This window comes from Bufo bufo, chromosome 3, assembly GCF_905171765.1.
Source record: "Bufo bufo chromosome 3, aBufBuf1.1, whole genome shotgun sequence".
NCBI classification, from domain to species: Eukaryota; Metazoa; Chordata; class Amphibia; order Anura; family Bufonidae; genus Bufo; species Bufo bufo.
Genome location: NC_053391.1, coordinates 616087648 through 616231826, shown reverse-complemented (window position 1 = coordinate 616231826; position 144179 = coordinate 616087648). Strand labels below are relative to the sequence as shown.

At 44.6% G+C, this 144179-nt stretch overlaps 2 protein-coding genes across 2 annotated transcripts; both read right to left on the bottom strand.

Annotated features, from left to right (window-relative positions):
- Positions 1-29225: 29225 nt before the first annotated feature.
- On the bottom strand, positions 29226-94559 carry FOXO1 (forkhead box O1). Its single transcript, XM_040426083.1, has 3 exons — positions 93750-94559; positions 36317-37640; positions 29226-30558 (listed from the first exon to the last, which is right to left on the bottom strand). Exons 1-2 carry the CDS (start codon positions 94311-94313, stop codon positions 36333-36335), a joined length of 1872 nt encoding a protein of 623 aa, XP_040282017.1. The 5' UTR covers positions 94314-94559; the 3' UTR covers positions 29226-30558; positions 36317-36332.
- Positions 44556-46321, bottom strand: LOC120996272 (lamina-associated polypeptide 2, isoforms alpha/zeta-like). The gene is made up of 2 exons (XM_040426084.1): positions 45897-46321; positions 44556-45819 (listed from the first exon to the last, which is right to left on the bottom strand). The coding sequence occupies exons 1-2, from the start codon at positions 45951-45953 to the stop codon at positions 44647-44649; spliced, it is 1230 nt and encodes a 409-aa protein (XP_040282018.1). The 5' UTR covers positions 45954-46321; the 3' UTR covers positions 44556-44646.
- Positions 94560-144179: the final 49620 nt, after the last annotated feature.

Here is a 144179-nt window from a genome sequence, read left to right as displayed (position 1 = left end):
TGATGAGAGATCGAGATGACTTTACATTTTGCCATATGTGATGACACCACACTGTATAGCAGCAAACTGTAATGTGTGTGTCACGACCATGGTCATGGTCGCGACTCCTTGAGCCGCATGCAGTTGCCCGCGGTCTGCTCTTGTTGTCAGCCACAGGTGAGGGCTGTTAGTATGTTGCCTCACGTGTGGTTGCCGTTGGCAACATGAGGTTGTGGGCAGTGGAGCAGCCTGAGCTGGTTGCTAGGCGGTCCGCTGTCTATGCATGCGGTTGCATCAGGCAACGTGTGTTTGTATGTGTGCACTTTCTTTGTTTGGTATGCACGGGATTAAGTTGTATGTGCACTTCCCCTTTAAGTGGCTACCTTACCTTGTCTGGTGTTGGAAGGGTTAACTCCCTTCCTAGTGTGTGTCTGTGTGGGTGTGGCTGCTTGGGCTATTTAGCTTCTGCTGGATGTCTGAAGCAGAGGGGTACTCCAGCCATGCTGTATGCTGGAGTCATCCTCCTGGTCTTCTTATGCTATCTTTCCAGTGAGGGCCACCCTTGTGGTCATAGACGTTAAGAATATGTTAAGATGTTAACTTTATGTTCTTGTGGTGTCTCACCTTTTGCAGCTATGGTTTCCTGGGTTCCTGTGTGATGTGTGTTGTGTCCTTTTATGTTGGTGTGGACATCAGCACTTGTGCACGGGTTCCAGGCTGTGTGTCTGTGGCAGCTAGGTGTGGTACTAGTTTCACTTACCTGCCATTGCCATATGCTGTATATGTTCCCCTTTCCTTGCAGCTTGGCCAGTGAGACTCCTGTTCGTCCGTGTCTAGGAGGAACAGGTCGTCTTACCCTGCTCCTAGTCCAGGGATCTCCTGAGGGCTAGTAGGGACCCTAGGTTCCGGAGTATGAGCCCTCCTACCATCTGGGTTGGCTCATACGGTTAGGAGTCAGAGTTAGGGACGCATTAGGAGGTGACCTGCTCCCTGTCCTGGCCTAGCAGCTTCCCATTATCCCTTTAACATCGCACGGCGGGGGGTTTCCCCAACTCTCCGCCGTGACAGTATGACCACAAAGGCTCCTTGCTTGGTAACCTTCGAAAGAGGGTGCAGCATGTATCGCCATCAGTTTGGGGTGCATGCGCGTTCTCCGGAGGGAGAGCGTTATGGGGGTTTCACCGTTAACGGCACGGTGAGTGGCCTTTCCCCCGCCATTCGTTTTCACCGTTGTCCGTATTGGTGCCCCCTTGTCCCTCTCTGTTTCTATCTCTGGTCGTCTGCTGGCAGCATTCCTTTGGTGTTCCGGCTGTGCGCTGGTTGGGAGGGCTTGTTGGCAGCGACCTGGAGTGGGAACGTGAGTTGAGTCGGACGCGGTGTCCAGTATGTCCTTCAGACTGCTTAGCTGGTTTGCTGGCGGCAGTCTAGGAGGGACATGCTGACACTGACTTTTCATTCCCCATCCCCCCTCCCATTGTTTATTGTACCCCACCAATTTTCCCCTTTTGTTGTTGGGGGGGCTTTGAGGGGTGGTAGGTTCATGCCTTCGGAAGAGGGCGTAGCATGTGTCGCCTGCCGTTTTCTGGCGCACATGCTTATCCTCCAGAGGGAGGGTGAAAGGGGAACCCTGTTACAGTGCAGTTCTCTGTAGCAGTGGTTGCAGTGTGTGTGAACTGGCACTTGTGTTTGGGTCTCCCCTCGTCCACGTCTCAGGGTTCTCTCCCTTGCGTCGGTGTGGCTGGCTGCAGTCCATTTGTACTGGTTTTGATTATGCTGGTGGAGGATGCATGTTGGCAGCGATTTGGGGTGAACCGTGTCTGAGAGTGGACGCAGTGATCAGTGCGGTCTCTCCTGGCTGTTTGGTGGCTGGCGCCCTGGTTCCTGTGTGTTTCTCCAGGGGCTGGCAGCAGTCCGGGGGAGACTCGCTTGCACTGACACTGATTATGCTATCTTTTCCCTTTCCCCATCCCTGTTCTTGAGTTCCTCACTACTTTCCCTTTTTTTTTGGTGGGGGGCTTTGAGGGGTGGGAGGGTCATGGTCACGACTCCTTGAGCCGCATGCAGTTGCCCGCGGTCTGCTCTTGTTGTCAGCCACAGGTGAGGGCTGTTAGTATGTTGCCTCACGTGTGGTTGCCGTTGGCAACATGAGGTTGTGGGCCGTGGAGCAGCCTGAGTTGGTTGCTAGGCGGTCCGGTGTCTATGCATACGGTTGCATCAGGCAACGTGTGTTTGTATGTATGCACTTTCTTTGTTTGGTATGCATGGGATTAAGTTGCATGTGCACTTCCCCTTTAAGTGGCTACCTTACCTTGTCTGGTGTTGGAAGGGTTAACTCCCTTCCTAGTGTGTGTCTGTGTGGGTGTGGCTACTTGGGCTATTTAGCTTCTGCTGGATGCCTGAAGCAGAGGGGTACTCCAGCCATGCTGTATGCTGGAGTCATCCTCCTGGTCTTCTTATGCCATCTTTCCAGTGAGGGCCACCCTTGTGGTCATAGACGTTAAGATGTTAAGAATATGTTAAGATGTTAACTTTATGTTCTTGTGGTGTCTCACCTTTTGCAGCTATGGTTTCCTGGGTTCCTGTGTGATGTGTGGTGTGTCCTTTTATGTTGGTGTGGACATCAGCACTTGTGCACGGGTTCCAGGCTGTGTGTCTGTGGCAGCTAGGTGTGGTACTAGTTTCACTTACCTGCCATTGCCATATGCTGTATATGTTCCCCTTTCCTTGCAGCTTGGCCAGTGAGACTCCTGTTTGTCCATGTCTAGGAGGAACAGGTCATCTTACCCTGCTCCTAGTCCAGGGATCTTCTGAGGGCTAGTAGGGACCCTAGGTTCCGGAGTATGAGCCCTCCTACCATCTGGGTTGGCTCATGCGGTTAGGAGTCAGGGTCAGAGTTAGGGACGCATTAGGAGGTGACCTGCTCCCTGATTCCTGACCTGGCCTAGCAGCTTCCCACTATCCCTTTTACATCGCACGGTGGGGGGTTTTCCCCACTCTCAGTCGTGACAGTGTGGCTCTCAAGCTGTTGCTGTCACAGCGCGGTGTGGGTAGCAAACTCCACACCGAACACAAGAGGGAAGGGAAAAGGTACTAGGCCTGGAAACTAAGGAAAGGGAAGAGGTCACTACCTAGTGAATCCCTAAACCGAGCCCTGACTTCTATCAGTATGAACAGACCTCGATGGTAGCAATGTTCATACACAGGAACCTAGAGCCCTATCTGACCATAAAGGGCCCTGGAAATAGTGTTAGGACAAAGAAGTCCTGTTCCTTCCCACCTGAAGGAACAGGAGACTCCCTCAGGCCTAATACCAAAAGATAGGGGAATACCACAAACAAGAAATAAGGTGAAGACACTTAACTCCGAAGTATGCGGACGAGCAGGAAATCAGAGGAGAACCAACACCAGCACTTCCACAACCAAAAAGGAGCTATCAACCGCATAGCATGATGGGTTATACCAGATTAAATAGAGGAGTGGGAATGACCACTTAAGCTACACCTGAGACAAGCAACAACACAGAAACAAGTGAAACCAAGGAGGCTGTCAGATCGCATCACGTGCAGCCAGTCTCTTAGATCTTCTGACTCCTGTCATGGGAGAGACCGTGACAGTTGCAATACTACAACTCCCAGCATGCCATAACAGCTTTAGTCTGTCAGAATATGCTGTGAGTAGTATTGTGCAGATCCATTAAGACTAGATTAGTACATTATAAATATTTAGATAAAGGGATATTTTCATATAGCATATAGCAAGATATTATATATCTGAAATAATGTAGCACCACATATTATGAGGCCCTTCAGAAGTAGGGGTCCAGTACTGCCTGCTATCTCTGCACGCCATATAGCTACACAAGATTTAAAAAGCCTACCCTTTTGGAGGTACTGGAACTAGCAAAGTCTACCGTCTAATGCTGTATGTTGGGAGACATTACATATAAAGACATTTTGCTTCATATGAATGCACTGATTTATTATTGCATAACTGAAGGAATGAGCAGAAAGAGCTTGCATCTTATTCTGTTAGCTTCTCTCCCACAGATTGCTGCAAATCTATCAATTGCCTGATAAATGTGAATATTATAAGTAAATAGCCTAAAGGAATCATTGTGACAGAATATTTCATCTGCTTTTATCTCCTACATCTCCGCTGCCACTGCTTGGACACATGCCACAACTTCACTGCTATCTTTGACTTCATTAGATCAGTATGCTCAAGAACATTCGGCTTCTGTCTGAAGAACATGGTCCAGGACTGTTTTCAGTAACACATTTTTTAATTGATAGCCCTTTGAATGCCATAATTACTTAATGCAAGGTGCATGGGATTGGAGGGGGCCACACAAAGCCCATTAAACTGCTGAGAAGAGAGAACAATTATCTGCTGATACATGCTGCTTCTGTATGAGCATAGGGAATGTCAGCTCGTATTGTCCTGTATACACTATGCCAAACGTCTTCAGGTCAGGGTAAAAAAATAAATAAATAAAAAAGCTACATGTTGCTGATATTCTTCAACCTAGAAGCAGTACATTGTGGGAAATCAGTCTGTGGTTATATACAGGGCCTAAAGGTCCCTTTACAGTGGTTTAATAGAGCAGACAATCGCCTGCTCGTCAGTGAACGAGACCACTGCTATTACATGCAGCAAATCAGTAATCTCCTCCATAGTATGGTGGAAGAGTAATCACTAACGCCATTGCTTGTCCCAATTCAGAATCATTGTTTGCCGGTATTTATCAATACAACATAAGTAAATAAAAGAATAACCCTTTAACTCCATTTAAATAAAGTAACACCAGTACAACATAAGTAAATCAAATTAGCTGTCATTTTATATATAAACTGTAAAACTTTCCTAAAATCAGAATTACTTCTTGATGCAGATTTCCATGTTTTATTATGATTTTACAGTCAACAGAGAAAGATATGATCCAGAGAAAAAGTTTGCAAATACATACTTGGACTGGTCTTGAGTAACAGCCTGTATTATAGTCCTCCTGAGCTGCATTTACAATTATCAAGCTTCAGAGCTGAAATCACCTAGCATTCCTTGGCAGTTTATTGCCAGCACATTGTCTCTTCTAGTGATTTGCAATCTGGCAAGCGTAAGGGCTCTTGCATACGAATGTGGTTTGGTTCCGCATTCGAGACGCATTCACTTCAATGTGGCTGCAAAAGATGCGGACAGCAATCCATGTGCTGTCCACATCCGTTGCTCGGTTCCGTGGCCCCGCAAAAATTATAGATCATGTCCTATTCTTGTCCGTTTTGCAGACAAGAATAGGCAGTTCTCTATGGAAGGCACACGGGCGGGATCCGTGTTTTGCGGATCCGCAATTTGCGGACCGCAAAACACGACACGTTCGTGTGTACTAACCCTAATCCTTACATCCATAACTGAACTAAATACTAAGTCCCACACTGTATTACAGGATTACTAGATTGTTAGGGGTTGTCTGACAACAAGCTTGTGGACTGTGTCCAATTACAGTCGGCATAATGATAGACCTATCAGCTGTTTAAAGCAGCCTCCTCAGCAGCTTACCAAGCACAGCGCCGTACACTGTATAGTGGCTGTGCTTGGTATTGCAGCCCAGACCTTTCACTTGAATGGGACTGATCCGTGCCTAGGTCATGTGACCGATGAACGTTGACGTCACTGGCTCAGGAAGAAGCTGCAGCGCTCAACAGAGCCACGGCCTCTTCAAACAGCTGATCAAAAGGGGTGCTGGGAGTTGGAACCCCGAGTTTTCTACTCCTAGTAAACCCCTTTATGTGCAGGAAAGCCTAACTACTACTCTAATCGATGGAATTCAATAATAGATCCAACATTTTCATAAATGTTGGACAATTAAAGAGTTAAAAAGAAACCAAAATAGTGCAATGCAATCATTAAATTACATTATGGCACTGCTTTTTTTTTTCAGGGAAAAGGTCCCTCTCTAACACACATGTAATCTTTTTTTATGTGTTTATAACACAGAGATGAAGTTTCAATCATATAATTTTACAAGACGGCATAGAGGCCGCAATGGCCACTAACATACACTATTTATCCGACTTACTGACAAAATAAGGATGTTTTTGTTTCTTTTATTTACCCCCCAAATATTTGTCTACCCGCCTACAGTCTCTTGAAGTACATGTTTGTTAGAGATTGAGGACAGGCACTCTTCACCTGAAAGCATTCCGAGAAAATAAATCCCAAGATATACATTTTTATAACTATAAGTAAAGAATCACAAATAGCGAGGAATGGACCATAGGTAATAAAATAAAATAAATTAAAAGCAGAAAAAATACAACAAAATAATATAATACAGTGGCGGTATTATACCAACGGCTGTATGTATGGCAAATCTATTGATATTTTGAGCTGAGATTAATTGTTACCATCCATACAGCCACAGTAAAGTACCTCCAATTATATGTAGTGGTTTTAGGCTACAGACGATACCTTTAAAAGTAACACATTTTAAAACATCTTAAAATGATATCATAATTTGCTTATCCCACGAGTCAGCTGTTTTCCTTATAGAGATAATGTCCCCTTTGGAAATAGTTCACTCTTTTAATGATACTTAGAAAGCTGTTGGTTAGTTCAACAGATTAGATACATTTAGGCGTTTATATTGTATCCATTAAGACTCGGCCTTATTAATAGCGGTACTTCACTCAACCTTATTAATGGTGCTGTCTCTCAATGGTCAATACATTCCTCGCTATTTGTGATTCTTTACTTATAATTATTAAAATATATACCTTGGGATTTATTTTCTCTGAATGGTTTCAGGTGAAGAGTGCCTGTCCTCAATCTCTATTCAACTCTATGTTTATATCTTGACGGGGTGAGTCAAATTGGCAAGAGCACCATATCCGTGACAGCAAGCGGGTGAGCCCCTATATTTGCTTTCTTTGTAGTACATGTTTATGCAGAAAATAATGTTTGCAAACCCCAATGAGACACGTTCGGCAGGCAGAGCAGAAGGGACAGCCATCTACTCATTCTGCGGCTCCCAGTAATCTCACAAAGGACAAGTATATTTTAACAGTAAGGGCAAAATATTGGTTAGTTCCCAAATCCCAACCTTTCTGGATATCCAAGCATCTCACACTTTTGGTATGACTTTTTACTAATTGAGGGCTCATTCACATGACTATATGGTTGCTGTGCTCCGTATTGCAGTGTGGACCCATTAACTTGATCCGCAAGATACAGCAAAAGATAGGACATGTAAGGGCTTTCAAGTGTTTCCGTAGACTTCCAATCTGTGCCTCTGCACCGCAAAAGATAGGACATGTCCAATCTTTTGCCGTATCTTGCAGATCGCGGACCCATGCAAGCCAATGGGTCCACATCGGCAATGCGAAGTTCACATGGCCGTTGCCTGTATTTTACGTAATGCTATTTGCGGTCTCCAACACGGGAATGGAGACCATACAATTGTGTGAATTGGCCCAAAAGGGGATGTCCCACAAAAAATATTCTACAGTTTTCAAACCAGCACCTGCATATGAATCCTTTTGTAATTGCATGTAATTAAAAATGTATTATATCTACTGAGTTATTCACTGAAATCTATCTGTATAGCGCCACCTGCTGTTGGCTCTTTTTCTAACTTCTCTGTCCTGCTCACTGAGATGGAAGCACATGTTCAGTTCCATCCTTCAACTGCCACCCGCTGCAGCAGAAAGGACGCACCCCTGAGAAAGGACATGTCCCCTGAGCTGACAGCTTGAAATAAATCTAGCAGAACAACTGGAGCAATGAATGGGTAGATCACTGGATACATGTGAGGTACAGGGCTGGTAATTGCTTTGTTAGAAAGAGCTTCTCACAAACTAGATTATGTATGTTTTTTTTTTTTTTTTTTACATCATGCATGGGATAACCCCTTTATGATTATTTTTTTTATTATTTCTGCGGTTGGCTGCCTTGCCATAAAGGGGTTTTCCAGGATTTTAATATTGATGACCTATCCTCAGGACGAAGCAATGCCTTCTCTTCAACCAGCTGATTGGCAGGGCTGTCAGACCCCGCTAATCTGATATTGATGACCTATCCTGAGGACAAGTAATCAATATTAAAATCCTGGAAAACTCCTTTAACTGGTGTTCTGTGTGAACACCAGCTTACAGATATGGTTTATGACAACCACATAGCCCATAGGAAACTGGTATCATTGATTTGATGGCGTTTTGCTTGTATGTTCTGTGACCTGAGCAGAGGTCACTGTGCAGGGAAGAGGAGGAGGAGATGATGTAACAATCTCTGCTCCAGAAGCCATGCAAAGAGGTAGGAGAGGACATAGCCCGAGAGCCCTGACATGGTGTAGAGGCAGGTGGGTGCTTGGCTTGGCTTGACAGACAATCAGTTTTTGTCTTCTACTTAATTCCTGCTGTGCTATTGCAGAATGCCAGTTATAGAACTTGCAACCTGGCTCCTGTGTATGATCGTTAGCATGGGTGCACCACCAATGAGGCCTCAGGCAGTACCAGGTAGGGGCAAGAGGGGGGCAGCAGAAGGGCCATGGGCAATGAGCACTTTCATTGTGGCAAAGGGGTTAGGTTAAGAAATTGGCTTGGGGGGGGGGGGGGGGGGGATATGTTTCAGTTTTCGGCTCAGGCAGCAGAAAGGCTAGGTGCCCCCCTGATCATTAGCTCTGTGCATTTTGTAAGTATTCTTGTGTTTTGGACTCACTCAATTACCGGACTACTCCGTCCCTTCTCCCCTGTATCTGCTACTGTGTATGACCTCGGACTACTCTGCTGCCTTTTGTTATTGTGCTGTTCGTCTCTTTCGGTTTTGACCTGGCTGGTCTCTTTTGTGGATTCTGGTTATTGATTTGGCTTTGATATTCTTTCTCCTTTAGTTCTGACCCTGGTCACTCCACCTGCTAGCAGCTACCCAGTAATGCAAGACAGTATTCCATATCACTCACAGGTTCCTGAGAGGGATCACCCATATCGGAATGGCTATTCCATTGTACAGATAAGGGTGTTGCAGGGCAAGGTCACCAGCTTTGCTGCACTGGGTAGTTAGTGCCTAGTCTGGCAGTGGCTATGGGTTTGATGGACAGGTCACAGTAGCCCTATAGTTTTGGAACAGGTGAGCTGTGATCATCACCTACTGTGCATTGTGTGATCCTTTGTTATCTAGATATAGGTGTTACCTTTCATGGTAATCCTGCTGGTGATGTTAATGAATTTAGGAAAATTATCTACACAGAACAGGGAGTGTAATAAATTGTATTACTGAAACTGGAATATTACTGAAACTGTATTATGTTATTTTGTTTATTTATTCTGCTTTTAATTTATTTTATTTTATTACCTATGGTCCATTCCTCGCTATTTGTGATTCTTTACTTATAGTTATGAAAATATACACTCACCTAAAGAATTATTAGGAACACCTGTTCTATTTCTCATCTGGTGATGTTAATGAATTTAGGAAAATGATCTACACAGAACAGGGAGTGTAATAAATTGTATTACTGAAACTGGAATATCCCTTTAAGTCAATTGATGACAGTGTACTAAAATGCACATTTGTAAACTAATTTAATAAGAAAAATAAATAAAAAGAGAGACTTGTATAAAAAGCTTTAAACTTCCATTAGGTTCCTCTCATTCCAGATGTCCTTTCTGATCATCCCGGAGAAGACAAACAACAAACTCCCAATGACGCACTTTCCTCGCCTGTCAGTCAGTTTTTCCCTTTAATTTAGTTTCCCTTCGCTGAACTTTTTCATGTGTCATAAAGTCTTTTACTTTTTTAAGAACTAGTGCCAACATTGTACTCAAGTTCTCATCTATTACAGATTATCTAAAACTTACTGTGCTACTTAACTCTAATGTATACCAATATAAAATGGATGTGGCACAACCACTAAACCATATCAGCATAAGCCATCAAGAGGTGGAGTGCTCAAAATATATAAAGCACATCAATAAAGCAAAGGCTGAGTAGAACTGAAAGTGGTCCAGATACTGTGGCTGTAATATGGATGTTGAGATGCGGTCACGTTATGGCTACCAGATCAAAAAATACAGTGCAATGTCTTAGACTCATAACTACACGTAGCAGTAGTCATCTAATATTGACCATCTGCCTTGTCCCTTGTTGACATGGATTTCTCCAGATTCTTTAAATCTTTGACATCATGTCCTGTAGATGGGGGGATGTTCAGTCTTCAAAAATTTTTACATTGAAGGACACCTTAATGACATTTTTGCACAATTGGTAGATGTTTTTTTCCGCAGATTGGTCCACCCCTGCCCATGTTTGCTTCTGAGAAACTGCCTCTCTAACACGCTCCTTTTATACCCAGTCATGTGACTTAGTTGCAAATTACTCTTCCAGCTTTTAAAAAAAAATATATGTATATATTAGTATCACTTACATTTTACATCCTTTTGTTGCCTCCGTGAGATGCATTGCTGTCGTCAAGTTCTAAATGAGTACATTTTTAGTTTTTTTCATGAAATTGTAAAATGTGTCACTTTCAACATCTGTGTTCTATGATCTATTGTGAATAAAATATGTCTATGAGATTTCCACATTTTTTATTTTATTTTTACATTTCACAGCGTTCCAACTTCTGGAATTACATAAATTACAATTAAACAGTAGCGGCAGGAAGACAAATCTTTTCCATTTGTATACACCTGGGGGCTTAAAGGGGTTCTCTGGTAATACTGATTTTTAAGCAAGTGCCCCCAGCCTGCACCCAGAAATAGAAGATTCATACTAACCTGCCTCACGCCACTCTGGTCTGCCACACTACCTGCATTTTCTCTATCTCCTGGTAGCCGCACTGGTTGCATCCGGCAGTGCACAGGCATAGTCACATGCACCGCTCCAGTCAAGGACTGGCTTCAGCGGTGATGTGGCTACAAGCAGCACGTCACTGTTGAAGCCAGTCATTGGCTGGAGTGGTGCATGTGACACTGCCTGTGCACTGCCGTACCACAGCGGTGTGGAACAGGTAAGTATGAATCTTCCATTTCAGGGGGCAGGCTGCGGGCACTTGTTTAAAAATCAATATTACCAAAAACGGCGAAACTCGAAAAATTAAAATATCGTGCAAAGTTAATTTATTTCAGTAATGCAACCTAAAAGGTCAGATTAATATATGAGAGACTCATTACATGCAAAGTGAGATATTTCAAGCCTTTATTGGTTATAATTTGGATGATTATGGCTTACAGTTTATGAAACCCCAAAGTCACTATCTCAGTTCCCCTTTGCTCAGGGGGTATGGATTAATTAGCTGACTAGAGTGTGACACTTTGAGCCTAGAATATTGAGCCTTTTTACAATATTCTAATTTTAAGCTGCATTAATGCAATTCCTTTTAATTTGCAATACTGAAATAAATGGACTTTTGCACGATATTCAAATTTTTTGAGTTTCACCTGTATATCACAATATTCAATTAATAGCCGGCTTCAAATTAAAAAAAAACATATCAATTTATTTTATAATATATCCTGCATGAACATACCAATGTCCCTATATAATTAATAAAACAATAATAACATAAAAAGTCATTACACATATAACTACTAATATTAAAAAATGATATACAGTCACGGTCCCTCTATCTGTTCCTAGTGCGGAGCTCACACACTGTTTTAGAACATTTGATATTCAATAGCGATATTGGAAGAGCCCAGCAAAGCTACATATTATTTCAATCTTTCCCAAGGTAACGTTCTAAGGCTACTTTCACACTAGCGTTATGTTACTGATATTACAACCATCTGCATCCATTATGAACGGATCCGGTTGTATTAGCTTTACCATTGCCAAAACGGATATCATAAAATAAGGTAACTTGTGTAGGTGTGATATATAGAGCACCTGGCCAAGTCAAAGAATTAGATGATCTACTAGTTGAGGAAATAGCTAAAATGACATTGAAAGGGGAAGTTATCATTATGGGAGACAATATTCTTCCTGATGTAAACTGGAAAACCAAAATAGCTAGTTCTGCCAGGAGTACAGATATTCTAAATTCCCTACTGGGATTATCTTTACAGCAAGTAGTTGAGGAGCCAACCCGGAAGGAGGCCATTTTAGATTTAGTATTCACAAAAGTTTTAGAATTTAGAAAAACTAACTTTTCTAAAATTAGATTAGTGGTATACGAGTCCCTATCAGATTGGAACAGTTTCATTGCAGTCCAGGAGAAATGGGACTACTTAAAAGTGGCACTATTGAAGGCAACAGATAACTGCATTGGGCTTGTCAGTAAAAGCAAAAAAAGGAAGAGACCACTGTGGTACTCAGCAGAAGTGGCCAAAATCATTAAAAACAAAAAGATAGCATTTAGGAATTATAAAAAATAAATTAAAAAAAATTAAAAAAAGAGGAGGATGACAGGCAAATTTATAAGATTAGGCAGAGAGAGGCCAAGCAATTTATAAGAGCTTCTAAAGCACAGACAGAAGAGAAATTAGCCCAGTCAGGGAAAAAAGGCGATAAGGCATTCTTCAGCTAGGAAGGAAGACTAATGAATCTTTTGATGCATGTGTCTTTACAGAGTAAGAGGTTCTAAGTCAACTGTCGGAAATTAATACAAATAAGTCACGGGGGCCTGATGGGATACACACAAAGCTATTAAAAGAGCTTAGCGGTGAACTAGCAAAACCATTAACAGATTTATTTAACCAATCAGTGGTAACAGGAGTCGTCCCAGAAGATTGGAAATTAGAAAATGTTGTGCCTATTCACAAGAAAGGTAGTAGGGAGGAATCGGGCAACTATAGGCCAGTAAGCCTGACATCAATAGTGGGGAAATTAATGGAGGAGAGGATTGTGGAGCATCTAAAATCCCATGGATTGAAAGATGAAAAACAGCATGGGTTTACTTCAGGGAGATTATGTCAAACTAATCAATTGATTTTTTTGATTGTGTGACTAAAATAATAGATGGAGGAGGTGCAGTAGACATCGCTTGTCTAGACTTTAGTAAGGCTTTTGATACTGTCCCACATAGAAGGCTTATAAATAAATTGCAGTATTTGTGCTTGGACTCCCATATTGTTGAATGGATTAGGCAGTGGCTGAGGGACAGACAACAGAGGGTTGTAGTTAATGGAGTATATTCAGACCATGGTCTTGTTACCAGTGGGGTACCTCAGGGATCTGTTTTGGGACCCATATTAATATCTTTATCAGCGAAATTGCAGAAGGTCTTTTTGCTGATGACACAAAGATTTGTAACAGGGTTGATGTTCCTTGAGGGATACACTAAATGGAAAAGGATTTAGGAAAACTAGAGGAATGGTCAAAAATCTGGCAACTAAAATTTAATGTTGATAAGTGCAAGATAATGCACCTGGGGCGTAAAAACCCAAGAGCAGAATATAAAATCGGTGATACAGTCCTAACCTCAGTATCTGAGGATAGGGATTTAGGGATCATTATTTCAGAAGACTTAAAGGTAGGCAGACAATGTCATAGAGCAGCAGGAAATGCTAGCAGAATGCTTGGGTGTATAGGGAGAGGAATTACCAGTAGAAAGAGGGAGGTGCTCATGCTGCTCTACAGAGCACTAGTGAGTAGAGTTGAGCGAACACCTGGATGTTCGGGTTCGAGAAGTTCGGCCGAACTTCCCGGAAATGTTCCAGTTCGGGATCTGAACTCGACCCGAACTTTGCCCCGAACCCCATTGAAGTCAATGGGGACCCAAACTTTTCGGCACTAAAAAGGCTGTAAAATAGCCCAGGAAAGGGCTAGAGGGCTGCAAAAGGCAGCAAAATGTAGGTATATCCCCTGCAAACAAATGTGGATAGGGAAATGAATTAAAATAAAAATAAAATAAATTAAAATTAACCAATATCAATTGGAGAGAGGTCTCATGGCAGAGAATCAGGCTTCATGTCATAGCAGAGAATCAGGCTTCACGTCACCCACCACTGGAACAGGCCATTGTCAGATATTTAGGCCTCGGCACCTAGACAGAGGAGAGAGGTCCCATAGCAGAGAATCAGGCTTCATGTCATAGCAGAGAATCAGGCTTCAAGTCATAGCAGAGAATCAGGCTTCAAGTCATAGCAGAGAATCAGGCTTCACGTCACCCACCACTGGAACAGGCCATTATCAGATATTTAGGCCCCGGCACCCAGACAGAGGAGAGAGGTCCCATAGCAGAGAATCAGGCTTAATGTTACCCACCACTGGAACAGGCCATTGTCAGATATTTTTAGGCCCCGGCACCCAGACAGAGGAGAGAGGTCCCATAGCAGAGAATCAGGCATCATGTCATAGCAGAGAATCAGGCTTCAAGTCATAGCAGAGAATCAGGCTTCATGTCATAGCAGAGAATCAGGCTTCACGTCACCCACCACTCGAACAGGCCATTGTCAGATATTTAGGCCCTGGCACCCAGACAGAGGAGAGAGGTCCCATAGCAGAGAATCAGGCTTCATGGCATAGCGGAGAATTAGGCTTCACGTCACCCACCACTGGAACAGGCCATTGTCAGATATTTAGGCCCCGGCACCCAGACAGAGGAGAGAGGTCCCATAGCAGAGAATCAGGCTTCATGTTACCCACCACTGGAACAGGCCATTGTCAGATATTTAGGCCCCGGCACCCAGACAGAGGAGAGAGGTTCCATAGCAGAGAATCAGGCATCATGTCATAGCAGAGAATCAGGCTTCAAGTCATAGCAGAGAATCAGGCTTCATGTCATAGCAGAGAATCAGGCTTCACGTCACCCACCACTCGAACAGGCCATTGTCAGATATTTAGGCCCTGGCACCCAGACAGAGGAGAGAGGTCCCATAGCAGAGAATCAGGCTTCATGGCATAGCGGAGAATTAGGCTTCACGTCACCCACCACTGGAACAGGCCATTGTCAGATATTTAGGCCCCGGCACCCAGACAGAGGAGAGAGGTCCCATAGCAGAGAATCAGGCTTCATGGCATAGCAGAGATTCAGGCTTCACGTCACCCACCACTGGAACAGGCCATTGTCAGATATTTAGGCCCCGGCACCCAGACAGAGGAGAGAGGTCCCATAGCAGAGAATCATGCTTCATGGCATAGCAGAGAATCAGGCTTCACGTCACCCAACACTGGAACAGGCCATTGTCAGATATTTAGGCCCCGGCACCCAGACAGAGGAGAGAGGTCCCATAGCAGAGAATCAGGCTTCATGTCACCCACCACTGTAACAGGTCACTGTCAGATATTTAGGCCCCGGCACCCAGACAGAGGAGAGAGGTCCCATAGCAGAGAATCAGGCTTCATGTCACCCACCACTGGAACAGGCCATTGTCAGATATTTTTAGGCCCCGGCACCCAGACAGAGGAGAGAGGTCCCATAGCAGAGAATCAGGCTTCATGTCATAGCAGATAATCAGACTTCAAGTCATAGCAGAGAATCAGGCTTCATGTCATAGCAGAGAATCAGGATTCACGTCACCCAACACTGGAACAGGCCATTGTCAGATATTTAGGCCCCGGCACCCAGACAGAGGAGAGAGGTTCCCATAGCAGAGAATCAGGCTTCATGTCACCCACCACTGGAACAGGCCACTGTCAGATATTTTTAGGCCCCGGCACCCAGACAGAGGAGAGAGGTCCCATAGCAGAGATTCAGGCTTCATGTCGTAGCAGAGAATCAGGCTTCATGTCACCCAACACTGGAACAGGCCACTGTCAGATATTTTTAGGCCCCGGCACCCAGACAGAGGAGAGGTTCATTCAACTTTGGGTTGCCCCGCAATATAATGGTAAAATGAAAATAAAAAAAGGATTAAATGAGGAAGTGCACTGGAGTACAATAATATATGGTTATGGGGAGGTAGTTATAAATGTCTAATCTGCACAAGGGATGGACAGGTCCTGTGGGATCCATGCTTGGTTCATTTTTATGAACGTCAGCTTGTCCACATTGGCTGTAGACAGGCGGCTGCGTTTGTCTGTAATGACGCCCCCTGCCGTGCTGAATACACGTTCAGACAAAACGCTGGCCGCCGGGCAGGCCAGCACCTCCAAGGCATAAAAGGCTAGCTCTGGCCACGTGGACAATTTGGAGACCCAGAAGTTGAATGGGGCCGAACCATCAGTCAGTACGTGGAGGGGTGTGCACACGTACTGTTCCACCATGTTAGTGAAATGTTGCCTCCTGCTAACACGTTCCGTATCAGGTGGTGGTGCAGTTAGCTGTGGCGTGGTGACAAAACTTTTCCACATCTCTGCCATGCTAACCCTGCCCTCAGAGGAGCTGGCTGTTACACAGCTGAGTTGGCGACCTCTTGCTCCTCCTCTGCCTTCGCCTTGGGCTTCCACTTGTTCCCCTGTGACATTTGGGAATGCTCTCAGTAGCGCGTCTACCAACGTGCGCTTGTACTCGCGCATCTTCCTATCACGCTCCAGTGCGGGAAGTAAGGTGGGCACATTGTCTTTGTATCGGGGATCCAGCAGGGTGGCAACCCAGTAGTCCGCACACGTTAAAATGTGGGCAACTCTGCTGTCGTTGCGCAGGCACTGCAGCATGTAGTCGCTCATGTGTGCCAGGCTGCCCAGAGGTAAGGACAAGCTGTCCTCTGTGGGAGGCGTATCGTCATCGTCCTGCGTTTCCCCCCAGCCACGCACCAGTGATGGGCCCGAGCTAAGTTGGGTGCCACCCCGTTGTGAACATGCTTCATCCTCCTCCACCTCCTCCTCGTCCTCCAGTAGTGGGCCCTGTCTGGCCACATTTGTACCTGGCCTCTGCTGTTGCAAAAAACGTCCCTTTGAGTCACTTCTGAGAGACTGGCCTGAAAGTGCTAAAAATGACCTCTCTTCCTCCTCCTCCTGGGCCACCTCCTCTTCCATCATCGCCCTAAGTGTTTTCTCAAGGAGACATAGAAGTGGTATTGTAACGCTGATAACGGCGTCATCGCCACTGGCCATGTTGGTGGAGTACTCGAAACAGCGCAACAGGGCACACAGGTCTCGCATGGAGGCCCAGTCATTGGTGGTGAAGTGGTGCTGTTCCGCAGTGCGACTGACCCGTGCCTGCTGCTGCTCGCACAGTCTGTCCAGCATGTGCAAGGTGGAGTTCCTCCTGGTGGGCACGTCGCATATGAGGCGGTGAGCGGGAAGGCCGAAGTTACGCGTAGCGCAGACAGGCGAGCAGCGGCAGGATGTGAACGCCAGAAGCGCGCACAGACGGCCCGCACTTTATGCAGCAGCTCTGACATGTCGGGGTAGTTGTGAATAAACTTCTGCACCACCAAATTCAGCACATGCGCCAGGCAAGGGATGTGCGTCAAACCGGCTAGTCCCAGAGCTGCAACGAGATTTCGCCCATTATCGCACACCACCAGGCCGGGCTTGAGGCTCACCGGCAGCAACCACTCATCGGTCTGTTGTTCTATACCCCGCCACAACTCCTGTGCGGTGTGGGGCCTGTCCCCCAAACATATGAGTTTCAGAATGGCCTGCTGACGTTTACCACGGGCTGTGCTGAAGTTGGTGGTGAAGGTGTGTGGCTGACTGGATGAGCAGGTGGAAGAAGAGGAGGAGGAAGCCGAGTAGGAGGAGGAGGCAACAGGAGGCAAAGAATGTTGCCCTGCAATCCTTGGCGGCGGAAGGACGTGCGCCAAACAGCTCTCCGCCTGGGGCCCAGCCGCCACTACATTTACCCAGTGTGCAGTTAGGGAGATATAGCGTCCCTGGCCGTGCTTACTGGTCCACGTATCTGTGGTTAGGTGGACCTTGCCACAGATGGCGTTGCGCAGTGCACACTTGATTTTATCGGATACTTGGTTGTGCAGGGAAGGCACGGCTCTCTTGGAGAAGTAGTGGCGGCTGGGAACATCATACTGTGGGACAGCAAGCGACATGAGCTGTTTGAAACTGTCTGTGTCCACCAGCCTGAATGACAGCATTTCATAGGCCAGTAGTTTAGAAATGCTGGCATTCAGGGCCAGGGATCGAGGGTGGCTAGGTGGGAATTTACGCTTTCTCTCAAATGTTTGTGAGATGGAGAGCTGAACGCTGCCGTGTGACATGGTTGAGATGCTTGGTGACGGAGGTGGTGGTGTTGGTGGTACATCCTCTGTTTGCTGGGCGGCAGGTGCCAACGTTCCTCCAGAGGCGGAGGAAGAGGCCGAGGCGACAGCAGCAGAAGAGGTAGCAGGGGGAGCCTGAGTGAGTTCCTTGTTTTTAAGGTGTTTACTCCACTGCAATTCATGCTTTGCATGCAGGTGCCTGGTCATGCAGGTTGTGCTAAGGTTCAGAACGTTAATGCCTCGCTTCAGGCTCTGATGGCACAGCGTGCAAACCACTCGGGTCTTGTCGTCAGCACATTGTTTGAAGAACTGCCACGCCAGGGAACTCCTTGAAGCTGCCTTTGGGGTGCTCGGTCCCAGATGGCGGTGGCCAGTAGCAGACGGACTCTCTTGGCGGCGGGTGTTCTGATTTTGCCCACTGCTCCCTCTTTTGCTACGCTGTTGGCTCGGTCTCACCACTGCCTCTTCCTCCGAATTCTGAAAGTCAGTGGCACGACCTTCATTCCATGTGGGGTCTAGGACCTCATCGTCCCCTGCATCGTCTTCCACCCAGTCTTGATCCCTGACCTCCTGTTCAGTCTGCACACTGCAGAAAGACGCAGCAGTTGGCACCTGTGTTTCGTCATCATCAGAGACGTGCTGAGGTGGTATTCCCATGTCCTCATCAGGAAACATAAATGGTTGTGCGTCAGTGCATTCTATGTCTTCCACCGCTGGGGAAGGGCTAGGTGGATGCCCTTGGGAAACCCTGCCAGCAGAGTCTTCAAACAGCATAAGAGACTGCTGCATAACTTGAGGCTCAGACAGTTTCCCTGATATGCATGGGGGTGATGTGACAGACTGATGGGCTTGGTTTTCAGGCGCCATCTGTGAGCTTTCTGCAGAAGACTGGGTGGGAGATAATGTGAACGTGCTGGATCCACTGTCGGCCACCCAATTGACTAATGCCTGTACCTGCTCAGGCCTTACCATCCTTAGAACGGCATTGGGCCCCACCAAATATCGCTGTAAATTCTGGCGGCTACTGGGACCTGAGGTAGTTGGTTCACTAGGACGTGTGGCTGTGGCAGAACGGCCACGTCCTCTCCCAGCACCAGAGGGTCCACTAACACCACCACGACCATGTCCGCATCCCTTACTAGATGTTTTCCTCATTGTTACCGTTCACCACAATAAGAAAAAAATTATTTGGCCCAATGTATTGAATTCAAATTCAGGCCTTTTTTTTTTTTACAGGCACCTAACACTATCTGGCTATCTATTTAGGTACCGTATTACACTAATACAGGCACAGCAGTAATGAATATAAATTGTAGGCCTAGTATTTAGGCCCTGGATGACAGGTATACATTTACGGACAGAATTAGACTTGGAAATGCACGGTAGCGTGTGAAGTTATTGAGGATGACCCTATCCGCACCTTCAATCTAATATACCCTTTTATGGATAGATTTAAACTTGGCCTGATACAGCAGAAAACAATTATTTAGGGAATTGCTAAGTTGGGAATTGTATTCAATCCAGAACAAAAACTGTGCATCGGCAGACAGTATTACAATTGGCTAGCCACAGCTGAAACACCAGATTTAGGGTACTGCTATTTTGGCAATTGTATTTTACCCCTCAATAAAATAGCAAGCACAGCCAAGCCCCTGATGTAGGATATGGCAAAAAAAACAACACACTATTGATGGTTAAAAATGGACTTGGTGGCAGCTTGTGCTGGCGCACCACAAGACACAAAATGGCCGCCGATCACCCCAGAAAAAAGTGACTGAAAAACGCTCTGGGCAGCCTTAAAACAGTGAGCAATTGAATAGCAGAGGTTGTATGATACACAGCTGTATATCGATCACTTCAGTAAATAAATCACTGTCTAATCTCGCCCTAACAGCAGCAGCTGCATCCTATCCCTACACTGATCAGAGCAGAGTGACGTGCGGCGCTATGTGACTCCACCTTAAATAGAGGCTGGGTCACATGCTGCACTGGCCAATCACAGCCATGCCAATAGTAGTCATGGCTGTGATGGCCTCTTGGGGCAAGTAGTATGACACTTGTTGATTGGCGCTTTTTGAAAGGCTGCAAAGCAGCCAAGAAAGCGCCGAACACCAAACCCGAACTTTTACGAAAATGTTCGGGTCCGTGTCACGGACACCCCAAAATTCAGTACGAACCCGAACTATACAGTTCGGGTTCGCTCATCCCTACTAGTGAGACCTCATTTGGAGTATTGTGCTCAGTACTGGAGACCATATCTCCAGAAGGATATTGATACTTTGGAGAGAGTTCAGAGAAGAGCTACTAAACTGGTACATGGATTGCAGGATAAAACTTACCAGGAAAGATTAAAGGACCTTAACATGTATAGCTTGGAAGATAGACGAGACAGAGGGGATATGATAGAAACTTTTAAATACATAAAGGGAATCAACAAGGTAAAAGAAGAGAGAATATTTAAAAGAAGAAAAACTGCTACAAGAGGACATAGTTTTAAATTAGAGGGGCAAAAGGTTTAAAGGGCTTCTGTCAGCCCACTAAACCGTTTTTTTTTTGTTTACTAATATTCCCTACACTGCGATTTATGCATACATAAGTTAAATAATCATTTCTGTTCAGTAGAATTTGCTAAAAAGCGATTTTTAAAATATGTAAATTACCTTGCTACCAGCAAGTAGGGCGGCTACTTGCTGGTAGCAGCCGCATCCTGCGACCCTAATGACGCCCCCTCCGCATTGTGATTGACAGGGCCAGGGAACGGAATCGTTCTCTGCTGGCCCTGCCTGTTAGCATTCAAAATCTGGCGCCTGCGCCACACCTATCTTCAATCTGCGCAGGCGCACTGAGAGACGGCCACTCGCTCGGCCGCTCCATCCTCAATGCGCCTGTGCCGATGACGTCACATCTACACCCGGCGCAGGCGCATTGAGGAGAGAGCGGCCGCCTCTCAGTGCGCCTGCGCAGATTGAAGATACGTACGGCCGCAGCGCAGGCACCAGATTTTGAATGCTAACAGGCAGGGCCAGCAGAGAACGATTCCGTTCCCTGGCAATCACAATGCGGAGGGGGCGTCATTAGGGTCGGAGGATTCGGCTGCTACAGCAAGTAGCCGCCCTACTTGCTGGTAGCAAGGTAATTTGCATATTTTAAAAATCGCTTTTTAGCAAATTCTACTGAACAGAAATGATTATTTAACTTATGTATGCATAAATCGCAGTGTAGGGATTATTAGTAAACAAAAAAAAAAAAAAAAACGGTTTAGTGGGCTGACAGAAGCCCTTTAAAAGTAATATCAGGAAGTATTACTTTACTGAGAGAGTAGTGGATGCATGGAATAGCCTTCCTGCAGAAGTGGTAGCTGCAAATACAGTGAAGGAGTTTAAGCATGCATGGGATAGGCATAAGGCCATCCTTCATATAAGATAGGGCCAGGGGCTATCCATAGTATTCAGTATATTGGGCAGACTGGATGGGCCAAATGGTTCTTATCTGCCGACACATTCTATGTTTCTATCCGTTTTCTATTGTGGCAGAGAAAACTGATCCGTCCCCATTAACTTACATTGGGGGGTAATGCCGGATCAGTTTTTCCCAGGGCGGTAAGCAAAATACATGTTGCGGTTTGCTCTCTGGTCTGGGAACTAAACTAAATGGAACGGAATGCATTTTGGAGCATTCGGTTCTGTTCAGTTTGGTCCCAATTGACAATAAATGGAGACAAAATGGAAGCGTTTTTTTCCGGTATTGAGCCCCTATAACCGAAATACCAGAAACCGTTAATGCTAGTGTGAAAGTACCCATAGTTGTTATAATAGTCTTATTGTTGCCACTCAGTGTTAGTTTCACATAGATCATGCTTGTTGTGCACCAAAATCAGGTGTAATATATTGTCTCTCTGCTTATCAACATCCCGATATGCTGATTTGGTATTGTGGTTAGCAGTTCATACATACATGGTTTTCTCATGTATAGCCGTTTGGCTTCCAGACCACTGATTCACATGATCTATCCCCGTGCCAGTACTTACTTCTTAGCACATGCGATTTGGGAGTATTGAGACGCCAACTGTGTTCCGTGGCCACGTGTATATGTTCTTGGTTCAAGTTTTTCAGCTCTATGTATATCACTATATTCCTCTATTCACCAAACGCGTTTCAAAACCAGCAAGGTTTCTTCTTATATTGGATTACCATATTTGTTTAAAAACCTTGATCGGACCAGTGGTTTTATTTAAAACCTGGTCCTGGACCAGACTATGGTTATTTTGATCCATGTCTTATTCAGACATTCCGGTTTGTACAGATACTTATTCATTTTGGTTTTTTTCACTACACTCATATGTAGTTTTATGTAGTGTAACATCTACAATAAAACTAATCGACATTGTCAGAAAAGAAAAATAAAATATAAAAAAAAAAATAAATAAATAAATGGAAGTAAGGATACGGCAATCTGGACGCAAACTGATGGCATGTCAGATGGATCCGTCTGACAAATGCATTGAAATAACGGATCCATCTCTCCAGTGTCATCCGGAAAAACGGATCCGGTATTTTTTTTGCATTTTTAAAGGGCTGCGCATGCGCAGACCGGAAAGCCGGATCCGTTTTGCCAGAACACTCAATGCCGGATCCGGCAATAATACACTTCCGGCAAGTGTTCAGCATTTTTGGCACCGGAGAAAACTGCAGCATGCTGCGGTATTTTCTCTGTCCAAAAAACGTAAAAAGGACTGAACTGATGCATCCTGAACGGACTGCTCTTTATTCAGAATGCATTAGGATAAAACAGATATTTTTTTTTCCCGCTATTGAGCTCCTGTGACGGAACTCAACACCGGAAAAGAAAAACGCTAGTGTGAAAGTACCCTAAAAAGAAAATAGGGGTGACTGTCGGCATTATGGGGCCAGTGGGAGGATGCAGGACGTGTCGATGCGCTGGTAAAACAGCCTGGCAACGACACGTCGTGTAACAGCCTATTATAGAAAACCAAACATTTCCATTTCTGAATTGAGTCCCGAAGGTGCCAACGATCCAAATTCATAAGTCTTCCTAGAATATTTTTTTTTATATTATATCACAAGCTCATTTAGAATAAATAGCAGGCTGCATCTTGTCTACCACCCTTTCATAATCCAGGTGAAATATAATGTAAAAAATACAAGTTTTTATAAATTCAACTACCATGTTAAAGAGCAGGAGGAACTGGGAGGATATACAGTTTTGTTGGTAAAGATTCAGCATAAATTGTAATTTATTATAATTTATACTGAATCTCTTTGGCTTAGGGTACTTTCACACTAGCGGCAGGGGACTCCGGCAGGCTGTCTCGGCGGGTGAACAGCCTGTTGGATCCGTCCTGCTGCTAGTTCACGTGTGCCCCCAGACCATAATGGGGGCGGAGGCGGAGTTCCGGCGGCAGCGCACGCAGAGAGGCAGCCGGACTAAAAGTACTGCATGCAGTCCGGGGGCACACGTGAACTAGCGGAAGGACGGATCTGACAGGCTGTTCACCCGCCGGAACAGCCTGCAGGACTGCCCTGCCGCTAGTGTGAAACTAGCCTTAAAGAACACTTGGTAGGATCAACCCAATTAAATAAAGGCATACTGCCTGGTGGGGTTGGCGCTGCTGATTAACTTCCGAAATAACCTAGACTTATTGTTTCCCAGACAACTCCTTTAAGCCATATTGGCAATGAGTCATTATTATGAACTATGTATAGCAGGGATGCCCAGCCTGTGGCCCTCCAGCTGTTGTAAAACTACAGCTCCGACCTCGCTTAGCTGTAGGCTGTCTGGGCGTTGTAGTTTTGCAAGATGGAGGGCCGCAGGTTGAGCATCCCTGATGTATAGCATACCAAAGATCAATTCAGCATTTTGATGGTATGCCTTTTTTCCAAGGAATTCAAGGTAGCGGTTTAATTAAAAATAAAGACACAAAACAGAGGATAGTCATTTGTAGCATAATTTATATACATTTATGGCTTCATACAACAGATTGTTCTTGTGTCTGTAAATACATCAGGCACTTGTCTGCGGATACTGAATCATGAATTAGGACAGAAAAATAAAAAAACACAAGAAAAATGCTGCAATACAACAAACGAAAGCAGTTTTTACATGCCACCATTACATATATTGCTGATTTATTGACTTCATGTTAAAATGGATAAAGTTTGAGAAACCGGGATAAACGAATGTCAGAATTGGTTTGCTTGCATGAACCACAGTTGAGCCGCTAAGGAATATACAACTTAAAATTAATATAAATCAGTCATAAATTAAAAGGGATTTAATAATTTTATACCTAAAATATGAATAAAATATCAGTTAAACTTTCTTCCAGTGGTTTAACAAGTGCAAATATAAGATTTTATATTGGTCTAATCGAGAATCTCCCTACATTTAAGAAAGGGCACATTAACCATTAAAAAAAATATATATATATTTTTGATTCAGTTGGAGTTCAGTACAAGTTCGGACCCTCATAATCAACAAGTTCTAAAAAGTAGAGATCTACAGTGCTGATCTATGGCCGAGCCCAACATGCATTTCTATGGGGAGAGTCTGAACGTTATGTAAAGGCCCCTTTACACATCCAAATGATAGTCTTCCTCATACACATACATGTTCGGCTCGGATGTACTCTGTGGGGAGAGAGGAGAAAGCTGCTGCCAGACGCCGCGAAAGGACGGGACGAAAAGATTCATTTTGCCTGATCCGCCTCTCTCCTGACAGAATCTGTCTGGGGAGAGTCGGGAGCTCCCCATACACATTACAGTGCAGGCCGAACCGGACGTTCTCTGTGGGTTTGGCTGACAATAGACTGTATGGGTGACTTAAACTACACAGCCAGCCTACTAGCGACCACGGACAACAGGGCAGCTAAAAGAGGTTTTGGGCTCATTGACACCGCTTTGCATTACATTTATTATGCACTAAAATGCTCTGCAAATATGCACACAAATTGCCTTTTACATAAATTTCTTATGGCTGTTGTAAATGCCCAAAAAATAAAAATGCAGCTAGCCCATAAACAATATGGTGCAACCAATGAGAGTCAATGTCATTTTTCAAATTTAATAAACAAGGTTTAAAAAAAAAAAAAAAAAAATATTTATATATATCCCATCAATCATTTTCATATATAAGCCTCGACAGGCCTTTAGAATTTATGCTGCCTGTAGTATAAAAAAAAAAAAAGTCCTTTTCATTATTTGCAACCATGCATGTCCCTTGGTGCAGGCTCTGGACAGAATCAGTCTCCTCCTCCTCCGGGCAGCTGTTCATCTAGACCTGTCATGGCTAACCTCCGGGCAATCCAGCGGTGGTAAAACTACAACTCCCAAGAGGCACACTTGCTTTGCTGTTCTCAGAACACAGAAATGAATGGAGCATGCTGGGAGTCATAGTGTCACCACAGCTGGAGTGCCAGAGTTTAGCCATCACTAATCTAGACCCTTCTTACCTCCCTGTAGTCTTCCTAGCTATCCTGGCATGCTACTGCAGAAGCTCTGCTCCTTCCCTGCCAAGCAGGACAGAAAAATATTTCTATTAGCTGCTCTACAGTGAACAGAGGATCACTAGGCAGTGGCATCTGCGACCAGCAGCATTCAGCTCAAGGCATGGACGCACAGATAGTTATATACTCGGAGGGCACCATACTATGCAAGTAAACATCACAACTGGGTCATTTTTTTAAAAAGCCTGTAAATGGCAAACATTCATTTTTTTTTAATTTAATGAATGAGGTATTTAATGGTGTGTCAACCCCTTTAAAAATATGCCCCATTTTTTCACACTGAAGTTCATATTATTTTCATTCTCCCACAGCTAACATGTGTGAACCTAGCCCGATACTGTAATGCAAGGACCTGGCAAACAGCACTATAGATCTCCATTTAATAAAGCGGTGGTAGCAGTTGGGGGGGGGGGTGCTTACCTCCAATCATATAATATTCAGGTTTTGAGTCAGACTTAAAAGAAGAAGTTAGATCCTTGTAGACAAAGATCAGCTGTTGCTCAGACACCAATCTCACATCATCCAAGCATCATAGCTAAAGCCCACGTGAGCTGGTGTAAAAATTAACAGCTTGCTTACGTTATATATTGCACGTTATACAATGTGTCCAGTTACAAACTACTGGCGAGAGAGCCACAAATAACTGCGCAAGCGGGAGGAACTTGAGGCATGATCGCTAATTGGCCACATAATAAGTTAACATAATTAACAAGCTTACTGAAACATCAAGAACTGCACTGATATATGCCTAACTAAACATTATACATAGTAGTAATAAAACAACGCAACTCCACTGACAATGGGACACAACACTGGAACGGCGTGGGAGGAGCGACGCTGCATAGATAAATCCATACAGTGCGCATTTTGGGTTCTCAAGGCTGGCGGTCGTGTTTCTTACATCAACATATCTTCTAATCTGATCCGAAAGTTTTACTGTTATATGCTTAAGTATCCACTTTTAGTGTTTTTGAATAAATGAGCACCAATTGAATGTTTTATAAAACTGGATGGTGGAACCACCTTAACTTGATATTTTACTGTTGTATGGGGTATGTATACAAAGTGTATGACAAACAGTTTCAGTACTTCTTGCCCAATTTGGCAGTTAATACTCTACAGAATAAAAGTGAACAGTCACAGTCTTGGATGGGCACTAGGGACGAACGAATAGACTTCAGATGAAAACATCCAAAGTCGATTCGCATAAAACCTCGTTAGAATACTGTACGGAGCGAGCCGTTTGGGTTACAGTTCGGTAAAAGGTTTTTAACAGTAGAAATTTATTTCTGAAGTTATTACCCAAAGTCTTACGAGGCTTCGAGAAGTAATAACTTTGGCTCTTCGGAGCTGTACAAAGCGCACGTTCTGTACAGCATTCTAACGAAGTTTCATCCGAAGTCTATTCGCTCATCCCTATTGGGCACCTTTGAATTTAGTCCCCAAGTTATAGGCCAGGTTTAGAGACTGTGTTGCTTCATAGCAGTGCTCTCCAACTGTTGCAAAACTACAACTCCTATGTGCTGACAGTTGTAATTTGGCAAAAGCTAGAAGCTGAAGCACACAAGTCTATGGAGACCCAAGTCTCTTTCAGATGGCAACCATCACCTTCTCTTATCTCATGGTCAATGTATTTGTCTGTATATCACATCTTTAATGGCCATTTAAAAAGAACCAGCTCCACTCTAGTCTGTGGCCTTTATTCTGATATTGCCATATATCCCCATTCAAGTCAATGGAAAAGTAATACAGCCCATGGCCAAAAGTGGAGTTTATGGGACTAGAAAGAGGGAGCAGACCTTAGGGATGCGTTGAACTGGAAAAGGGTCTAGAGAAGCGTCCCAAACATAGCTGATAGGGCTCAAAAGGATATGTATCAAACATTTTTTTCCCCCCAAGGCCTGGCTGTTTAGTGGGTTGCAAATGCACCCCTTTTGGATTCAAGTGGTAAAAACAATACAATGCTCTGGGAGAGGGGCAAATGTTCCTTACTTACAAATTAGGCATAGGACAAGCATACCTGCAGATTGCAAGGTATGTGCATTCCTCAAGTTTCAGATACAGAATTGATTCTGTATATTTAAGGGAACCTCCAGAAAATAAAGCAACATTCCGTTCTTTAGTGCCAGCAAGAAAAAGCAAACGCAACGTATGCCAAATCTGTTACAGCTAGAGATGGCAAACACTTCTTCACCAACCCCCACCTGCCTACCAGTTCCACATTCTTTGGCCAGGGTCGTACATGTTGCCGATTACTAGTTCCAGGGGGGCTGTGAGCGGTCCACTAAAGATGTTATACACTTTATAACAAAAGCCTGAAGAGAGGAGGGGGCGACTACATGTCAATGCTAAGACATTATGGTTCTCTCCCAGCAAGCGATACAAATAATTATACATTTCATTTAGGCAAAAATGAAGAAATATTTACTTCTTATTTACACAGTTTCCTCCATTTTTCCTTTCATGAAAATATTAAAAAACACAGGGGGGGGGGACCAAAATCCTGTAGGTACAAAAGCTGGTATAAAGCACACAATGAAATACTGAATGCTCCTGTGCTATGTGCAAGTCTACAATGCTGGCACAGTCCAAAAATGTAATTATTGACAATGATTTACCTCAAACAAAAACAAAAAAAGAGATAAAACAATTATACAGATATTAAAAACACTTTTTTTTACAACTTTCGACATAACCAATTATCTCTATAGTCAACTGCTTGTAGGTTGAACCCTTGAATTGGATCAACATAAAGCTGTTCCAAGATGTGCTTGAATTTAGGCAGAGAGATAAGAAAGCCTAGTCACTATATGCTGACAAACCAAAAATAACCAAAAATACGAGCTTGTCAGAGCATGGTGGAGTCCATGACGCTGCTCCGAGAGCTGCATTAAAGACTATGTACACATTCAAAGTTCGCTCCAGTGCATCTAAAATAAAGCTACCTTACAAATAGTCTTAACGCATCCTTAGGTTGTGTGTTAACATGTCCTATGCATCGCTATGGTAACTGACTACAAACCCAGTGTAATCTGATCATATTCTCTTCCATCTGTTCTCAACTCATTGCTAACCTACCAAATCTATGCTAGCAAGACATTAAAGGGCATCTGTCAGGAGATTTGTAGCTATGAAACTGGCTGACCTGTTGCACAGACACTTACCTGAAGGCGTCTGGGTTGGTCCCATGTTCATATGTGCCCACATTGCTGAGAAAAATGATGTTTTAGTATATGCGACTGAGCCTCTAGGAGCAACAGGGGTGTTACCATTACTCCTAGAGGCTCTGCTCTATCTGCAACTGCTGCGTCCTCTGCACTTTGACAGAGCCAGGTGTGATGACTTTTTTTTTAGAGAGCAGAGCCTCTAGGAGTAATGGTAACGCCTCCGTTGCTCCTAGAGGCTCATTTGCATATACTAAATCATAATTTCTCTCAGCAATGCGGGCACACATAAGCATGGGACCAACACAGATGTCTTCAGCTGCCGAGCGCACATGTAACAGGTCGGCCAGTGTCATAGGGACAAATCTGCTGACAGATGCCCTTTAAAGGGGCATTCTGACTGTTTTAGGCCTCCTGCACACAAACTGGTGTGCTCCGTGGCCGTGTTGCGGCCCGCATAATGCACAAACACTGACCGTGGGGCAGCCGCAGCGGATCGCGGACCCATTTACTTTAATAGGTCCTCGATCCGCAAAAAGATAGGACATGTTCTATCTTTTTGCGGAACGGAAGTACGGGACCAAACCCCATGTAGGGCTTCCGTTCCACATCCGCGGATTTGCAGACCCATTGACATGACCGGGTCTGCATCCGTGATGCGGAACACCCACGGAACGGCACCCGTGTATTGTGGATCCACATATGCGGTCCGCAGCACGGGCACGGGACACCTACGGTCGTGTGCAATAGGCCTTATAGTCACACACACAAACTGGTCTGAAATGCGAATCTAGACTATTTCCAAAGTTGTTCCATTTTTCATTTTAGATGCATTGGGTAATTAAAAAAAAATAAAAAATCGTTAAGGTGTATGTGACCTTTAAGAACCATTCGAAGGAGCAGTAAAATATTGGGTCAATGCCTAGATGTTGAGGTTTGGAGGCTGGAGCCTTAAGTACAAATGGGCATGAACTTCCAAATGTTCCAAAATATCTACTGAAATCAAAGTGTGTTGCTGCGGATCAGTTACCTGTGCCATTACAGATGCATTCTCCATCAGCTATCAAGGACTCCAACTGCGGAAACTCTGGCATAGCAGGAGGGCAAGGAGTTCCATCTCCATCGTATAAAACAGGCAGACTAAGAAATCTCTCTGCACTGGATAACACATTTAAGTTTTTGTCCTTTTTTTTATTTTATTTAAATACTTAATCTAAATTTTGTGTGAAATCGTAGGCCACGTGTGTGTTTTTTTATTTTGTTTCTTTCTTCTTTTTTTTTTTTATCAAAATACTAGCACCAACCCAGGATTATGTATATGTTGGTCCAATAACAGGGAGAATCCCCATTAGCTTGGAATGTAAATAACTTAGACTGTTGCCGTTAAACACACTTTTGGCAGTTACCAAAGAGACAATTATCACAAAAAAATAAAAAATAAAAAAAATTGCTGGCGATAGCTCTTTATGCTTTTTGTTAAGTCATTTAGTGCATTAGAGGCGAATGCAGCTTCCAGTCTTGAAAATAGAACAATTTTAGCAAAAAGCCCCATTGCTGAGCAGATCTCACATCCACAGCAAGCACCTAGAGCAAAGAAGCGGGTACACGACACCATGAAGTCATCATTTCTTTACTGCCCATACAAGCATCTGAATGGCAACGACGACGCAGGCATTTTCTCTCTTCTTCCTCCCCACCCCCCCAGTAGATTTTTTTTTTTCTTCTTCTTAGTCAGTTTGGCACTTCATAGTGATAGAGGTCCAGGAGCAGCACAGCACATCCTCTAGGAGATTCCCATATGAAAAACAGGCCAGAAAATCATGTCTTTGGAGGTTTTTTCCAATGCTCTTCATGCTGATGCTGCCTAAAATATAAAATAATATTAGATCAGGAGCCAAACAAGTGCTTCAACACCAAGGCTAGGTTCACATAAACAGCGCAGATCCCTAACCTAACAGACCCCATTATAGTCAATGAGCTCAGTCAGGTCCCGTCAGTGTCTGGCATAGGCCTGATCTGGCGACTTAAAATTTATGCTGGAACAGAAAACCAGAAGTCTGCCGTATATAAATCACATCAATATAAGACAAATTGGGGAGATTTATCAAAACGGGTACAAAGGAAAACTGGCTTAGTTGCCCATAGCCACCAATCAGATTCCATTCAAACAGAATATAGACAACATTGTAGTGGAGGGAGCTTGCTACTGCAGCGCTGCTCCCATTGAAGTCAATGTAGTAGTAGTAAGCTCCCTCCACTACAATCTTGCTGCTGCTGTGTAGATCTGGAGCCGACTTCTGGCGACGAAGCAACACAGAGGAGCTGATTGGTGGGGAGGGGGGGGGGGGGGGCACAGCGTGTCAGCTAGTGATGGCCTACCCTGAAGATAGGCAATCACTTAAAAAAGGTCGGGCAACCCCTTTAATTTAGTATGCATTTAAAGCATCCAACAATTCAACGATCTGTGCCGCTCCCATTGTGATGCAGAACAGGTTCCTGCTGGTCACGACACACAGGAAATGCCAGGAGATCGCAGCTCACCCAATCACTGGCTGCAGTGGTGACCTGCCGAAGCCTGTGATTGGCTGAGCAGGCATCTCCAAGCGTTTCCTATGTGTCGATACAGGAACAGGAAGTAGAGACCAGCCGAAACCTGGTAAATGTTGGAACAGAAGCTGCCAGGGATCGGTGAGAGGGAAGAGGACTTTACTTTGAGCACGTTCTAAATAATCCCCCCAAAACCGCCTTATGTGACCGTGTAGATAAATTGTCTTTTCCCATGGCAACCACTAGAATTGTGAAAGCAGCTATACCTATGCAAGAAGAATACTACCAAATATAATACAAATTATATTACTAATTATATATATATATATACATACATACACTCAAAGCTTTTCAACTAACTACGGATTTAATTTGTAATGCGGTTAGAAGTGTAATTACACTGACGTCACTGCCAAAACTATGGATAAGACTCCAGAAAGCGTTACATAAAGCAATGCCGTGCATTAGGCTACATTCACACAAATGTGTGATGGCCGCGCCCTGGTTACCGACAGCAAACCCCGAATCCGCAAAACACAGATACCGGCCGTGTGCACTCCGCATTGCACTGCGGACACATTGTCCTTTGCGGCACAGACCCGGTAGCCCATGAAAGGGATTCCATGCGCTTCCAGGTCTGTGCCTCAACTCTGCAAAAGACAGGACATGTCCTATGTTTCACCGCATTTTGCAGATCCATTGAAATAAATGGGTTCGCACAGCGACGCTGAGTTCACACGGACGGTGGACATGTTTTGTGGACCTACGATTTGCAGTCCGCAATATAAGGATGGAGGCACCACAGTCGTGTGAATGCGGCCTTACCACGAGGCAGGTTTGTATCACTGGAACAAGAGTGATTCGTAGAGTTGTCACTGTTGCATCTTGGCTTATAAAGGAATGCTAAAAAATATAAATAAAGGGAGGAGCACCATAAAACGATCAGGAATCCAGTAGATGAATTGCCTTACATTATTCTGTGGGCTCACAACAGAGAACTCATTTGAATATCTAGCAAGTCTCAAATCGTCGAATATATAAGCAATTCATGGAACTGCAATAAGAGCGGGGGGGGGGGGGGGGGGGGGGGGGGGGGTCACTTGTAAAATAAGAGAATTCTTCTACATACAAAAAAAAAAAAATTCTGTGAAGATGGACAAACCAATAAAAATTATACTTCATCCATCCACAAACCACTTGCGCTTATGTGTTAGATGTGTTACGTTTTATTAGTATTAATGTTTTAATAAATGTTTATATGTAACTGAGTTTTTATTTTTACGTTGTTCCACTTAAAAATCAATAATCGTACCTGTGTAGTGTGTCACTCCACAACATGCACAATCTATGGCATGCGTAGTTCAAAGCTTAAAAGAGGTCGTCCCATGAAAATTATTCTACATTTTCAGAGTAGCACCTGCATATGAATCCTTTTGTTATTGCAGGTCATAAATTTTTTTGTATAAGCACAGAGTTATTCAAGGACATTTTTGTATAGTGCCACTTGCGTCACAGCCAGGGAGAAGGTCAGCTTTTTTTTCTCCTCGGCTGTGACGCTCTCTGCTGCGATGGAGAAGGAGATGCCCCTTGAGAAACCCGGCCGTCTCCACCTCCCTGTACCGATGCTGTCAATTAGTATACAGGGCGGCATAAGAGAACGGGGCGCACAGCGGGGGAACAGAGCAGCCGAAGCACCCCGACATCTCAAAGCCCTACACGGCCAGGTACTAATACTGGAATGTTAGGACCAGTGAAAGGTCCTCTTTAATCATGGGATAGCCCCTTTTAAAGTGAAGCTGTCATATTGTACATATGGTCCTATTAGCAGGCAACATATTATATACATGATATACAGTATATTTAAGAGAAAACACTCATCATAACTAGAATTTTATTCCTTTTCAGTTTATTTTTAGTGTAGGAACAGTGGTGGTAAAGTATATAATAAAAATGTTTTATTAGGAAAAGGTGTTTCTTTGTACTAGAAAATAGAGCCTTGCTAAGAAGATTCTTACACCCTAAGGGTGCATTCACACATCCGTATTTCTGGGTGCTCATCCGTTCGCAATTTTGCGGAACGGGTGCAGACCCCTTCATTTCAATGGGGCCGCAAAACACGGTGTGCTGTCCGCATCAGTTGTTCGGTGGCCCGCAAAAAATATAGAGCATGTCCTATTCTTGTCCTCAAAAATAGGTATTTCTATATAGGGCCTAACTGAGCATTGCTAATGAGAGTCTGTCTTCAATCTGAAGATGCCTGTGTGAAACATACAGAGGCTTCCAGCCACGTTCCTGTCACCACTCCAGTCCCTGTCTATGTATATGGGCCCTAACCATCACTGCCCATCGCCCTGCCTCTGCGACTTGTTAGGCCTCTTTCACACGGCCGTTTTTTTTTCCCGTTTACTGGCCGTTTTTTGCGGTCCGTATACGGTCCGTATACGGAGCCATTGATTTCAATGGGTCCGCAAAAAAAACGGAATGTACTCCGTATGCATTCCGTTTCCGTTTTTCCGTTCCGTTTTAACATAGAACATGTCCTATATTTGGCCGCAAATCACGTTCCGTGGCTCCATTAAAGTCTATGGGTCCGCAAAAAAACGGAATGCATACGGAAGTGCATCCGTATGTCTTCCGTATCCGTTCCGTTTTTTGCGGATCCATCTATTGAAAATGTTATGCCCAGCCCAATTTTTTCTATGAAATAACTGTATACTGTATTTGCCATACGGAAAAACGGAACGGAAAAACGGAATGGAAACGGAAACAAAACGGAAACAAAAAACGGAACAACGGATCCGTTTAAAACGGATCGCAAAACACTGAAAAAGCCATACGGTCGTGTGCAATAGGCCTTACACACAAGCGTCTTCAGCACTTAGCAGAACACTGAAGACAGACTCTCCTTAGCAATGATCAGTTAGAGATTTGCCTAGAAGACTCTTTACACCCGCTTTTATAGTACAATGAAACATCTTTCCCTAATAAAGTATATTAAATAAATGTTTGACACCACTGTCCCTACACCATATTAAAAATAAACTGAAAAGACACTAAGCCCCTGCTATTTCTATGCTTAGGAGTCCGTTGGGCTACCCAGACCTCTAAGCATAGAAAGAGTAGGGATTTAAATGAATAAAATTCAAGCTATATAATGTTATGGGAAAAGATTCAGTATATCAACCTGCTCATATCCTGCTCAGTAACAGACTGCATTCAATGTGACAGGATCGCTTTAAAGGGGGTCTCCTGAAATTAAGAAAAAGTAATATTTAAGTATTTTCATTATTATAAATATATTCCTAAACATCTTTCATTAGTTATATTGGCTCGTATTGTCAGGAGAGCAATCAGGGGGAATAAAATGGCTGCCGTCCTATTACTACACACAAAGCCTGCCCTAATCACACAGGAGAACAAGTTACTTCAGAAAACTAAGCTAAAGAGCTGCCTCATCCTCCTCTCTGCTCTTCTTGTCAGGGATGAATACAGCTGAATCTCGGTAGAAATGGAGTTCATGAGGAAACATGAGGTACAAAGAGGAGGGTGGGGATGTGGCTGATGTGCAGCAGCTCTTGTATGCAGTCTCCATTACCACAGCACCACATTACCACAGTCTGTTCGGTCCGTCTTCTCTTTACTTCATGTCTCCTCATGAACTCCATTCCTACAGACACTCAGCTGAAGATCTTATCGGCTGTGTTCAGGATCATAATCTCTGACAAGCAAAGCAGAGAAGGGTGAGGCAGTTCTTTATCTCCATGTTCTGAAGTAATTTGTCCTCCTGTGTGATTAGGACAGGTTGTGTGTGTACTAATAGGACAGCAGTCATTTACATTTTCCTAATGATTGCTCCCCAGACAAAATGAGCCATTATAACTAATGAAAGGTATTTGGGAATATATTAATAATAATGTATATTGTCATTTTCCTACTTTCCGAAGAACCCCTTTAAGTGTGAGAGGGAGACAAATTCCATAACTGTGGAGCCCGAAATCTGCTGCCAAGGATGTCTCAAAGAGGAAGTCCTGGCTTAAATAGCTGCCATGCGATAGCACACTGGCTGTCGACGAGTTTCCCCAGCATTAACAGCTGAGGTTGTCTACACAAGCAGGCTGCTTGAAAAGCAATAAAACCATATTTTAGAAATTTTACTACAAAATCTGAGAGAATTTAGAGATTGTGGAAAGCAAATGTTACATACAACACATTTTTACCAGACCTCTGAATACACACAGATGTATTAGAGACGGGATGATTAAACATGTTAGGCTACTTTCACACTGGCGTTTCTGGGTCCGCTTTTGAGATCCGTTTCAGGGCTCTCACAAGCGGCCCAAAACGGATCAGTTTAGCCCTAATGCATTCTGAATAGATAAGGATCCGTTCAGAATGCATCAGTTTGGCTCCATTCCACCTCCATTCCGCTCTGGAGGCGGACACTAAAACGCTGCTTGCGATGCAGAGCCAAACGGATCCGTCCTGACTTACAATGTAAGTCAATGGGGACGGATCAGTTTTCACTGACACAATATGGTGCAATTGTAAACGGATACGTCGTCCCCCATTGACTTTCAATGTAAGTCAGGACGGATCCGTTTGACTTACTTAGATTTTTTTTTTTTTTTTACAGAGTAATGCAAACGGATCCGTTCTGAACGGATACCAGCGTTTGCATTATAGGTGCTGATCCGTCTGTGCAGACACCAGACGGATCCGCACCTAAACGCAGGTGTGAAAGTAGCCTTATAAGGTTACGTCTACACTGCGATTTTGGCACACAAACCAAAAGATCGCAGTGTAGTTTGGCTGCCATAGGAATGAATAAGGTTGCAGTGCAACTTGCACATTGGCTGTGACTGCAACACGCAAAAAAAAAATCCAACACTGCTGGATTCTTTGTGATTCACGAGTTGCAGCAAACACGCGAGTTGCAGTGCGACCTCATTCTTTCCTATGGCACCCTGCCACACTTGGGTGCGACACGGACGCATGACATCTGTCGCGCCCAAAATAGCCGTGCAGACATACCCAAATACACAAGTTTAATACTGCTATATAGACGTGTCACATACTTGCAACTTTTTGTCTCTATCCTGATACCCAGCTGTGTGTGGTGGTTGTGACACTGTGAGGAAAGCTTTGGTTTGATAATAGGCTATCAAAGTTAAAATCTGCTTCTCCATCTTCCATGAGGTCATTCCGAATAATGGACTCCATGTCACAGTCCAAGCGTTCAACGAACATGTCATCCAAGTCACTAGGCAGCATCTCCTGGTGGATGGAGACTATGCCAACTCTGCCATAGCCATTACAGCTGTTTGTAGGGTAAGAACCCATGCCGGACATGTGAAGAGGCTGAGTCATAGGCACTTGTAATGAACTTTTCACGGTTGACAGGCGGCTAATGGCATTGTGAGTCATGGTACTCCCAGTATGGGGCAAGGCACGACCATTCATGGAGGTCTGCTGAGTATGTTGTTGATGTGCATGGGAAATGGTGTTCATTTTGCTGTGGGGTTGCTGGGTGCCATATGCAGGCATTCCAGAATTAGACGCCATCAGCACATTCTGACTCAGAACCCTACTGTTGCCTTGGGAAACCACAGACTCCGAGGCCAGCAAATCATTATGTGGCGGGGCATCTGTGGTAAGCAGTTCCTTTAGAAGTCCAGCTGGAACATTGTATGGGCCTACAACCCTATAGGCAGATTTACTGTCTGGAACACTTTGCATAGACATCTGTGATATGGAGTTCATGCCAGGTTGAGCATAGGTATATTTTCTGTACTCGGGATCTGGTGATCCCATACTGGTGTCTGGTGAAGTAAATAAATAACCAGACTGCTGCTGCATCATCGAGGCCGGTGAGGACTGTGTAGAAACGGTCAATGAGGTGTTTGGAGATAACAGGTTGAGATTGTCTAGAAGATTCTCCATATTCTCAGAGTTTCCAATCTCTGACAGACTTGGCAAAGTAGATGCCAGTTTGGTAGATGAAGGCGGATATACAAGACCGTGTACATCGGCATCACCAAGATCTTCTTCCTCTGGCATGATGGAGCTCGCATTGGAACCGGTTCTTGGACGAAACGTGTTCCAGGCTTCAAAGTCATCATTGCTGTGTGAGCTAGGGCTTCCCGGCCACTTAGGGAACTGTGATCCGGGGCTATCAGCGCTGCCTTCTTGGCCTGACTGTAGGGAGGCTTTTTTCTTGGCAGCTCTTCCTCTGCTTTTTGCAAACTTGCTGTTATTATCCATAGAGGCAGCTCGTCTTCTTGGGGATTTACCATTCTTTCCACCTTCTGGATTTAGGATCCACCATGAACTTTTACCAGTTCCCTCATTCTGTACCCGCACAAATTTGCTATGAAGAGACAGGTTATGGCGTATTGAATTCTGAAAAACATAAACCACATAAATAATCAATATATCATTGTGTATAAGCACACCAATGAGTAATATCACAGCACTGTTCCACAAGAACTCTTGTAAAAGACTGTGTAATATTAAACAGGTTGATACATATGGGACATTGAGGTGGGACCCGCACCTATCTCCAGAACCTGAGTGCTCTCGGCTGTTTCCCGGAAGTCCCATAGGGGCGAAAGGAGAGTGCACCATGCAAGTGGGGCCACCGCTCCATTAACCACTATGGGGCTGTCAGAAATAGCCTAGTTGGCATTCTGCTATTTATTTTTAATTTTTAATTTTTTTTTTTTAACTCCAGTAGCAATGAACGGAGGGTGGTCATAGATGTGTGACTGCACTAAGTTCACTTCATATCCTAGTAATATGCCATCAATGTCCCAGATGGGCCAACCTTTTTATAGGCCATGTACACCTTTGGGGGCAATTTTGTATTATTATTATTATTGCATTGTACTCATTTTGAGCTAAAAATAAAAAAAAAATATTAATTGGTCTTTATTACAAATATGTAACCCTTTTTCTGTACAGGGCTGAGATGCTCTAGTAGAGGGACCTGAATTTTCTCTCTGCTCCGTCAGCCAGCTAATCTGAAGGATCCTTAGCTCTGTTCTCTGAATATACACTCATTATAGCTCACTTCTTATCTTACTGATAATAATGTGGCTTAAATAAATGTTTATGACCTCTTTGTAAAGATAATGTTTATTAGATGACCTGCACAAAGTGAAAAGTAAAAAGTACGAACCGTTAACCCTTTGTGACAGAATAGCTCAATATTTTTTTTTAAATAAAGACCAATTGAAAAAAAAATTTTAAGCCCAAAATGAGTAACATGCAATTATTAAAAAAAAAATTGCCTCCGAAGGTGTACATAGCCTTTAAGATGTCAATTCACCTCTGCTTATGTGTGCAAATACTATTTACCTTTAGTCTTACAGAACTATTAAAGTCTCTAACATAACCACTTTATACAACTAATGGAACACAACACATCCCAAAAAGTATTTGCAAAACTACCCCCCAAAAAATTTCTGTGTTTTAATGTGCAGCATGGATATTGGGACATCAACTTATTTCATGGCATGGAAAGATTTGTGGGATGATGGAAAAACTTATAGGAGGAATCTAATACATCCTGCACTCCAGAATTATGGCTTCAAAAAGGTCACATCTTGGGCTTATTTGCAACCTGCAAATGTTTGTATTTTAGGGTCCATTCAGACATCCGTAGTGCATTGCGGATCTGCAATACACCCAGCTGGCACCCCTTAGAACTGCCTATTCTTGTCCGCAATTGCATAGTGTGCTCTCCGCATTCATTCCTTCTCTATAGAGAATGAACGGGTCCGCACCCGATCCGCAATTTGCGAAACGGATGCGGACCCATTATACGGAGATGTGAACGGAGCCTTACACCTCACACTCCAACTTTAAAAAATAGGCGACAAAATGGACGTGGGGAGCTATGTTAATTAGTGGCACTCTAGATTTCTTAGTTAGTTATATTCCAGAACTTTTTAAAAGGTTGCAAAGTCACAAACTCTCTCCAGTAGCGGGGAGTAAAACAACTGGAGTAGGATTTCTAGAAAAAAAAAAGTCTTAGATTTAATAAAGACTAGAAAGCTTGGGTTAAGGATGGGGCAACTGGTTTCAGTTTAAAAAAATAAATAAAAAAAAAGTGCTAATGAGACAATGGGATGGGGAAACGTAATACCTTTAATTAAAGGTACCATACTACTTCATAGATAAACTGAGCCACTGCTACATATGGTGCATTTCTACTCCACATCCAGAAAACCCCACGTGCGGCCAGGTTATACTCCACCTCCTAAATCAGAATTAATACTACAAGGACATCTGGGGTCACACTCACTCTGCAGCCAAAAAATAAAAATATTTTGGAGGGGGGGAAAGCTAAATTTCCTAACAGGAAAGAGTCTGCTTGGCTCATTATACAAATTCCTGTTTTCACGCAGAGCCAGCAGGTTATTGAAAATATTCAATGTTTTACTTGATTGGAACATACATACAACCGGTACCATACAAAAATATTCTACATACATTCAAACGGAGCGCTGGTTGTACATTCACTTCAAAGGGAACATTGGTGGGGTCCGGCAGCTAAAGATCCTGGCTAATGGCCTGAATAAATGGTTTTCTAATGAGATAGCTGGCAAACTCATCGTGGAAAAAAAAAGCGTCCGCTCTTAGAGGTCCCAGAGGGATGCGAATGCTCAGACAGACACCAGGTCACCAGTTTATTAACATAAGAGACGCAAGTGCACATCAATATGTACTCTGTGCTGCAGTCAGCGTCCCCCACTATCATACAACCTTTAGGACTACTAGCAACACTATAGCCATTAAACTAATTCTGAAGAGCTAAACTGTAAGGCTGGGTTCAGACCTGAGCGTCTTTGATATGCGCGTTTAACGCGCGTTTTTGACGCGCGTTTTTTGCAATAGTAAACGCGCGTTTGACGCGCGTTTGTGTGATTGACTGCAATGTCCTATGGCCACAAACGCGCTGTAAAACGCCCCAAAGAAGCTCAAGTACTTGTTTGAGCGTAGGGCATTTTACAGCGCATTTTTCAGCGCTGTAAAACGCTCAAGTGAGAACCAGGGCCATAGGGAAGCATTGGTTTTCATGTGTTGAGCGTTTTACAGCGCGTTTGAACGCGCTGTAAAACGCTCAAGTGTGAACCCAGCCTAAGACTGCATCTCGGCCTGAAGACCCAAAGTACTCCAAGGCCCCAAGCAGTAAAACTGACCAGTGACGACTGCTAGAAGCTTAAATCAGCCAAGGATAAAACACGTGCGTGTACGAATATGACGATCTGTCCCATGGAATGCATCAAATAGCCTTTGCAGATTTAAAAAGGGTCTCCTGCCCTATAGGAAATCCAATAAGCAGCAATTTACAAGAAATGTTCGGGCTTTTAAGGCAGGGTGTCATATAGCGGTGCGTGCTGTTTATTGTTAAACGATAATGGTTACAATTTGAAAACCGCACAGACACGCGTAACAGTGCAGATTTTGGGCCGCTAGGAGGGACGTAGGGTTTCACATAGTGTGGAGAATTTATAAAGCCATGTACTCCAGAATTTTGGCTTCAAACACCTCCAAACTTGGGCTTTTTGCAACTTTTATGGATTATCTGCATGAAAGTTTTGCAATATTTAGCATTTTTACACTACTCGCTTCAGTTTTGATAAGCAGAAAATGGGGGTGATTAGCCTGCTGAGCTGATTAACTTCAACAGAGACTTTTAAAAAAGTCTCAAAAACTGCCCCAATCTTACTCCAATACAGGAGTGGCATAGAAAGTGGAGGAACATCTCAAGACAGAAGTGTTCAACTTAAAAGATACACCAAACATCGTGCGACGTTTAATAAATTTGGAGCAAAATACGGCAACACAGACTCCAGGAAAACAGACCTTAAGGGTCCATTCACACGTCTGCAACTTGGGTCCGGATCAGTTTCGCAATTTTGTGGAATGGGTGCGGACCCATTCATTTTCAATGGGGCAGGAACGGTTGTGGACAGCACACTATGTGCTGTCTGCATCCACACTTCCGGATCCGCAATTCCGTTCCCCCCCAAAAAAATAGAACATGTCCTGTCCTTGTCCGGAACTGCGGGCAAGAAAAGAGTATTACACTCACCGGTAATCCGGTTTCCTGGAAGTCTCCATGACACCAAGTCCTGAGATTGACTTCCTTCTGATTGGACAGGAAAAACACAGAGAGGTTAAAACCCCCACCCCCTCCTCACATCACCAGTGTATTTTAACGAAGAACCCCAGGATGAAAGGATAATAGCTAATAGCAGAAAAAAAGGGTGGGATATATGTGGTGTCATGGAGACTTCCAGGAAACCGGATTACCGGTGAGTGTAATACTCTTTTCCCCAGTCGTCTCCATGACACCAAGTCCTGAGACAATATCAAAGATACAATTAGGGGGGGACAACTGCCGACAGGACCTTACGTCCAAATCTTAGGTCGTCATTAGCGGCTACATCTAGTCTGTAGTGCTTAGTGAAAGTATGAACTCTTTTCCATGTTGCTGCCCTGCAAATCTGTTGTAAGGAGGCTGAGGCTTTTTCCGCCCAGGAGGCAGCCATGCCTCTCGTAGAATGTGCTTTTAGGGAAGCAGGGACGTCTTTTCCCTAAGCTTTATATGCTTCGGAGATTGCCATCTTAATCCATCTGGAGATGGAACTTTTTGCCGCTTTCTTCCCTTTGTTAGGACCTGAAAATTGGACAAACAGATTTTTGTCTTTTCTCCAAAGGCTGGTAGCTTCCAGGTACTTTAAGACCGCTCTCCGGACATCTAATGTGTGGTAAGTGATTTCTTGATCGTTTTTTCGGATCGTCACAGAACGAGGGGAGAACAATGTCCTGAGACCTATGGAAGGTCGAGACTACCTTGGGGAGGAAAGTCGGATCTAATTTGAAAATTAATTTGTCCTCAAATATTGCAAGGAATGGTTCTTGGATGGACAAGGCCTGCAGCTCACAGACCCTTCTGGCTGAGGTTATTGCCACCAGAAAAATCGTTTTAATGGTAAGCCATCTGATGTGGATAGAGTCCAGAGGTTCGAATGGATCGGAGGTTAGACCCCCTAGTACCGTATTAAGGTTCCATGGTGGCACCATGTTTCTAATTGTAGGTCTGATCCTATCTGCCGCCTTAAGGAATCTGGATATCCAGGGATGTTCCGTTAGCTTGGTATTATATAGTGCTCCTAAAGCCGATACCTGGACCCTAAGGGTATTGGGGGATAGACCTAAATCTAGCCCTTCTTGAAGAAAATCCAGGATTAGTGAGATGTTGGCTCTAAACTGGTTGAAGGAGGTCCCAGACCAATCAGCAAATTTCTTCCATATTTTTTGGTACTTGTCGTTGGTACTCTGTTTCCTGCTAAGGAGTAAGGTGTTCACTACTTTTTTTGATAGACCAAAGTTTAATAAGTTGGATTCTTCAGAATCCAGGCTGTTAACTTTAGTATTTTCAGGTCTGGGTGAGAAATGGGCCCCTGACTTAGAAGGTCCGGCCTCTGAGGTAGAAGGAGAGGAGCTTCCACGCTGAGGGCTTTCAAGAGGGAGAACCAACTTCTCTTGGGCCAGAAGGGGGTTATCAGGATTAGTGTACACTTTTCTTTTAGGAACTTCTGTAACACTCTGGGGATAAGCGGAAATGGGGGGAAGGCGTAGACTAAGTTTGTTGTCCAACTCTGGTTGAGGGCGTCTACTGCCCGAGGATGATCCCTGGGGTTGAGGGAGAAGAACTGGTTTAGCTGATGATTTCTCCTGGATGCAAACAGGTCTATCGTCGGCCTGCCCCATTTCTTTGTGATTAAATGGAAGGCTTCTGGAGCTAACATCCATTCCCCTGGGTCTAGTCTGTGCCGGCTTAGGTAATCGGCCTGAATGTTTAAAACTCCCTTCAAATGAACCGCTGAAAGAGATTGAATGTTGCCTTCTGCCCAGGAAAAGATTTTGTTTGCCAGGTTCTGTAGCGGGCGATGCCTTGTGCCTCCCTGGTGTTGGATAAAGGCCACGGCTGTAGCGTTGTCCGAGTAGACTAGGACGTGACGACCCTTTGCCAGCTGACTTGTGTGTTTCAGTGCTTCCCACACTGCCCTCAGCTCCTTGAAATTTGAGGATTGCTGGCTCACGTAATTCCCCCATGTTCCCTGGTAGGAGTTCCCCTGGACGACCGCTCCCCACCCGTGGAGGCTGGCATCTGTTGTGATGACTAGAGGGAGATCTTGTGCCCAGAAAATCCCGTTTTCTAGGTTCGAATTGCTGAGCCACCAAGTTAGTGATTTTTTGGTCTCTGCATCTAAGAATATTTTCCTCTCTAGGGTTAATTGCGATCTGTTCCATTTGTCTAAGATGAATTTCTGGAGTGGTCTTAGATGGAACTGTGCCCAGGCAACTGCTGGAATGCAAGCGGACAGACTCCCTAGTACCTTCATGGCCTGTCTTATTGAACAGAATTTCTCCTTCTTGAACTTCCTCAAAGCTGTCTGAAGTTTTACTATCTTTTGAGGTGGTAGAAAGGATCTTTGGGAGACTGTGTCTAGAGTAATGCCCAGAAAAACTTTCCGTTTGGATGGGATTAAATCCGATTTTTTCCAATTGATGAGCCAACCTAGGCTCTGTAGATGATCCAGGACTAACCCGAGATGGATTCCCATGGTCTCTATGTTGTCCGCCACTACCAGTAGGTCGTCCAGATAGGGGATCACACAAATTGCCTTTTCTCTCAAGGTTGTCAAGGCTTCCGCCATTATTTTGGTAAAAACCCTTGGGGCAGAAGAGATCCCGAAGGGGAGACACCTGAACTGGTAATGCTGAATGTTTCCCTCCAATTCTATTGCGAACCTTAGGAATTCCCTTGATGACCTGTGAATTGGGACGTGATAATAGGCGTCGCTTAAATCTATTGTGGCCATCACTGCATCCTTTTTTAAGAGTTTCACTGCTGACTTCAGGGTCTCCATTTTGAATTTTTGATATCTTACGTATTTGTTTAGATGTTTCAGATTTATAATTACCCTGGATTTCCCGTTTGGTTTCTTTATAATGAAGAGGCGGGAATAGAATCCCAGTCCTGTCTGATTTTTCGGGACGGGCTCTATGGCGTCCAAGGTTAATAGGTTTTTTATGTCGTTTTTTAAGGTCGCAGTTTGAGATGGGGGAAGGGTAGTGATCACATATTTCTGTGGAGGGGAAGAGAGAAGATCTATCAGATAACCCTCTTGTATAATACTTAAGATCCACCGGCTGTTTGTTACATGCTGCCAAGATCTTAGAAAGGAGCTGAGTCTTCCCCCCACTGGTATGGCGTCATTGTTTGTTGTTGGATGAGGAGGCTTCGGCCCGATTTGGGTTGAAGAGGAAGCTTCTCCCCCTGCCTCCCTTCGCATAGCTCCACCTCCCAGTCTTCCCTTTATCTTTTTTATTTTCGGGTTGAAAAAAATCGGTCACGAAAGGGCTGCCTTTTTTGTTTATATCTTTCCTCTGGAAACCCTCTTTTTTTATTTGTCGCGTTGTCTAGGATTTTATCTAGATCTTCTCCGAAAACGTACTGACCGTGGAAGGGGAGTGCGATTAATTTATTTTTAGATGTGATATCTCCTGACCACGCTTTAAGCCATAGTGCCCTTCTCGCTGTATTTGAGAGAACAGCTGTACGGGCGGACAGTTTAACTGATTCAGCAGCTGCGTCTGCTAGAAAGGAGGTTGCCATCTTTAATAGAGGCAAGCTCTCTAGAATTTGATCCCGTGGTGTCTTATTGACCAGATGTATCTCTAGCTGGTCTAGCCAAAGGTTCAGTGTTCTGGCCACACATGTGGAGGCAACGCCCGGTTTGAGAAGGGCCGCCGTAGTCTCCCAGGTCTTTCGCAAGAGACTCTCCGCTTTCCTGTCTAGAGGATCTTTCAATTGTGCTGAGTCTTCAAACGGTAGGGCCGTATGTTTTGCTACCTTGGCCACTGGCGCGTCTACTTTGGGAATGGTCTCCCAATCCGTACAGTCCTCTTGGCTAAAGGGGTAGCGCCTCTTAATTCCTCTTGGGATAAAGGATCCTTTATCCGGTTTTTCCCATTCAGACCTAATTAATTTTTGGACACTATCAGGGACTGGAAAAACGGCCTTCTTCCTTTCACCTAGACCCCCAAAGATTTCTTGCTGGGTAGACCTAGGGGTTTTAGGCATCTCCATCTGAATGGTGGCCCTGATGGCCCTGATAAGTTCATCAATATCTTCAGGATTGAACAGGAAGCGCTTATATTCGCCCTCTTCATCTGAAGATGCCGGGTGTTTTTGGACAGATTCGGAGTCTGAGACCGCCAGCCCCTCAGAGTCGGAATCCAGGATAAGTGATTTAACACTACGGGCGTCCTGAGTGGGGGGAACTTTGGGGGGAGTAGGTTCTCTGGTAGTTAAGGCTAGCTGAACCTCTTCTTTTACCACTTTTCTAATGTCTTCAATTAGACTAGAAGACTCAGACTTGATGACACTGGCAGTACATTCTTTACACAGGGGCTTGGATCCAGTGTTAGACAATCTTTTGCAGCAAATACCACATTTTCTAGTTTTTTTGGCTGCAGAAGCCGAATCCTTTTCTCCCTGAAATGGTAAGGGAGGAAAGGATGAGCAGACTGAACCCACCATACAAGGCATGTACCTGAGAACAGGTTACTCACTGTCCCAGGGTTTGATGCAGGCTCGGTTCCAGAGCCCGGCGTGAGGGGGGTGCTCATCTTGACTCCCGACCGCTTCAGAGATGCTTCACCAAAATATGTGAGCCGCGCTATGCAGGGCGCCGTTACACAGGTCCTGAGCGTTTTTATAGTGTCTCCATGTGCTTCTCATGCTGCAGGACCTGTGGCGCATGTTGATGACGTCAGCGCGCTTAGCTCCGCCCCCGGCGTCTGACGTCATCCGCCTGCCGGCCGGAAGGGACACATCACAGTGCCGATCCGCCGTGTTCCTCCTTCCCTCTGCATCAAGCCCTCCGGGACCGCCGCAGAGGGAATCTTCGCAGGGGCACTACCTATGTGCCCGAGCCCAGGCCTAACCAAACGGAGGAGGGAGAGCTGCACTGCAGATCCGACCTCGGCCCAGATGAAAAAAATAACTCCAGGTGAGCCCAAACGAGCTCCGTGCACCTCTCCTGCTTCCTATCCTGATGGGACAGGAAAAACACTGGTGATGTGAGGAGGGGATGGGGGTTTTAACCTCTCTGTGTTTTTCCTGTCCAATCAGAAGGAAGTCAATCTCAGGACTTGGTGTCATGGAGACGACTGGGGAAAAGGCATTTTCTATTATAGTGCCGGCGCCGCGAAATGAGGAACGCACATTGCCGGTGTCCTACGGAAGTCTGAATGGACCCTAATTCTTCATAAGGGGAGTTTTTAGTGTATTTTGAAACTTATATTCAAAAAGACTTACCCATCAACTGTATAAATAAGTAATATACAAGGCATCAAACCACGAACCAGAGCCCACCAAGTGTCCACCTCAGACTGCATGCATGGAGATGCTGGAGCATAAGGCTCACGTTCCCAGTACGGGATTCTCCATGACATTTGCTACAGTCAGGGAAGTACACGGGTGGCTTCGTGGTCGTGTGATCCCGGCCCTCTGTAAAAACACATTTGCTGACAGATATGTAGTATCAGCATATTTCCATACAGGGTGGGCAGACAATTTCACTGGCAAATACGGTCAGGCCTGACAGACTAAGTCAGAGTATCTGAGGTGTCAGACATGCATGCAGCTACTGGGAAAAGGGCATCTTGGGTGCAGTAGCATTTCGTGCTCAGAGCTTGGCTGGTCCTGGCAGAATTACGCTCAGGAATGTGTGAAAGAGCTAAAAAGAAAGAAGAAATATATATACATGTTTTACACGAAATGAATAGAGCCTTCAGCTTGTGAGGCTAAATCCAGCAGCCTTCGCGTTCACCCTTTACGACTACACCTTCCAGATGTAGCAGAGCTACGGCTGCGAGTTTTTTTTTTTTGTGCGCCGGCGCAATAATGAAAAATTAAGATCCAGGATATAGCTGCAGTCCTATACAAATCCACAAGTAAGTCATTGTGATAAAAATGAGGTGCGCATTCACGTATGACCGCCATGATGGTGTAGTATGGTGAAGGGAAACTTATGGGGCCCATCTGGCACCCAGTGGACGTACCTAAACTGGATAGAGGAACACCGAATGCAATGGATGCTGGAAAGTGCTAAAAAAAACAAAAAAATACAAACTGATTAAGTGCAACCTGACAAACTCCGGGCTACTAAACCTGTAGATTGCACCAGATAAGAAGAATAGTCCTATTATTGTGGCAGGTACCCTCAGGCATTTCAGAAAGGATTATATAACAGACTTTCCAATCTTCCCTCTCTGCGTGACCCTTACGCCTCTTTCACACACGCGATACGGATTGCGTCAGGATCTGTTCAGGGAAAAACTAATGGTTCCGTACACACGTTCAATCAGCTCTGCGATTTGTTTTCTTCCCTCCAGATTGTATCCGGATTGCATGCGTTTTTCACACATGTGAAGAAAAACTGAAGGATAACAATCTCCATCTCATCAACCATCAGTGGAAAACACATTGCATTCAGATACCTTCCGTTTTTCATGCCCCATTCACTTCTATGGAGCCAGAGCTGCACAAAAAATGCTCAATATAGAATGTGCTGCGATTTCTCCTGAATGCAGAGGCGATACGGGAAAAAACAGACCTACAGAAACGAATGGGTCAGGATTCAGTCCGGATGCTATGCGCTCGCTACACGTATTGCATCTGGGCTGAAAACTCGTTTGTGTGAAAGAGGCCATAGGTTTAGACAACGATCAGTATACAACTGCCTCACATAACCAGGAGCGCACAAAACACAGTAATATATAGTTTTACCTACAATCATGAACGACCTTGGCCGAGCTTAAAGTCCCGCTCGTAAGCGCAGCCTCCCTCACCAGGCCACCCATTCACCTTTGCTACACTTCAAACACGGAGGCCTGTGCCACCCACTCCTGTATTCTGTACTGTATCCTCTACCCTAGTGACCGTCACATCAGCAGTAAACATGGCAATTCACTTGACTGAGACTGAAACATCTCGTAAGTATTGAGATAAGAATTTGAGATCCTTCTCACGGGTAAGGGCTCATGCACACGGCCATAGACATTTTAGTGGTCCCCAAATTGCAGATCCGCAAAACACGGATACCAGCTGTGTGTGTGTTCCGCATTTTGCGGAATGGAACATCCAGCCCGCTATAGAGCTGTCCTATCCTTGTCTATAATACGCACAAGAATAGGACATGTTGTATTTTCTTTGCGGGGCTGCGGAATGGACATACGGATGCAGACAGCACACTGTGTGCTTTCCAGACCTTCTGCAGCCCCATTGAAGTGAATGGGTCCACATCTGACCAGCAAAAACATGCTGACAAAAGGCACGGCCAAGATCAAATGCAGACAAAAGCCACGGTCGTGTGCATGAGGCCTAACAGTGGGAAACATATCCTGAAAGCCAAAACTTCGTTGCGCCTGAAACAGCAGTGAGGGTCACGCAGGAAATCCCTCCATCACAGGAAGCTGCAAACGTCTCAAGAAAGCGGCCAAAGCCAGCGAAGAATAGACAGAGGGAGGCAAAACAACCAGGACCATCTGGATAACCATCAAGCCCATCAACAGAATGCGGTCATCATTTTCCATTCCACACACTTATTACGTTCATGTTGTAATTCAGCCATGTTGGTATTTGCATCTTTTTTCAGTTTTTGATATCTTGGACCAGATGTATATAGAATTGCAGGAGGCAATATACAATCAGCTTATTTTCAGGGGACCCTCCTAATGAAACGTCTTTGCCCAAAGCACACAATACTATGATGCTCCTATTTTTTCCAATAGATTGACAAAGCATAGTCGAGCGTTATAAGGGCATCTGAGTCGGAGGCTCAGTTCAAAGCCTCCGACACAAGGTTCAAAGATAGAAGAGAAAAAAAGTCCTGCAAGCAAAAAACGATCTCCCTAATGGCAACCAAACCGATCCCATTAAAGTAAATTGGATCTGCTTGGCTCCGTTCCTGTCAGTTATGTGCCACTTCCATTACTTTCATGGTTCTGTTCCTATACGGAGCAGAACTATAGAAAGAATAGCGCTATATGTAAACATGTCCTAAAATGTATTCCATTTATGATACATTTTCAGTTTCAATGCTTCTATATTAAACTGACTAGGATTTAGCTTTTCGATTTTTCCATAAATCAATAGTATAAGAAAACCATATATAAACTTGTGGACAACTTCTTGCTTCCCCCCACCTTCTGAAGTGATCACTCAAACTGAAATCATGTATACAAAAGTCATACAGAAGGAACAGGTTACAGCTGCAGCCCACAGAGGTCTATGGAGAGGCGAAAAGTGAGCTGCTTGAGGGAGAATGAGGCAGAAACACACAGACACTGCTGCAAGCTAAAGTGTTTTGTCTCACCCCAGTGCTGAATTCACATCTACCTTGTGCAGCTCCCGTGTCTGAAGGCGTGCTTCAGAGAGAAGGGGAGAAGGATCTCCTCTTCTCTGTGTGCTGTATATGGGGGACATCAGAGTATATAGTCTTTACTAAAGACCATCTACTCTGATGTCTCCCATATACACCAGACAGAAGGAGATCCTTCTCCCCTACTTTCTGTAGCACGCCTTCAGACACAGAGATGGAGCCTAAAGAGTACAAAACTGTGATCAATACAGAACACAAGTCATAAGGCCAGGGTCAGATCTCATGTTATTCCTCTACAGCTTAAAAAAGTAACCTAAAACAGGTACACTTTTGATAATTTTATGGAATGATGTTCCTTTAACAGTGAAAGTGCTGAAATTTTGCTTTGTTCGTGCTGTTGAAACTCTGCCCCCGATCCGAGACTTCAGGGAATACTACTGTGTACATAGCAATCTATATAGCGTAGAGCCAAAAATAGTTATTCTAGGTAAGTACTCTGAAACATATGTCCAACTTACATAACCAAATACATGAAAATTTTTGCCACACCAATATTTTTGCTTTGAAAGCCTCGTTTACTCCGTCCAACATTTCTACGTAATCATCCTGGAAACATGTTTTATATAGCGGAGCACTGAATAACAAACCACAAGAAATATAACCACATCATTGGAAACTAAACTTCTGAATATCAAACTACAACATGTATTTAACCACAATAACCAAAAGGTTGCCGTCCTCTCTCTCACACCAAGTCATATACCAGGAGTCAGGGAAGCAGAGATGAGGAGTTCCTTGATTGGGGAGGGAGAAGGCTCGTCCCCTAGAGCCGCTTTAGCCGCCTGGTCTGTGCCTTAAAAAAATAAAAATAAATAACAGTGCAAAAACTTTCTGCAAGTGGAATGAGAGAGGTCAGTCATTTACTACTGAAAACTATATCCACCTGTGGAATATTTTTTTTTTTAATGGCACTAATGCAAATAGTCTTGATCATAAATTTTCCTATGGTTTTGTGTCTACAACATTAATGCAAATGTATGCATCTCCATGGTAACAGACTGCAAACAAACCATGTGTAGTCTGATCCTGTAGTTATGCTTTCTTGCTAACCTAGCAAGTGTGTGTTAGCAAAATGTAGGAAACAGACTGCAGAATCCAACAGCAAACACATATCGTTTATTACTATGAAGACACATCAGTCTGATAGGAGTTGTAAACACAAAACCATAGGCGATTTATGATAAATACCAGTAGAGTATTCAGACAATGGATAAGAAAAAGCCAAGTACACGTTCCCATCTGTAAAGTCCATGACAATCACAGCAATATGTTAAAAGTCTGCACTACAACAAATGTACTTCAAAGACATAAAATGACAAAGTATGATGTGAACACACCAAGCGACGGCGCTGTAGATACCGGCAAGAATAAACACAAGTCATCGATTTTCTGTCTCCTTCACAGTCTTATTTTCTGGTGTTTTAAAGTGCATGAAAAATCCATTTTTAGAACCAGTGTTTTATAACATCCAGTTTTTATAGCATTTTCATGGATTTTTACAGCTTCGTTTAGAGATGACTTTTTGGCACGAGTTTTTTGTGCCATTTGTCACAGTACTAATAATGTGGTTCAAAGAGACCTCTTTGAATCAATTGATTTGTAGTGCTAAAAAAAACACGACAAAAGCTGTATTGCAATTTAACACAGTGGTGCACAATTACAAAAGTTTTACACCAGCTTTTTAGGGCACAAAAGTCACAAAATTTTGTGCAACCAGCATGCCGAAATTAGGTCAGGGTTAAAAAAAATAAATAATATATAACAATTTTCATCCCATTTTAGGCTACTTTCCCACTAGCGGCAGCCTTCTCCTGCAGGCTGTTCCAGCGGGTGAACAGCCTGCTGGATCTGTGCTGATGCTAGTGCACGCGTGCCGCTGGAGGTCTGCTTCAGCCCCATTGACTATAATGGGGCAGCAGGGCAAACATGCCGAGAGGCGGCCGGAATAAAACTAAGACAAGAATGAAAGAAAACCGGCACTCCCAAAAATCTTTGCTGGTGATAGATTTATTGGTCACTCATATGACGTGCGGCGTTTCGGCTGCTGCTCACTTCTTGTTTGAAAAAGGCACCTGTGAGTGCCAAAATGCCGCACGTCATATGAGTGACCAATACATCTTAACCAGCAAAGATTTTTGGGAGTGCCGGTTTTCTGATTACGTCCACACAAACCGAGCACCCCTCAACCAGTACGCTGTACCGCCTGACTTCATTACACAGTAAAACTAAGACATGCCCAGTAATGGTGACGGTTCTGTCCGGTTTCCGTTATGCAAGAGAGGACTCCAGCATAACGGAAATCGGACGGATCCGTTATGCAGGCCATAGACTTCTATTATAACGGAATGAATAACGGAAAGCCTCTAAAGGCATTCAGTTATGGTCCGTGGTAACGGAATCCATAACGCAATTCCGTAAATACCACAACACGAACCGAAAACGAATTGAAAAATAAGAAATTTGCTTATACCTTGCTATCATTATCACTTACTGGATAACATTCAATAAACTCCCCCTAGTGTATGAATTGCATTTTATATTTCACTATAGACTATACAGTAACATCTACCAGTCTACTGTTGGCAAAGTAGAAAAAGTCATGAAAAACGCTGTATGCGATACCAGCTGTAACATGTTCAATTCTACAAAAATAAGTCGAGACACAACTAAACTTCCCCAGGACGGCACTTTTGTGGCCATTTCCATCGTATGGCAGTGCAGTGTCATAGCGTTCTCGGCACAGTCCACAGCTGCCACACTTTACCAAGTTCATTCATCCTTGGACAGCTGACAAACACTGCCAGCGGTCACTCATGTATGACCAGACAAATGACATAAAAATACATCTGCAGGTGTAGACGAGCGACCGTTGTAAACAGGAACAAAAACTTCAGACTGACAAGGAAGAGACATCCCGCTCACTAAGAAAAAGCTCATCCAGCTCAATATTGTGTCAAAGGGAAATCTGCTTTCATTTTACGTTGGTAAAACGTTTCGACTCAAAAACATATTACAAAACTGTCCCTGCACAAAGTCCAGAACGCGATAGATAACTCAAATAAGGTTATTTCCCTGACCTTAAAACGGCAGGGGCCAGAGAGCGGGTGTTTGGGGGACAAGGCCAAAAGTCATCTACAAGTAAAAACATTGGAAAGGCATCAATCGGAAACCTGTGATCTGTGCAAAAGGACAAAACACGCAAAATACAAAACATTACAAGGTACCAGCAGTCTATGTCTGGCTCCAGACTTTGGGAATAAATCCCACGAGTCAGTGTGAAATGGGTTATATGCCTATTTACCGGCAGACTGGCTGGGGCCCTCGCACTTTGCCGTGGTATAAATCTGCAGCATTATGTACAAAACCAGATATTATATCACCGGTCTCCAGGACTTCTTCACTGAAATTCGGGTTAGGTGTTCTATTAATATTTTCCCTTATAACATGGTTATAATGGAAAATAATAGCATTCTATAATACAGAATGCTAAGTATAATGTCAATTGAGGGTTACATCTTCTATCTTCATTCAGCAGGACCTGCGCTGACGTCACCACGTGGTGAGCGCGATTACATCAAAGGTCCTTTTGCAGGTCCTGAAAGAAGAAGAAAGAAGACTATGCTGGCTGTGCGAACAAGATGATGAGGAGAGTTAATTTTTTTAAATTTATTAACCCCTAAAGCCACATTTTACTAAGCATTCTGTATTAAGAATGCTATTATTGTCCCTTTTATAACCATGTTATAAGGAAAAATAATACAGTAATTAGACTTATCAATTTACTTACATCATCTCCTAGAAACCATGCGTGAAAATCGCATCGCATCCACACTTGCTTACGATTTTCACACAGACCCATTCATTTCTATGGGGCCTGCGTTGTGTGAAAAACACAGAATATAGAGCATTCTGTGATTTTCGTGCCACGCACAAGTGATGCGTAAAAATCACCGCTCATCTGAACAGCCCCATTGAAGTCAATGGGTCCGGATTCAGCGCGGGTGCAATGGGTTCACCTTAAGCATTGCACCAGAGCGAAAAACTCGCCCGTGTGGAAGGGGCCTTAATTTTCAAAAATTGCTTCTAAAATTCTAAACCTTTTAACATACTAAAAAAATAAGAGAGATGTATATTCAGCTAAGGAATGCCCGGTTTTCTCTCATTAGCTTCCTGTTAGCATAAACACCAGAACCAGACTTTGAAGTTTCATTCCTCTTAACCTTTGCCCCAGTGGTACAAAGAATGTGGCCTGATCATAGCTGCGTGGCTTGAAAACAAAGCAGAATTTCTGTAATAAGCAGGTATTGTTATATATGAGGCAGAAGACGTGCTGGCGTAACCCTTTCCCGATCACAGGATATTCCTTCTTCAGGACCACTCCGTTACTTATGCTGTTGTGGATGTTCTGCTGGGTCATCTCCAGCTCTGATGGCATTTTTCAATGCATTTAGATGCTAATAAATTTTAGGCCATGGAGATAAAAAAAAAAAAAAAAAAAAAAAAAGCCTTATATGAGTGGGCAGGCAGGGTTTATGAAGTCTTTTTGCCAACAACTATCTGGATGGTTAACCCCCACAACCCTCCTCAGTCTATTCTTACCAGTGTATTTCCAGAAAAAAGTGGTAGTAAAATTGGTTGGTGCTGTCAGCACAGTGACTAATGTGGGGGTAGTTTAGTTGGGCAATTTCTCAGTCAATGGGGGATAATCTGATTTGCTTTTAACTCATACCCTCATTGGGGGAATGGGGGCAGGTCAGAAGTGGTGCAAAAAAATAAATAAAAAAAGTTGTCGATGGCCGATCAGATTGTCTGTTGACGTGAGAGAAAACACAATGGGTGGGCACACAATGTATGGGCACCATCCGCATGCCAGCCGTCTGTGGACCTATGATCCATATCTGACAGTCTGCACCACAAAAAAAAAGTAGTGGAGGCACAGAGAGAAAACCCACAGAAGCACTCTGTAGTACTTCCATGGACTTCCTATCCGTGCCTCTGTTCGGATTGTGGACCCAAGTCGGGCTGTTTGCGGGCAGCAATACGGACATGGACCTGTTACGGTCGTGTGACTGAGGCCTAAGGCTATTTCCACAAATGTAGCCGGGTGTTTTTCGTTTTTGTCCAGCCGGCTCTCTGCATATTTGCCAGATCTCTGCCAGACCGCATTATAGTCAATACGGACCGGCGCGCAAGGGGGCGACAGTATCTGGCAATTCTCTACCGAAATAGCATGCCGGAAGCTCTGTCGCAGATGTGAAACTAGCCTTAACTGATCAATTCAACAGAAACCAAAAAGGTTTCTATATTGAAATACCCACCATAACCAAGGACTAAACCAAAACGGCCATATTCACCCTCGCCTTTTCTTCCAGTTGCCAAGTAAGTGGCCTTAGAAGACTTCTGTTTAGGATGAGGTGAAAGGGATTAATTCCAGTGAAACCCACAGACCGTTTACAATACTACGGCTGACGCCTGTGCAAGCTGGAGATGTTAAGGCCGAAAGGAAGGAAATCGGATGATGTGATTGGCTACTAAAAGGCAGGATATCATTCAGATAACAAAAAGAGAAAGGTCAGCACCGCTACTACCGTATGCTTACAGCGCAGCCAACCCTTCATCCACAATGGAAAAATCCCTTTAGAGAGCAAGCTCCTACAGGCACGCCTCTCTAAGGCCCCTTGCAGACGAGCGATACGGATTAGGTCCGGATGCGTTCCGTTAAAAATGAGCGATTTCGGAAGCAAGTTCATTCAGTTTTGCCTGCGATTGCGTTCAGTTTTTATCACGCACATTGATGCATTTAAAAAACGGAAGGTTTACAAACATCTCTTAGCAACCATCCGTGAAAAAAAACGCATCGCCATTCACTTCTATGAGGCCAGCGTTGGGTGAAAAAAACCCCGCAGAATTTAGAACATGCTGCGATTTTCACGCAACGCACAAGTGATGCGTGAAAAACAACGCCCATTTACACAGACCCATTGAAATGAATGGGTCCGGATTCAGTGCGCGCGGAATACTCGCTCGTGTGAAAGGGGCCTTACAGCCTCCAGCTACAGGGCCATTTCACATGAGAACAAATAGACACTAAAAACCTATGGAGCACTGAACACAAAACGGAAGGTAACAAGCAAAGCAAATCCAGGTTCATTCTCTTTTTATAGGAAAAAAAAAAAGAAGCAATAAACAAATATAACATGTTCTGCTTCAAAATCATACCTAATGCAGGCATATACTGTATATCTAGCGGAGCGTATCACCCCCAGTAATTAAAAACCAGTTCATATATATGGACTTTTTTTTTTTTTTTGAGATTTTCTACCTTTCCAGGTATCACGCCTAATATACCCTCCTTCGTTAAACCATAGCCACGGGTGTGTTCAGACATATGTAGCAGAAATAAAAAAATAAAATAAAAAAAACACACTACAGATTTAAAGCATGCTGCTGAATTCCAGTCCACAAGGTGCTGCAACGTTTTCTTACATTTTTTTGGAATGAAAGTCTTTGGTGTGGCATTTTAGCCACACAACGGCCCAGATGTACTGCGTCTGCGTCTAGAATCTGCCCAAAGGTGGCGCAAACTGGATAAATTTACTGCAACCAGAGGGTGGGGAGAAGGTGTGCACTGGCAGGACAGGAGGCATGTCCTAAGCTGTGCCGTTTTGCTCCACAATTTTGGCACAAGACAAAGTAGGCCAACCAATAGATAGTATAGAGTCATTGAAACTGCATCACATTTACCATCCAGCCACAAAATCTGGCTTGTATAGGCTTATGCCATCTAAAGGATTGGTAAATCTGCCCCAATGTTGTTTTTTTTTGCATTGTTTTTTAAAATGTATGCCTATGGAGAAGTCTGTGGGAAAAGGCAAAAAAACATCACCAGAATATACTGCTGCATCGACTGGTGTCAGTATCGACACCTGGGACCCCACCGATCAACTGTTTGAAAAGGCACTGGCGCTAGCAGTAGTACCAAGGCTGTACATTGTATAGCGGCTGTGCTTGGCATCACAGCTCAGCCCCCTTCGCTTCAATGGGGCTGAACTGTGCCTAGGTCATGTGACCAATGAAAGTGACGTCACATGGTCTAGGGAAAGCTGAGAGGAGGCCGCGGCGCTACTAGGAGCACCGGTGCCTTTGCAAACAGCTGATTGGCGGGGGTCCCTGGTGTGGGACCATCGCTCACACATACTGATGACTTATCCAGTGTAAACCTCTCAGAAAACCCCTTTAATATGGCATGTGATGTGTGCCTCCATATAAACTCACCCCCACATGTAGATACAGTACGAGACCAGCAGGCATTGGGCGATGTATTAGTGATATCATATAACAGAAGTCCATGTGAACCTACATGAAAGCAGCGTTCTGTATGAGAAATCTATAGAAATAGCTAGGCTGTCCACATAGTCTCTATACAGTACAGGATACCGCAGAAGCAAGCAGTCCACATCTCATGACCGCATACACGGGAGACGTTTTTCATATAAAGAGGGCCTGTCCTGAACTGCCCCAATGTACTGTACTTTCATCATGCTTAGATGAGATTATTACCTAGTAAAAAAAAAAAAAAAAAAAATGAAAGTAAATTGTCATCGCCGTCTCTGGATCTCGGCTTGACAAACTGCGAGACAACCATGGCCACACCTTACTTTAATGATATTTAGCATATCTAGTGAATGTGTCACCACCGCAGAGACCGAGAACAGCCATAAACATCCATTGTTCACAGCTTAATAAATGTATATGCTATGACTCCTCATGACTGGCCAGGGTTTCAAGTGCCGGGATATTAACCTCTGCAGCTCCAGATTAGCTGGGCTAAATGCTTTCTTCCCAAAGACCTGGAGGGGAAAAACAAGACCCGTTTCTTACATGGTCAGAGGTCAGGAATTTCTAACCAGAAGGATCCAACAAACAACAAACAGTCGGGGTCGTATGTGTTACGTCGGTCAGTGCGGAGATCTTAGCCAACTATGTCACAAAAACCTACCTGTCAATGACCCCTGAGACAGCAGCTAGGGACAGTGCACCGTGACCAAGGCCATTCACAAGTACAAAATAACAAAATAAAAAAAAACTAACTGGTTACATGTTCACTGTGTCTTACATCATAAAATGGAGAAAAAAGATAAATATTTATGCCAAACATTGTTTTAGCAATTTTCTACAAAAAACATCTGAAAAAATAAATAAAATCTACTGTGACTTGGGATTTTGTATTAAGGCCTGGTTCACACTTGAGCGTATTTGATACTCGTGTTTAACGAGCGTTTTTGACGGACGTTTGAGGCGTATTACAGCGCGTTTTTGGAAATAGGAAACGCATGTCATATGCGCAATTCTTGCGATTGACCACAGAGGCGTCCAATGAAAAACAGCTATGTCTACACTGAGGTGTCCAATGAAAAGAGACTTCCTGCGGAGCACCATCACCCTTTCCTGTGTGTTTATGTACAGAGGAGAGTGTGTTGGTGTGGGTCTCTGCAAACGACGAGGTATTTTGCCGCGTTCCCGTTGAATTCTATGGGCGCGAACGCACGACAATACGCCCAAAGAAGCTCCTGTAATTCTTTGGGTGTAGGGCGTTTTACAGCGCGTTCGTACGCGCTGTAAGACGCGCAGGGGAGAACCATGCCCATAGGGAAACATGGGTTTGCGCCTGTTGAGCGTTTTACAGCGCGTAGGAAGGCGCTGTAAACCGCTCAGGTGTGAACCAGGCCTTAGGGGACAGCCCTATGGAGCTGCTTTGCTGCAGTAGGGATGTTGCCACCTTGCGGCTGTACGACAAACACCAGAATCATTGACTAGAAGCACATGCATATTCGGTCTTTGGTTTTAATGGCCGCGTAGTAACCCGCAAAACCCTGTGGCCATGGACAATTAACACTGAATAAACAATAGGATTCTAATTAGTTAATATGAGGGGTGTTGAGACTTTTATGGCTACATGGCACTCAGCCGCATGCCAACCGCAGCACAGCCGCTTACATTCTCCTGATGGAGGATCCTTTTGACCTCCATCAGACCAGTATGAATCAACATAATTTTCAAATGCATAGAAAATATGTAGAGGGTCACTACAAAAACATACATAGTGACCTTTTGGGTAATGTATGCCATTGAACTCAAATGCCAGAGGAATACATCCAGAGCACACCGCATTAGATTTACCGTACTAATGTGTCTGTGCATAGAAGTGCCAAAATGTGTCTGTGCCAAAAGTGTGCCACATTTCTAGTGTAAAATTCTGTCTCAAATGAAGCCAACCAATAGTTGGTATAAAAGTAAGACAAAAGTGTGTATCCCTGCACCATATCATCCAGCCCGAGTCCCTGTGATAAATCTGGTGCCGGTCTAGACCGCCTAAGTTTACACCATCTTCATCATCTATAGGCTTAGCAAGTCTTCCCCTGGGTGCACAGAGACTTACATGGCTCCTGGAAGAAACCGCTTCATTTTACATTACTTTAAAAATCAGGTTCAAGAAAATAAAAATTCACCTTACCTGACTAACCTCCATTTCAGCTTTTTAGTGGCAGATCGGCTAATTCGGAGGCTCTTCTTCTGCCATCCAAGATGGCCGCACCCATCTGATAGACATGATGCATCGGTAGCTCAAGACGCTTCCCACTTGTCCAGCCTGCTCTTGTAATGTCCAGCACTGTCCGTGGAAGTAGTGCTGGCCAATCGAAGGACTACTGATACAGTGTGCACCAGGCAGGCTGAGAAGCGGTGCGGCCATCTTGGATGGCAGAAGAGAAGCCCTGGAATTCAAGGATCTGCAGCTTCAAAGTTAAAAACTAAGGCATCAGGTAAGTGTTCTGTTTGTTCCCCAATGAATGGGATTTTCTTTTTCTTGAACCAGAGTCACTAATATTTTACAAAATTAAAGGGGTGTCTCACTTCAGCAAATGCATTTATCATGTAGAGGGAGTTATTACAAGGCACTAATGCATTATTATCCATATTGCTTCCTTTCCATGCTAGACTCCTTTTTCGATCACATTATTCACTTCTCATCTCCATGGTTACGACCACCCTTCAATTCAGCATCGGTGGCTGTGCTTGAACAGTATAGGAAAAAGTGACGGCCTATGTGCACTCCTATGCTCCCAGCCACTAGAGAGGCCAGTGCTTTTTTCTAGCGTACAAGCATGTCCACGTCCATTCTGTATTTTGCGGAACAGAACAGCCGGCCCCTAATAGAACAGTCCTATCCTTGTCCGTAATGCAGACAATAATAGGACATGTTCTGTTTTTTTGCAAAATGGAAACATGGAATAACTTCGGGGTTTTTTTTGCAGATCCATTGAAATGAATGGTTCCGCATACGGTCCGCCAAAAAAATAAATAAAAATGTGTATGTATATATATATATATCAGAACGGACACTGAAAGAAAATACGTTCATGTGCATGAGCCCAAATAAATTATCATCCTAGGAAAAACAGAAATGTTCCTACTTCCAAGCACATAATCCACTTGACAGCTTCACGACAGGACACCAAAAAGCTGTTATGTCACCATTACATAAACCGTATTGAGAATCATGGCTTCTCCTAGGACACTCATCATCTTGTCATTGTCCTTAGTCACTCCTTGTTAAGTAATGGCAGGCTAATATCCACACCCAGATTATGTTACACTCTAATAACTTGGCACCTCATTAAATTTAATGAGCATTCAGTCGGGTCCTCGAAAGAGTCACAGCTATGTAAAGTTAATCACATGGGTGATTGCAAATTACAGATTCCAGCCAATCAAGGGCAACTCTAATTAGCAAAAACATCAAAAGCTTAAGTGTTACAAGTGTAGCTGTGATCATTTACTACACGGAAACATAGTCCAGAATAAGCAGGTAATCCGAGGCCTGGCACCAGAGCATCTTCCCCAACCTGTTCCCTGTGATTAGGTTCTAAAACATCCCGGTGTCAGCAAGTTCATGCCGAGTCAGGGCTGCAATAATACATGGGCCATTCTCCGCGCTTGTGGAGGAAGTACATCACGGACTCATTGTGGAGGGGATCGGTGGCAAGGCTGTTTTTACAGGAAAATATAAAAATAACCAAGTCATTCTGTTGCAGTTCTTTTATTTTTTTCCATTAACAAAGCCCCCAGTGAAACCAATTTTCATAAAGAAGTGTTTTCTCGGTCTAGGGATGTAGGGAAAAAAAAGACAATGTGCGGTCAATGAAAAACACCAAAAAGGCATAAACAGCTTGGAAGGAAAACAGAGAGAACACGCATAGGAGGGTGCCAAGAAGAATTTAAATTGATCAGCACAGGAACATAAACAACTGCTGCCTATTTCTGTAGCTGACCCTTTGTTATGAAGGGAAATAAAAAATAAAAACACCATTGTATCACGTTACTGTGACTGGGCAGCCTACGTGGACCCACCAGTTCTTCTGTGCCATGAAGATCTGTTTTCATGTTTGACTAGTGTTATTTTTTAGGTCACGGTTAAAAAGATCCATAAGACTAATGTAATGATATACATAAAAAAAAATATGGATTTTGCCGAAAAAAAATTGTAACTATTCAAACTACAGGGAGCTATAAGTTCCAAAGTGTTTTTTTGCAATTCTAGACATTTTCAACCACCCCTGGATCCAAAACCTTCCATATCAGGCAACATTAAAAAAAAAATCTAGGGGGATATATAGGGCGGCTCTCCCTCTGATTGGTGATGGTAAGGTGCTCCAAACTGATGTCGCAATCTGTTCATCAAGTAAAGTAATTGAGGAAAAGTGAATGGGCACTCTTATAGATGGAATCACATAGACTAAATATGCAGTAGATCAATAAAATGTATTATTAAATGGGTAGAGTATAGTACGAAGTAAAATGTAAAATATTATATATATATATATATTTTTTTTATTTTACACACACACACACACACACATACATATACACATACACAGTCGTGGACAAAATATATAAAATGTTCAAAAAATATATAGCCAAATAGTAGCAGCACTGATTATTCAGTAAAATATTCCAAGGATGAAAAAATACGGATGTCAGCTGGTAAGCTGTAGAAAAAAAACCTGAAATAAAAGTCCCAAGATCAAGGCAAAGTTCGTTCAAGTATTATATATCATCTCAGATATTATGCAGAGAGATCCATATAGGTAATAGATGCGTTGTCGTGAACAGATTTCTTCTCATCAATATTGCGTGGATGAATTAATACCCAGTTCAAATTGTGACCTATAACGGTGATATTTTGAATATATTAATTATACCTAAGTGCAAATGAAGAAAAGATGCTAAAAATTAAAAATATATAAAAAGGTGTGTATCAAAGATGCAATTAAACATAAAAAAATTGAGTTTATTTTGGTACCAGGAGATGCAAAAGTATGTAGATTCCATTCAGATAAAGATAAAAACTGCAAAAAAAAAACACCAAGTCTCAAACTATTTGATACCCCAATAAAACATGGGAAAGGGGTCTACAATCCTGAGGAGCTTTTCACATCTCCTTTATTGTCAATCTGTAGCTATGTAGTACGTGAAGCTCGTTGGTATAATATATATATATATTTTTTATATATTATTATTATTATTATTATTATTATTTATGTCCCATCCTGTGAATGGAGCCCTAAGCATTTAGGACAAGTTTACTCCAGGAGATGCTACTTGCATCCACGCAAAATGTAGGCCTCTGACAGAGTGGACAGAACTCTAGATTCTTGGAAATTATCCTAACAGAAAACTAAATTAAATGGCAAGATCTTCAGACGACCACTTCAAAGCACGTCAGACGTGAGAAGGCACAGGTGCAATCTTGGCCTGCATTCAAAGAACGCAAAAAATAAAAATAATATGCTTGTCGGGCTGTTTGCTTCTAAGAGCAGATCCACCTTCCAAGCATCCACTGCCGACCACATGAACCAAGTTTCATGACTTACCATGATTAGCTTAATTAAGGTAATAGCCATGTCTGACCGTACGGCTAAAGTCTTATATCTGAGAGATGGCAATGAAGGGGAGCTTGTACCACCTTCCCAGACGTAGCCACAATCAGACAAAGTATATACATGGCAGTATATAGGGATATCTAAGGCTACTTTCACACTAGCGTTCGGGGCTCCGCTTGTGAGCTCCGTTTGAAGGGGCTCACAAGCGGCCCCGAACGCATCCGTACTGCCCTAATGCATTCTGAGTGGATGTGGATCCGCTTGCAGCGTTCGGGTGTCCGCCTGGCCGTGCGGAGGCAAACGGATCCATCCAGACTTACAATGTAAGTCAATGGGGACGGATCCGTTTGAAGTTGACACAGTATGGCTCAATTTTCAAACGGATCCGTCCCCCATTGACTTTCAATGTAAAGTCTGGACGGATCCGTCTGAAGCTACTTTCACACTTTTTCAATATAATGCAGACGGATCCGTTCTGAACGGATCCTAAGTCTGCATTATATGAGCGGATCCGTCTGGGCAGACCCCAGACGGATCCGCTCTGAACGCTAGTGTGAAAGTAGCCTAAGGATACTCAGCCTTAGGTGAGATGTATGAGAGGCCGTTAATAGGATCATGAAATACTAATGGGTGTGAAATGAATTGCTAGTCTCTGTGCAATTCTGTTTAGCTTGCTGTATACAGAATAACTGCAATTATAAGCAGCTTTCCATCCACAATTAGCAGGCAGTAATTACTCATCAGTATAGTCATTACCCAATTATAATCGCTGCATTTGATCTCGTTGTGTTGGCAAAAGAAGGATTTAATTTTATTGTATGGAGAAACCGTTGACCGAGCCATCTTCTTTCGATGTACCAAGCAACATGCTAAATGTTCTGAAATTCCTAAAGAGACAATACAGTCTGCAGAAACCCACCAGCATACGCAGGGAAGGAGACCGGTCTGCAGGCAGGGCGCGAAAGGATCTGCATCTCCTTGGTGAGACACACGCTGAGACCTCTAATCTCAATGTGAAGAATAGGTTTCTCAAAGTGTTGAGAACTTTCACTGTAAAAATCTGAAGCTCTCTCTTTTTGGAAGTCCCAGGAGATGGTGAACTTACTAGTAGAATGTGAATGTCCAGTGTCAGTCTGCTGCTATACTGTTGGCATTGTTCTCTTCAGCCATGTGAGCTTTATGGAAACTCCCAGTATTCTTCCTCCAGTCAAAGTAAAATGCTGGGTTCAGTCTACACCAGACTTCTGACATGGAAGAGCTGCTCCTCACACTGTATCCCCAACCTAAAGACTGTGAAGGCCGATGTAGGACAGTGTTGACCAAGCTGTGGCTCCCCAGCTGGTGCATTACAGGGAGGGTAGGTAAAAGCACTCTACTAGTACTCACCATACTCTCATACTTACCATTATTTGACTGCACGCCAAACATCTTTGAGAAGCTTCTTAGACTAGGGGTTAAATGCATACTCTGTGAGTGGCCCACAATGGAAGAGTGTGGGGAAATATCCTTCTAAAATATAACCTTTATATGATATACATTAAAATATACACCTGAAGATGCATCACAATACAAAACATATAGTCAAGGGGTTCTGGGTGGATACCCCACTGCTGGTAAAGAAAAAAGACAAAACTTAGCACTGATACGCATAGGTGAATGCTAACAGTATAACCCAACCAACACAAGTATAACATGTATTGGGGTTCCAGGACGGATACCCCACTTCTGGTAGGACAAGAATATAAGATGTAACTGCTGCGCCGGTGTGGACACAGACAGTCTTACCTGACCGACCAGATGACTAGGATCAGCGTGGTAAGGGAGTCAGGCCTGACGGAAGGGAGTGTAGACAGGGAAAAACAGTCATGAGAGTATGGATGCTGTGCCCTATATCACCCTATATACTTGGTAGGATTGGGGCCTGCTCCCATGCTGCCTGTCTACACAGAGCACTCGCCCTGAAAAGAGCGACCCCGTCCGGATACCTGTCCCTAGTTATGGACCTGAACCCTAGTCTAGTGAACAAACATAAAAAACACAAAGCGACTACAGGCCTCCCGACGTGGCACGTTTCTGTCGTGTCGACTCCTCAGGGGGATAGAATGCATGTAGAGACAAAACGAAAAATATACCGTCTATGACCGCAAGTAGCAGTCAAACATATGCTGCAGTAGGACGGTTACATGAAAGACTAGACCCAAGGTTCAGAGTCAAAGTCTAGGGGCAGGCATCCATGGTGCAGGATTGCCATGCTACAGAGGAATAAATGCTTCTCTGCTCCTTGGTGTGTGAGGATCTGGTGGTCCTCACTAAAGGTAGTATCCCTAATGTTAAGGGGGTTCATCAACCTATACCAGCCACACTGACACATACCTTCATGATGTTTAAATAGATTCCCAGCGCGCCTCTTCCAGGGAGACCGCCCTGTCAGCATCGGCGTCGGCGTGTGACGTCACGCGCATGCGCCGTGACGCACCAGACATCGCAACCAGGTGGTCTTGGTGCGATCGGGTGCATAGTGACTATGCACTAGCTTATCACGTATGTTCGGCCCCCTACGATAGGTTATTTGTGGTTGGTCACCTAAAACGTCTTTTAAGTCAGGGTCCATTTTGAGGACTTGCCAATGGCGCCCCAAAATCTGCCTGACTTGTTTAGACCCCCTATCGAAATTGGTGATGATTCTCATGACCTTAGTGGGTGGAGTGGATAGTTGATTGGAAGTGAGCAGTGAGCATCTTGGTCGGGACAGGGCTTTCTGGAATGCCGATCTCAACACAAAGTCGGGGTATCCCCTGGACAAAAATCTCATCCTCAGATCAGCTGCTTGGCGAATAAAATCATGCTTGTCTGAGCAGTTGCGTCTCAAACGCAAGTACTGACCTCTAGGAATTCCAGTCCTGAGTGGGAGAGGATGGTTACTCTCCCACCTCAGGAGGGAATTCGTAGAGGTGGCCTTCCTATAGATCGACGTGTCCAGTTCACCCTTCGCGTTCCTGGAGATTTTAATATCCAGGAATGGCAAAGTCGTGGGGTGCGACTCACAGGTGAAGTGCATGCCAATATTGTTCTGATTGAGATGCTGGACGAAGGCTTCAAAGGTCCCCTGATCTCCATTCCAGAGTATGAAGATGTCGTCAATGTATCGCGCCCACAAGCCAATTTCATAAGTGTCGAGAGCCTCGTCTTCCTTGAAAACGATGGTCTCCTCCCACCAGCCCAGGAATAGATTAGCATACGATGGGGCGCAGGGACTCCCCATCGCAGTACCCCTGAGCTGGTGGTAGGTCCTCCCATCAAAGGTGAAAAAATTGCGTGTTAACGTAAACTCAAGAAGACGCAGGACAAATTGGCTGTGGGCGCGATACTGACATCCCCGTGACCGAAGGAAATGTTCTACAGCCCTGAGGCCCAAATTATGTGGTATCGAGGAATAAAGGGCCTCAACGTCAATACTGGAAAGGAGACAGGTCTCCTCCAATGTCAGACCCTCCAAACGCTTAAGGAGGTCGGTGGTATCTCTGACATGGGAGGGGAGAGCCGTGACAAACGGTGCCAATATCCGGTCGATGTAAATACCCAGATTCTGGTTAAGATTGTCCACCCCCGAAACAATGGGTCTCCCCTTCAGAGGACTAACCCCCTTATGCACTTTGGGGAGACTGTAAAATGTAGATTTACGGGGATGCAGGGGAAAGAGAAAAGCAAATTCCTCAGCATTAATGATATTGGTAGCTTTCGCTTCATCCAAAATAATTTTAAGTTCACGCCTATATCCCTCGGTGGGGTCATTATACAGAACTTCATACGTCCCTGTGTCTGATAGTATATTCCTACACATATTCTCATATTGCACCGCGTCCATGACCACGACATTCCCCCCCTTGTCAGCGGGTTTGATGACAATGTGGTGGTCATCAGCTAATGAAGAAATAGCAGTGGTCACGGACTCGGCGCAGTTGGAATGATGCGTGGACACTCTGAGGTCCTCTAGATCCCTGGTGACCATGTTTAGGAATACATCTATACATGACACTTCGTTCGCAGTGGGTGGCATCTTGGTACTTTTCACTTTTAGATTAGTAAATGGACCGTTACCCTTGGTAGTGTCCTCATTGGAGTTCAAGGACTGTAGTAGTTGTACATCCTTAAGTAAGTCAGTAGGAATCCCCAATTCAAGACATTGGCGACGGTCCATTAATCTAAAGTGTTTATGCCACCTTAACTTTCGAATAAACAAATTAATATCTTTGACAGATGCAAATCTGTCAAATTTTGGGGTGGGTACAAACGTCAGGCCTAGTTCTAGGGCTTTAGTCTCATCGAAACTGAGGACACGTGATGAAAGGTTTAAGACTTGTGGTCCCAAAACTAATTCGGAGGTTTCTGTGTGCGACTGCGTAGCGGATATTCCATAGTCTGATTGAACTGGCCTAAAAAACGGTTATCCTGGCCTCTGTATGAACCACGACCTTTACCCTTCCTGTACCTGCCCCTATTGGGATGTTGACTCACTTTAGGGACAGTTTCTCTCTCCGAATCGGAGTGGTCAGTTTCAGTAGAAGATCTCTCAGAATTGCTTGGTACAGTATCTCTTCTTGTGTTACCAAGAGAGGAATATATACGGTTTTCTTTAAAATCTGAGAGATCTCTAATAAACTGCCGGTGTTTTCTTTCTTTTAGGTGATATTGATATTTTTCTAGGGTAAGTTGGAGCTGCTTTTCTTTGTTCTGGAATTCCGCTTCCTGTGAAAAAGTCTGTACAACCTCCGTGTATTCTATCAATTTCTGACTAAGGGTGGCTAGATTAGCTCTCTCCTCATCCAGCAGAAGCCTCATAAGCCTAAGGGAACTATTTGTGGCTTCCTGCTCCCACTTAGTTAAGAAGCCGGGGTGTTGTCGTAGACGAGCCGCTGGGAGGAGAGAGATACGCAGCCCCCTTGGGACAATATTATTTTTAATGTAATTGTCCAGACTTTGCACCTCCCACCAGGACGTAATCTGTTCTTTGTAGACCTGGGTAAGATCTACAAAGGCGGTTTGAAAGGATGGTAAGTACTTTTTCTGATTGAACTGTTTATCAGAGAATATATCCTTGGCCTCATGTAACCAGTTCTCTGCATCAAATCCTGTCGCTAGGAATCCTGCCATATCAGTGGGAATGATAGATATCTGATTGAGACTATTTGTAACAACAATCCCATTGATATTTCAAGATTTCAAAGCTGTGAGTGGCCCACAATGGAAGAGTGTGGGGAAATATCCTTCTAAAATATAACCTTTATATGATATACATTAAAATATACACCTGAAGATGCATCACAATACAAAACATATAGTCAAGGGGTTCTGGGTGGATACCCCACTGCTGGTAAAGAAAAAAGACAAAACTTAGCACTGATACGCATAGGTGAATGCTAACAGTATAACCCAACCAACACAAGTATAACATGTATTGGGGTTCCAGGACGGATACCCCACTTCTGGTAGGACAAGAATATAAGATGTAACTGCTGCGCCGGTGTGGACACAGACAGTCTTACCTGACCGACCAGATGACTAGGATCAGCGTGGTAAGGGAGTCAGGCCTGACGGAAGGGAGTGTAGACAGGGAAAAACAGTCATGAGAGTATGGATGCTGTGCCCTATATCACCCTATATACTTGGTAGGATTGGGGCCTGCTCCCATGCTGCCTGTCTACACAGAGCACTCGCCCTGAAAAGAGCGACCCCGTCCGGATACCTGTCCCTAGTTATGGACCTGAACCCTAGTCTAGTGAACAAACATAAAAAACACAAAGCGACTACAGGCCTCCCGACGTGGCACGTTTCTAAATGCATACTCACCTGAAGGTCAGGTTTTAGCTGGATAACTGTAAATGTACTCATGCCTGACGAATATTCATCTGTAACCATTTAACAAGTCATTTTATTGTGTGTTTTATATACCTTCTCAGTTTAAAACTTAAAAAGGGATTATCCGAGTTTAAACTTTAACAGTCCCCTTCAGAGTGGTGGGACCCGCGGTGGGGTTCATACTTACCTAGTCCTTGCTGCTGGGTTCCAGCTCCTTCACTTCATGGCCAACTCTGCAGGTCCTGGGTCTCTGGGAAACCACATCCTGTTGACAGGGCCATTTGTGACCGCTGCAGCCAAACACTGGTGACCTGTCACCTGTGCACGACGTGACAAAGCGACGTACCACATGGGTGACATGTCATCGTTGTGGCTACTAGTGATTGGCTGCAGCGGTTATGTGTGGCCTAGTCAACAGGGTGTTGATTCTCAGAGACCCGGGACCTGCGGAGGGGGCAGTGGAGTCAGAATCCAGCAGCAAAGACCAGGTAAGTGAACCCCAACATGGGTCTGGCAAATCTGGAAAAAAAATAAAAAATTCAAAGTTGGATAACCCCTTTAAGCTGCACATAAAATAGATGTGGGAGGAACGCTTGCTTGACTAGATATCAGCGGCCTTATTTATGAGTAATCGGTGCTTAAAGGTGCAGACCAAAAGAGTAGTCAGGATGTACACACATATTCTAACCAGGCCTCGAGTTTATAACTTCCACCACCAACCACCAGACAATCTTATCTCACAGAAGGAAACAAGTGTAAATAATGTGGTACTACTTCTACTGCAGCTCATACTTGAGAAATCTTGTAATCTTACTGATGTGGTATAAGTTAAGGAACTTAAGGCAAGTAAATCCAGTAATTTATTAACTTGTCCTACAAATAATTTTCTTACATCATGGAAAGCCTCCCATAATCTATAGGAGTAAGATTTACATATTTAGGGATAAGCCTAGGGCAGGGGTAGGCAACCTCTGGGACTCCAGCTGCAGTGAAACTACAAATCCCAGCATGCATACTTGCTCTGCTCTTCTCAGAACTCTCATAGAAATGAATGGAGCATGCTGGGAATTGTAGTTTCACAACAGCTGGAGTGCTGCTGACCCCTGCCGTAGGGTTTAAAGGCACATCATGGAGCGGTCTACTTCAAGCGCATATTGCACCTGGTAAATATTTGTGTGTATTGATTGAGATGGATGACCAACAGCAAGCGCCTGACTGGAGATCTACCAAGTAAATGGACGTGCCTGAAATTTCACTACTCATTTCAGACACTCTTCACCTACTTCAAGAGCTCTTAAATGTACTTACAACCTGAGGTGCCAGTGGTGGACCTACCATAGAGGTAGAGCACGCAACTGCTATGGGGCCCAGCACTGAACTTTCTTCTGTTCCTTGCATAAATCAAGTATTTTCCAGAAGCCACCACTAGGGGGAGCTCAGTGCATAGGTACTATTACAACTTCCATTAAGTTTAATGGTAACTGTACAAAATCCTATGCACTGAGCTCCCCCTAGTGGTGTCTGCAGGGAGCCAGTTTTATAATGTACTGTGTGATGAGAATCAGAGGATTTAGAGCTATATGGGGGAGATTTATCAATTACAATGGTATGGTGCACAAAGTGGTTAATGCAGAGCATGACTTATTGTAATATTAAAAACATTTCCATCGCTACCAGTGCCGTACATGTACAGCGCTGGTAGGGTCTTTAAACATGGCGCCCGCTCGTGCGTGCAGTGCGTGACATAGCCGAGGGGTCTCTGCCATTTCAAACAGCAGAGGCCCACGGCTAATGTCCTGCGCATACAAAAAAGTTATGGCTCCATGAAGACAGGGAAGAAAAATGAAAACACAAAGGAAAAAAAACCTCCGGTATCCTAAGGGTTAAAGAAAAACACAAATTGCCACACAAGTCATTGAGGGAGCATACATAAGATCTGTAGCCACTTATTACATTCACCGTCGATCCTCTTACTCACCATTTTTCCATCTGCCAGCTTCTCAGGCAAAGTTAAAAAGTGTTAACACTCATGTTAGATAGTGTTGCTCTTTTTAGGCTAAAGGTTAACATATTTGCTTCACTTATGTGCTGAGGTGGCGATAAGCTGCTGAATGCTCAAATATGAAGCGGTTTTAATAGTGCTGGAAACTCGAGACCTAACCTTATTATAGATGGGAAAAGTGTGCAAAATTGATTTGTACATTTTTAATGTGACCCTACAAAAAAAGCTGAACTGGAAAAGCCCCCCGGGATTCTCCTTTTATCAGTTTCTGAACAGAAGAGCTGACAAAGCTACAAGTACGAAGTGTAAGTTATCAACAGTAGTGACATGTCCAACTTCCAGCACATCACAGGCCGCCATTTTTATCAATACGGGCGATATTGGGAAAATTGTGGCATGGGCCTTATTCTTTAGCCTTCATATGGTCGTTGTATTAACCCCTTTAAGACATCCACTGTACATGTACAGCGGATGTCAGGTCTTTAAAGATGGTTTCATACAGCAGGCACTCGGAGATGGTGTCCGCGATTGGTAGTAATGCCGACCACGGACATTTAAAGGGGTTATCAGATTCTGGAAATAGCCCCTCACACACACAATATACTTACCTTGCTCCCCAGCACCCATGTCGCTCCTGGTCTCCGCACGGCTGCAGCTGCTTCTCCCCGTGCGCGGATGAAAACATCCAGTGTTTTAGTCAATAGGCGGCAACGGGGACGTGCCTCCCTAGCATCACCCGCAATGCTAGGAAGGCTTATCCCAGTCGTTGCCTGGACCCCCCCCCCCCCCCCACAACATCGTAAGTTTTCATCCGCGCACTGGGAGAAGCAGCAGCAGCCGTGCACGGAACAGGAGCGATGCTGGTGCCGGGGAGCAAGGTAAGTATATTGTGTGCAAGGGGCCTGGGCGTGTGGTGCTGCATTTCAGGGGTTGGATACACCCTTTAATCTCTCAGATGCAGAGGTTAAATGTGACCACAGCGTACAAGAAGGATAAAATCCTAAAGTGCACGGTTTCCCCCAGTGGAGATCGAGAAAAGCGCCCTGTTCTAATAATGAGCCGGAGCCTGTACTAAGCTTCCAGGCTAGGGTTGGGCGATATCAAAAATATTGCCAAATATTCCCACGATAACGATATTAAGAAATTTATTGCGATAATATATCGTGATAAATGCCAATTTAGAATAAAAAAATTTAAAAAAACACCAACACATGTACTGGTGTTTCCTTGTTGCCCCAATACATTATAATATCTCCTTGATGTCCCCATACAGTAATAGCTCTTAGTTGGCCCACCATCACTAAAAATACCACAGTAATTAACAGCGATATCGCAGTATATCGTTAATACCGGTTTATCACCCAACTAGGGCTGAAACGATTACTCGATTGAATCGAGTAATTCAACACAAAAAAAATAAAAAAAATCTGATGCAAATTTTTTGTATCAAGGATTAGTTTGTGTCATGTGACCACGGAGCGGGAGTAAAGCGCTTGCCCGCCGGCCCGCGCTCCACTTTATCCTCACACAGTCAGGTCATAGTGCACATAAGCGCGCACTATGACACCACGCTGTGTGACGTCAGGACGACGTGCACCGCACGAAAAAGATGAGCAGCGCCCCTACAGGAAAGGAAATACTGGCGCTAGGGACATGGCTAGAAGGGGTAGCTGGTGGCACTGAGGGGGCGCTGATGAGCTTTTATTAAAAAAAAATTAAAAAAAAGTTTTTAATCAGTTTTTTTTTTTTATTCGAGTACTCTATTAACCGTTGGATCAATAGAATACTCTATTACAAAAATAGTCGATAGCTGCAGCCCTACGCCCAACCTTATTCCAGGCTAATTATTAGTATATCCCAGGTCAAGCCAGCAGGTGGCAACACTGAACTAGGATATAGGAAATTCTGTACAGAATAATGGACCCAGGATGGATAAAAAGCTATGATGATTTTTTTTTTATATAAAATGCTTTTTTAGGAAAATATATTACCATCCAAAAGGATATTCCATCATGAAATAAAGATTTGTTTTTTAATTATGTAGAATAAGGCTGTACGTGGACTCCCATATTGTTGAATGGATTAGGCAGTGGCTGAGGGACAGACAACAGAGGGTTGTAGTCAATGGAGTATATTCAGACTATGGTCTTGTTACCAGTGGGGTACATCAGGGATCTGTTCTGGGACCCATATTATTTAATATCTTTATCAGCGAAATTGCAGAAGGCCTCGATGGTAAGGTGTGTCATTTTGCTGAAGACAAAGATTTGTAACAGGGTTGATGTTCCTGGAGGGATACACCAAATGGAAAAGGATTTAGGAAAACTAGAGGAATGGTCAAAAATCTGGCAACTAAAATTTTATGTTGATAAGTGCAAGATAATGCACCTGGGGCGTAAAAACCCAAGAGCAGAATATAAAATCAGTGATACAGTCCTAACCTCAGTATCTGAGGAATGGGATTTAGGGGTCATTATTTCAGAAGACTTAAAGGTAGGCAGACAATGTCATAGAGCAGCAGGAAATGCTAGCAGAATGCTTGGGTGTATAGGGAGAGGCATTACCAGTAGAAAGAGGGAGGTGCTCATTATGCTCTACAGAGTAATAGTGAGACCTCATTTGGAGTATTGTGCCCAGTACTGGAGACCATATCTCTAGAAGGATATTGATACTTTGGAGAGAGTTCAGAGAAGAGATACTAAACTAGTACATGGATTGCAGGACAAAACTTACCAGGAAAGATTAAAGGACCTTAACATGTATAGCTTGGAAGAAAGAAGAGACAGAGGGGATATGATAGAAACTTTTAAATACATAAAGGGAATCAACAAGGTAAAAGAGGAGAGAATATTTAAAAGAAAAACTGCGACAAGAGGACATAGTTTTAACCCCTTAAGGACCAGGCCATTTTTTGCAAATCTGACATGTGTCACTTTATGTGGTGATAACTTTAAAACGCTTTAACTTATCCAGGCCATTCTGAGAATGTTTTTTTTCATCACATATTGTACTTCATGACACTGGTAAAATAAAGTCAAATTTTTTTTTTTCATTTATAAACAAATACCAAATTTACCAAAAATTTGTAAAAAAATTGCAAATTCCCGAGTTTAAATTTCTCTACTTCAATAATACATAGTAATACCTACAAAAATAGTTATTACTTTACATTTCCCATATGTCTACTTCATGTTTGGATCATTTTGATAAAGACTAGGGCTGCACGATATGGGAATTTTGTGCGATTGCGATTAGGGCCCTAAAATTGCGATAACGATATGCGATGCAATATTTTAAGGGACTGTAACTGATGCATCGCCGGCCGCGCTGTGCAACATAGCGGCCGGCGATACATCAGTGTCAGCCATGTAAAAAGTCAACCATCGCTTTATAAGACGCACTGCCATTTTCCCCCCACTTTTGGGGGGAAAAAAGTTAGTCTTATAAAGCGAAAAATATGGTAATACAATTGCAGCATTTTTGGGTCGGCCAATTGGCGATTGAGATATGGTGATTTATTGTGATATATTGTGCAGGCCTAGTAAAGACATTTTCTTTTTTTGGGGATGTTACAAGGCTTAGAAGTTTAGAAGCAAATCTTGAAATTTTTCAAAAACCCACTTTTCAAGGGCCAGTTCAGGTCTGAAGTCACTTTGTGAGGCTTACATAATAGAAACCACTCAAAAATGACCCCATTCTATAAACTACACCCCTCAAGGTATTCAAAACTGATTTTACAAACTTTGTTAACCCTTTAGGTGTTCCACAAGAATTAATGGAAAATAGAGATACAATTTCAAAATTGCACTTTTTTGGCAGATTTTCCATTTTAATAATTTTTTTTTCCAGTTACAAAGCAAGGGTTAACAGCCAAACCAAACTCAATATTTATGGCCCCGATTCTGTAGTTTACAGAAACACCCCATATGTGGTCGTAAACCGCTGTACGGGCACACGGCAGGGCGCAGAAGGAAAGGAATGCCATACGGTTTTTGGAAGGCAGATTTTGCTGGACTGGTTTTTTGACACCATGACCCATTTGAAGCCCCCCTGATGCACCCCTAGAGTAGAAACTCCAAAAAAGTGACCCCATTTTAGAAACTACGGGATAGGGTGGCAAGTTTTGTTTATACTATTTTAGGGTACATATGATTTTTGGTTGCTCTATATTACACTTTTTGTGAGGCAAGGTAACAAGAAATAGCTTTTGGCACTGTTTTTATTTTTGTTATTTACAACATTCATCTGACAGGTTAGATCAAGTGGTATTTTTATAGACCAGGTTGTCACGAACGCAGTGATACCTAATATGTATACTTTTTTTTTTTATTATGTAAGTTTTACACAATGATTTCATTTTTGAAACAAAAAATAAATAAAATAAATAATCCATAGTCTGAGAGCCAAAGTTTTTTCAGTTTTTGGGCGATTATCTTGGGTAGGGTATGATTTTTGCGGCATGAGGTGACGGTTTGATAGCCACTATTTTGGGGGGCGTGTAACTTTTTGATCGCTTGCTATTACACTTTTTGTGATGTAAGGTGACAAAAAAATAGCTTTTTTTTACACCGTTTTTATTTTTTTACGGTATTCACCTGAGGGGGTTAGGTCATCTGATATTTTTATAGAGCAAGTTATTACGAACGCGGCGATACATAAATAAATAAAAAGTATACATATTGGGTAAGTTTTACACAATAACATCTTTTTTAAAACAAAAAATTATGTTTTAGTGTCTCCATATTCTGAGCCATAGTTTTTTTTTATTTTTTGGGCGATTGTCTCAGGTAGGGGCTCATTTTTTACGGGATGAGGCGACTGATAGATTGGTACTATTTTGGTGGGCATACGCCTTTTTGATCGCTTGCTGTCTAACTTTTTTTGTCACCTTACATCACAAAGTAAATTTAGCACAGTTTTTATTTTTATTTTTATACAGTGTTCATCTGAGGGGTTCGGTCATGTGATATGTTTATAGAGCAGGTCGACACGGACGCGGCGATACCCAATATGTCAACTCCCCCCACATCCTTCATATAAGATAGGGCCTGGGGCTATTCAGTATATTGGGCAGACTAGATGGGCCAAATGGTTCTTATCTGCCAACACATTCTATGTTTCTATTTGTGTAATTCTTTTGGTAAATAAATTCCATTAATCCATTCACAATGTCATGCTCTTCCAGAGGTTTTTGTAAGCTTATTGGGCAGTTTCTCTGCCTACAAGATATTATCACGGATGCTTGGTTTACTTTTGCAGTTCTCAAAACTGAATTTCACTCAGCAGAGATCACATGCCTCTTCTTCACAGCAAAAATGTTATAACATGAACAGAGTTGAGAAAAAAACCTTAATCCTAACTTCTACAAACCTATGAATGCAGAATCAACCTAATATGAAAAGTGGTTATTCTAAAAATCTTCATCTACTTGCATATTATAAGTTATACCAGCAAGAAGTAGTCTTTATGTAGAAAACTGATTTAAATCAAGCCTTACTGACTAGTGATTTAAAAATTTTTCATTTAAATCAAATCCACCCTGAATGGACCTAACAAAATTTTTTAAACATCAATACAAAAAACATCATGGGCATCGCCATGTGCAAAAATGCCTGTACTATTAAAAAATAAATAAAATATATATATATATATATATATCTTTTGAAAAAATTTAAATGGCTCATCACTTTATCTTCCCAATTTTTTTTTTATAAAAAGCGATCAAAAAATGTCATTAACATCCCAAAATGGTATTATCAAAACTACAGGTCGTCCTGCAAAAAATAAGCCCCCCCCCACATCTCCGTAGACATAACTATAAAAAAGTTATGGGGTCACAATATAGTGGTAAAAAGAAAGGGAACTTTTCAAGTTTCTTTTTTTCCAAGAAAAACTATACATATGTGGTATCGCCAGATTCGTACTGGCCTGGAGAATGAATAGCATAAGTCAGTTTTAACGCATAGTGAACAAGAAAAAAAAAAAAAAAAAAAAAAGTGGCTTCCCACTACATCCTATGCAATATTAAATGTTGGCATTAGAAGGTACACCTTGTCCCGCAAAAAACAAGCCCTCATATGGCTATGTGAACCGAAAAATAAAAAAGGTTATGGCTCTGGGAAGGCAGGAAGCGAAAAAACGAAAATGCAAAAATAGCCACATCAGAAAAGGGTTAACTCCTAGACTCTAAAGAAAAATGCAGCAATTTCTAAAAATGTCAACAGCACTTTCTGCAAGGACTCACCGCAGATCTCCGTGCTCTAGAGGGGCTGATGGCAAGTAGCAAAACAAGATGGTAATCAAGTTTACAATGATAAACAGTGGACCACTTTTTATATAATTTTGCTTACGGTTGTGGTGCTACAGGAGACCAGAGTTGACACCAACAGTATCAGATTCAGACCAGACCCACTCCAACCACACAGCCTCAGATCAGACGTTTAGCTTACTCCGGACAGCGATGTATATCCAGGACTCACCGCACCGCTTCTTCTTGGTCCCGCTGTGTACTGGGACCCGACACACACAATGTCACGTCATAGTATGCACCTAAGTCCACTAGGTCCTGCCACTGTGTGCAGTCAGGATACCACAGCGGGACCCAGAAGACGATTAGGGAAGGTAAGTACAGCCAGCGCAGCACTGCCCTCACCTACCGATGCCTCCCACATGCTAATGACCGCTTCCATATCGCTGATGGCACTTGAAGATTTAAACTGAGCATGTTCGACCAGCTCAGTGAGATGGACAAAAGAGAAGGAAAAGAACAAACAGCAGGTGGCGCTACAGATACATTTTACTGAATAGCTCACTGGCTATATTAAATTTTTAATTACATGCAATTACTAAATTATCCAGATTCAAGTGCTAGTTTGAAACATGTAGAATATGTTTTGTGACACAACCCTTTTAAAGAGCTGAACCCGGACATACCCTTATTTTCACCCAGGCAGCACCCCTGATGTTGGCTAGATCGCGCAGGGCACGGGCTCTTTTGTTTACAATAACACCGCCGGGCGGAAGCTTCCGCCCGGCAGTGTGTTCAGTGACATCACCGGCTCTGATGGGCGTGCTACTGACATCACCGGGCATCCTGGCAGCCACATGGAGAGCCCGGTACGTCACTGGAACTCTTGAAAATGCTAAATCGCGCAGGGCAAAGGAGAGCATCGGAGCATAAACTGCTCCGATACTCAAGTCAGAGGGGCTGCCTGGGTGAAAATGGAGGTATGTCCGGGTTCAGCTCTGAACCGGGACAACCGCTTTAAAACTGCAGATGTCCCCAATATACTGCTGCCATCCCTGAATGCCGATATAAATGAAGGATATGATGATCATTTTATGATTTAACTTATTTGTTTTTATAAACCAGATATCCCAAAATTCTGTGGGATATCTGACCCCATTCTATAGCAGAGAAGTGATCATTCTCTTTTCAGATTATTGGGGCAGATAAGGAAACAGAAAACCAATCACTGTTTCCAAATCTTCCTTTACTGAAGTGTGATAACACATATCTGACAACTATCCAATAGGCTCCCTCTTCTGAGATTCCGTGAGGAACATCCACAGTGGTCCCCCATTAACAGTGACCTCCACAGCGGCAGCCCCTTTACCACCTTATTAGTGACCTCCACAGTACTCAGTCTCATTAACAGTGATTTTCACAACAACCAGCCCCCTCCACAGAGCTCCGCTCCCTTAAAATGTGACCTCTACAGCACCCCGCCCCTTAAGACTGACCTCTATAGTGGACTATCCTCTTAAAGGGACACTGACAGGCCCTATAAACATATTTAAATGCATCCGTATGTCTTCCGTTCCGTTTTTTGCAGAACCATCTATTGAAAATGTTATGCCCAGCCCAATTTTCTCTATGTAATTACTGTATACTGTATATGCCATACTGAAAAACGGAACGGAAAAACGGAACCGAAACGGAAACACAACGGATCCGTGAAAAACGGAACGCAAAACACTGAAATCGACATACTGTAGTGTGAAAGAGGCCTAACTGTGACCTCCACCGTTCCCTGCCCCCTTAACAGAGACCTCCAACAGCATCCCACCCCCTTAACTGACCTTCACAGCGGCCTGAGGTCCAGTTTTAGGCCAGACAGTCTGGCTTTCAGACATAGGGATGTCCTTTTGAACAGCTCGCTCTCAGACAGCAGCACTGTGCTGTCTGAGCTGCAGGGAGAAAGAAAGTCAGCCTCCCTCCTACCTCTGCAGCTGACAGAAGTTGATTTTCACTTTCATTTTTTCAATCCCAGTCAGCTGTGGAAAGAAAGGGGGCATGGCCTAACCAGGTCAGGGTGTAGCTTAGCGGTACCTGGGGGCAGGGTTTTTAAGTCTGTCTTTTGAGGGTGTCCTGAATGGCTACCCTACCTGCCCCCTGAACTGTGACCTCCACAGCACTCCGCTTCCTTAATAGTGTCATCCACAGCGCCCTGTCGCTTTAAAGCTGACCTACTGCAGTGAAGAAAAATGTCTGGGTTGTTATGGAAACCTGGTGTAAAACTGTATGTGGAAACTAAGGGCCTGCGAGCTTCTATTGGCTGACAAGGGACATGTGACCGTGTGTATGGCAGTTGGGATATGAGGAGAAAAACCTGCAGGCTTCTATTAGCTAATGCATTTTTGGGGAATATATCAGGAAAAGTACGTGCTAGAGAGCTGATACCGGACACCTGATGTACCTGTGTGCCAAATTTGGCGACTGTAAATGCGATGGTGCGGATTCCTTTAGCGGACATACACTCAGATTTATATATCAGATTCCTCTTTAAGCAGAAGATTCTGAGGGATAGAATAAACTGCTCTGTTCTACTCTGTGGCCTTTCAGATGAACTCTGCTGAGCATCGCTAATGTTGCATAATTGTCAGCCTTTACTTGGCTCCCTCTGAGGACACTGCCTGAGGACAAACTTCTGCATTCCCATTCCTGGAGATTGGAAACATTACACAGGAAACATATTTTGCCAGACAAGTCCACTGAATAGAAAAGGGACAGATAATACATGAAATATAAAATATTAAACAGCCTACATCACACATTAGATAATGCACACAACCCATATTCTTCTATATGAGCTCATCTCAGATACCTAATACAGTAGAAGTTAATCTCATGTATGGACCCTGGCTGGAGCTAGATGATAAAATATTTCACGTTACAGAAAAGCATATAAAATGCACTTGAAAGAGCAGAGGATCTCATGGAAGACAGGCAAAAAGAGCAGCTCAACGGGGTTGGCCTGTCTGAGACATTGATGGCATATTACTAGAATGTGTGTCCCATCTCTGGCACCCCTAAAATGGAGAGCATGTCACGCACGCTCTCCATCCATCACGGTGGGGGGTTGTTTATCTGCTTGATGTTGACATCGCAGCGGTGAGCAGTGTAATAAGGCGTCCCATTCACTTCTATGGACGGCTCGTTCCTATTCAAGTATATACTACAGAGCCGTCCCATAGAAGTGAATTGCTTACCCGCTGCGATGTCAACGACGAGCGGGTAAGCAATGAACGGAGCGCTGCCTTCTCTTCAACCAGCTGATCGTGAGGGTGCCGGATGTCAGACCCCTGCCAGGCTGATATTGATGACCTATCCTAAGGACAGGTCATTAATATTAAAATCCCAGAAAACCCTTTAAGGTAAGCAGCCCTATTGCAGACTTCTTGGCACATGTAGCAGATATTCTCTTTATATTGTACATTGCTACATGTAATAACAGGATCATATCATGTCCTCCTCTGGTATCTATTAGACGCCAATTTCCACTATGTGCGTAGAACGTGCAGCAGTCTGACCACTATTCAATTCTCAGTGACTACAAGGTGGTAAAGGTCAGTGAAGGTCAACTGTGGTCACGCATATGAATGTTGTTTGGGTCCGCATCCGAGCTGCATTTTTTGTGTGGGTCTGATGCTGACCCATTCACTTCAAAAGGGCTGCAAAAGATGCGGACAGCACTAAGTGTGCTGTCCACGTGCGCACTTCCGTTCTGCGGCCCCGCAAAAGAGATAGAACAAGTCCCATTCTTGTCCGCAATTGCAACAATAGGCATTTCTATCCTAGGGCAAAATGCGGAATGAACGCAGCCGGTATCCGCGTTTTGCCGATTCTCAATTTACGGACCACAAAACACATACGGTCGTGGGAATGTAGCCTCAGACTGCATACTACGGCCAATAGCAGTGGCATCCACAGGTGTGAACTTTTTAGAAGAAAATCATAAAGGTGCTTTCACACAGTTTTTCTACAGTTCCACGTTTTTGTAGTTAAAACCGTCAGCTGATGTTCAGCTGAAGGTCTATGGGAAAAATTATACACAGGACATAAAAGTTATATCTTGGAGTTTTTGTCAATTAGGTGGCCTCTTTTTGCCTTTCTAGCTTTAAACGCAGCATGCTGGAGCTCTTGGCATTTTTCCTTTTCTATACGACATGAAGTGCCCCCCAAAAAAAAAACAAAAAACCTGCAGTTATTCTGGTGTTTTTTTTTTTTACTGACAAAGGACTGGTACGTACGGACTTCAGAAACTACCAATGACTTGTACATTACACAGTAGCAAACCTGGTTATATGACGGGATCTTTCATCGTTCAGTCGGACATGTCAATCTACGAACCTCGTAGACTACAAAAAGCAGAGCTCATATTCCAACCCGGCACCAAGACAGAAATAGAGGGTCTTCTACACCAAGGCAGATGGGAGCATAAGAGGCAATAGGTTACACGGCCTCTTCTTGCAGTTACCTGGGCAACACTTTTCTGAATGGTTTCCTATGAGTAATACGTGATTATCTGTTTACATTTCCATCTTAAAAATGGCCTTAGACCTTCATTATCTCATGCAGCGTTAAAGTAGGACTATGAGTATGAATAGGAGTAGTTTCATTCTTTAGATTATTTTTGCTTTCATATATCCTACTATGACCCCCATAAAGGGGTTATACCGGAAAAGATATTTATGACTTCTCCTCAGACAGGTCATTATCAGAAGGGGTCCATGTCCCGGCACCCCCGCAGATGAGCCGTTTCAGGCCTTGTCCATTTCATGTCAGAGAGGAAAAAAAAAAAAAAAAAAAAAAAAAGCATCCGTGTTTCCGTTTCTTTCCTCCATGTGTCAGCCGTAATCCATGGATGCGGCTCAGCTGCAAATGAATTTCCAGAGTCTTCAGTGAAAATGGACGCAACAAGGATGCAATCTGTTGTGTCCGTGATTTTCACAGACCCATAGACTTCAATGGGTGCGTGTCTCTGTGATTGTTTTACTGACCACGGTCATTAAAAAAATATAAACAAATAAATAAATACTGTGTGAACAGACACATTCAAATAAATGGGTAAATGTGCTGTCTGTGGAAAATGGGGACAGCACACGACAGAGAAAAACGGAAATGAGAACAAGGCCTCAGAGGCGCTGCGCTCACCGGAGCTCTGGTGCAGGATCCCAGCAGCCTTCCAAGGACAGCACCGTATATCATATGGTGGCAGTGCTTGATACTGCAGCTAAGCCCCATTGACTTACATGTGGCGGAGCTGCAATTAGACCATGTGACCCATGTACAGTGATGTCACTGGCCTAGGAAGAGGCAGCGGCACTCAAGGCCTCTTCTAAACAGCTGACTGGTGGGGGTCCCAGGTGACACACTTGCAGATCTAATACCAATGACCTATCCTGAGGATAAGTCAGAAATAGCTTTTCCTGGATAACCCCTTTGAAACTGATTTTGGAGAGGACTTCCTTTTAAAGTATGCAAACCACCATGTATGAAAAGTGCTCCAAAACTATATCTTTCTAGTGGAAATCCAGTCCTCTATTCCTGTGAAATGGTTCATTTAAATTTTTATGCAAATAAAGTGTTCGGTGCGCCATCACTGCCCAGCGCTTCCCCCTCGTTTGACCGACAGTCCCGGAGATTTCAGAGCTGGTAGCAAGGGCTCAGCGGAAGTCAGGTGCACTGAATGAGGCTGCCGCGTCCACGGTGCATCGGCCTCATTTGCATAAAGATAAGAGGAGTTATTGTAGGGTAGGTGCCCTGAAACCAAATTCGTGTATGCTTTAAGGGCTATGGACACCTTCAAGGGATTATTTTTTATTATTGCATTCTACTTATACATTTTATTGGGCCAAAAATCATTTTTTCAATTTGTCTTTATTAAAAATTTCCAGCCAATCTGTGTGTATTTGCAGAGCAGCAGGATTCTCTGTTTACACTGAATCATACAGCTTATCTCCCGAAACTCAAACACTTATTTAAATAGGTTTTCCTAGACTTAAGGGTATTGTCACGGTGCCTCCTGTGACAGAGGTGAGAAGATCAGATAGACGTGAGGCTATCTGACAGGTCTCCGTTTTCCTCCATGTATGTTGTTTGGCAGGATCTCACCTCTGTTTAGATCCGCCTCACACTGCTGACCATGCGGTTGATAGTTTCTGCTTGAAGTTGCTAGAGCTGGTTTGTCTTGGATCTCCTGCTTCTCCTTACATCTCTAAGCTAAGTTCTTGTTGCCTTCGCTGTTTCTTATTATCTGGTGTGTGTTGTTTCAAGGCCTCAGGGAGACGCAGGTTCCTTGATTCTGGAAGGAACCAGCTGTCTCATCCCCTGCTACCTATCCTAGGGCTCGTCAGTTTTAGCAGGGCTTTAGGTATCCGGTGTATGAGTATTTCCACCATCAGGATCTGCTCATACTGGCAGGAGTTAGGGAAAGGCCTAGGGATTACTAGGAGGTCACCATCCCTCTTCCTTAGCTTTTGAGGCCTAGACTGTTGTCCATTCGTTGTGGTGTGTATTTGGCGGTTTCCCCTTCCCCTTAACCTGTGACAGGTATATTAGAGACCCCGATCAGGCAGACAATTGTCAGGAGGGAACCGTTCCTTCCCGGCAATCGCCTGCTTGCTACCAGAGGAGACCGCTGCTATTACTATGCAATCGCTCGTCCCCATGCCGTCTAGTGGTTTGCCGGCGACAGTATGTAATTAGACAGGACAATCTGCTGCTGGCAAATGATTAAGAGTCCTTAAAAATAAAAAATAAATTTTTTTATTACTAGTGCCCGATGAATGAGCATTCGCTTGATCGGGCAATTGGCGGAAGTATTACACTGCCAGATGATCTCTATCGAGAGTTCATAATGATCATTGGGCAGAAAATCTGCCCATGTAATACACCCTTTAAATACTCATGACTTATGCTCTGGATAGGTCAACAGTATCTGATTGGTTGGGGTCTGACACCCAGGACCCCCGGCGATCAGCTGTGTGAGGCGGCGGCGGCCCTAGACAGAGTAACTAAAAAAAAATATATATTGATCATGTACACTCATAGTATGCATCAGGCTTATAACAAGCTCTGTATAAATATTACCCTCTTTCATTACCATTCATTGAATTTTTCAATATAACTATATTTATATTCATACTCAACATGACAAGTCAGTTAACAAAAAGTGCAATAACTCAAACCATTCTGGAATGTGAACTCAAAATCAGTCTTATTATAGGTAATGGACTTCACAGCAACTCGGGGCCACAAGCAGAGAAGCTCTACTGACGACTGCTGAAAACTAGGCTAAGGAATAAGACATAATACAAAGTGCTATATACACATGCTAATACAGAACTGCAGACTGCGCACTTCTTCCACCCATATACCTGTACATACATCAGAAGATGTGAAGGTCTATCCAACTAGCCACAAATCTGACTTGTATTGCCTATGACAAGCCTAGTGCTCCTCCTAAATGTCCATGGCTTAGAGACAGCAACATGAATTTGTGACTGAAGAGACCTCCCAAGCTTGGTGTTACCAATTAAAGCTGTATTTTTACCCCAGTTTGGGGCATGCATATCTGGCACATTGCAAGCTTAGCTTATAGCCACGGAGAGGCGCGCAGTGTGGTTCTGGTGGCATACAAATGGCAGCTTTCTAAATGGCTTGTGCCATACGCATAGATTTCCCCTCTATGTACCAAGCCTGTCAGAAGTAATCACTTCAGCAAAAGGCCATGTTGCTTACACAGCAGTTCCCCCAAACCTACAGGACACCCCACATCTATACTCATCAGGTTCAATAAAATAAAAAAACACCCAACTCCAAGCCCTGGTGTGAGTAAGCTATGCAAATATGACATCTCTGCGGGGACAGAGTTTGGGGGAATTAGTCATTGTACAAGCGAAGCTGGATTATTCACATCTGCCACACTGTGGGTTTCTGTCTGCTCCACCCCTGCTATTTCCTCTGCTGATAGTGCCTGGCCCCGAGCACTCACTTCTACACGTTTTTACACCGATAGGCCTCATGCACACGACAGTTGTGTGTTTTGCGGTCCACAAATTGCGGATCCCCAAAACACGATGGCGTCCGTGTGCGTTCCGCAGTTTGCGGAACGGCACGGACAGCCATTGATATAACTGCTTATAGGACAGGTTATATTTTTTATTCCGTTCCGACAACGAAAGGGAGCAACGGATGCGGACAGCACACAGAGTGCTGTCCGCATCTTTTGCGGCCCCATTTAAGTGAATGGGACCGCATCCAAGCCGCAAAAACTGCAGCTCGGATGCGGACCAAAACAACTGTCGTGTGCATGAGGCCTTACCGGTATTCTGCTAAGACAGTCTTCCAATATAAAATTGTGACACGTTAGAAAAGCTCTACCTGTTATGGATCATGGAAAGCGACAGACATAGGTTCTCTGGTTCACACAACCCCTGGGCAGATGCTGCATTAAGCCTCATGCACACAATCGTATTTTTTTTCTTTGTAGATTGGATCTCTATTCATACATATGCAAATGCGCCTCTAAGAGCAACGGGGGCGTTGCAGTTACACCTAAAAGCTCTGCTCTCTCTGCAACTGCTGCACCTGCTCCACTCTGACAGGGCCAGGCAGTGATAACACCATCAAACCTGACCCTGTCAAAGTGCAGGGGGCGCGGCAGTTGCAGAGAGAGCCTATAGGTGTAATAGCAACGCCATAGAAGGAAAAATGAAAGGACCCTTAAGACCTAACTATTAATCTAAATTAATAATCGGATAAAAAACACCCTATATTTTCAGGCGAATAAAAAATATACAAAGGCAACGATATAGCCCAACTACCACTGAGCGTATGGCATCCTTTGGAGAAACCCAGTGATGGAATGTGTTAATATCAGGATATAAGAGCAATTAACCAAGGCAACGACAGAGGCAGGAATGAGAGGTCTGGAGTAATAATCAGATACAGGCGAGGATAAGACTCTCCCTGTACCCGCTAGGGATCGACCGATATTGATTTTTTAGGGCCGATACCGATAATTTGTCAACTTTCAGGCCGATAGCCGATAATTTATACAGATATTCTGGGTATTTTTATTTTTGAGGAAAAAAAAAAATTTCCTACACAAATCTGCTGAAAATTAATGTTTATTGTTAACGTGTATTATTATTTTATTTTTTTTGTAAATCTTTTTCATTTATACTTAATATTTTTGTGTTTTTTTTTTCTTTTTTACTAACTTTTAGCCCCCTTAGGGACTAGAACCCTTGTCCCATTCACCCTGATAGATCTCTATCAGAGTGAATAGGATCTCGCACTCTCCCTGCTGCCCTGTGCTCACAGCAGCATGGAGCTGACTACACTGCTGGGGCTCCGATCGGAGGAGCAGGGGAGAGGGGATCCTGTGGCCACTGCCACCAATCATTAATACTGGGGGGGTGCACTGCGCCACCAATGTTTTTACTATTGGGATGGGGGTGGGGGGGCGCACTGCGCCACCAATGATTAATACTAGGGGGCTTGAGGGGGGGGCGCACTCCGCCACCAATGTTTTTACTATTGGGATGGGGGTGGGGGGCGCACTGCGCCACCAATGATTAATACTAGGGGGCTTGAGGGGGGGGGGGGGCGCACTGCGCCACCAATGAAGATACCTCTCTTTCACATACAGGAGGCGGGAGCTGGCTGCAGAATCACATAGCCAGCTCCCGACCTCTATGAGCGGTAGCTGCGATCCGCGGCACCTAAGAGGTTAACTACCGCGGACCGCAGCTGCCGTTCATAGAGGTCGGGAGCCGGCTATGTGATTCTGCAGCCAGCTCCCGCCTCCTGTATTTGAATTAATGAAAGACTCATCTTCATTGGTGGCGCAGTGCGCCACAGCCCCTCCCCTCCTCTTGTCTTCCGTACTGTCATTGGCAGCAGCAGCATCACAGGGGGAGGAGACACTGCTTCCTTCTCCCCTGTGCTGCGGAGGGAACACAGAACGCGCTGAGAGCAGCGCGTTCTATGTTCCCAATACGTTATCGGAATATCGGCAAAATAGATGCCGATAACGTTCAAAATCTTCAATATCGGCCAAACCGATAATCGGTCGATCCCTAGTACCCGCCCTAACTAAACCTGAGCCAAACGGATCTGTCATGACACACAATGTAAGTCAATGGGGACGGATCCGTTTTCTCCGACACAATCTGGCACATGTTACAGAGAATACAAACGGATCCATTCATGATGGATGCATGCTGTTGTATTATTGTAACGGACCAGTTCAATCCAGAGGATAGATTATCAGCTTCTGATCGGCGGGGGTCCGACACCTGGGACCCCCGCCGATCAGCTATTTGAGAAGGCAGAAGCGCTCCAGCCTTCTCACTGTTTACCGCTGGCCCAGTGACGTCACGACTTGTATCAACTGGCCTGGGCGGGGCTAAGCTCCATTCAAGTGAACAGAGCTTAGCCCCGCCCAGGCCAGTGATACTAGTCGTGACGTCACTCGGCCTGCGGTAAACAGTGAGAAGGCTGGAGCACTGCTGGAGCGCTGCTGCCTTCTCAAACAGTTGATCGGCGGGGGTCCCGGGTGTCAGACCCCCACCAATCAGAAGCTGATGATCTATCCAGAGGATATATTATCAGTTTAAACAAAGTGCAGAACCCCTTTAAATATAGAAAAAAGCTGATAACATTCCATAAAAGATAATACTAGATAGGCAGACCTAATGATGGACGCAGAGTACACCCAAAGAGGGAGCTGATTACATCACATCCTCCCTGTTACGATGGGGAGAAGATACCACAGGTGATGTGCCCCTTCTCCGTGCCGACTGCCTCCTGCTTATTAGATGCTACAGCCCCCGTTGCTCCTACAGTCTCATTTGCATATATTAAAACCTCATTTTTCTCAGCAATACGGCCACATATGAACATGGGACCAACACAGACGCCTTCAGCTGCCAAGTGCACATGTAACAGGTCAGCCAGTGTCATAGGAACAAATCTGCTGACAGATGCCCTTTAAATCTGCCACAAAAAACAGCAAATAATCTAGAATGGGGGTCCCAAGCACCCCCTTCCAGAGATGTATGAACGAAGCAGAGGGACTTGCATGTGCACAGCTACACCATTCAAAGTCTATGGTACGGACTGTGATTGTCGAGTACAATGCTCGGCTACCTGCCTCGGTCCCATAGACACTGAGCGGAGTAATGGGTCACATGCATCATCACTGCACCATTCAAACCCCTCTGGAACAGGGGTGGACCCTCTTTCTAGTGACTATGAGGGTCCCAGCAATGATCATACATTTATGACTCATCTTGTTCAATCATACTACACAGCAATTGCCTCTACACTGGTTAGTTATTGAAGAACCTATTAAAGTTTATCCAATTAGGCCCCAGGCACATGGCTGTAGGCCCCGCATCCGGTCTGCCTTTTTTGGGGCCATTTCAATGGGGCCGCAAAAATTGAGGACAGTGCACTGTATGCTGTCCACATCTGTATGTCCGTTTTGCGGCCCTGAAAAATATATAATATACATCTCCTATTCTTGTCTATTTTGCAGACAAGAACATGACTAGGCTTCAGCAGATCCGAAGTCAATTTGTTCTAAAACTTCATATTGGCTCAATGTAGCCAAAGTGCGTATCTCCCGAGACTTCGGTATTCATATCTGCGTCTTTAACACATTTTAAAATAGGAATCCGTAGTGGGCTTCGGTACTGGTTGGTACCTCGGTGCGACTTCGGGTGAAACAAAGAAATGGCAGCACGTGGCCTGTCTGCAAAACACACACGGTCGTGTGCATGGGGGCTTAACGTAACACTGGGGTCCCCTGCTTCATCACCCACATAAATCCTTAGGGTCCATTCACACGTCCGTATGTGTTTTGCGGATCCGCAAAACACGGACACTGGCAATGTGCGTTCCGCATTTTGCGGACCGCACATAGCCGGCACTCTCATAGAAAATGCCTTTTCTTGTCCGCAATTGCAGACAAGAATAGGACATGTTCTTTTTTGCGGAAAGGAAGTGCGGATCCTGAAAACTACGCAAGGACTTCAGTGATGGCCTCAATAGCCGCAACCTGAAATCTACCATTGGCAGGGATGACAATATCCAGGATCCGTGCACAGAGTGTTGCCATGTACACTGAGGAATTTTTTTTTTACGCACTCACATCCACTACCTGTTCACACTGTACATGAGATCAAGACGTCTGAAACAGTGAGCAGATTATGGGAAATATTCATTACATTAAGTACGTTTACACCACAATACCAGCAAACGACACTCCGAATCCCAGTCTGGTCGTACGCTCACATGCTAATTATTTTCCATTTAGTACCTCATTACTTTTACAGCATATTTGTCGTCAGGATCATTTGTTGCCATTGTTATAAAAACTTCAGCGTAAGCCTCAGCCTTAATTTATAGACAAGGTTTTACAATGCGATTTGTGAGCAAACCTTCGTGTCATTACAGGCGGCGAGCATGAAGAGGTGCGCTAATTATTCATCATTTTGCCAGCTCTGAAAAATTAATTGCTTTACTAAATACTGTTAAACCTTCTGGCAAAAAAAAAAAGGGAAGACAAAATCTGCCTTTGTTTCTTGGATAGCGTGTGAAGTTTAATCCCTGAAGGAATGTCAGAAAACCTTCTGTATCGAAAACCTGACGACTTCAAGGGTGAACTTTGAGCATGAAGGTTCCCTTGACAGTAAGGGCACAAAGTACTATAGATACTCACTAAATACCACATCATGAGTCACTTTCTATGGAATAAACGCGGCCAATAAATTCTGAAGAGTAGCCATTAGCAAGGAAGCCACATTGTAAATCATTGACTTGTCACCTTTTGCCACCAAGATGCATCCTGAAGATCACAACTACACCGACCACAGGATACAAGGGATCAGACACCTATCTAATGGTTCATGGGTGGACCAGGACCATCACCTTCTAGTGATTCCAGGCTTTTCAGAGACCTACTCAAAATAATGACACAGAATTTTCGTTGTGTCTCATTAGGTTCCACACCACGGATGGTCCAGGTAGGACGAGAACAAAACACTCCCACATTTGTCGAGTCATAAATCAGTCATAACCCAATTTCTTTATAAAAACCCACTAATATATGTTAACAGGAAGATTTCAAGGGGAACTCCAGGTTCATAAGAATATTCTTTCAGACGGCTGAGTCCCTTTGCCACGATTTCCCCAACGGTGGCAGCAGGACCCATTCTGTAAGACGCGCACTTTTTTACACAACACACAAGACACCAGCACGAGTCCCACATCTGAACGTACAGATCCTATGGTATATTTTCCAACGCGCAGAAAATTCAAGCAGCGTCAAAGGGGGTTCCTTGTTCCTCCAGAGACTTGCTTCAAGTTGATAAGCGATGGGGGTTCTGGAAAGGGACCCCCAGAGTCGCTTCAGTTTCTTAAGCGATGGGGTTCTGAAAACAGAATGCCAAGGACGAGTCATTTTTACTTGGGAGCATATATATTTTACATGGAACTGCATTTCCTCCATAAAGGGGTTGTCTGGGCTTTTTAATATTGATAACCTATCTTGAGGATAGGTCACCAATATCAAATCGGCGGGGGTCTGACACCTGCTGGCACCCCCACGATCACCTGCACGGGGAGACGGCGTGCGCAAATGGCGTCTCCCTTGTCTCTTCCTGTCCGCTGCCCCATAGACATACAGCAGTGAGCAGGAAGAGAGAAGGGAGACGGCACGTGCACACTGTCTCCTCAAACAGCTGATCAGTGGGGGTGCCAGGTGTCAGACCCCCGCCTTTCTGATTTTGATGACCTATCCTCAGGATAGGTCATCAATATTAAAAAGCCCAGACAACCCCTTTAATAGGAATTCGTCACCAGCAACCTCCCTATCTACACAGCTGGGGTTCACCTGATTAAAACGCTGATTGTTCTTTTGTTGATCAGAGGCCCCGTTCCGGAGTTATGATACTTTTTTCTAATATGCAAAACGGGCCTTTGGTGCAATGAGAGTGTAGCTGTTGCTCTCAAGCTTCACTCCTTTCCGTGGTAATACCCTCACTGGCTGGCCACAGAAAGGAGTGGAGCTTAGAGCAAGGGTGACACCCACATTGAACTAAAGGCCCAACTTACATATCAGGAAAAAGTAGCATAACTCACAGAACACCACAAGAAAAACAGCGTTTTAATCAAGTGAATGACAGCTGTCCGTCTCTAAAGACAATCGGACAGGGACGTCACTAGTGAAATAACACACAAACACCACGTTAGAAAACATCCAACAATAACTTCGGAAACAGGGCTGTCCATACACAGATATGAAATGAGAGCAGAAGGACCCGGTATAACAGGTGTAGGAGCCCTATACCGCAGCAGTAATACCGCACCACTCAGCAGACCCTCTCGCCTGTTTACGAACAGGAAACTGGTCTGAGATGAGACAATCACTGCTGGGACTCCTCAGGGGACTCCACAAATAGATCAGGTCGAGCAAGGACTTTAGGTGTAAAACAGACAAATGTAACAAAGAAGAAGAAAAACACAAGGAACATACGAGGACTCCCTCCGCTACCTCCCTGCACAATCACCAGCGCTTCTGTCAGAAAAGTGTAGGCTGACAACGCTCAGGAGAAAATGGACGGTGGGGGGGACGTCACTACACAGGGCACTATTGTGGGGTCACAACGGGGAGCTTCCATAGGTGCAGCATAGATACTGCCGCCCAGAAATATTACCCATAGCAGAGATGTGCCATACATACAGCCCCCTATAAGCAGAGTATGGCAGTAATCGCACAGTATATAAAATACATGGAGCCGCCTATAAGCCGCCTATAAGCAGAACACGCACAGTATATAATATATACAGCCCCTATAAGCAGAGTATAGCAGTCAATGCACGGTATATAATACATATAGCCCACTGTAGCAGCTTAAACAGTAATAGCACGGGCTGGAATACATACAGTCCAAAGCTGGCTGTAGCAGGAAAAGCATGGTATACAATACGTACCGCCCACTATAAGCAGCTTATAGCAGTAATAAAATGGCATACATAGAACCTATTATACCTATAGCAGTAAGAGGACGGCACACATACCGCCCATTATAGCAGTAAGAACATGGTATACACTCCATACATCCGATTACCCCTATAGCGGTACACACTCTTCATACATCCGATTACCCCTATAGCGGTATACACTCCGTACATCCGATTACACCTATAGCGGTATACACTCCATACATCCGATTACCCCTATAGCGGTACACACTTCGTACATCCGATTACACCTATAGCGGTACACACTCTTCATACATCCGATTACCCCTATAGCGGTATACACTCCGTACATCCGATTACACCTATAGCGGTATACACTCCATACATCCGATTACCCCTATAGCGGTATACACTTCGTACATCCGATTACACCTATAGCGGTATACACTCCATACATCCGATTACCCCTATAGCGGTACACACTCTTCATACATCCGATTACCCCTATAGCGGTATAGACTCCGTACATCCGATTACCCCTATAGCTATATACGCTCCATACATCCGATTACCCCTATAGCGGTATACACACTCCGTACATCCGATTACCCCTATAGCGGTATACACACTCCGTACATCCGATTACCCCTATAGCGGTATACACACTCCGTACATCCGATTACCCCTATAGCGGTACACACACTCCGTACATCCGATTACCCCTATAGCGGTATACACACTCCGTACATCCGATTACCCCTATAGCGGTATACACACTCCGTACATCCGATTACCCCTATAGCGGTATACACACTCCGTACATCCGATTACCCCTATAGCGGTATACACACTCCGTACATCCGATTACCCCTATAGCGGTATACACACTCCGTACATCCGATTACCCCTATAGCGGTATACACACTCCGTACATCCGATTACCCCTATAGCGGTACACACTCCATACATCCGATTACCCCTATAGCGGTACACACTCCATACATCCGATTACCCCTATAGCGGTACACACTCCATACATCCGATTACCCCTATAGCGGTATACACTCCATACATCTGATTACCCCTATAGCGGTATACACTTCGTACATCCGATTACACCTATAGCGGTATACACTCCGTACATCCAATTACCCCTATAGCGGTATACGCTCCATACATCCGATTACCCCTATAGCGGTATACACTTCGTACATCCGATTACACCTATAGCGGTATACACTTCGTACATCCGATTACCCCTATAGCGGTATACACTCCGAACATCCAATTACCCCTATAGCGGTATACGCTCCATACATCCGATTACCCCTATAGCGGTATACACTTCGTACATCCGATTACACCTATAGCGGTATACACTCCATGCAGCCCATAATAAGCCGCCCCCTGGGCCCTATTACACACAGGATCATCATGGGGATGGCTCTTCTAATCAGCGCTGATCCCTGGAGCCCGTCTGACAGAGGGGTCCCCGAAGCCTCATCCAATCCCCAGGACCCCCCACCCCCAGGTGCACTGCAGGAGCCGGCTACACATCAGCACTGTGTCAGGTGTCAGAGCCACGGGCCATCATTTAGCAGCACTGATTTTACTGTATACACAACACTGCCTGCAACTGCTGAGGGACTACAACTCCCAGCAGGTGCACCTGGAGAGCCCACACACTGAACCTTCAGACTTCATGGTGTACCAAGTAATGAGCAGAGTGAAAGAATCAGAGCCAATCCCATCGATCACTGACTGTAGCGATCAGTAAATCGTCCATGGGGAGATCATAAGGCAGCCCCATGGAGGATTAGGAGCAGAGAAAAGTCTGAGCGATCTGATCGCTCCCGATAACAGCTTTAGGACAGTGAAGAAACTCGTCGTCCTCACCTTCCAGCCGGCGGAGCTGTTGCTGTCCCCCTTGTCCTTGAAGTAGGGGACACTCTTGACCATCCAGTCGTAGATCTGGGACAGGGTCAGCCTCTTCTCCGGGGAGCTCTCGATGGCCTGGCTGATCAGGTCGGCGTACGACAGGTTGCCCCAGGCGTTGCGACGGGAGGAGCTGCTCTTGCGGGGCTGCTGGGCTCCCAGGGGGGACTGGGAGGATGCAGGGGACAGCGCCGGCACACTGGGGGGAGCGTGCAGGGCGCCGGGCGGGGGGTGCTGCTGCGGGGTGTGGGGGTGCTGCTGCTGCTGCAGCTGGGACACGTCCTGGCACTGGAAGTCCCCGCACGGGTCGTAGTCCTCGCTCTCCTCCAGCAGGCTCATGAAGTCCACATTGCCGGCGGAGGGCTCCGGCTGCAGGGAAGGGGCCGGGGACGAGTTGGCCGAATTGGCGGGGTTAAACTCAGGACGGGGTAGCGGCCAAGTGCAAGACCTGGGCCGGGATAAAGGCTCGAAGTCCGGGTCTATCTCCACCACCGGGGGCGGAGGGGGCTGCGGGGCTTCAGCCATGACTCGGCACGGAGTCCCGGGAGTACGCACTAAACTTTGCCGCGAACGTTTCAGTCACTTCATGAGGCGGCGCCGCGCGGAGAGGGAGAACCTGCGTCACTTTCTCACACACAATGCACACAGCGCTGACAGGACCTCTGCGTCACCCGCGCCGCACACTCCGACCGCGCTCCAGCTCCTCACTCCTCGGCAGCCGCCTGTTGAATGTCTGACTGCCCCCCCACCACGGCAACAGGCAGCAGTTTACTGGAAGCTACCGTCACGAGCCGGACCCTCCCACTTTCTACAAAGAAGGAAAGGAGGGGGAGGTGGGCGGGACGTCAGTGACAGAACGGTGCCCAATCCCAGCGTCCTATCGCTGTCTCCTCCCCCTCTCCACCCTCCTAACTTTTCCGCGTCTCCTGCCTTTACCTAGAGCGGCCGCGGAGTGGGCGGAGACGGGAAGGCGACGTCACTGCTTTAACCCCGTCGACGCCTTCCAGTGCCGGTCGGCTGGGCGTCGGTGATTGGCTGCGCGCTCGAAAGCCGTGACGGAAGGGGTTAACCAAGCCAGCGCCGGCTGATCCCGTGTTATTATTATTGTGGATGTGGAGTGCGGTTTGTTTATGTCCCTTGCGTGCAACGTGTCTGCAGCGCTCGTCACAAACAGCCGGCGCTGGCCAAAGAGCAGAGGGGAACGACCCCTGCCGGGGCACGCGTGCTCCCCGTGATAGCTTATCTGCAGAATAGAATCCTAGCCATAGAAGATACTGCCGCCACTGACACATTGTAGGATACGTGAAAGTGGCGCTTGTTTCTGCCTAGAGCTGTCATCATATGTATGCCTGCACTAGACTGTGGGTTTCGTTTTTATGGAGGTAAATTTTTGCGGACCGTATGTGGAACTATTCATTCCAATGGGTCCGCAAAAAACAGAAGTTACTCCGTGTGCATTCTGTTTCCGTATGTCCGGAACGCAAAAGAATAGAACATGCCGGCGCTGGCCAAAGAGCCAGGGGCACGCGTGCTAAAGTGTGACAACCCCTTAAAATCATTGCAGTCTAAGGGACAAGCGATCTGACGATCAAATGTTAAATGTCCCCCTAGGGGGACTGAAATAAAATGTAAAAAAAAAAAAAGTAAAAGTTTTTAAAAATATTAAATATATAAAAATTATTATCATCTCCCTTTCCCCATATTAAAAAGAAAAAAAACGAATTGTCCGCATTACGGACAAGGATAGTACTGTTCTATTAGAGCCAGCTATACGTCATTCATATTTTTTGCGGATCCGTTTTTTGCGGACCGCAAAATAGATACGGTCGTGTGCATGGGCCTCAAGGCTGAGTTCACATCAGCGTTCAGCCTTTCGGTTTTTCTGCTCTGTTATAGGATGGATTCGGCACATAACGGAGCCTACGGGCTATAATGGGCTTATCTCAGAGGAAGATTTTTGAAGCGGAGACAAAAGTTGTGTTTGGCTCAGCTATGTGCTGAATCCGTCATTTCCGTTCTCCTGCTCCTATAACAGAGCAGAAAAACGGAAAGGCGTTCTGTTCCGTTTTTGCGGATTCCATTTGCGGTCCGTATGCAAAACCATTCATTTCAATGGTTGCGCAAAAAAACAAAAACGGAATGTACTCCGTATGCCTTCCGTTTCTGTATTTATGCCCAGCCCAATTTTTTGATGTACTTACTGTTTAAACCATATTGTATGCTTCCGTTTCCGATCCGCAAATAACGGATCACAAACGGAAACACTACTGAAACAAATAAACAAAAAAACTGGTGTTTTAATACATAAAAAAAATTAAAAATCTTTGAAAAGATTCTTTTCTTTACATCGCTATATTCTGACCCCCATAACTTTTTTTAGATTTGCATCCACAGAGCCGTGGTGAAGTGATGAAACAAATGTTGAATCTGCCATTTTCTGTTACGGTGTAAATGTTTTAATAGTACAGGAATTTTGGGACGCGGCAATCCCAGTGATCTTTATTTATTGTTTTTTTTTTTTCTTTTTAATATGGGGAAAGGGAGATGATTAGAATTTTTATATATTTTATATTTTTAAAAACTTTTTTTTACTTTTGTTTTTACATTTTATTTCAGTCCCCCTAGGGGACTTTAACCCCTTAAGGACACAGCCCTATTTCACCTTAAGGACCAGGCCATTTTTTGCAAATCTGACCAGTGTCACTTTAAGTGCTGATAACTTTAAAACGCTTTGACTTACCCAGGCCGTTCTGAGATTGTTTTTTCGTCACATATTGTACTTCATGACACTGCTAAAATTGGGTCAAAAAAGTTATTTTTTTTGCATAAAAAAATACCATATTTACCAAAAATGTGGAAAAATTAGCAAATTTCAAAGTTTCAGTTTCTCTACTTCTGTAATACATAGTAATACCCCCAAAAATTGTGATGACTTTACATTCCCCATATGTCTACTTCATGTTTGTAGCATTTTGGGAATGATATTTTATTTTTTGGGGATGTTACAAGGCTTAGAAGTTTAGAAGCAAATTTTGAAATTTTTCAGAAATCTTCAAAATCCCACTTTTTATGGACCAGTTCAGGTTTGAAGTCACTTTGTGAGGCTTAGATAATAGAAACCTCCCAAAAATGACCCCATTCTAGAAACTACACCCCTCAAGGTATTCAAAACTGTTTTTACAAACTTTTTTAACCCTTTAGGTCTTCCACAAGACTTCATGGCAAAAAGACATACATTTTAAGAATTTTGATTTTTTGGAAAATTTTCCAATATAATCAATTTTTTCCTGGAAAAAAACAAGGGTTAACTGCCAAACAAAACTCAAAATGGGTTGCCCTGGTTCTGTAGTTTGCAGAAACACCCCATATGTGGTCGTAAACTACTGTTTGGCCAAACGGGAGGACATAGAAGGAGGGGAACACCATATGGGTTTTGCAAGGCAGATTTTGCAGGACTGGTTTTGTTTATACCATGTTTCATTTCAAGCCCCCCCTTGCACCTCTAGAATAGAAATTGCAAAAAAGTGACTCCATCTAAGAAAGTACACCTCTCAAGGTATTCAAAACTGGGTTTACAAACTTTGTTAACCCTTTAGGTGTTCCACAAGAGTTAATGGCAGATGGAGAAACAATTTAGAAATTTCAATTTTTTGGAAAATTTTCAATTTTAACCCATTTTTTCCAGCAATAAAGTAAGGGTTAACAGCCAAACAAAACTCAATATGGGTTGCCCTGATTCTGTAGTTTGCAGAAACACCCCATATGTGGTCGTAAACTACTGTTTGGCCAAACGGGAGGACATAGAAGGAGGGGAACACCATATGGGTTTTGCAAGGCAGATTTTGCAGGACTGGTTTTGTTTATACCATGTTCCATTTCAAGCCCCCCCTTGCACCCCTAGAATAGAAATTGCAAAAAAGTGACTCCATCTAAGAAAGTACACCCCTCAAGGTATTCAAAACTGGGTTTACAAACTTTGTTAACCCTTTAGGTGTTCCACAAGAGTTAATGGCATAAGGAGAAACTATTTAGAAATTTCTATTTTTTGGAAAATTTTCAATTTTAACCCATTTTTTCCAGCAATAAAGTGAGGGTTAACAGCCAAACAAAACTCAATATGGGTTGCCCTGATTCTGTAGTTTGCAGAAACACCCCATATGTGGCCGTAAACTACTGTACGGACACACGATAGGGCGTAGAAGGAAAGGTGTGCCGTGTGGTTTTTGGAAAGCAGATTTTGCTGGACTAATTTATTTACACCATGTCCCATTTGAAGCCCCCCTGATGCACCCCTAGAGTAGAAACTCCATAAAAGTGACCCATCTAAGAAACTACACCCCTCAAGGTATTCAAAACTGGTTTTACAAACTTTGTTAACCTTTTAGGTGTTCCACAAGAGTTATTGGCAAATGGAGATGAAATTCGAGAATTTAAATTTTTTGCCAAATTTTTTATTTACTCCATTTTTTCCAGTAGCAAAGCAAGGGTTAACAGCCAAACAAAACTCTATATTTATTGCCCAGATTCTGTAGTTTGCAGAAACACCCCATATGTGGCCGTAAACTACTGTACGGGCACACGGTAGGGCGTAGAGGGAAAGGTGCGGCGTGTGGCTTTTAGAAGGCAGATTTTGCTGGACTGGTTTATTTACACTATGTCCCATTTGAAGCCCCCCTGATGCACCCCTAGAGTAGAAACTCCCAAAAAGTGACCCCATTTTAGAAACTATGGGATAGGGTGGCAGTTTTGTTGGTACTATTTTACGGTACATATGATTTTTGGTTGCTCTATATTACACTTTTTGTGAGGCAAAGTAACAAAAAATTGCTGTTTTGGCACCATTTTTATTTTTTGTTATTTACAACATTCATCTGACAGGTTAGATCATGTGGTATTTTTATAGAGCAGGTTGTCACGGACGCGACAATACCAAATATGACAACTTTTTTTAGTTGTTTGTTTCAGTTTTACATAACAAAGCATTTGAAGAAAAAAAAAGATTCTTTAGTGTCTCCACATTCTGAAAGCCATAGTTTTATTTATTTTTTGGGCAACTGTCTTGTGTAGGGGCTCATTTTTTTCGGGATGAGATTATTGTTTGATTGGCACTATTTTGGGGTGCGTATGACTTTTTGATCGCTTGCTATTACACTTTTTGTGATGTAAGATGACAAAAAATGGCTTTTTTTACACCGTTTTTTATTTTTTATTTTTATGGTATTCACCTGAGGGATTAGGTCATGTGATATTTTTATAGAGAAGGTTAATACGGACGCGTCAATACCCAATATATAAATATTTTTTTTATTTATTTAAGTTTTACACAGTGATTTCATTTTTGAAACAAAAAAATAATGTTTTAGTGTCTTCATAGTCTGAGAGCCATAGTTTTTTCAGATTTTGGGTGATTGTACTATGTAGGGGCTCATTTTTTGTGGGATGAGGTGACGGTTAGATTGGTACTATTTTTGGGGGCATGTGCCGTTTTGATCGCTTGGTGTTGCACTTTTAGTGATGTAAGTTGACAAAAATGGCTTTTTTATACACAGTTTTTATTTTTTATTTTTTATGGTGCCTATCGGATGGGGTGGATCATGTGATATATTTATAGAGCCGTTCGTTACGGACGCGGCGATACCTAATATGTGTGTTTTTTCTTTTTTTTTCAATTTTTTATTACAAAATCAGGGGAATGGGGCGTTTTTTTTTTTTTTTTTACTTGAAACTTTATTTTTTATTCCAAACACTTTTTTTTTTACTTTTTTTTTTTTTAACTTTATTTCTGTTCCACTCTTTTAGGGGTCTGATCCTTTCTGCAATGCATTACAATACATCTGTATTGTAATGCATTGCCTGTTAGTGTATGACTCAGTGTCATACACTAACTGGTTGCCTAGGAGACCCAGCCTGAGGCTGGATCTCCTCGGCTCCCGTAGAAGGCAGTTCCTGATGCCGTGCAGGGCATTGGGCAGCCTCTGCATGGCATCAGGCTGCCTTGTCACACATCGGGTCCCCGCCACAGCAGCGCGGGGACTCGATGCGATCACTCACCTGCCGCAAACAACTTCTATCTCGCGGTCAGCGCGGACCGCGGCATAGAAGGGGTTAATCCGCCGGCATCGCTGTAAACAGCGATGCCGGCGGATACAGCAGGGGCCCGGCTACCAGGGACTGCCGGACCCCTGCAGTGATCGGGTGCGCACCGCTCCGGTGCCAGCCCGATCATCCCGCCGTATATGTAAGGCGGAATGCATTCTGGCAATGCATCCCCCGCCGTACATGTACGGCGTTCTGCACTAAGGGGTTAACATTTGATCGTCAGATCACTTGTGCCTTAGACTGCAATGATTTAAAGGGGTTGTCACACTTTAGCAAATGGCATTTATGGTGTAGACAGTTAAAGGGGTTCTGCAGTTTTTTTTAAACTGATGTTCTATCCTCTGGATAGATCATCAGCATCTGATCGGCGGGGGTCCGACACCCGGGACCCCTGCCGATCAGCTGTTTGAGAAAGCAGCGGCGCTGGCAGTAGCGCCGCGGCCTTCTCGCTGTTTACCGCAGACCCAGTGACGTCACGACTAGTATCACTGGGCGGGGCTAAGCTCCATTCAAGTGAACAGAGCTTAGCCACGCCCAGGCCAGTGATACTAGTCGTGACGTCACTGAGCCAGCAGTAAACAGCGAGAAGGCTGCGGCACTACTACCACCGCCGCTGCCTTCTCAAACTGCTGATCGGTAAACAGCGAGAAGGCTGCGGCACTACTGCCACCGCCGCTGCCTTCTCAAACTGCTGATCGGCAGGGGTCCTGGGTGTCGGACCCCCGCCAATCAGATGCTGATAATCTATCCAGGAAATAGATCATCAGTTTAAAAAAACTGCAGAAACCCTTTAATAAAAAGCACTTACTAATGTATTGTGATTCTCCATATTGTCTCCTTTGCTGGCTGGATTAATTTTTCCATCACATTATACACTGCTCGTTTCCATGGTTACAGACCACCCTGCAATCCATCAGTGGTGGTCGTGCTTGCACACTATAGGAAAATGCTTCTCTGGTGGCCGGGACCACATGACAGTGCATAGGCATGCATGCACAACAGCTCCCATCCCGACCACCTTGTATCTGCACTGCAGGGTGGTCGTAACCATGGAAACGAGAAGTGTATTGTAACGGTCACGTACACACACATAGGGGGGAGGATAGTGACCACTGCGCTCCACCCTCACCCCTGGCCCTGCCTACTTGCCTCACAAGTCCTGATGACAGGGGACAACTGTCACAACCAGACAGTTGAGAAGCTCTGACAGTTCCTCATCTCGTTAGTCTATCTCAGCTGTCATGCAGTTGGACTGATTGCTGCCCTTTAAGTTCCTCCCCAGAATGCAGTAGTGTGCGGCTTATACAACTTCCTGGAGTGTGTGTGCATGCTGTTCCTAGTTCTCAGTTCTCAGTTCTCAGTCCACAGTCCCCAGTCGTCTGCAAGATAAGTGCTGTTTATGTATTTATGATTTTCTGTTTTCTGGATCCAGGTGACCCTGACTCCCTCCGTGTCTGTGTAGGGAGCCGGTGGTCATATCCCCTCACTATTGTAGGGTCTTTAGGTGTAAGATAGTCGAGGTATGTGGATATGCGCCCATCCACCTTTGGGGTGGTCGCATAGGCTGAGCAATAAGGGAGAGCGGCAGGTCTCATGCAGGGGTCTCCCTTTTGTTCCTTAGTTGTGGATCCAGTGAGTCATTGTTTATATTGTATTGTCTTATTTCCTGTACACCATCCGTGACATTATAAGCCGCCCAAAACCGTCTCAAGCATGGATCCGGTTTCACTTTTGGCTTAGCGCTTCCAGGGTCTTTCATTGGAGGTAGCTGATCTCCGTAAGACTTTTTCTCAGTTTCAAGTGACCGGTTCAGCTTGCGTTCATGGAGTTTGTTCTGAGCCTAAGATCTCGCTCCCGGATAAGTTCTCCGGGGGTAGTGAGTATTTTGTGCGTTTTAGAGAGGCTTGCAAACTCCATTTTCGCCTTCTTCCCCATTCCTCTGGTGATGAAGAACGGAGGGTGGGGATCATTATATCACTGCTCAGGGGTAACGCTCAATCCTGGGCCTTTTCGCTGCCGGAGGGGGCACGGCCCCTCCGTTCAGTGGATGAATTCTTTTTAGCCCTGGGTCAGATATATGATGATCCGGATCGTATTGCTCTGGCTGAGTCTAGACTACGTCTGTTATGCCAGGGTAAACAATCCGCAGAGATATACTGCTCAGAATTTCGGAGATGGGCAGCTGATACTGGTTGGAATGATGCTGCACTCCGAAGTCAATTTTGCCATGGTCTTTCAGAGGGATTGAAAGATGCATTTGCCTTTCATGAGAGACCTACCTCCTTGGATTCTGCTATGTCTCAGGCTGTTCGTATTGACAGGCGTCTTAGAGAGAGAGGAGAGATCTCTCCTTCCTGTCATACTCAGTCCCGGGACAGTGCAGCGGTCTCTTTCTGTGCGCAGGGGTCTCAGTCGCTGTCAGCGCCTTCTGAGCAGGAGCCCATGCAGCTGGGGTTGATTGCCTCTGACAATAGAAGATTCAGCCCGCATGGGAGGGTTTGTTTTTGTTGTGGAGGTATAAATCATTTGGCAAATGTTTGTCCCTCTAGGAGATTCAGGCAGTCTTCTGGGAGTAATAAAGAAACAAAAAGGAAAAAATCTTTTAAAAATGTTCCGTCTGTTACTATTGGCAGGGTTGAGGCGGAAATTGAAGGTTTTCCGTTTGCTTGTAGTTCCCGTTTTGTCCTGCCTGCTAGGGTGGCGCTAGAGAGCAAGAGCATTTTTTGTGAGATTTTTGTGGATAGTGGAGCAGCTGTCAATCTCATTGATAATCAATTTGCAATAACTCATGGTTTCCAGGTATGCACTTTGGGAAAGGATATTCCTGTTTTTGCTATTGATTCCGCTCCACTTTCTCAGAAATCATTAAAGGGCATAGTTCACAATATTCGTTTAATTGTGAGTGATGCTCATGTTGAGGATGTGTCATGTTTTGTCCTTAGCGGTTTGCCTACTCCTCTAGTGTTGGGGCTACCCTGGCTCACTAAACATAACCCCACCATTGATTGGCAAGCGAGGCAAATAAATGGTTGGAGTGACTTTTGCAGAGAGAATTGCCTCATGACATCTGTTTCTGAGGTTTCTACTAAGACTGTACCACCTTTCCTCTCTGAATTTTCGGATGTCTTCTCTGAGAGTGGAGTTCAGGATTTGCCCCCGCACAGGGAGTACGTTTGCCCTATTAATCTCATCCCAGGCGCCAAACTGCCTAAATCTCGTTTATACAATCTTTCCCAACCTGAAAGGGTCGCTATGCGTGCTTATATCTCTGAGAGTCTGAGAAAAGGACACATACGACCCTCGAAGTCACCTGTTGCCGCTGGTTTTTTCTTTGTTAAGAAAAAAGATGGTTCTTTAAGACCTTGTCTGGATTTCAGGGAGCTGAACAGTATCACTATTCGTGACCCTTATCCGCTTCCTCTGATCCCGGACCTGTTTAACCAGGTTGTTGGGGCTAAAATCTTTTCCAAATTAGACCTAAGAGGGGCATACAACCTGGTCAGGGTCAGAGAAGGAGACGAATGGAAGACGGCTTTCAATACCCCTGAGGGCCATTTTGAGAATTTGGTTATGCCTTTTGGTTTGATGAATGCCCCAGCCGTTTTTCAGCATTTCGTGAACAGCATTTTTTATCATTTAATGGGAAAATTTGTATTAGTGTATTTGGATGACATTTAGATTTTTTCTCCTGATTTCAAGACTCATAAGGAACACTTACGTCAGGTCTTGCTCATCCTGCGGGAGAATAAATTATACGCAAAACTGGAAAAATGTGTGTTTGCGGTTCCAGAAATTCAATTTCTGGGGTTTCTTCTCTCCGCTTCTGGTTTTCGCATGGACCCCGAGAAGGTCCGCGCTGTGCTTGAGTGGGAGCTTCCTGAGAATCAGAAGGCGCTGATGCGTTTTTTGGGCTTTGCCAATTATTATAGGAAATTTATTTTGAATTATTCCTCTGTTGTTAAACCACTCACTGATATGACCAGAAAGGGGGTAGATTTTTCTTCCTGGTCGGTAGAGGCGCGTAAGGCCTTTTCTAATATCAAGGAGAGTTTTGCTTCCGCTCCCATCCTGGTACAACCTGATATTTCGTTACCCTTCATAGTTGAGGTTGATGCTTCTGAGGTAGGGGTGGGTGCGGTCTTGTCTCAGGGTTCCTCCTGCCAAATGGCAACCATGTGCCTTTTTCTCGAAGAAACTCTCCTCCGCAGAGAGAAATTATGATGTGGGAGATAGGGAATTGTTGGCCATCAAGTTGGCTTTTGAGGAATGGCGCCATTGGCTAGAGGGAGCCAGACACCCTATTACCGTGTTTACTGACCATAAAAATCTGGCCTACTTGGAGTCAGCCAAGCGTCTGAACCCGAGACAGGCCAGATGGTCTTTGTTCTTTTCAAGGTTTAATTTTGTTGTCACGTTCCGCCCTGGGGTTAAGAATGTGAAGGCTGATGCCCTGTCACGTTGTTTTCCGGGAGGTGGGAATTTTGAAGACCCGGGTCCCATTTTGGCTGAAGGTGTGGTGGTCTCTGCTCTTTTTCCTGAATTGGAGGCAGAGGTGCAGGCAGCCTAGTCAGAGGCTCCTGATCTTTGTCCTCCTGGGAGGTTGTTTGTGCCTCTCGCTTTGAGACACAAGATTTTTAAGGAACACCACGATACGGTCCTTGCTGGGCACCCGGGGGCAAGAGCCACACTGGATCTCATCGCTCGGAGATTCTGGTGGCCTGCGCTTCGTAAGTCGGTTGAGGGTTTTGTGGCAGCTTGCGAGACTTGCGCTCGTGCCAAAGTCCTTCATTCACGGCCATCAGGTCCTCTCCTTCCCTTACCCATTCCTTCCCGTCCTTGGACACATCTGTCCATGGACTTCATAACGGACTTGCCTCGTTCCTCGGGGAAGACTGTGATTCTGGTGGTGGTGGACCGTTTTAGCAAAATGGTGCATTTCATCCCTTTTCCTGGTTTGCCCAATGCTAAGACGCTGGCGCAGGCATTTATTGACCACATTGTCAAATTGCATGGTATTCCTTCAGACATAGTCTCTGATAGGGGCACGCAGTTTGTTTCCAGATTCTGGAAGGCTTTCTGTTCTCGCTTGGGGGTTCGGTTGTCATTCTCTTCTGCTTTCCACCCGCAGTCGAATGGCCAGACAGAGCGCGTCAATCAGAATCTGGAGACATATCTGCGCTGTTTTGTGGCGGAGAATCAGGAGGATTGGTGTTCTTTTTTGTCCCTTGCTGAGTTTGCTTTAAATAACCGTCGTCAGGAGTCCTCTGATAAGTCACCATTTTTTGGTGCATATGGGTTTCATCCGCAGTTTGGGACTTTCTCGGGAGAGGGGTCTTCTGGTTTACCTGATGAGGACAGATTCTCCTCGTCTTTGTCATCTATTTGGCAAAAGATTCAGGATGATCTAAAGAGCATGAGTGAGAGATATAAGCGTGTGGCAGATAAGAGACGTGTGCCTGGTCCGGACCTGAATGTTGGTGATCTGGTGTGGTTGTCTACCAAGAATATCAAATTGAAGGTTCCCTCCTGGAAGTTGGGTCATAGGTTTATTGGGCCTTACAAGATCCTGTCTGTCATCAATCCTGTTGCCTACTGTCTTGATCTTCCTCAGACTTGGAAGATCCATAATATTTTTCATAAGTCCTTATTGAAACCTTATGTTCAACCTATTGTACCCTCGCCTTTGCCTCCTCCTCCGATTATGGTTGATGGAAATCTTGAATTTAAGGTCTCTAGGATTGTGGATTCTCGTCTTGTCCGCGGTTCCCTCCAGTACCTCGTTCATTGGGAGGGTTATGGTCCTGAGGAGAGGATGTGGGTCCCAGTGACGGACATTAAGGCCACTCGTCTCATCAGGGCTTTCCATAGGTCCCATCCTGAGAAGGTGGGCCCTGAGTGTCCGGAGTCCACTCGTAGAGGGAGGGGTACTGTCACAACCAGACAGTTGAGAAGCTCTGACAGGAGCCTTTCAGATCCTCCTCCTTGAATTTCTTTGTTTTGGTTGAGTTCCTCATCTCGTTAGTCTATCTCAGCTGTCATGCAGTTGGACTGATTGCTGCCCTTTAAGTTCCTCCCCAGAATGCAGTAGTGTGCGGGTTATACTACTTCCTGGAGTGTGTGTGCATGCTGTTCCTAGTTCTCAGTCCACAGTCTCCAGTCGTCTGCAAGATAAGTGCTGTTTATGTATTTATGATTTTCTGTTTTCTGGATCCAGGTGACCCTGACTCCCTCCGTGTCTGTGTAGGGAGCCGGTGGTCGTATCCCCTCACTATTGTAGGGTCTTTAGGTGTAAGATAGTCGAGGTACGTGGATATGCGCCCATCCACCTTTGGGGTGGTCACATAGGCTGAGCAATAAGGGAGAGCGGCAGGTCTCATGCAGGGGTCTCCCTTTTGTTCCTTAGTTGTGGATCCAGTGAGTCATTGTTTATATTGTATTGTCTTGTTTCCTGTACACCATCCGTGACAACAACTGGACGGCAGTCCCTAACTTAGGATACGTGCGGGAAGGACAGACAAGACAAATAACGGATAGTGAACGGACCGGGTCAAAACCAAGAGTACAACGCAGTACAGAGGGATAAGCAAAGAATGGTCAGGAGAATCCGGGGTCATAAATACCAGGAGTATGCGCAGTACAGGAGGAGCAGGCAAAGGATCGTCAGGGAACAGGATCAAGTAAGTATACAGGTATCCAACAAACGCCAGGAACCTAAATTAACAGGCAACCCTTGGCCAGTAGGCTGCCTGTATTTATAGTGGGGAGTGAGGGTCATGTGACTAGGCAGACCTAGGAGCAGGGAGCCTCCCAGCTAGCAAAGCCGCCCTGGGAACGAGGTCAAACACAGATCCTCGCTCCCGAAGCTAAGCAGCAGGTCTGCGGCTGATGGGAGACTGAGTGCACCTTCGGCACCCCGTTACAGTACCCCCCCTTTTACGAGGGGCCACCGGACCCAAGACTTAAGGCGATGGCCTTTCAGGTTGTTCTAAATGAAATTTTCGAACAAGTCTAGGAGCATGAACCTCCCTGGCAGGTACCCAAGAACTCTCTTCAGGTCCATACCCCTTCCAGTGAATCAGGTACTGCAAGGAATTACGCACCTTCCTGACATCCACTATTTTAGACACCACATACTCGACAGCATCATTAACAAGAATCGGCAGAGGCGAGGCTTTCGATGGTACTACCGGTTCAAAATATTTTTTAAGTAGAGATTTATAGAACACATTATGAATGTGGAATGACTCGGGCAGCTCCAACCTAAATGATACCGGGTTAATCACCTCCGTGATCTTATATGGTCCAATAAAACGAGGAGCAAACTTTTTAAAATCTACCTTAAGAGAGAGATTCTTGGAGGACAACCATACCTTATCCCCAACCTGAAAATTCACCCCCCTTGAACGTCTCTTATCGGCCTTGAGTTTCTGAGAACTTTGAGCCTTTTCTAAGTTTGATTGAACCCGGGCCCAAACTGTGCACAGTTTGAGAGGAGAGCCTATCCGCCTCAGGGTTAGAGGAGGAGACGGATGACCCAGAATGAAAACGGGGATGGAAACCATGGTTACAAAAGAAAGGTGAAACCCCAGCAGAAGAATTGACACGGTTATTCAAAGCAAATTCAGCCAATGGAAGAAATTTAACCCATAATTGCTGGTCAACATACAACCTCAAGAATTGTTCCACAGACTGATTAAGGCGTTCAGTCTGCCCATTACTCTCAGGGTGGTAGGCAGAGGAACAAGACAATGAAATTTGACATTTTTGACAGAAGGCCCTCCAGAATTTGGACACAAACTGCACACCCCTGTCAAACAATATTTTCCGGGATACAATGCAATCGAACAATTTCTTTCACAAAAATAGACGCCAGGGTTTTGGCATTCGGGAATTTAGACAGGGGAATGAAATGGAGCATCTTGCTAAACCTATCGACCACTACCCAAACCACAGTCTTACCCTCCGCCGGCGGTAGGTCAGTTATAAAGTCCATCGAGATATGGGACCAGGGTCTACTGGGAATGGGTAGGGGTCGTAGGTTACCAGCAGGGCGAGTCCTAGGTGTCTTGGACCTGGCACAAACCTCACAGGCTGACACGTAGGACTTGACATCCCTAGTTAGAGTGGGCCACCAATAAGATCTAGAAACCAGATCCTAAGTGCCCTCCACACCCGGATGTCCACAAAAGGCAGAATCGTGGCACTCCCCCAACAGCTAGAGACGAAATTGTACGGGAACAAACAACTTATCTGTTGGGGTGGATACCGGTGCCAGATGTTGTTCAGACCTAATGCGAGCCGAGATATCCTGGGTTAGAGCTGCTATGAAGATTTTTGCTGGTAGGATGGATTCAGGTGGTACCTCAGTAGGTTGAAAAGCATGGAAGCTCTGAGATAATGCGTCCGCCTTCACATTTTTAATTCCCGGCCTGAACGTAATGGAAAAATCAAAACGAGTAAAAAACAGAGCCCATCTGGCTTGACGGGGATTCAACCTCTTAGCAGACTCGAGAAACATAAGGTTTTTATGGTCAGTGACAACAGTTACACAATGCCTTGCCCCCTCCAGAAAATGCCTCCACTCCTCAAATGCCCATTTAATGGCCAGCAGCTCCCTATTCCCTATGTCGTATTCTCTCCGTGGGAGAGAATTTCCTGGAGAAGAAGGCACACGGTCTCAGGTTAGTGAGGCTAGCAGGACCTTGTGAAAGGACTGCTCCTGCGCCGTCCTCGGACGCATCCACCTCCACAATAAAAGGTCTCTCCTGATCAGGCTGGATCAGAATGGGAGCGCTACTGAATGCCTTTTTTAATTTTTTAAATGAAGAAATGGCCTCAGTAGACCAATTCTCCAAGTCCGCCCCTTTCTTAGTAAGGTCGGTCAACGGTTTAGCAATTACAGAAAAATTCATAATAAATTTACGATAGTAATTGGCGAAAACTAAGAACCGTTGTAAGGCCTTTAAGGATGAAGGTCTTACCCATTCCTTAATTGCTAGTACCTTACCAGGATCCATCTTGAAGGTGTGAGGAGTCAGAACATGCCCTAGAAACAGAATCTCCTGTACACCAAAGACACATTTCTCTTGCTTAGCGGATAGCTGATTCTCCCTCAACACCTCTAATACTTGTTTAACATGAGACACATGGGATTCGAAGTCAGGAGAGAATATCAAAATGTCGTCAAGATAGACAATAACAAATTTACCTAAGAAATCCCTAAGAATGTCATTCATAAAGTTTTGAAACACAGCTGGGGCATTGCTGAGTCCAAAAGGCATCACCTGATATTCAAAGTGTCCTGCCGGAGTATTGAACGCCGTCTTCCATTCGTCTCCCTCCTTGATTCGGATTAGATTGTATGCCCCTCACAGGTCAATCTTGGAAAACCAGGTTACCCCCAGAACCTGGTTAAATAAATCCGGAATCAATAGAAGGGAGTATCTATTCTGGACAGTGATTTTATTTAATCTCCGGTATTCGATACATGGCCTAAGACCACCATCTTTTTTCTTAACAAAGAAAAACCCCGCCCCCATAGGAGAGACAGAAGGTCTAATATGCCCTTTACCAAGGCTCTCCTTAATATAATCTTCCATGGCCTTGCGTTCGGGCTTAGAAAGATTATAAATTCGCCCCTTAGGAAACTTGGCCCCCTCTACTAGCTCTATAGTACAATCATAAGGTCTATGGGGGGGTAGAACCTCCGGGGTTGGTGATGAGAATACATCAGAATATTCCCTAACAACAGTGGGTAAAGTATCAGACTTTACTGAGACCCCAGCCTGTACTACGGACAAGCACGAGTCACACTTAGGCCCCCATCTCACCAACTCCCCCTTGGACCAATCTATAGTGGGGTTATGTAGTCGGAGCCAAGGCAACCCTAGTACCACCTCAACCGGTAGGTTCTCCAGGACTAAAAAGGGAATATCTCTCTGAGTGGAACACACCCACGGTTAGAGAAATCTCTGAGGTACATGAGCTCACCGTACCACCAATAAGAGGAGTAGCATCAATAGCCATGACATGGATAGGAGTTGGTAAAGCAAACATTGGAATACCCAATCTTACAGCGTACTCAGAGTCAATAAAGCTGGCCGCTGAGCCAGAATCAATAAAGGCCTTACCCGGCCATTTATCTACCCCCAGAGAAATCGTAATGGGTACCAAAAGCTAACATTTTGAAAAATCAGGGTGTACCTGGTCTTTAGGTTGCCTTGCCTTAGGAGACTTGACAGAGAGGACCTTCTTAGGACAATGGTTGATCCAATGGTCAGGATCTCCACAGTAAAAGCAAAGTCTGCGGCGAAGATTCCCTCGGGTCATACCAACCTGCATGGGTTCCTCGATGGAGACCTCAGTGTTGTCTCTGGGATAGGCCTCTGGCTGGACCACCATCTGGGAAGAGAACTGTCGTTCCTGTCGTCTCTCTCTAACCCGTCGGTCAAGTCGGACAACAAGGGTCATCATCTCCTCTAAGGTCTCTGGAAGTTGATAACTGACCAGAAGATCCTTTAAAATTATCAGACAGACCTGACCTGAACCGACGCTTCAGGGCTGGTTCGTTCCATCATGAGGGGGCACACCACCTTCTGAATTGGGTGCAATAATCCTCCGCAGGTAGATTGCCCTGAACCAGTGCCTTTAGAGCCGTCTCGGCTACCAGAGCCCTCTCTGGTTCATCATAGAGGATACCCAGGGCCTGAAAGAACCCCTCCACAGAAGTTAAACAGCTGGCGCCAGCATTTAAAGAGAACGCCCAGTCCTGGGGATCACCCTGTAGTTGGGAAATGATAATGCCCACGCGTTGACTCTCGGGGCCAGAGGACACGGGGCGCAAATGGAAGTAAAGTCTGCAACTCTCCTTAAAAGAGAGAAACTTCTTCCGGTCTCCAGAAAAGGGTTCTGGTGACAGGTTTGAGAAGATCTGAAAGATTATCTGCTCATTAGTGATCTAACAGCATCTTTTGGTTTCACTTTGTCTGTGTGTTGCTTGTATGTCCACACCTCCTGTTCAGGTGTGGATCATGTGACCTTTACCTTTCCCTATTTAGTTTGACTCCACCCATCACTCCTTGCTCTGGATAGCTTCATTTGGTGTTGGAAGAGCCGGAGTGTGGTTCTAGTTGAAGTCCTGATCATCCATCATCCTTAGAAGTTAAGTGTTCCGCTTGTTGTGTTTTGTATTCCCCCCCCCCTCTGTTGTTTACTAGGCCTCAGTGAGACGCTGGTTCCTTCACCAGGGAAGGAGCGGGTTGTCTCTGCCCTGTCATAAGCCTAGGGCATCTGAGGGCCACCAGGGTTTTCTAGGTTCCTGTGTATGGGCATCTCTACCATCGAGAGGTGCCCATACAGATAGGAGTTAGGGCCAGGAGCAGGGTTTCATAGGTGGTGACCCTTTTCCTTCCCTAGCGGTGAGGCCTAGTGTCTTTTCCCTTCCATCTTGTTGTCTTTTGGTGTTCTCCCCTACAACATCCGTGACATTATCCAGAGCCAATACCGCGATTTTTTGTTCTGATCTTTGCAGCTATGGATGCTATGACTGCACTGGTCGAACAGATGCAGAATCTGACTTTGGAGGTAGCAGACCTCCGTGCGATGGTTTTGCAAATTCAGAGCCTACAGGCTGCTGGTTCCGGTGGTGGGTTCCAGGCCCTGAACCGAAGGTGGCTCTCCCGGACAGGTTTTCCGGGGGTGGTGACAATTTCATCCGGTTCAGGGAGTCATGTAAATTATACTTTATGTTTCGTCCATACTCTTCTGGTGATGAGTGTCAACGTGTGGGTATGATTATTTCATTTCTTAAAGAGGACGCACAATCTTGGGCTTTTTCTCTGCCGACCGGATCACCGTCCCTCCAGTCGGTTGATGAATTCTTTAGAGCCTTGGGTTTAATCTATGATGACCCGGATCGGATCTCTCAGGCCGAGACCAAGTTACGGGGTTTGCGGCAGGGAGAACGTTCTGCGGAGACCTTTTGCTCTGAATTTAAAAGATGGGCTACGGATACAGAGTGGAACGATTCTGCTCTCCATAGCCAATTCTGCCAGGGTCTCTCTGAGAGACTGCAGGACGCATTGGCTTTTCATGAAAATCCTGAGTCATTGGAAGCAGCTATGTCCCTTGCTGTACGTCTTGATAGACACCTGAGGGAGAGATCTAGGGGTCCTCACCTTCAGAACGTACTGTCCAATAAGGGTACTGCTTCCTTTGACACTTATGGTGGAGAGACTCAGGTGGTTGTGCCTTGTGATGAGCCTATGCAGTTAGGAGGAGCTACTCCTGGAACTACTGGCAAAAGCTTGGGTCATGTGAAAGGAGTCTGCTTTTGTTGTGGCAAGAAGGGCCATTTTGTGAATATTTATCCGTACTTGCAGCATCAAGGTGTAAACCAAAGAAAAAAAAAGTTTAATCCCCAAATTACTATTGGAAGTGTGGGTGGGCAGCAAGAAAACCTACTTTTGTCTTTTACTGGTAGTACCCGTTTTCTCCTGTTAGCCGAGGTGGCGCTAGAGTCCAAAACTGTGAAAATCAAAGCTTTTATCGACAGTGGGGCAGGAGTTAACTTGATTGATGGACAGTTTGTACGCATTCACATGGTTGACTACTAATGCATTAGAGAATAGTATTTCTGTCTTTGCAATTGACTCAGCACCTTTCGCCCAAAAATGCCTGTCGCAGGTAGTGAATGACATTCATTTAAGAGTGGGTGATTTGCATCAGGAATCTATCTCCTGTTATGTGTTGGAGGGTCTGCCTGCTCCGTTGGTGTTGGGCTTACCATGGTTAAGCAAACATAACCCTAACATCGATTGGCAGGCGAGACAGATTCTCGAGTGGAGTGATTTTTGCATGGACAACTGTCTTAATGCATCGTTCTCTATGGTTACCACTAAAACTGTACCCTCGTTCATTTCAGAATTTTCTGATGTGTTTTCTGAGAATGGTAATCAGGAGTTGCCTCCGCATCAGGAGTATGACTGTCCCGTCAATCTTATTCCCGGAGCTAAATTGCCCAAATCTCGGTTGTATAATCTTTCGGAACCCAAAAGAAAGGCTATGCGAGAGTATATAACCGAGAGTTTGGCAAAGGGACATATTAGACCATCCAAGTCCCCAGTGGCTGCTTGATTTTTCTTTGTAAAGAAAAAGGATGGTACCCTGAGACCATGTCTGGACTTCCATGAGCTCAATCGTATTACCGTCCGTGATCCTTACCCCCTTCCTTTGAATCCGGAATTGTTTAGTCAGATTGTTGGTGCCAAGGTGTTCTCTAAATTGGATCTGAGGGGGGCATATAATTTGGTAAGGATCAAGGAGGGGGATGAGTGGAAGACCGCTTTTAATACCCCTGAGGGTCATTTTGAAAACCTGGTCATGCCCTTTGGGTTAACCAATGCTCCTGCGGTTTTTCAACACTTTGTCAATGACATCTTTTATCATCTGGTGGGGAGGTTTGTCGTTGTATACCTTGATGACATACTAATTTATTCGCCTAATTTGGAGACTCATCAGGATCATGTGAAACAGGTGTTACAGATCCTAAGAGAGAATAAGTTGTATGCTAAGATGGAAAAGTGTGTATTTGCTGTACAGGAAGTGCAATTTCTGGGTTACCTGCTATCATCCTCAGGTTTTCGTATGGATCCCGAGAAGGTCCGTGCCGTGTTGGACTGGGATCGACCCGAAAATCTGAAAGCTCTTATGCGGCTTTTGGGGTTTACCAACTACTACCGTAAATTTATCTTGAACTATTCATCGGTGGTTAAACCTTTAACAGACATGACTAGGAAGGGTGCTGATATTTCTATCTGGTCTGATGCAGCATTATAGGCCTTTTCTGCTGTGAAAGAATGTTTTGCTTCGGCCCCTATTCTGGTGCAACCGGACGTGTCTCAGACATTTATTGTTGAGGTTGACGCGTCAGAGGTTGGGGTAGGAGCAATATTGTCACAGGGTCCTTCACCCAGTAAATGGCGCGCATGTGCATTTTTCTCCAAAAAAACTTTCGACTGCTGAAAGGAATTATGATGTGGGGAATAGGGAATTTCTGGCCATTAAGTTGGCGTTCGAGGAATGGCGGCATTGGTTGGAAGGAGCAATTCATCCTATTACGGTAATTACGGATCACAAGAATCTGGCCTACTTGGAGTCGGCTAAGCGACTGAACCCAAGGCAGGCCAGATGGTCATTGTTTTTCACCAGATTTAACTTCATCGTCACTTACCGCCCTGGGGTTAAGAACGTCAAGGCGGATGCTTTGTCACGTAGCTTTCCGGGGGGGGGTGTGAGTCTAATGACCCTAGTCCCATTTTATCTGAAGGGGTAGTTATTTCCGCTCTTTATCCTGATCTCGAGGCCAGGGTGTTGGAGGCACAGGAGGATGCTCCAGACTGTTGTCCTCAGGGGAAATTGTTTGTTCCCCCCGAATTACGTCACAAGGTGTTCGAGGAACATCACTGTATGGTGCTTGCTGGGCACCCTGGGAGCAGATCGACTATCGATCTCATCTCTCGCAGATTCTGGTGGCCGGGGTTGCGTAAGTGTATTGAGGACTATGTGTCAGCCTGTGGACCTGTGCACGTGCTAAGGTGACACATACTTAGCCTTCCGGATCTCTGCTTCCATTGCCCATCCCGTCCAGACCTTGGACCCATTTGTCCATGGATTTTATCACGGATTTACTGAATTCTTCAGGAAAGACCGTGATTCTTGTGGTTGTCGATCGTTTTAGTAAAATGGCACACTTTATTGCATTACCTAGTCTACCCAATGCTAAAACTCTTGCGCAGGTGTTTGTCGACAAAATCGTGAAACTACATGGCATTCCCTCTGATGTGGTGTCCAATAGAGGGACTCAGTTTGTTTCCAGATTCTGGAGTTCGTTCTGTACTCGTCTGGGTGTACAATTGTCCTTCTCTTTGGCTTTTCATCCTCAGTCGAACGGACAGACGGAGCGCACTAATCAGAATCTGGAGACTTACTTGAGATGTTTTGTTTCAGAGAATCAGGAAGAGTGGTCTTCATTTTTGTCGTTAGCTGAGTTTGCTATAAATAACCGTAGACAGGAATCCACTGATAAGTCGCCGTTTTTTGGGGCATATGGGTTCCATCCACAGTTTGGTACATTTTCTGGTGCTCATAATTCCGGCATTCCTGAGGAGGAATGATTTTCCTCTTCTTTGTCTTCTATTTGGCGGAAAATCCAAAATAACCTGGAAAAGATGGGCAACAGGTATAAGCGTGCGGCTGACAGGAGACGTATGAGTGGTCCGGACCTGAGAGTGAGTGATTCTGTGTGGCTGTCTACAAGAAACATTAAACTTAAGGTACCTTCTTGGAAGTTGGGACCAAGATTTATTGGTCCATATAAGATCACTGCCATTGTCTTGAACTTCGTCAGGCATTAAAAATCCATAACGTATTTCATAAATCGTTGTTAAAGAAATGTGTTGAACCTGTTGAGTCGTCCTCCTTGCCTCCTGCTCCTGTCATGGTGGACGGCAATTTGGAATTTCAGACGAGCAGGATTGTGGACTCCAGAGTTCTCCGGAGATCCCTGTCAGTATCTCGTTCATTGGAGAGGGTACGGACCAGAGGAGAGGATGTGGGTTCCAGCGACCGATGTTAATGCTAGTCGTCTGGTGAGAGCATTCCACAGAGCTCATCCTAAGGTTGGTCCTGGGTGCCCGGAGGTCACCCGTAGAAGGGGGGGTAATGTCACACCAGTGACAGGTTTGAGAAGGTCTGAAAGATTATCTGCTCATTAGTGATCTGACAGCATCTTTTGGTTTCACTTTGCCTGTGTGTTGCTTGTACGTCCACAACTTGTGTTCAGGTGTGGATCATGTGACCTTTACCATCCCCTATTTAGTTTGACTCCACCCATCACTCCTTGCTGTGGATAGCTTCATTTGGTGTTGGAAGAGCCAGAGTGTGGTTCTAGTTGAAGTCCTGATCATTCATCATCCATCATCCTTAGAAGTTAAGTGTTCCGCTTGTTGTGTTTTGTATTCCTCCCCCCCCCCCTCTGTTGTTTGCTAGGCCTCAGTGAGACGCTGGTTCCTTCACCAGGGAAGGAGCGGGTTGTCTCTGCCCTGTCATAAGTTTAGGGCATATGAGGGCCACCAGGGTTTTCTAGGTTCTTGTGTATGGGCATCTCTACCATCGAGAGGTGCCCATACGGATAGGAGTTAGGGCCAGGAGCAGGGTTTCATAGGTGGTGACCCTTTTCCTTCCCTAGCTGTGAGGCCTAGTGTCTTTTCCCTTCCGTCTTGTTGTCTTTTGGTGTTCTCCCCTAATACATCCGTGACATTCTGGGAGCTTAATCTGGGGCTCAAAATGCGGACTGGAGGCCTGAGGAGTGGAAGAACCTTGCCCTAACTCAAAAGAACTGAGTTTTCCCCCCCTAGCTCCTGCACCACCTGCGTCAGATTAGAGATATGGTCAGTCAGGGTCACCAGAAGATTCATTATACAGTGGTTATTGGGCCTGTTAATCTGTAACAGTCACATACACACACACACAGGGGGGAGGATAGTGACCACTGCGCTCCACCCTCAGCCCTGGCCCTGCCTACTTGCCTCACGAGTCCTGATGACAGGGGACAACTGGACGGCAGTCCCTAACTTAGGATACGTGTGGGAAGGACAGACAAGACAAATAACGGATAGTGAACGGACCGGGTCAAAACCAAGAGGTCAATGTAGTACAGAGGGATAAGTAAAGAATGGTCAGGAGAAGTCGGGGTCATAAATACCAGGAGAGTCGAGAAGTACCAAAGGAGTCCGCAAAGAATAGTCAGGTGGAAGCCGAGGTCAAAATACCAGGAGGGATGCGCAGTACAGGAGGAGCAGGCAAAGGATCGTCAGGGAACAGGATCAGGTAAGTATACAGGTATCCAACAAACGCCAGGAACCAAAATTAACAGGCAACCTGTGGCCAGCAGGCTGCCTATATTTATAGTGGGGAGTGAGGGTCATGTGACGTGGCCAGCGTCACATGACTGACAGACCGACCAGTCGAGCACCGAGTGATCAGCTCGGCGCTCAAGGCAGACCTAGGAGCAGGGAGCCTCCCAGCTAGAAAAGCTGCCCTGGGAACGAGGTCAAACACAGATCCTCGCTCCCGAAGCAAAGCAGCAGGTGTGCAGCTGATGGGAGACCGAGTGCGCCTTCGGCACCCCGTTACAAGGAGGAGCTGAGCAGATTGATATCCAGTTTTATGGTAAAAGATTCTTTAAAACTTGTAATTTATACATTTAAACCTCTGCGTTTTCTGAGCTCAATTGTACACAGGGCCTGACTGACAGCTATCTCTGTGTACACACTTACACAGAGAATGCTATCAATCACTGATAACACCTCCCCTGTATATAACTATCAGTGACTGACAGCTATCTCTGTATACACGCCTAGGGCTCATGCACACAAACGTATTTTCTTTCCGCTTCCGTTCCGGTTTTTTTGCAGACCGTATGCAGAACCATTCACTTCAATGGGTCCGTGTGCATTCCGTTTCCGTATTTCCGTTCCACAAAAAAGAAGTGCATGTCCTATTACTGTCCGCGAATCACTGTCCGAGGCCTATTTCAAGTCAATGGGTCCGCAAAAAATACGGAACGCACACGGAACACATCCGCATGTCATCCGTATTTCACCCGGATTTTGCGGATCCATACTGTACAAATGCTATGCCCAGCCCAAATTGCTCATGTGTTTGGTGATTAATAAGTTACTGCTTCCGATCCGCAAGAAACGGATTGCATACGGAAACCATACAGATATGTTTTGTGGAACAAAACTTATCTGCTCCGCTTCTACTGCTCAATAACATGCTGCCCGCAGATTGCATTGCATTTCATGATGGGCATAGGGTTATGTCGCACGAGAATTACGGATTGTGTCAGGAAGGATCTGTTCAGGAAAAACACAGATGGTTTTGCACAGAAGTTGAATCAGTTTTGCCTGCGATTGCGTTCAGTGTTTCCATTTTTTCCGTCCAGATTGTATACACATGCGTGAAGGATAACAATCTACATCTCCCAGCAGCTGTCAATGAAAAACGCAGTGCGTCTGGATTGCATTCATATGGCTTCCATTTTTGATGCCCCATTCACTTCTATGGGGCCAGGGCTACATGAAAAATGTACAACATAAAACATGCTGCGATATTTCCTAAATGCTAAGGTGATGCATGAAAAATGATGCTCAAGTGCACAGACCCATTGAAATGCATTGGTCAGGGTGTTTTCATACAGAATTTCTATAAAAGAGTACTAGAACTTTACTGAGTATCGAGACCTGGTCCAATTCTGATTTAAAGCCAGATAGGATCTGGTAGCAGACAGATTCGGCGCCATTGCCCTGTTAAGCCATCTGCACTATGTCATCTTCATGAGTAGGGGTTAGCATGCAAGCTTTCTAAAAATACACCTTACGTGCAGGTGACCACATTCTAGTTACAAATGTCTCAGTCTTTTTAGGACACCACATATTTCAGGAATGCAGACCTGCAACCTGGAAAATACCAGCGTATGCACATGCAGAATGCCTTGAGCTTTGCAGGGGATCCCCCTGGACCCGAGGAATATACTGACGGTCATAACTTATAGTTTGATGTCATCATACCTCTAGTGTCACTTATACACTGGTCACCATAAATCAGAGAGCAGCAACCTCCAGCAATCCAGTTGTGATCAAATTATGCCTCTTGCATAGCTTTTCTCAGAACTCCCACAGAAGTGAATGGAGAATACTGGGAGTTATAGTTCCACAACAGCTGGAGTGCCAGAGGTTGCTGACCCCTTCCATAAAAGTGCTAATAGTATTGTACAGGCCATTATGGTTATGGGAATATCAAAAATTAATGATGAGAGAACCAGTTCGTTAAGAACAGACAGATGAACCCAAACCTTTTCAGGTTAGTTTCAGACAATCCAGTAAAACAGCGCATAGCATCATTTTACTGCACATGTCGGCAGGAAAAAGAACTAGGGAGGAAGAAGAAGGCTTCTCACATAACCCTGAGAGGAAGTGGGAGGGGGGGGGGCTTGCCCTGATTTCCCCGCAGGCTTACAGAGAGCCTGGTCGAGCCAATCAGTGCTGCAGTAGGCAAGGAGGTGCCCTAGCGCAGAACACCATTCTGTGCTGGGCTGTGTAAGAGGGTGGTTGGGTCTTACAACGGTCTTAAGCTACTTTCACACTAGCGTTGTTTTAATCCGGCGTTCAATTCCGACACTGGAACTGCCGGCCGGATCCGGAAAAAACGTGTGAAAACGGATTACATTTGAATCCTGATCAGGATTTTGATCACAATGAAAAAATGCATTGGAAAAAACGGATCCGCCATTTATGGACTAACTTTTTTTTCACATTTTTCGGGTTTAACATGCAAAAGCCGGATCCGGTTTGACTGAACACACGGCGCCGGATCCGGCGTTAATGCAAGTCAATGGGAAAAAGACCGTATCCGGCGTTCAGTCAAAGTGTTCAGGATTTTTGGCTGGAGGTGAAAATACAACATGCTACGGTTTTCTGAAAAGCCTGATCAGTCAAAAAGACTGAAGTGAAGACATCCTGATGCATCCTGAACGGATTACTCTCCATTCAGAATGCATTAGGATAAAACTGATCAGTTCTTCTCCGGATTTGAGCCCCTAGGACGGAACTCAGCGCCGGAAAAGAAAAACGCTAGTGTGAAAGTACCCTAAGGGGGTCAGGGACAGTCTGTAATTAATCAAGCTTGAATTCTACTGCCAGGGACAGTGAAGGGAAAGGCTAGAATTACAAAGAAGAATTGTGTATGTAGAATAGGGACAAGCAGGGAAGCTGTCAGCCAGGGAATGAGGAGCTGAGGCTGCTGTGCCTCCTAGCAGAACTGCAGCTGCTGCAAACCTCAAAAGCAGCTACCTGCTTAAAGAGGACCTTTCACCGATTCTTACCCTATGAACTAAGTATACAGACATGTGGAGCGGCGCCCGGGGATCTCTCTGCACTTACTATTATCCCCGGGCGCCGCTACGTTCTCCTGCTATGCCCTCCGGTATCTCCGTTCCCTAAGTTATGGTAGGCGGAGTCTGCCCTAGCGCTGGCCAATCGCATTGCAGAGCTCACAGCCTGGGAGAAAATAACCTCCCAGGCTGTGAGCTCTGCGCTGCGATTGGCCAGCGCTAGGGCAGACTCCGCCTACCATAACTTAGGGACTGGTATCTCCGCCTACTATAACTTAGTGAGCGGAGATACCGGAGGACATAGCGGCAGAACGGAGCGGCGCCCGGGGATAATAGTAAGTGCATTGAGATCCCCGGGCGTCGCTCTACATATCTGTATAGTTAGTTCATAGGGTAAGAATCGGTGAAAGGTCCTCTTTAAGTGTCATTTTTTCCCATTGTAACAGAAATAAAAAAAAATTGGGGAGTGGGTGGTGGATTAAGTGCAAAATGCACAACACATGTTTTACCATCGATGTAGCATTTGAAATCTTAGTGACATCTGAAATACTAATCCGAACTCTGTGTCAGGGTATCTCCACATAATTTTATTTTTTGTTTAACCACCTCACGACTGCCCATTGACTAAAAATCTCCTTGGGCTGATCGTTTATCTCTGAATGGACGTTCTGGAACGTCCATTCAGAGATGGCATCTGCACGCTAATCATGCAGCTGGCGAGCGTGGGGCCCACTGTCAGTGACAGCAGAGCACCCCAGAGAGAGCGCAGGGACCCTTACTCGGTGTCCCTGCCTTCTAGATCGCTGTATACACAACGCTCAATGAGCGCTGTGTATACAGATCAGGAAGCACCAGGGGCAGACTGACCATTCAGGCACTCGGGCATGGACCGAGGGCCCGCGGCCACTAGGGGACAGTTAATGATTAGTGCAGGCGCTTAACTTTAGCAATTGGTGAGATGACTTGATCACCTCGCCACTTGACTTGCTATGGCTGCCGCAGTGCTGCCCAGTGCCTCCGTCCCCCCGCTCCTTGTGCTGCCTGGGTCCACCTTCCATGGTGGGCCCGCCTCCTCATACGTTCCGTGCCTGCGCTGCGCTCAGCTCTTGCTGCATCCCTATGCACGCACAGGCACAGGCTATTGTTGTATATAGGCAATCCAGCCACTTGTGCTCCGCTCCCCCTGCAAGCCCAGCCAGGAACACAGACAAAAAAGCCATTTTTTGTCACCTAGCATCACATAAAGTGTAACACCAAGCGATCAAAAAGGCATATGCCCCCCAATCAAACCGTCTCCTCATCCTGCAAAAATTTAGACCCTAACTAAGACAATCGATCAAAAAATAAAAAAGCTATGGCTCTCAGACTATGGAGACACTAAAACATATTTTTTTTGGTTTAAAAAATGCTATTATTGTGTAAAACTTAAATAAATAAGAAAAAGTATACATATCAGGTATTTCCACGTCCGTAACAATCTGCTCTATAAAAATGTCATGTGACCTAACCCCTTAGGTGAATGCTGTAAAAATAAATAAATAAAAACTGCTAAAACAACCCATTTTTTTGGTCACCTTGCCCCATAAAGTGCAATAATGAATGATCAAAAAATCATATGTACCCAAAAATGCTACCAATAAAAAACTTAAACTGTTCCTGCAAATAATGTGCCCCTGCACAAGACAATTGTCTGAAAAATAAAAAAAATATTGCGTTCAGAAAATGGAGACACAGAAACATAATTTTTTTTTCAAATATGCTTTATTATGTAAAATTGAAACAAAGAAAGTAGACATATTTGATATCATTGCCTCCACAACAGCCTGCTCTATAAAAATAGCACATTCTCTACCCTGTCAGATGAATGTTGTAAAAAATAAAAACAAACAGTGCCAAAACCTTTGGTTACCTTGCCTCACAAAAAACGTAATATAGAGCAATTAAAAATCATATGTACCCCAAAATAGTACCAATAAAACTGGCACCTTATCCCCTAGTTTCCAAAATGGGGTCACATTTTGGGAGTTTCTACTGTAAGGATGCATCAGGGGGCTTCAAATGGTACATGGCATCTGAAAACCAGTTCAGCAAAATCTGCCTTCCAAAAATCATATGGCACTCCTTTTCTTCTGCGCCCTGCCGTGTGCCCTTACATCAGTTTACGACCACACGTGGGGTGTTTCTGTAAACCGCAGAATCAGGGTAATAAATATTAAGTTTTAAATAAGGGGTTGGGTCAGCACAACCTGCCTGTAGGTGCAGATCACTATGGCGAAATACATATACAAACGGAAAATGCAAATGTGATCGCACACCACATCCAGCACTCTGCCCTCCATGCTGGATGAGACATTGGTTTATATTTTGGCCAAAGCATAGTAAGCCACTCACCGCGTCAAGGTCGTCTCATGAGTGGTCCCTAACTCTTGTTCCTACCTGTTCATGGGCCATGACAGCCACATAAAATCCAGGGAATGCAGGTCAGCATGCAAGCCAAGTACACTTTGCTTTTAACCCCGTCCGGTGCCATTACAGCTTTCATCGGATCCAGGGATGCAAGTACCAACATGCATGCTGAACCCACCATATACCTCTCCTGGAGCCAGATGGCTAATGGTAGGTTCTATACAAGCAGACTCAGTTTTATACTGACTTTAAAACCAGCCTCAAGGACAGATTAACTGGTCAGGTGTGCAATGACTCCAAGGAGATCGCCACGCCTCCAATATATACTACAAAGAAAAAAATAAGGGGTTGGGTCAGCACAACCTGCCTGTAGGTGCAGATCACTATGGCGAAATACATATACAAACGGAAAATGCAAATGTGATCGCACACCACATCAAGCACTCTGCCCTCCATGCTGGATGAGACATTGGTTTATATTTTGGCCAAAGCATAGTAAGCCACTCACCGCGTCAAGGTTACAAGCAAAGTGTACTTGGCTTGCATGCTGACCTGCATTCCCTGGATTTTATGTGGCTGTCATGGCCCATGAACAGGTAGGAACAAGAGTTAGGGACCACTCATGAGACGACCTTGACGCGGTGAGTGGCTTACTATGCTTTGGCCAAAATATAAACCAATGTCTCATCCAGCATGGAGGGCAGAGTGCTTGATGTGGTGTGCGATCACATTTGCATTTTCCGTTTGTATATGTATTTCGCCATAGTGATCTGCACCTACAGGCAGGTTGTGCTGACCCAACCCCTTATTTTTTTCTTTGTAGTATATATTGGAGGGGTGGCGATCTCCTTGGAGTCATTGCACACCTGACCAGTTAATCTGTCCTTGAGGCTGGTTTTAAAGTCAGTATAAAACTGAGTCTGCTTGTATAGAACCTACCATTAGCCATCTGGCTCCAGGAGAGGTATATGGTGGGTTCAGCATGCATGTTGGTACTTGCATCCCTGGATCCGATGAAAGCTGTAATGGCACCGGACGGGGTTACAAGCAAAGTGTACTTGGCTTGCATGCTGACCTGCATTCCCTGGATTTTATGTGGCTGTCATGGCCCATGAACAGGTAGGAACAAGAGTTAGGGACCACTCATGAGACGACCTTGACGCGGTGAGTGGCTTACTATGCTTTGGCCAAAATATAAACCAATGTCTCATCCAGCATGGAGGGCAGAGTGCTGGATGTGGTGTGCGATCACATTTGCATTTTCCGTTTGTATATGTATTTCGCCATAGTGATCTGCACCTACAGGCAGGTTGTGCTGACCCAACCCCTTATTTTTTTCTTTGTAGTATATATTGGAGGCGTGGCGATCTCCTTGGAGTCATTGCACACCTGACCAGTTAATCTGTCCTTGAGGCTGGTTTTAAAGTCAGTATAAAACTGAGTCTGCTTGTATAGAACCTACCATTAGCCATCTGGCTCCAGGAGAGGTATATGGTGGGTTCAGCATGCATGTTGGTACTTGCATCCCTGGATCCGATGAAAGCTGTAATGGCACCGGACGGGGTTACAAGCAAAGTGTACTTGGCTTGCATGCTGACCTGCATTCCCTGGATTTTATGTGGCTGTCATGGCCCATGAACAGGTAGGAACAAGAGTTAGGGACCACTCATGAGACGACCTTGACGCGTTGAGTGGCTTACTATGCTTTGGCCAAAATATAAACCAATGTCTCATCCAGCATGGAGGGCAGAGTGCTGGATGTGGTGTGCGATCAAATATTAAGTTTTGTTTGGCTGTTAACCCTCCATGTGTTAAAGAAAAAAATGGATTAAAATGGAAAATCTGCCAAAAAAGTGAAATTTAGAAATTTCATCTCCATTTTTGTAACGGTCACGTCCACACACACACAGGGGGAAGGATAGTGACCACTGCTCTCCACCCTCACCCCTGGCCCTGCCTACTTGCCTCACGAGTCCTGATGACAGGGGACAACTGGACGACAGTCCCTAACTTAGGATATGTGCAGGGAAGACAGACAAGACAAAATACGGAACATGAACGGACCGGGTCAGAACCAAGAGAGCTACGCAGTACAAAGGATTAAGCAAAGAATGGTCAGGAGAAGCCGGGGACAAATACCAGGAGAGTAGCGAAGTACAAGAGGAGTCCTAAGAGAGTAGTCAGGTGGGAGCCGAGGTCACAATACCAGGACGGATGCGCAGTACAGGAGGAGCAGGCAAAATCATGGTCAGGGAACAGGATCAGGTAAGTATTCAGCAGTTCAGCAAATAGCCAGGAACCTAGAAATTAACAGGCAACCTGTAGCCAGCAGGCTGCCTGTATTTATAGTGGGGAGTGAGGGTCATGTGACGTGGCCAGCGTCACATGACCGTCAGACCAACCAGTCGAGCACTGAGTGATCAGCTCGGCGCTCAAGGCAGACTAGGAGCAGGGAGCCACCCAGCTAGTAAAGCCGCCCTGGGAATGAGGTCAAACACAGATCCTCATTCCCAAAGCTAAGCAACAGGTCTGCGGGCAATGGGGGACCGAGTGCACCTTCGGAACCCCGTGACAGTACCCCCCCTTTTACGAGGGGCCACCGGACCCAAGACTTCAGGCGATGGCTTTTCAGGGTGTTCTAAATAAAATTTACGAACAAGTCTAGGAGCATGAACCTCCCTGGCAGGTACCCAAGACCTTTCTTCAGGTCCATATCCCTTCCTGTGAATCAGGTACTGCAAGGAATTACGCACCTTCCTGACATCCACTATTTTAGACACCACATACTCGACAGCATCATTAACAAGAACCGGCAGAGGCGAGGCTTTTGATGGTACTACCGGTTCAAAATATTTTTTGAGCAGAGATTTATGGAACACATTATGAATGTGGAATGACTCGGGCAGCTCCAACCTAAAAGATACCAGGTTAATCACTTCCGTGATCTTATATGGTCCAATAAAACGAGGAGCAAATTTTTTAGAAGTTACCTTGAGAGATAGATTCTTGGAGGACAACCATACTTTATCCCCAACCTGAAAGTTTACCCCCCTTGAACGTCTCCTACCGGCCTTGAGTTTTTGAGAACATTGAGCCTTTTCTAGGTTCGATTGAACCCGGGCCCAAACTGTGCACAGTTCGGAGGAGAGTTTATCCGCTTCAGGGTTAGAGGAGGAGACGGACGACCCAGAATGAAAACGGGGATGAAAACCATGGTTACAAAAGAAAGGGGAGACCCCAGCGGAAGAATTGACACGGTTATTCAAAGCAAATTCAGCCAACGGAAGGAATTTGACCCATAATTGCTGGTCATCAGCAACATACAACCTCAAGAATTGTTCCACAGACTGATTAAGGCGTTCAGTCTGCCCATTACTCTCAGGATGGTAGGCGGAAGAAAAAGACAATGAAATTTTACATCTTTGACAGAAGGCCCTCCAGAATTTGGACACAAACTGCACACCCCTGTCAGATACAATATTTTCCGGGATGCCATGTAAACGAACAATCTCTCTCACAAAAATAGACGCCAGGGTTTTAGCATTCGGAAGTTTAGACAGGGGAATGAAATGAACCATCTTGCTAAACCTATCGACCACTACCCAAACCACAGTCTTACCCTCCGCCAGCGGTAGGTCAGTTATAAAGTCCATCGAGATATGGGACCAGGGTCTACTGGGAATGGGTAGGGGTCGTAGGTTACCAGCAGGGCGAGTCCTAGGTGTCTTAGACCTGGCACAAACCTCACAGGCTGACACATAGGACTTAACATCCCTGGTCAGAGTGGGCCACCAATAAGATCTAGAAACCAGATCCTTAGTGCCCTCAACACCCGGATGTCCACAAAAGGCAGAATCGTGACACTCCCCCAACAGCTGGAGACAAAATTGTACGGGAACAAACAACTTATCTGTTGGGGTGGATGCCGGTGCCAGATGTTGTTCAGCCTTAATGCGAGCCGAGATATCCTGGGTTAGAGCTGCTAAGAAGATGTTTGTTGGTAGGATGGATTCAGGCGGCGTCTCAGTGGGTTGAAAAGCATGGAAGCTCCGAGATAATGCGTCTGCTTTCACATTTTTACTTCCCGGCCTGAACGTAATGGAGAAATCAAAACGGGTAAAAAACAGAGCCCATCGGGCTTGTCGGGGATTCAACCTCTTAGCTGACTCGAGAAACTTTAGGTTTTTATGATCAGTGCCAACAGTTACTCGATGCCTTGCCCCCTCCAAAAAATGCCTCCACTCCTCAAATGCCCATTTAATAGCCAGCAGCTCCCTATTCCCTATGTCATAGTTTCTCTCCGTGGGAGAGAATTTCCTGCAGAAGAAGGCACACGGTCTTAGGTTAGTGAGGCTAGCAGGACCTTGTGAAAGGACTGCTCCTGCGCCATCCTTGGACGCATCCACCTCCACAATAAAAGGTTTCTCCTGATCAGGCTGGATCAGAATGGGAGCGCTACTAAATGCCTTTTTTAAGGTTTCAAATGAAGAGATGGCCTTGGTAGACCAATTCTCCAAATCCGCCCCTTTCTTCGTAAGGTCGGTCAATGGCTTAGCAATTACAGAAAAATTCATGATAAATTTACGATAGTAATTAGCGAAACCCAAAAACCGTTGTAAAGCCTTTAAGGATGAAGGCCTTACCCATTCCTTAATTGCTAAAACCTTACCAGGATCCATCTTGAAGGCGTGAGGAGTCAAAACATGCCCTAGAAACAGTATCTCCTGTACACCAAAGACACATTTCTCTTGCTTAGCGGATAGCTGGTTCTCCCTCAACACCTCTAATACTTGTTTGACATGAGACACATGAGATTCGAAATCTGGAGAGAATATCAAAATGTCGTCAAGATAGACAATAATAAATTTACCTAAGAACTCCCTGAGAATATCGTTCATTAAGTTTTGGAACACAGCTGGGGCATTGCTGAGTCCAAAAGGCATCACCTGATATTCAAAGTGTCCTATCGGAGTATTGAACGCTGTCTTCCATTCGTCTCCCTCCTTGATTCGGATTAGATTGTATGCCCCTTTCAGGTCAATCTTGGAAAACCAGGTTGCCCCCAGAACCTGGTTAAATAAATCCGGAATCAATGGGAGAGAGTATCTATTTTGGACAGTGATCTTATTCAATCTCCGGTAATCAATACAAGGCCTAAGACCACCATCCTTCTTTTTAACAAAGAAAAACCCTGCTCCCATAGGAGAGACTGAAGGTCTAATATGCCCTTTAGCAAGGCTCTCCTTAATATAATCTTCCATAGCCTTGCGTTCGGGCCCTGAAAGATTATAAATTCGCCCTTTAGGAAATTCGTCACCCTCTATTAGCTCTATGGAGCAATCATAAGGTCTATGGGGGGGTAGAACCTCTGGAGTAGGGGATGAGAATACATCAGAAAATTCTTTAATAACTGAGGGTAATGTATTAGACCTTACTGAAACCCCAGCCTGGACCACGGACAAGCATGAGTCACACTTAGGTCCCCATTTCACCAACTCTCCTTTGGACCAATCAATTGTGGGGTTATGTAAACGGAGCCAAGGCAACCCTAGTACCACCTCAACCGGTAGGTTCTCCACGACTAAAAGAGAACATCTCTCGGAGTGGCACACACCCACGGTCAGAGAAATTTCAGAGGTACATGACCTCACCGTACCACCCATCAGGGGAGTAGCATCAATAGCCATGACATGGATAGGTGTAGGTAAAGCAAACATTGGAATACCCAATTTACTAGCAAATTCAAAGTCAATAAAGCTGGCCGCTGAACCGGAATCAATAAAGGCCTTACCCGGCCACTTATTAACCCCCAGAGAAATTGTTATGGGTACCAAAAGCTTATATTTAGAAAAATCAGGGTGTACCTGGTCTTTAGGTTGTCTTGCCTTAGGAGATTTGTCAGAGAGGACCCTCTTAGGACACTTGTTGATCCAATGGCCAGGATCTCCACAGTAGAAGCACTCTCCGCGTCTGCGACGAAGATTACCCCGGGTCATGCCAACCTGCATGGGTTCCTCGGTGGAGGCCTCAGTGTTGTCCCTGGAAAAGGCCTCTGGCTGGAACACCATCTGAGAACAGAACTGTCGTTCTTGTCGTCTCTCTCTAACTCGTCGGTCAAGTCGGACAACTAGGGTCATCATCTCCTCTAAGGTCTCTGGAATTTGATAACTGACTAATAGATCTTTGAAATTATCAGACAGACTAGACCTAAACTGACTCTTCAGGGCTGGTTCATTCCATCCTGAGGGGACACACCACCGTCTGAATTGGGTACAATACTCCTCTGCAGGGAGATGGCCCTGAACCAGTGCCCTAAGAGCCGTCTCGGCTACCAGGGCCCTGTCTGGTTCGTCATAGAGGGTACCCAGGGCCTGAAAAAAAACCTCCACAGAAGTCAGACAACTGGCCCCAGGAGGTACCGAGAATGCCCAGGCCTGGGGACTACCCTGTAGAAGAGAAATGATAATCCCCACACGTTGGCTCTCGGGACCGGAGGACACGGGGCGCAAACGGAAGTAGAGTTTGCAACTCTCCTTAAAGGAGAGAAACCTCCTCCGGTCTCCAGAAAAGGGTTCTGGGAGCTTGATCTGGGGTTCAAAATGTGGACTGGAGGGCAGAGAAGTGGAAGAACCTTGCCCTAACTCAAAAGAACTGAGTTTCTCTCCTAGCTCCTGCACCACCTGTGTCAAGCTAGAGACATGGTCAGTCAGGGTAGTAAGCGGATTCATGATACAGTGGTTATTGGGCCTGTTAATCTGTAACGGTCACGTCCACACACACACAGGGGGAAGGATAGTGACCACTGCGCTCCACCCTCACCCCTGGCCCTGCCTACTTGCCTCACGAGTCCTGATGACAGGGGACAACTGGACGACAGTCCCTAAATTAGGATATGTGCAGGGAAGACAGACAAGAAAAAATACGGAACATGAACGGACCGGGTCAGAACCAAGGGAGCTACGCAGTACAAAGGATTAAGCAAAGAATGGTCAGGAGAAGCCGGGGTCAAATACCAGGAGAGTAGTGAAGTACAAGAGGAGTCCTAAGAGAGTAGTCAGGTGGGAGCCGAGGTCACAATACCAGGACGGATGCGCAGTACAGGAGGAGCAGGCAAAAGGATGGTCAGGGAACAGGATCAGGTAAGTATTCAGCAGTCCAGCAAATAGCCAGGAACCTAGAAATTAACAGGCAACCTGTAGCCAGCAGGCTGCCTGTATTTATAGTGGGGAGTGAGGGTCATGTGACGTGGCCAGCGTCACATGACCGTCAGACCAACCAGTCGAGCACCGAGTGATCAGCTCGGCGCTCAAGGCAGACTAGGAGCAGGGAGCCACCCAGCTAGTAAAGCTGCCCTGGGAATGAGGTCAAACACAGATCCTCATTCCCAAAGCTAAGCAACAGGTCTGCGGACAATGGGGGACCGAGTGCACCTTCGGAACCCCGTGACAATTTTCCTTTAATTCTTGTGAAACACCTAAAAGGGTTAACAAAGTTTTAAAAATCAGTTTTGAGTAACTTGAGGGGTGTAGTTTCTACAATGGGTTCATTTATGGGGGGTTGCCGCTATGTAAGCCCCCACAAATTAACTTCAGAACTGAACTGGTCCTTAAAAAAGTTGACTTTGGAAATTTTCTTAAAAATTTCAAAAATTGCTTTTAAAATTCTAAACCTTCTAGCCTCCTAAAAAAATAAAATTACATTACTAAAATGATGCCTACATAAAGTAGATATATGGGGAATGTTAATTAATAAATATTTTACTAGGCATTACTATCTGTCTTAAAAGCAGAAAGATTCAAATTTAGAAAACAGTGACTTTTTGCTAATTTTCGTAAACTTTTAGATTTTTTTTTATAAATAAAGGTAAAACATATTGACTCAAATTTACCATTATCATTAAGTACAATGTGTCATGAGAAAACAATCTCTGAATGGCTTGGATAAGTAAAAGCGTTCCAAAGTTGTTACCAAATAAAGTGACACATGTCAGATTTGCAAAATTAGGCCTGGTCAGGAAGGCAGTTAATGGCCCAGTCTGGAAGCGGTTAACAAGTTTTAAAAACCATATAAAATATACAGGGTAACGGACAAAAACTTCAGTAATTGATAACATAATATTAGAGCTAAATCTGTTTTGGGTTATTAAATTTATTAAAACCAGCATATACGTGATTACTACAACCATATGGATACCAGCCTTAGTCGATTTGGTTCTGTTTGGTCCTCCTGGCTCTGACCCGGCTCATCTGACTACTCTATTATTTGTGTTTTATCTTTGTGTATTGTCCTTGTCCATCCTGCACTTATTTAGTATAGGGACTGTCGTCCAGTTGTAGGTCACTACTAGGGTGATTGTACAAGCAGGCAGGGTAAGGGGCTGGGTGAGACTAGGGCCGTACTTATCCCTTTGTGTGTTCATCGTGCTTGCCGTCATTATAGAACCTTGACCATTACTGTGCACACCCAGAGTTGTGACAGTAGCGCACAACATTATCTGTGAGTGATAACATATTAGGTAGCAGACATCAATCCGTCTCTATTTATTTCTATCTCCACACGAAACGAAAGACCAAGAGACAGAATGTGGGTAGTAGCAGCACCAGCTATCCGGCCAGAAGTAGTAGTAGTAGTAGTAGTCCGGAGTTGTTCCTGGCTTCAGAAATGCGAAACACTATAATTGAGGAGAAAGAGGGTGAGATTGTGTATTGGATGGCTCACTCCTCTCAGTCGCAGCTGGATGACGTGGAGGTGACTTCAGAGTCTGACACCATGCTGTGGGGCCAGGGGTCACAACATTCCTACTTCTCCTCTGCTTGCAACCCCAGAGAAGGCTTTAACTGGAGTCCTGTCACTGCCTGCCCTGTGAGAGATTTGAGAAGATCGGATAGACTTGCAGCATGTGAGTCTATCTGACAGGTCTTTTTTCTGACAGGTCTTTTTTTGTTTCCCTTCTGTTTGTTGTCATCGGCAGGATCCCACCCTCTCCACATTTTCTGCTTGTTAGCTGTTTAACCGCCTCCGGACCGCCTAACGCAGGATCGCGTTCCGGAGGCGGCAGCCTGGCGCAGAGTCACGCATATATGCGTCATCTCGCGAGATGCGAGATTTCCAGTGAACGCGCGCACACAGGCGCGCGCGTTCACAGAATCGGACGGTAAGAGAGTGGATCTCCAGCCTGCCAGCGGCGATCGTTCGCTGGCAGGCTGGAGATGCGATTTTTTTAACCCCTAACAGGTATATTAGACGCTGTTTTGATAACAGCGTCTAATATACCTGCTACCTGGTCCTCTGGTGGTCCCTTTTGCTTGGATCGACCACCAGAGGATACAGGTAGCTCAGTAAAGTAGCACCAAACACCACTACACTACACTACACCCCCCCCTGTCACTTATTAACCCCTTATGAACCACTGATCACCCCTGATCACCCCATATAGACTCCCTGATCACCCCCCTGTCATTAATCACCCCCCTTTCATTGATCACTCCCCTGTAAGGCTCCATTCAGACGTCCGCATGATTTTTACAGATCCACTGATACATGGATCGGATCCGCAAAACACATACGGACATCTGAATGGAGCCTTATAGGTGGGTGATCAATGACAGGGGGGTGATCACCCCATATAGACTCCCTGATCACCGCCCTGTCATTGATCACCCCCCTGTCATTGATCACTCCCCTGTAAGGCTCCATTCAGACGTCCGCATGATTTTTACAGATCCACTGATACATGGATCGGATCCGCAAAACACATACGGACATCTGAATGGAGCCTTATAGGTGGGTGATCAATGACAGGGGGGTGATCACCCCATATAGACTCCCTGATCACCCCCCTGTCATTGATCACCCCCCTGTCATTGATCACCCCCCTGTAAGGCTCCATTCAGACATATTTTTGGCCCAAGTTAGCGGAAATATATATATTTTTTCTTACAAAGTCTCATATTCCACTAACTTGTGTCAAAAAATAAAATCTCACATGAACTCACCATACCCCTCACGGAATCCAAATGCGTAAAATTTTTAGACATTTATATTCCAGACTTCTTCTCACGCTTTAGGGCCCCTAGAATGCCAGGGCAGTATAAATACCCCACATGTGACCCCATTTCGGAAAGAAGACACCCCCAGGTATTCCGTGAGGGGCATATTGAGTCCATGAAAGATTGAAATTTCTGTCCCAAGTTAGCGGAAAGGGAGACTTTGTGAGAAAAAAAAAAAAGAAAACAATTTCCGCTAACTTGTGCCAAAAAAATAATATTTCTATGAACTCGCCATGCCCCTCATTGAATACCTTGGGATGTCTTCTTTCCAAAATGGGGTCACATGTGGGGTATTTATACTGCCCTGGCATTTTAGGGGCCCTAAAGCGTGAGAAGAAGTCTGGGATCCAAATGTCTAAAAATGCCCTCATAAAAGGAATGTGGGCCCCTTTGCGCATCTAGGCTGCAAAAAAGTGTCACACATCTGGTATCGCCGTACTCAGGAGAAGTTGGGCAATATGTTTTGGGGTGTCATTTTACATATACCCATGCTGGGTGAGATAAATATCTTGGTCAAATGCCAACTTTGTATAAAAAATGGAAAAAGTTGTCTTTTGCCGAGATATTTCTCTCACCCAGCATGAGTATATGTAAAAAGACCCCCTAAAACACATTGCCCAACTTCTCCTGAATACGGCGATACCACATGTGTGACACTTTTTTGCAGCCTAGGTGGGCAAAGGGGCCCACATTCCAAAGAGCACCTTTAGGATTTCACAGGTCATTTACCTACTTACCACACATTAGGGCCCCTGGAAAATGCCAGGGCAGTATAACTACCCCACAAGTGACCCCATTTTGGAAAGAAGACACCCCAAGGTATTCCGTGAGGGGCATGGAGAGTTCCTAGAATTTTATATTTTTTGTCACAAGTTAGCGGAAAATGATGATTTTTATTTATTTATTTTTTTCTTACAAAGTCTCATATTCCACTAACTTGTGACAAAAAATAAAAACTTCCATGAACTCACTATGCCCATCAGCGAATACCTTGCGGTGTCTTCTTTCCAAAATGGGGTCACTTGTGGGGTAGTTATACTGCCCTGGCATTCTAGGGGCCCAAATGTGTGGTAAGTAGTTTGAAATCAAAATCTGTAAAAAATGGCTGGTGAAATCCGAAAGGTGCTCTTTGGAATGTGGGCCCCTTTGCCCACCTAGGCTGCAAAAAAGTGTCACACATGTGGTATCTCCGTACTCAGGAGAAGTTGGGCAATGTGTTTTGGGGTGTCATTTTACATATACCCATGCTGGGTGAGATAAATATCTTGGTCAAATGCCAACTTTGTATAAGAAAAATGGGAAAAGTTGTCTTTTGCCAAGATATTTCTCTCACCCAGCGTTGCATGAAAATCACAGCATGCTCTATATTGTGCGTTTTCCACGCAATGCAGGCCCCATAGAAGTGAATGGGGCTGCGTGAAAATCGCAAGCATCCGCAACCAAGTGCGGATGCGGTGCGATTTTCACGCATGGTTGAGAAGATGACAGTCTATTCACTGTATTATTTTCCCTTATAACATAGATATAAGGGAAAATAATAGCATTCTTAATACAGAATGCTTAGTAGAAGGTCAATTGAGGGTTAAAAAATAAAAACTCACCTCCTCCTCTTGATCGCGTAGTTGCCGATCTCTTCTTACTTATTTAATCATGAGTTGCCGGCTAAAGGACCTGTGGTGACGTCACATCACATGGTCCAATCACATGGTTTATCACCGTGGTGATGGGCCATGTGATTGGACCATGTGATGAGCTCAGTGACGTCACCACAGGTCCTTTGACAGGTCCTGAAGAAAGAACAGGAGACCGGCAGCTACGCGATCAATTGGAGGAGGTAAGTTAATATTTTTATTTATTTTAACCCTCAATTGACCTTGTACTAAGTTTTCTGTATTAAAGAATGCTATTATTTTCCCTTATAACAATGTTATAAGGGAAAATAATTACATCTACACAACACCGAACCCAAACCTGAACTTCAGTGAAGAAGTTCGGGTCTGGGTACCACATTCAGTTTTTTATCACGCACGTGCAAAACGCATTGCACCCGCGCGATAAAAACTATACAACGGAACGCAATCGCAGTCAAAACTGACTGCAATTGCGTACCTACTCGCGCGGGTTTGCCGCAATGCACCCGGGACGCATCCGGACCTAATCCAGACACGCTCGTGTGAAAGGGGCCTAAAGCTGTAAAAAGAAATTAAAACAGTGCCAGAACAGTCAATCTTTGTCACCTCACTTTACAAAATCCATAGTATAGAACGATCAAAAAGTCATATGTACCCCAAAATAGTACCAATGAAAAAGTCACCTCATCCTGCAAAAAATGAGCCTCCACATAAGACAATCGCACAAAATATTTTTTTAAAATTATGGCTTTCAGAAAATGGTGATACAAAAACACGATTTTTCTTGATAAAAATGCTTTGTGTAAAAGTGGTAAAACGTAAAAAAAACTATATAAACTTGGTATCTCTGTAATGTTACTGACTGCAGAATAAAGATAACGTGTCATTTTTCCTGCATAGTGCACACCTCAACAACAAAACCCAAAAAATAATGGCAGAATTGTTTATCCTGCTTCCCAAAAAGTAAAATAAAAAGTTATCAAACAGTTGTATGTGCCCCAGAATAGAACCAATGATGATGGCAATGCATCCCAAAAAAAATAAGTCCTCACATGGAGGAAAATGTATGGTTGTAAGAAAAAAGTTGCACTGATACCCCAGAGACTGTGGTGTCCATAAACCAATCCATAAAAATCTGCTCTGCAAATGCCATATGGTGCTCTGTCCCTTCTGAGTCCCGCGGTGTGCTCCTACAGCAGTTTTCGACCACATATGGGGTCTTTTCGTATTCAGGAGAAAATTGGCAACAGATTATGGAGTGCTTTTTCTCTTGTTACCGCTTGTGAAAATGAAAAATTTGAGGCTGAAGCAACATTTTATTGAAAGAAATTTAATTTTTAATTTTCATAGCCAAGTGTTTCTAAATTTCGTAAAACACCTGTGGGGTCAAAGTGCTCAGTACACCCCTTACTAAGTTCCTTGAGGGGTGTAGTTGCCAAAATGGAGTTACTTTTTTGGGGTTTCCACTGTAGAGGTACCTTAAGGTCTCTTCAAATACAACATGGCACCCAAAAACCATTTCAACAAAATCTACCCTCCAAAAACCATATGGCTCTCCTTCCCTTCTGAGCCCTGCCATATGCCCTTAGAGCAGTGTACGACAACGGGGTGTTTCTGTAAACTGCAGAATCAGGGTAATTAATATTGAGATTTATTTTGCTGTTAAAGGGGTTGTCCGGGTTCAGAGCTGATCCCGGACATACTTCCATTTTCACCCAGGCAGCTCCCCTCACTTGAGCATCGGAGCAGTTCATGCTCCGATGCTCTCCTTTGCCCTGCGCTAAATCGCGCAGGGCAGAGGCATTTTTAGGAGTTCCAGTGACATATCGGGGCTCTCCATGGAGCTGCCAGGAAGCCCGGTGACGTCACCGGCACTGATGGGCGGGATTTAGCGCTGCCCTAGCCAGTAAAAACGGCTAGGGCAGCGCTAAAGCCCGCCCATCAGAGCCGGTGATGTCACCGAACACACTGCCTGGCGGAAGTTTCCGCCCGGCAGTATGTTATGATAAACAAAAGAGTCCTTGCCCTGCGAGATCTAGCGCAGGGCAAGGGAGCGCATCGGAGCATGAGATGCTCCGATGCTAGCCTCAGGGATGCTGCCGTGGTGAAAATAAGGGTATGTTTGGGTTCAGCTCTGAACCCAGACAACCCGTTTAACCCTTGCTGTGTTTTAGGAAAAATGGATTAATTAAAATCTGTAAACAAAATATATTTTTTAAATTTTCCTTTAGAAAACCTTAGGAATTCTTGTGGAACACCTCAAAGGTTAACAAAGTTTGAAACATTAGTTTTGAATAATTTGTGGGGTGTAGTTGCTAACATTAGGTCATATATGGGTGGTTTTCTATTACGTAAGCCCCACAAAATCACTTTAAAACTGAACTGGTGCTCAAAAAACGGTTTTGTAAATTTTCTTTAAAATTTGATAAATTTCTTCTAAAATTCTAAGCTGTCTAAAGTCCTGAAAAAAAAATTACATTTACAAAATTATGCCAACATAAAGTAGACATATGGGGAATGTTGATTGATAACTATTTTATGAGGTATTTGCACGGAAGGGGAGAGCTCAACCCACACCTCTGTCCCTGCCTACTTGCACGGTCCACCCTAGGCGACGGTATACAACTGGATGACGTTCCATAAACTAAGTATGTGCTGGGCCTTAAGGTCCGGATGCGTTCAGTGAAACTCGCACCATTTTGTAAGCAAGTTCAGTCAGTTTTGTCCGCAATTGTTCAGTTTTTTCCACGCGGGTGCAATGCGTTTTGATGCATTTTTCATGCGCGTGATAAGAAACTGAAGGTTTACAAACATCTCTTAGCAACCATCAGTGAAAAACGCATTGCATCCGCACTTGCTTGCAGATACAATGCGTTTTTCACTGAAGCCCCATTTACTTCTATGGGGCCCAGGGCTGCATTAAAAAAGGCAGAATATAGAACATGCTGCAATTTTCACGCAATGCACAAGTGATGCGTGAAAAGCAACGCTCATGTACACAGACCCATTGAAATGAATGGGTCAGGATTCAGTGCGGGTGCAATGCGTTCACGTCACGCATTGCACCCACGTGGAAAACATGCTCATGTGAAAGGGGCCTAAAGGGAACAATGAAACTGGAGAAAATAATAAACAAAGTGACAGGCAGGCACGGAGGGGTAAATACACAAACAATGCAAATACTGTATAAGCAGCGGTCAAAATACAGGACAAAAGATAAATATAACAGAGTAAGCAAGGTCAAAACAAGCCAAGGTCAGTACCAGGAGGTCACGTCAGAACAAAGGAATAACCAAATTACAACAAACACAAGCCGAGGTCCGAATGCCAGGAGGTCACGTCAATTCAGAGGAAACAGCAGAAGCGGGGTCAAGGTACAATGCAAACCAATACAGAGAACTTGGTAAATGTAAAGACCTTATTCACAGGCTGCCTGTTTAAATAGTCGTGGCTGGTGAGTCACGTGACAGCAGCCCAACTAAGCCGAGCACCGATCATCATTATCGGCGCTCGGCTCTCCTACAGCTCGCCTGCTGTCATGGAGACGAGGATGCAGGCTACGTCCCTGTCCCTCTCCTTGCGCAGGGTGCCGGCGGTGCTGCGAAGTAAGCACACGTCGCTGTCCCCTCGTTACAGTATTACTATTAGTGATGAGCGGCAGGGACTATATTCGAATTCGCGATATTTCACAAATGTTTGGGTGAATATTCGTCATATATTCGCGAATTCGAGATTATTTTCTTGATTGTGAAAAATCGGCAATGTAATATCCGCGTAACGCTAGCGAAATACAGGTCACTTTTGCTACATTTTCCAAGCTGCTAGAAGTTTCTCGAGACTGGATAAAACGGCAGAACATTAAAAATTGCTTTATATGCAGATAGGGTGCTCCAGTATATTTGCGATTGCACTAATCGGCACTAATGATGCAAATATTTTGGCACAATACGTGAAACTTCACATTTTAGCAGGTCTGCATGTACAGTATGTATGGACAGCAGAACCTATCACACTACCTAACACCCTGCACTATACAGCTACACTATATCAGGATATAACCTACACTGACTATCTCCCACTAACTATCTGTATTATATATAAAAGCTAACTAACTATCTATCTAATGTAATGAGTGGAAACCACAGAGCACAGCAATGTCACTGCTCTCTCTCTCAGAACTCCATATAGTAAGGGGTAGGCAACTTTCCTATTGGTTGCTAGGGATGTTGCTAAGCTCAGACAAAGACATTGCAGCCTTCTCATTGGCCCACAAGCAAGAAGGGAGGTTACTGATAAAAAAACTATCTAGAATATTCGAAATTACGAATATATATCACCATATTCAAATTATTTGCGAATTTTAAAAGTGCCGATATTCACGATTAATATTCGCGATTCGAATAGTCGCGCCCAACACTAATTACTATCTGTCGTAAAAGTTGAGAAATTAAAATTTAGACATTTGAATGTGAATATTTCCACATTTTCGGTAAAATTCGAATTTTTTCATAAATGAAGGAAAAAAATATTGACCCAAATTTAATTACCACTAACATGAAATACAATGTGTCACCAGAAAACAATCTCAGAATTGGTTGGATAAGTAAAATCATTCCAAAGTTATTACCACATAAAGGGGCACGTGTCAGATTTTCAAAAATAGTCCTGGGCAGGAAAGTGAAAACTGGCCTGGGGTAGATGGGGTTAATCCTCTGCACTTTCCTTAGTGAAAACTATTACTATTCCATAAGCCCTGTTGGTGTCAACTGAAATACGGGCAGAGGAACGATTGCCATGATGTGTCGAAAACTAATATTCCTGTTTCGAAAGAGAGAACTGTGTGTGACGTTTTTTTACCAGAAAGTCATGGACAATCCATGAACAGGACGAGGGTGCCAGCTGGCACAGCCGCGGTGCTAGTTTGTACAGAGAGTGCTTTCATAGGAGGTCCTCTCTCTTCTGGCTCCGTCCTGGCTGAAGCAGCTAGCAGTGGCTGACCGTCAAAGCCAGATCCTCTGAACTCGCTCTCCTCATGACTGCCAATATGAAACTTATGCAGAAGAGAACTTTAAAAAAAAAAAATGCCTATGCTGGAAGGCTAAATTCATGACTCTGCATATATTTAATCTCTGTGCAACTGCTAACATTGATTTAGCAAGAGGGAAGAAGTGCAATGTACTCCTGTGAGTGCTCTGTTACCCGTCACAAAATGCTGACACTAATACTGGGCACTAAGTTTTGATTTCGAGTTAAAGACGAGGCCTATTTTCAGGATAAGTCCTAGATATCTGATTGGTGGGGGTCCGAAAGCTAGCAGCCCTGCCGATAAGTTGTCAGCAGTTTATACCAGGGTGTCAGCAATGTGCTGGCACCCTGGTATAACCACTAGAAGCCAACGATCATTCATGGGGAGGCGGGCGGGGGATCGCCCGCCTCCAGCAACGCCCCCACCGCATGCGACCCCCCCCCCCCCCGCACCACCCACGGCATAAAATCGTGCAGGGGTGCAGGGGGGCGTGAAAAATAATGATTTTAGGCACTCAAAAGTTTCTGATCCCCGCAGAAACTGCAAAAAGCGCAGCAAACCGCAGGTCTGAATTGACCTGCGGTTTGCTGCGATCGCCGATACGGGGGGGTCAAATGACCCCCCCTGCATTGTTACGGGATGCCGGCTGAATGATTTCAGCCGAAATCCCGTTCCGATTAACCCCTGGAGCGCCGGAATACAGATTTTAAGTCAGGACGTACCGGTACGTCCTGGGTCCTTAAGGACTCCGGAAATAGGGCGTATCGGTACGTCCTGGGTCCTTAAGGGGTTAAATGATGCCCAATTGGCACTAAGGGGCCTAAAGTGTGCCCAGAAAACATCCCCCACACCATTACACCACTACCACCAGCCTGCACAGTGGTAACAAGGCATGATGGATACATGTTCTCATTCTGTTTATGCCAAATTCGGACTCTACCATTTGAATGTCTCAACAGAAATCGAGACTCATCAGACCAGGCAACATTTTTCCAGTCTTCAACAGTCCAATTTTGGCGAGCTCGTGCAAATTGTAGCCTCTTTTTCCTATTTGTAGTGGAGATGAGTGGTACCCGGTGGGGTCTTCTGCTGTTGTAGCCCATCCGCTTCAAGGTTGTGCGTGTTGTGGCTTCACAAATGCTTTGCTGCATACCTCGGCTGTAACAAGTGGTTATTTCAGTCAACGTTGCTCTTCTATCAGCTTGAATCAGTCGGCCCATTCTCCTCTGACCTCTAGCATCCACAGGGCATTTTTGCCCACAGGACTGCCGCATACTGGATGTTTTCCCCTTTTCACACCATTCTTTGTAAACCCTAGAAATGGTTGTGCGTGAAAATCCCAGTAACTGAGCAGATTGTGAAATACTCAGACCGGCCCGTCTGGCACCAACAACCATGCCACGCTCAAAATTGCTTAAATCACCTTTCTTTCCCATTCTGACATTCAGTTTGGAGTTCAGGAGATTGTCTTGACCAGGACCACCCCCCTAAATGCATTGAAGCAACTGCCATGTGATTGGTTGACTAGATAATTGCATTAATGAGAAATAGAACAGGTGTTCCTAATAATTCTTTAGGTGAGTGTATATATACAGTATGTATTAAGAAAATCGGTTGTGACGTTACCGAGGAAAAAGACTTTTAATCTTTAGGCAAAGTAGGTTTTTAGTGCACTGTGGGCGGGGCTTAGCACCTCACTGCACCTCAGCTCCTCAACTTTCCAATGCTGGCCACGCTCCTCAGTGCACAGTAGACCTAATCTGCAGAATAACAAGAAGGCTTTTTTTTTTCTTCTCTTAAATGCCACAACCGATTATCACAAGACAGGTATCATTTTAAGGGTCCATTCACATGTCCGCAAGTGTTTTGCATTCCACAAATTGCGGATCTGCAAAACACGGACACCGGCCATGTGCGTTCCGCATTTTGCAGACCGCACATGGTCGGTCCTGTGATAGAAATGCCTACTCTTGTCCGTGGCTGCGGAAATGAAATGAATGGGTCCACACCTGTTCCGCAATTTTGCAAAACGGATGCGGACCCATTCATACGGACGTGTGAATGGACCCTAATCAGCAGGATCATCCCTACCAGGATGTATACCTGATTTAATTAGTGTGATCTTGCTGACAGGTGATTTTTTTTTTAAAGTATTTTTGTGCTTGAGCCCTAAGGGTACTTTCACACTTGCGTTGTTAGAATCCGGCAGGCAGTTCCGGCAACGGAACTGCCTGCCGGATCCGGCAAGCCGCATACAAACGGATAGCTTTTTTTTCCGGATCTGTCTCATTCGGTATCATCCGGAATAAAGGATCTGGTATTCAAAGATCAGGAGCGAAACGAGCTCATCTTATATCCCGGCGCATGCGCAGACAAAAAAACCTGCTATGCGGCAATTTCCAAAACACTTGGTATCGGATCTGGCATTAATACATCTCTATGGAAATTAATGGCGGATCCGGCAAGTGCGGTATTGTTCCAGGATTTTGGCATTAAAAAATACCGCAGCATTCCGTACAAGGGACGGAACGGAAGACATCCTGATGCATACTGAACGAATTGCTTTCCATTCAGAATTCATTAGGACAAAACTGATGCTTTTTTTCCCGGTATTGAGACCCTTTACTGGATTTCAATACCGGAAAAGAATAACGCTAGTGGGAAAGTACCCTAAGGCTAGCATGTGAAATAAACTGGGAACAAAACTAAAACTTAAAACTAAAAACCTAAATACCTGGACAATATCTGATCCTTCTGATCTAGGGACAACCAGGGCATCTTGGGGAGTTTTCCTGGCATGACATTCCAACTTGTCAGGCTGAGAACGGGCAGAAACGTGACTTTCTATGCCCTCATCAGTACAGTCTACTAAATGGGGTGGCCACAATTGAAATAAAATATTTCCAACTGCTTGGCATGTGCTGTTTCCTCAGCGATGAAGGGGTTGTGAAGCCACGTACATAACTTCTCTGCAGGCACTTTCAGCACTTCGGAAGATCTGGGCACTGGAGTCAGAGCGGACCTCGCTTGTCGGACTTCCCTACTGACTCTCTGGAAGGCAGGGAACTGTATTGGCCAAATTATATATTAATTCTTTGTTCAGTGCTAGTCTATGGTGTGAGCAGGTTTCCTGACAAATGAAATGTATGATTTATATTGCGTACAATAAAGTTGTTTCTACAATAAGGGTCGTTGGGTTTGAGGATGCACCAGAGAAGAATGATCAGTGCGTCAGAAGTAAGTTAGCAGGGATGGTCGAGCATGCTCAGTGCTGCTCCATTCATCTTTAAGGGGCTGCCAAAGACGGGTCAAGTACCACACTTGACTTAGTCCCATAGAGATGAATGGAGCGGCAGCGTGCATGCTCGGCCGTGCCTGCATTCTCGTGATTGGGCACCCCCAGTGATCGGACACTTATCACTTATCCAGATTGAAAAAATTTAAATAAGCAAAAAAGTAATAAACACATTTTATAAAAATGATAGACTTTTCAGTTGCTTACTGTAGAGTCTGCGGTCCTGCCGTTGATCCAGTCCCAGCCCATTTTAGTCCCTCCAGGACCAAGAAGCGGCTTGGTCCTGTGACCATGCAGAGGCTTCAGCGCCTTGAACGGTAGGTACATGTCACAGCTGTGAGCGCTGAGGACTGTGACTGGCTGCAGCAGACATGGACCAAGCCACTTCCTGCTCCTACAGGGTCCAGCAGTGGCAGGGCCAGGGGCAGATGATGATGTTTTTTTTTTTTTTTTATGTTCAAGGGGCACATTCAAGACTGGACAAGCCCTTTAAGTCCCATAGTTTTTTCCTCATACATTTTTAACTTTTTATTAAAATGAAAAGCACACTGATCTAAACAAGGGACTAAGCACACATCTGTTTTTGCAAAGGATCCGTGTGCTCGATCCAAGGATTTCAATGCAACTTTCTATTGAATTTGTGAATTGTGAATTTGGGGAAAAACAGAACACAGGAAAGCGATCCTTCCACAGGTCCGGCGGGGCAGAGGGGTGTACAAAAAAAAAAAACATTAGAAAGCTGGACAACCCTTTTAATTGGTGGAAACTAGATCTGTAATCACTTTGTGTGCAATTTGTACTGTTTGATTTGCATAACTGTTTGCTCACATACAATTAACACATCCATTATGCAAATGATGCCCCATTGTATGCTACTATCTATATAATGAATACTTGTTACTACAGTGACTGAGGTTTCGTGAACAACGTTTTTGTAATGTGTAAGAGAATTCATTAACTATACATGCTTCTTAAGATGTGAAGTCAATCGGCTGTTTCAGTAATTCTCAGACACTTGTATGGAGAAGCAGCACACATGCTCAACGCCAGCTCCATACAGTTTTCTCCTCACCATCACATCCAAAAATGTCCAAACTATTAAATATAAAAATGTTTTTCCACAATTTTTTTGGTCATCTTGTACTCCTCCAAAACATTAAATAAAAAGTGATCAAAATGTTGTAGGTACTTCAAAATGGTAGCAATAAAAACTACAGTTTGCTGCGCAAAAATACAAATCCTAATACATTTCTGTAGGGCCTCATGCACACGGCCGTGTTCCGCGGCCGAGAGCGGTCCGTGGTAACCCGACCTGGATTCCTGCTGACAGCAGGAGCGCACGGTGTCATTGTTTGCTATGACGCCGTGCGCTTCATGCCGCCGCTGCATGATCTATACGAGTGTATTACTGTAGTGCAGCGGCGGCATGAAGCGCACGGCGTCATAGCAACCAATGACGCCGTGCGCTCCTGCTGTCAGCAGGAATCCAGGTCGGGTTACCACGGACCGCTCTCGGCCGTGTGAATGAGGCCTAAGTGGAAATAAAAAAAAGTTATGGTTGTCAGAAAATTATGATGCATAGAAAAAGTTATATTTTTGCAAATATTTATATTTTTTTCCGTTTCCGTTCCGTTTATGCGGGTTACGTTTGCGGTCCGTATGCGGAACCATTTATTTCAATGGTTCCGCCAAAAAAAAGGAATGTACTCCGTATGCATTCCGTTTCTGTATATCCGTTCTGATAAAAGATAGAACTTGTCCTATTATTTCCCACAAATAACTATCCGTGGCTCCATTCAAGTCAATGGGTCGGCAAAAAATACGGAATGCATACGGAACACATCCGTATGTCATCCTTTTTTTGCGGATCCATGCCCACTTTTCACATGTGTTTACTGTTTAAAAAACGTAACTGTACATTACAGTAATTA

Coding starts and splice junctions, on each gene's coding strand:
- LOC120996272 (XM_040426084.1), bottom strand. CDS start 45,953: ATGAGCACCCCCCTCACGCCGGGCTCTGGAACCGAGCCTGCATCAAAC. Junction 45,820..45,896: donor CTGCATCAAACCCTGGGACA/GTGAGTAACCTG, acceptor TTACCATTTCAG/GGAGAAAAGGATTCGGCTTC.
- FOXO1 (XM_040426083.1), bottom strand. CDS start 94,313: ATGGCTGAAGCCCCGCAGCCCCCTCCGCCCCCGGTGGTGGAGATAGAC. Junction 37,641..93,749: donor ACAGCTCCGCCGGCTGGAAG/GTGAGGACGACG, acceptor TATGTTTTTCAG/AATTCAATACGCCATAACCT.